This window comes from Anomaloglossus baeobatrachus, chromosome 2 (genome assembly GCF_048569485.1).
Source record: "Anomaloglossus baeobatrachus isolate aAnoBae1 chromosome 2, aAnoBae1.hap1, whole genome shotgun sequence".
NCBI classification, from domain to species: domain Eukaryota; kingdom Metazoa; phylum Chordata; class Amphibia; order Anura; family Aromobatidae; genus Anomaloglossus; species Anomaloglossus baeobatrachus.
In genome coordinates this window covers 760,649,568-760,793,746 of record NC_134354.1, presented here as the reverse complement: position 1 = coordinate 760,793,746, position 144,179 = coordinate 760,649,568, and the positions used below count along the sequence as shown (strand labels likewise).

At 44.5% G+C, this 144,179-nt stretch overlaps 1 protein-coding gene across 1 annotated transcript; it reads right to left on the bottom strand.

Moving 5' to 3' along the window:
• Positions 1-61,026: 61,026 nt before the first annotated feature.
• VSTM5 (V-set and transmembrane domain containing 5) lies at positions 61,027-128,921 on the bottom strand. The gene is made up of 4 exons (XM_075334686.1): positions 128,610-128,921; positions 70,979-71,305; positions 70,753-70,890; positions 61,027-61,590 (listed from the first exon to the last, which is right to left on the bottom strand). The coding sequence occupies exons 1-4, from the start codon at positions 128,689-128,691 to the stop codon at positions 61,556-61,558; spliced, it is 582 nt and encodes a 193-aa protein (XP_075190801.1). The 5' UTR covers positions 128,692-128,921; the 3' UTR covers positions 61,027-61,555.
• Positions 128,922-144,179: the final 15,258 nt, after the last annotated feature.

Here is a 144,179-nt window from a genome sequence, read left to right as displayed (position 1 = left end):
GCAGAAGAAATAGACAGGTGTGAACCAAGAACAAAGAGTTACAAGAATATGAAATTCAGATGGCAATGGCAGTGGTTGGAACAGTATCACATACCAATAGAAATAACATACAGGAAAGGATAGACTTCAATGGGAATGGCAGTGGTTGGAACAGTATCACATACCAATAGAAATAACATACAGGAAAGGATAGACTTCAATGGGAATGGCAGTGGTTGGAACAGTATCACATACCAATAGAAATAACATACAGGAAAGGATAGACTTCAATGGGAATGGCAGTGGTTGGAACAGTATCACATACCAATAGAAATAACATACAGGAAAGGATAGACTTCAATGGGAATGGCAGTGGTTGGAACAGTATCACATACCAATAGAAATAACATACAGGAAAGGATAGACTTCAATGGGAATGGCAGTGGTTGGAACAGTATCACATACCAATAGAAATAACATACAGGAAAGGATAGACTTCAATGGGAATGGCAGTGGTTGGAACAGTATCACATACCAATAGAAATAACATACAGGAAAGGATAGACTTCAATGGGAATGGCAGTGGTTGGAACAGTATCACATACCTGTGGATGAAACAGATGAATTGTCAGGTCAAAAGAGGTGGCAGCATTCAGGAGGATATATTATGAATTACATTTCTGGAATATTTCTGATTGCCCACTTAGAAAATCCCACTTATGAAATCACACAGACCATGGTCAGAACAGACCTGTGCCAACAAATTTATACAACTCTAGAGGCCTAGAAAATGACTCAGGTGTGAGCAGAAGGGAGGGGGATAGAGGAAGAGAGCTCTGAGAAACACACCAGGGGTGAATTAGTAAGTACAAACTAAGAGAAACATTTGGACTACTTCACAGCTAGAGAACGAACTACTTAAGATGCAGAAGAAATAGACAGGTGTGAACCAAGAACAAAGAGTTACAAGAATATGAAATTCAGATGGCAATGGCAGTGGTTGGAACAGTATCACATACCAATAGAAATAACATACAGGAAAGGATAGACTTCAATGGGAATGGCAGTGGTTGGAACAGTATCACATACCAATAGAAATAACATACAGGAAAGGATAGACTTCAATGGGAATGGCAGTGGTTGGAACAGTATCACATACCAATAGAAATAACATACAGGAAAGGATAGACTTCAATGGGAATGGCAGTGGTTGGAACAGTATCACATACCAATAGAAATAACATACAGGAAAGGATAGACTTCAATGGGAATGGCAGTGGTTGGAACAGTATCACATACCTGTGGATGAAACAGATGAATTGTCAGGTCAAAAGAGGTGGCAGCATTCAGGAGGATATATTATGAATTACATTTCTGGAATATTTCTGATTGCCCACTTAGAAAATCCCACTTATGAAATCACACAGACCATGGTCAGAACAGACCTGTGCCAACAAATTTATACAACTCTAGAGGCCTAGAAAATGACTCAGGTGTGAGCAGAAGGGAGGGGGATAGAGGAAGAGAGCTCTGAGAAACACACCAGGGGTGAATTAGTAAGTACAAACTAAGAGAAACATTTGGACTACTTCACAGCTAGAGAACGAACTACTTAAGATGCAGAAGAAATAGACAGGTGTGAACCAAGAACAAAGAGTTACAAGAATATGAAATTCAGATGGCAATGGCAGTGGTTGGAACAGTATCACATACCAATAGAAATAACATACAGGAAAGGATAGACTTCAATGGGAATGGCAGTGGTTGGAACAGTATCACATACCTGTGGATGAAACAGATGAATTGTCAGGTCAAAAGAGGTGGCAGCATTCAGGAGGATATATTATGAATTACATTTCTGGAATATTTCTGATTGCCCACTTAGAAAATCCCACTTATGAAATCACACAGACCATGGTCAGAACAGACCTGTGCCAACAAATTTATACAACTCTAGAGGCCTAGAAAATGACTCAGGTGTGAGCAGAAGGGAGGGGGATAGAGGAAGAGAGCTCTGAGAAACACACCAGGGGTGAATTAGTAAGTACAAACTAAGAGAAACATTTGGACTACTTCACAGCTAGAGAACGAACTACTTAAGATGCAGAAGAAATAGACAGGTGTGAACCAAGAACAAAGAGTTACAAGAATATGAAATTCAGATGGCAATGGCAGTGGTTGGAACAGTATCACATACCAATAGAAATAACATACAGGAAAGGATAGACTTCAATGGGAATGGCAGTGGTTGGAACAGTATCACATACCTGTGGATGAAACAGATGAATTGTCAGGTCAAAAGAGGTGGCAGCATTCAGGAGGATATATTATGAATTACATTTCTGGAATATTTCTGATTGCCCACTTAGAAAATCCCACTTATGAAATCACACAGACCATGGTCAGAACAGACCTGTGCCAACAAATTTATACAACTCTAGAGGCCTAGAAAATGACTCAGGTGTGAGCAGAAGGGAGGGGGATAGAGGAAGAGAGCTCTGAGAAACACACCAGGGGTGAATTAGTAAGTACAAACTAAGAGAAACATTTGGACTACTTCACAGCTAGAGAACGAACTACTTAAGATGCAGAAGAAATAGACAGGTGTGAACCAAGAACAAAGAGTTACAAGAATATGAAATTCAGATGGCAATGGCAGTGGTTGGAACAGTATCACATACCAATAGAAATAACATACAGGAAAGGATAGACTTCAATGGGAATGGCAGTGGTTGGAACAGTATCACATACCAATAGAAATAACATACAGGAAAGGATAGACTTCAATGGGAATGGCAGTGGTTGGAACAGTATCACATACCAATAGAAATAACATACAGGAAAGGATAGACTTCAATGGGAATGGCAGTGGTTGGAACAGTATCACATACCAATAGAAATAACATACAGGAAAGGATAGACTTCAATGGGAATGGCAGTGGTTGGAACAGTATCACATACCAATAGAAATAACATACAGGAAAGGATAGACTTCAATGGGAATGGCAGTGGTTGGAACAGTATCACATACCAATAGAAATAACATACAGGAAAGGATAGACTTCAATGGGAATGGCAGTGGTTGGAACAGTATCACATACCAATAGAAATAACATACAGGAAAGGATAGACTTCAATGGGAATGGCAGTGGTTGGAACAGTATCACATACCAATAGAAATAACATACAGGAAAGGATAGACTTCAATGGGAATGGCAGTGGTTGGAACAGTATCACATACCTGTGGATGAAACAGATGAATTGTCAGGTCAAAAGAGGTGGCAGCATTCAGGAGGATATATTATGAATTACATTTCTGGAATATTTCTGATTGCCCACTTAGAAAATCCCACTTATGAAATCACACAGACCATGGTCAGAACAGACCTGTGCCAACAAATTTATACAACTCTAGAGGCCTAGAAAATGACTCAGGTGTGAGCAGAAGGGAGGGGGATAGAGGAAGAGAGCTCTGAGAAACACACCAGGGGTGAATTAGTAAGTACAAACTAAGAGAAACATTTGGACTACTTCACAGCTAGAGAACGAACTACTTAAGATGCAGAAGAAATAGACAGGTGTGAACCAAGAACAAAGAGTTACAAGAATATGAAATTCAGATGGCAATGGCAGTGGTTGGAACAGTATCACATACCAATAGAAATAACATACAGGAAAGGATAGACTTCAATGGGAATGGCAGTGGTTGGAACAGTATCACATACCTGTGGATGAAACAGATGAATTGTCAGGTCAAAAGAGGTGGCAGCATTCAGGAGGATATATTATGAATTACATTTCTGGAATATTTCTGATTGCCCACTTAGAAAATCCCACTTATGAAATCACACAGACCATGGTCAGAACAGACCTGTGCCAACAAATTTATACAACTCTAGAGGCCTAGAAAATGACTCAGGTGTGAGCAGAAGGGAGGGGGATAGAGGAAGAGAGCTCTGAGAAACACACCAGGGGTGAATTAGTAAGTACAAACTAAGAGAAACATTTGGACTACTTCACAGCTAGAGAACGAACTACTTAAGATGCAGAAGAAATAGACAGGTGTGAACCAAGAACAAAGAGTTACAAGAATATGAAATTCAGATGGCAATGGCAGTGGTTGGAACAGTATCACATACCAATAGAAATAACATACAGGAAAGGATAGACTTCAATGGGAATGGCAGTGGTTGGAACAGTATCACATACCTGTGCATGAAACAGATGAATTGTCAGGTCAAAAGAGGTGGCAGCATTCAGGAGGATATATTATGAATTACATTTCTGGAATATTTCTGATTGCCCACTTAGAAAATCCCACTTATGAAATCACACAGACCATGGTCAGAACAGACCTGTGCCAACAAATTTATACAACTCTAGAGGCCTAGAAAATGACTCAGGTGTGAGCAGAAGGGAGGGGGATAGAGGAAGAGAGCTCTGAGAAACACACCAGGGGTGAATTAGTAAGTACAAACTAAGAGAAACATTTGGACTACTTCACAGCTAGAGAACGAACTACTTAAGATGCAGAAGAAATAGACAGGTGTGAACCAAGAACAAAGAGTTACAAGAATATGAAATTCAGATGGCAATGGCAGTGGTTGGAACAGTATCACATACCAATAGAAATAACATACAGGAAAGGATAGACTTCAATGGGAATGGCAGTGGTTGGAACAGTATCACATACCAATAGAAATAACATACAGGAAAGGATAGACTTCAATGGGAATGGCAGTGGTTGGAACAGTATCACATACCAATAGAAATAACATACAGGAAAGGATAGACTTCAATGGGAATGGCAGTGGTTGGAACAGTATCACATACCAATAGAAATAACATACAGGAAAGGATAGACTTCAATGGGAATGGCAGTGGTTGGAACAGTATCACATACCAATAGAAATAACATACAGGAAAGGATAGACTTCAATGGGAATGGCAGTGGTTGGAACAGTATCACATACCAATAGAAATAACATACAGGAAAGGATAGACTTCAATGGGAATGGCAGTGGTTGGAACAGTATCACATACCAATAGAAATAACATACAGGAAAGGATAGACTTCAATGGGAATGGCAGTGGTTGGAACAGTATCACATACCAATAGAAATAACATACAGGAAAGGATAGACTTCAATGGGAATGGCAGTGGTTGGAACAGTATCACATACCAATAGAAATAACATACAGGAAAGGATAGACTTCAATGGGAATGGCAGTGGTTGGAACAGTATCACATACCTGTGGATGAAACAGATGAATTGTCAGGTCAAAAGAGGTGGCAGCATTCAGGAGGATATATTATGAATTACATTTCTGGAATATTTCTGATTGCCCACTTAGAAAATCCCACTTATGAAATCACACAGACCATGGTCAGAACAGACCTGTGCCAACAAATTTATACAACTCTAGAGGCCTAGAAAATGACTCAGGTGTGAGCAGAAGGGAGGGGGATAGAGGAAGAGAGCTCTGAGAAACACACCAGGGGTGAATTAGTAAGTACAAACTAAGAGAAACATTTGGACTACTTCACAGCTAGAGAACGAACTACTTAAGATGCAGAAGAAATAGACAGGTGTGAACCAAGAACAAAGAGTTACAAGAATATGAAATTCAGATGGCAATGGCAGTGGTTGGAACAGTATCACATACCAATAGAAATAACATACAGGAAAGGATAGACTTCAATGGGAATGGCAGTGGTTGGAACAGTATCACATACCAATAGAAATAACATACAGGAAAGGATAGACTTCAATGGGAATGGCAGTGGTTGGAACAGTATCACATACCAATAGAAATAACATACAGGAAAGGATAGACTTCAATGGGAATGGCAGTGGTTGGAACAGTATCACATACCAATAGAAATAACATACAGGAAAGGATAGACTTCAATGGGAATGGCAGTGGTTGGAACAGTATCACATACCAATAGAAATAACATACAGGAAAGGATAGACTTCAATGGGAATGGCAGTGGTTGGAACAGTATCACATACCTGTGGATGAAACAGATGAATTGTCAGGTCAAAAGAGGTGGCAGCATTCAGGAGGATATATTATGAATTACATTTCTGGAATATTTCTGATTGCCCACTTAGAAAATCCCACTTATGAAATCACACAGACCATGGTCAGAACAGACCTGTGCCAACAAATTTATACAACTCTAGAGGCCTAGAAAATGACTCAGGTGTGAGCAGAAGGGAGGGGGATAGAGGAAGAGAGCTCTGAGAAACACACCAGGGGTGAATTAGTAAGTACAAACTAAGAGAAACATTTGGACTACTTCACAGCTAGAGAACGAACTACTTAAGATGCAGAAGAAATAGACAGGTGTGAACCAAGAACAAAGAGTTACAAGAATATGAAATTCAGATGGCAATGGCAGTGGTTGGAACAGTATCACATACCAATAGAAATAACATACAGGAAAGGATAGACTTCAATGGGAATGGCAGTGGTTGGAACAGTATCACATACCTGTGGATGAAACAGATGAATTGTCAGGTCAAAAGAGGTGGCAGCATTCAGGAGGATATATTATGAATTACATTTCTGGAATATTTCTGATTGCCCACTTAGAAAATCCCACTTATGAAATCACACAGACCATGGTCAGAACAGACCTGTGCCAACAAATTTATACAACTCTAGAGGCCTAGAAAATGACTCAGGTGTGAGCAGAAGGGAGGGGGATAGAGGAAGAGAGCTCTGAGAAACACACCAGGGGTGAATTAGTAAGTACAAACTAAGAGAAACATTTGGACTACTTCACAGCTAGAGAACGAACTACTTAAGATGCAGAAGAAATAGACAGGTGTGAACCAAGAACAAAGAGTTACAAGAATATGAAATTCAGATGGCAATGGCAGTGGTTGGAACAGTATCACATACCAATAGAAATAACATACAGGAAAGGATAGACTTCAATGGGAATGGCAGTGGTTGGAACAGTATCACATACCTGTGGATGAAACAGATGAATTGTCAGGTCAAAAGAGGTGGCAGCATTCAGGAGGATATATTATGAATTACATTTCTGGAATATTTCTGATTGCCCACTTAGAAAATCCCACTTATGAAATCACACAGACCATGGTCAGAACAGACCTGTGCCAACAAATTTATACAACTCTAGAGGCCTAGAAAATGACTCAGGTGTGAGCAGAAGGGAGGGGGATAGAGGAAGAGAGCTCTGAGAAACACACCAGGGGTGAATTAGTAAGTACAAACTAAGAGAAACATTTGGACTACTTCACAGCTAGAGAACGAACTACTTAAGATGCAGAAGAAATAGACAGGTGTGAACCAAGAACAAAGAGTTACAAGAATATGAAATTCAGATGGCAATGGCAGTGGTTGGAACAGTATCACATACCAATAGAAATAACATACAGGAAAGGATAGACTTCAATGGGAATGGCAGTGGTTGGAACAGTATCACATACCAATAGAAATAACATACAGGAAAGGATAGACTTCAATGGGAATGGCAGTGGTTGGAACAGTATCACATACCAATAGAAATAACATACAGGAAAGGATAGACTTCAATGGGAATGGCAGTGGTTGGAACAGTATCACATACCAATAGAAATAACATACAGGAAAGGATAGACTTCAATGGGAATGGCAGTGGTTGGAACAGTATCACATACCAATAGAAATAACATACAGGAAAGGATAGACTTCAATGGGAATGGCAGTGGTTGGAACAGTATCACATACCAATAGAAATAACATACAGGAAAGGATAGACTTCAATGGGAATGGCAGTGGTTGGAACAGTATCACATACCAATAGAAATAACATACAGGAAAGGATAGACTTCAATGGGAATGGCAGTGGTTGGAACAGTATCACATACCAATAGAAATAACATACAGGAAAGGATAGACTTCAATGGGAATGGCAGTGGTTGGAACAGTATCACATACCAATAGAAATAACATACAGGAAAGGATAGACTTCAATGGGAATGGCAGTGGTTGGAACAGTATCACATACCTGTGGATGAAACAGATGAATTGTCAGGTCAAAAGAGGTGGCAGCATTCAGGAGGATATATTATGAATTACATTTCTGGAATATTTCTGATTGCCCACTTAGAAAATCCCACTTATGAAATCACACAGACCATGGTCAGAACAGACCTGTGCCAACAAATTTATACAATTCTAGAGGCCTAGAAAATGACTCAGGTGTGAGCAGAAGGGAGGGGGATAGAGGAAGAGAGCTCTGAGAAACACACCAGGGGTGAATTAGTAAGTACAAACTAAGAGAAACATTTGGACTACTTCACAGCTAGAGAACGAACTACTTAAGATGCAGAAGAAATAGACAGGTGTGAACCAAGAACAAAGAGTTACAAGAATATGAAATTCAGATGGCAATGGCAGTGGTTGGAACAGTATCACATACCAATAGAAATAACATACAGGAAAGGATAGACTTCAATGGGAATGGCAGTGGTTGGAACAGTATCACATACCAATAGAAATAACATACAGGAAAGGATAGACTTCAATGGGAATGGCAGTGGTTGGAACAGTATCACATACCAATAGAAATAACATACAGGAAAGGATAGACTTCAATGGGAATGGCAGTGGTTGGAACAGTATCACATACCAATAGAAATAACATACAGGAAAGGATAGACTTCAATGGGAATGGCAGTGGTTGGAACAGTATCACATACCAATAGAAATAACATACAGGAAAGGATAGACTTCAATGGGAATGGCAGTGGTTGGAACAGTATCACATACCAATAGAAATAACATACAGGAAAGGATAGACTTCAATGGGAATGGCAGTGGTTGGAACAGTATCACATACCAATAGAAATAACATACAGGAAAGGATAGACTTCAATGGGAATGGCAGTGGTTGGAACAGTATCACATACCAATAGAAATAACATACAGGAAAGGATAGACTTCAATGGGAATGGCAGTGGTTGGAACAGTATCACATACCTGTGGATGAAACAGATGAATTGTCAGGTCAAAAGAGGTGGCAGCATTCAGGAGGATATATTATGAATTACATTTCTGGAATATTTCTGATTGCCCACTTAGAAAATCCCACTTATGAAATCACACAGACCATGGTCAGAACAGACCTGTGCCAACAAATTTATACAACTCTAGAGGCCTAGAAAATGACTCAGGTGTGAGCAGAAGGGAGGGGGATAGAGGAAGAGAGCTCTGAGAAACACACCAGGGGTGAATTAGTAAGTACAAACTAAGAGAAACATTTGGACTACTTCACAGCTAGAGAACGAACTACTTAAGATGCAGAAGAAATAGACAGGTGTGAACCAAGAACAAAGAGTTACAAGAATATGAAATTCAGATGGCAATGGCAGTGGTTGGAACAGTATCACATACCAATAGAAATAACATACAGGAAAGGATAGACTTCAATGGGAATGGCAGTGGTTGGAACAGTATCACATACCTGTGGATGAAACAGATGAATTGTCAGGTCAAAAGAGGTGGCAGCATTCAGGAGGATATATTATGAATTACATTTCTGGAATATTTCTGATTGCCCACTTAGAAAATCCCACTTATGAAATCACACAGACCATGGTCAGAACAGACCTGTGCCAACAAATTTATACAACTCTAGAGGCCTAGAAAATGACTCAGGTGTGAGCAGAAGGGAGGGGGATAGAGGAAGAGAGCTCTGAGAAACACACCAGGGGTGAATTAGTAAGTACAAACTAAGAGAAACATTTGGACTACTTCACAGCTAGAGAACGAACTACTTAAGATGCAGAAGAAATAGACAGGTGTGAACCAAGAACAAAGAGTTACAAGAATATGAAATTCAGATGGCAATGGCAGTGGTTGGAACAGTATCACATACCAATAGAAATAACATACAGGAAAGGATAGACTTCAATGGGAATGGCAGTGGTTGGAACAGTATCACATACCAATAGAAATAACATACAGGAAAGGATAGACTTCAATGGGAATGGCAGTGGTTGGAACAGTATCACATACCTGTGGATGAAACAGATGAATTGTCAGGTCAAAAGAGGTGGCAGCATTCAGGAGGATATATTATGAATTACATTTCTGGAATATTTCTGATTGCCCACTTAGAAAATCCCACTTATGAAATCACACAGACCATGGTCAGAACAGACCTGTGCCAACAAATTTATACAACTCTAGAGGCCTAGAAAATGACTCAGGTGTGAGCAGAAGGGAGGGGGATAGAGGAAGAGAGCTCTGAGAAACACACCAGGGGTGAATTAGTAAGTACAAACTAAGAGAAACATTTGGACTACTTCACAGCTAGAGAACGAACTACTTAAGATGCAGAAGAAATAGACAGGTGTGAACCAAGAACAAAGAGTTACAAGAATATGAAATTCAGATGGCAATGGCAGTGGTTGGAACAGTATCACATACCAATAGAAATAACATACAGGAAAGGATAGACTTCAATGGGAATGGCAGTGGTTGGAACAGTATCACATACCTGTGGATGAAACAGATGAATTGTCAGGTCAAAAGAGGTGGCAGCATTCAGGAGGATATATTATGAATTACATTTCTGGAATATTTCTGATTGCCCACTTAGAAAATCCCACTTATGAAATCACACAGACCATGGTCAGAACAGACCTGTGCCAACAAATTTATACAACTCTAGAGGCCTAGAAAATGACTCAGGTGTGAGCAGAAGGGAGGGGGATAGAGGAAGAGAGCTCTGAGAAACACACCAGGGGTGAATTAGTAAGTACAAACTAAGAGAAACATTTGGACTACTTCACAGCTAGAGAACGAACTACTTAAGATGCAGAAGAAATAGACAGGTGTGAACCAAGAACAAAGAGTTACAAGAATATGAAATTCAGATGGCAATGGCAGTGGTTGGAACAGTATCACATACCAATAGAAATAACATACAGGAAAGGATAGACTTCAATGGGAATGGCAGTGGTTGGAACAGTATCACATACCAATAGAAATAACATACAGGAAAGGATAGACTTCAATGGGAATGGCAGTGGTTGGAACAGTATCACATACCAATAGAAATAACATACAGGAAAGGATAGACTTCAATGGGAATGGCAGTGGTTGGAACAGTATCACATACCAATAGAAATAACATACAGGAAAGGATAGACTTCAATGGGAATGGCAGTGGTTGGAACAGTATCACATACCAATAGAAATAACATACAGGAAAGGATAGACTTCAATGGGAATGGCAGTGGTTGGAACAGTATCACATACCAATAGAAATAACATACAGGAAAGGATAGACTTCAATGGGAATGGCAGTGGTTGGAACAGTATCACATACCAATAGAAATAACATACAGGAAAGGATAGACTTCAATGGGAATGGCAGTGGTTGGAACAGTATCACATACCAATAGAAATAACATACAGGAAAGGATAGACTTCAATGGGAATGGCAGTGGTTGGAACAGTATCACATACCTGTGGATGAAACAGATGAATTGTCAGGTCAAAAGAGGTGGCAGCATTCAGGAGGATATATTATGAATTACATTTCTGGAATATTTCTGATTGCCCACTTAGAAAATCCCACTTATGAAATCACACAGACCATGGTCAGAACAGACCTGTGCCAACAAATTTATACAACTCTAGAGGCCTAGAAAATGACTCAGGTGTGAGCAGAAGGGAGGGGGATAGAGGAAGAGAGCTCTGAGAAACACACCAGGGGTGAATTAGTAAGTACAAACTAAGAGAAACATTTGGACTACTTCACAGCTAGAGAACGAACTACTTAAGATGCAGAAGAAATAGACAGGTGTGAACCAAGAACAAAGAGTTACAAGAATATGAAATTCAGATGGCAATGGCAGTGGTTGGAACAGTATCACATACCAATAGAAATAACATACAGGAAAGGATAGACTTCAATGGGAATGGCAGTGGTTGGAACAGTATCACATACCAATAGAAATAACATACAGGAAAGGATAGACTTCAATGGGAATGGCAGTGGTTGGAACAGTATCACATACCAATAGAAATAACATACAGGAAAGGATAGACTTCAATGGGAATGGCAGTGGTTGGAACAGTATCACATACCAATAGAAATAACATACAGGAAAGGATAGACTTCAATGGGAATGGCAGTGGTTGGAACAGTATCACATACCAATAGAAATAACATACAGGAAAGGATAGACTTCAATGGGAATGGCAGTGGTTGGAACAGTATCACATACCAATAGAAATAACATACAGGAAAGGATAGACTTCAATGGGAATGGCAGTGGTTGGAACAGTATCACATACCAATAGAAATAACATACAGGAAAGGATAGACTTCAATGGGAATGGCAGTGGTTGGAACAGTATCACATACCTGTGGATGAAACAGATGAATTGTCAGGTCAAAAGAGGTGGCAGCATTCAGGAGGATATATTATGAATTACATTTCTGGAATATTTCTGATTGCCCACTTAGAAAATCCCACTTATGAAATCACACAGACCATGGTCAGAACAGACCTGTGCCAACAAATTTATACAACTCTAGAGGCCTAGAAAATGACTCAGGTGTGAGCAGAAGGGAGGGGATAGAGGAAGAGAGCTCTGAGAAACACACCAGGGGTGAATTAGTAAGTACAAACTAAGAGAAACATTTGGACTACTTCACAGCTAGAGAACGAACTACTTAAGATGCAGAAGAAATAGACAGGTGTGAACCAAGAACAAAGAGTTACAAGAATATGAAATTCAGATGGCAATGGCAGTGGTTGGAACAGTATCACATACCAATAGAAATAACATACAGGAAAGGATAGACTTCAATGGGAATGGCAGTGGTTGGAACAGTATCACATACCAATAGAAATAACATACAGGAAAGGATAGACTTCAATGGGAATGGCAGTGGTTGGAACAGTATCACATACCAATAGAAATAACATACAGGAAAGGATAGACTTCAATGGGAATGGCAGTGGTTGGAACAGTATCACATACCAATAGAAATAACATACAGGAAAGGATAGACTTCAATGGGAATGGCAGTGGTTGGAACAGTATCACATACCTGTGGATGAAACAGATGAATTGTCAGGTCAAAAGAGGTGGCAGCATTCAGGAGGATATATTATGAATTACATTTCTGGAATATTTCTGATTGCCCACTTAGAAAATCCCACTTATGAAATCACACAGACCATGGTCAGAACAGACCTGTGCCAACAAATTTATACAACTCTAGAGGCCTAGAAAATGACTCAGGTGTGAGCAGAAGGGAGGGGGATAGAGGAAGAGAGCTCTGAGAAACACACCAGGGGTGAATTAGTAAGTACAAACTAAGAGAAACATTTGGACTACTTCACAGCTAGAGAACGAACTACTTAAGATGCAGAAGAAATAGACAGGTGTGAACCAAGAACAAAGAGTTACAAGAATATGAAATTCAGATGGCAATGGCAGTGGTTGGAACAGTATCACATACCAATAGAAATAACATACAGGAAAGGATAGACTTCAATGGGAATGGCAGTGGTTGGAACAGTATCACATACCAATAGAAATAACATACAGGAAAGGATAGACTTCAATGGGAATGGCAGTGGTTGGAACAGTATCACATACCAATAGAAATAACATACAGGAAAGGATAGACTTCAATGGGAATGGCAGTGGTTGGAACAGTATCACATACCAATAGAAATAACATACAGGAAAGGATAGACTTCAATGGGAATGGCAGTGGTTGGAACAGTATCACATACCAATAGAAATAACATACAGGAAAGGATAGACTTCAATGGGAATGGCAGTGGTTGGAACAGTATCACATACCAATAGAAATAACATACAGGAAAGGATAGACTTCAATGGGAATGGCAGTGGTTGGAACAGTATCACATACCAATAGAAATAACATACAGGAAAGGATAGACTTCAATGGGAATGGCAGTGGTTGGAACAGTATCACATACCTGTGGATGAAACAGATGAATTGTCAGGTCAAAAGAGGTGGCAGCATTCGGGAGGATATATTATGAATTACATTTCTGGAATATTTCTGATTGCCCACTTAGAAAATCCCACTTATGAAATCACACAGACCATGGTCAGAACAGACCTGTGCCAACAAATTTATACAACTCTAGAGGCCTAGAAAATGACTCAGGTGTGAGCAGAAGGGAGGGGGATAGAGGAAGAGAGCTCTGAGAAACACACCAGGGGTGAATTAGTAAGTACAAACTAAGAGAAACATTTGGACTACTTCACAGCTAGAGAACGAACTACTTAAGATGCAGAAGAAATAGACAGGTGTGAACCAAGAACAAAGAGTTACAAGAATATGAAATTCAGATGGCAATGGCAGTGGTTGGAACAGTATCACATACCAATAGAAATAACATACAGGAAAGGATAGACTTCAATGGGAATGGCAGTGGTTGGAACAGTATCACATACCAATAGAAATAACATACAGGAAAGGATAGACTTCAATGGGAATGGCAGTGGTTGGAACAGTATCACATACCAATAGAAATAACATACAGGAAAGGATAGACTTCAATGGGAATGGCAGTGGTTGGAACAGTATCACATACCAATAGAAATAACATACAGGAAAGGATAGACTTCAATGGGAATGGCAGTGGTTGGAACAGTATCACATACCTGTGGATGAAACAGATGAATTGTCAGGTCAAAAGAGGTGGCAGCATTCAGGAGGATATATTATGAATTACATTTCTGGAATATTTCTGATTGCCCACTTAGAAAATCCCACTTATGAAATCACACAGACCATGGTCAGAACAGACCTGTGCCAACAAATTTATACAACTCTAGAGGCCTAGAAAATGACTCAGGTGTGATCAGAAGGGAGGGGGATAGAGGAAGAGAGCTCTGAGAAACACACCAGGGGTGAATTAGTAAGTACAAACTAAGAGAAACATTTGGACTACTTCACAGCTAGAGAACGAACTACTTAAGATGCAGAAGAAATAGACAGGTGTGAACCAAGAACAAAGAGTTACAAGAATATGAAATTCAGATGGCAATGGCAGTGGTTGGAACAGTATCACATACCAATAGAAATAACATACAGGAAAGGATAGACTTCAATGGGAATGGCAGTGGTTGGAACAGTATCACATACCAATAGAAATAACATACAGGAAAGGATAGACTTCAATGGGAATGGCAGTGGTTGGAACAGTATCACATACCAATAGAAATAACATACAGGAAAGGATAGACTTCAATGGGAATGGCAGTGGTTGGAACAGTATCACATACCAATAGAAATAAAATACAGGAAAGGATAGACTTCAATGGGAATGGCAGTGGTTGGAACAGTATCACATACCAATAGAAATAACATACAGGAAAGGATAGACTTCAATGGGAATGGCAGTGGTTGGAACAGTATCACATACCAATAGAAATAACATACAGGAAAGGATAGACTTCAATGGGAATGGCAGTGGTTGGAACAGTATCACATACCAATAGAAATAACATACAGGAAAGGATAGACTTCAATGGGAATGGCAGTGGTTGGAACAGTATCACATACCTGTGGATGAAACAGATGAATTGTCAGGTCAAAAGAGGTGGCAGCATTCAGGAGGATATATTATGAATTACATTTCTGGAATATTTCTGATTGCCCACTTAGAAAATCCCACTTATGAAATCACACAGACCATGGTCAGAACAGACCTGTGCCAACAAATTTATACAACTCTAGAGGCCTAGAAAATGACTCAGGTGTGAGCAGAAGGGAGGGGGATAGAGGAAGAGAGCTCTGAGAAACACACCAGGGGTGAATTAGTAAGTACAAACTAAGAGAAACATTTGGACTACTTCACAGCTAGAGAACGAACTACTTAAGATGCAGAAGAAATAGACAGGTGTGAACCAAGAACAAAGAGTTACAAGAATATGAAATTCAGATGGCAATGGCAGTGGTTGGAACAGTATCACATACCAATAGAAATAACATACAGGAAAGGATAGACTTCAATGGGAATGGCAGTGGTTGGAACAGTATCACATACCAATAGAAATAACATACAGGAAAGGATAGACTTCAATGGGAATGGCAGTGGTTGGAACAGTATCACATACCAATAGAAATAACATACAGGAAAGGATAGACTTCAATGGGAATGGCAGTGGTTGGAACAGTATCACATACCTGTGGATGAAACAGATGAATTGTCAGGTCAAAAGAGGTGGCAGCATTCAGGAGGATATATTATGAATTACATTTCTGGAATATTTCTGATTGCCCACTTAGAAAATCCCACTTATGAAATCACACAGACCATGGTCAGAACAGACCTGTGCCAACAAATTTATACAACTCTAGAGGCCTAGAAAATGACTCAGGTGTGAGCAGAAGGGAGGGGGATAGAGGAAGAGAGCTCTGAGAAACACACCAGGGGTGAATTAGTAAGTACAAACTAAGAGAAACATTTGGACTACTTCACAGCTAGAGAACGAACTACTTAAGATGCAGAAGAAATAGACAGGTGTGAACCAAGAACAAAGAGTTACAAGAATATGAAATTCAGATGGCAATGGCAGTGGTTGGAACAGTATCACATACCAATAGAAATAACATACAGGAAAGGATAGACTTCAATGGGAATGGCAGTGGTTGGAACAGTATCACATACCAATAGAAATAACATACAGGAAAGGATAGACTTCAATGGGAATGGCAGTGGTTGGAACAGTATCACATACCAATAGAAATAACATACAGGAAAGGATAGACTTCAATGGGAATGGCAGTGGTTGGAACAGTATCACATACCAATAGAAATAACATACAGGAAAGGATAGACTTCAATGGGAATGGCAGTGGTTGGAACAGTATCACATACCAATAGAAATAACATACAGGAAAGGATAGACTTCAATGGGAATGGCAGTGGTTGGAACAGTATCACATACCAATAGAAATAACATACAGGAAAGGATAGACTTCAATGGGAATGGCAGTGGTTGGAACAGTATCACATACCAATAGAAATAACATACAGGAAAGGATAGACTTCAATGGGAATGGCAGTGGTTGGAACAGTATCACATACCTGTGGATGAAACAGATGAATTGTCAGGTCAAAAGAGGTGGCAGCATTCAGGAGGATATATTATGAATTACATTTCTGGAATATTTCTGATTGCCCACTTAGAAAATCCCACTTATGAAATCACACAGACCATGGTCAGAACAGACCTGTGCCAACAAATTTATACAACTCTAGAGGCCTAGAAAATGACTCAGGTGTGAGCAGAAGGGAGGGGGATAGAGGAAGAGAGCTCTGAGAAACACACCAGGGGTGAATTAGTAAGTACAAACTAAGAGAAACATTTGGACTACTTCACAGCTAGAGAACGAACTACTTAAGATGCAGAAGAAATAGACAGGTGTGAACCAAGAACAAAGAGTTACAAGAATATGAAATTCAGATGGCAATGGCAGTGGTTGGAACAGTATCACATACCAATAGAAATAACATACAGGAAAGGATAGACTTCAATGGGAATGGCAGTGGTTGGAACAGTATCACATACCAATAGAAATAACATACAGGAAAGGATAGACTTCAATGGGAATGGCAGTGGTTGGAACAGTATCACATACCAATAGAAATAACATACAGGAAAGGATAGACTTCAATGGGAATGGCAGTGGTTGGAACAGTATCACATACCAATAGAAATAACATACAGGAAAGGATAGACTTCAATGGGAATGGCAGTGGTTGGAACAGTATCACATACCTGTGGATGAAACAGATGAATTGTCAGGTCAAAAGAGGTGGCAGCATTCAGGAGGATATATTATGAATTACATTTCTGGAATATTTCTGATTGCCCACTTAGAAAATCCCACTTATGAAATCACACAGACCATGGTCAGAACAGACCTGTGCCAACAAATTTATACAACTCTAGAGGCCTAGAAAATGACTCAGGTGTGAGCAGAAGGGAGGGGGATAGAGGAAGAGAGCTCTGAGAAACACACCAGGGGTGAATTAGTAAGTACAAACTAAGAGAAACATTTGGACTACTTCACAGCTAGAGAACGAACTACTTAAGATGCAGAAGAAATAGACAGGTGTGAACCAAGAACAAAGAGTTACAAGAATATGAAATTCAGATGGCAATGGCAGTGGTTGGAACAGTATCACATACCAATAGAAATAACATACAGGAAAGGATAGACTTCAATGGGAATGGCAGTGGTTGGAACAGTATCACATACCAATAGAAATAACATACAGGAAAGGATAGACTTCAATGGGAATGGCAGTGGTTGGAACAGTATCACATACCAATAGAAATAACATACAGGAAAGGATAGACTTCAATGGGAATGGCAGTGGTTGGAACAGTATCACATACCAATAGAAATAAAATACAGGAAAGGATAGACTTCAATGGGAATGGCAGTGGTTGGAACAGTATCACATACCAATAGAAATAACATACAGGAAAGGATAGACTTCAATGGGAATGGCAGTGGTTGGAACAGTATCACATACCAATAGAAATAACATACAGGAAAGGATAGACTTCAATGGGAATGGCAGTGGTTGGAACAGTATCACATACCAATAGAAATAACATACAGGAAAGGATAGACTTCAATGGGAATGGCAGTGGTTGGAACAGTATCACATACCTGTGGATGAAACAGATGAATTGTCAGGTCAAAAGAGGTGGCAGCATTCAGGAGGATATATTATGAATTACATTTCTGGAATATTTCTGATTGCCCACTTAGAAAATCCCACTTATGAAATCACACAGACCATGGTCAGAACAGACCTGTGCCAACAAATTTATACAACTCTAGAGGCCTAGAAAATGACTCAGGTGTGAGCAGAAGGGAGGGGGATAGAGGAAGAGAGCTCTGAGAAACACACCAGGGGTGAATTAGTAAGTACAAACTAAGAGAAACATTTGGACTACTTCACAGCTAGAGAACGAACTACTTAAGATGCAGAAGAAATAGACAGGTGTGAACCAAGAACAAAGAGTTACAAGAATATGAAATTCAGATGGCAATGGCAGTGGTTGGAACAGTATCACATACCAATAGAAATAACATACAGGAAAGGATAGACTTCAATGGGAATGGCAGTGGTTGGAACAGTATCACATACCAATAGAAATAACATACAGGAAAGGATAGACTTCAATGGGAATGGCAGTGGTTGGAACAGTATCACATACCAATAGAAATAACATACAGGAAAGGATAGACTTCAATGGGAATGGCAGTGGTTGGAACAGTATCACATACCTGTGGATGAAACAGATGAATTGTCAGGTCAAAAGAGGTGGCAGCATTCAGGAGGATATATTATGAATTACATTTCTGGAATATTTCTGATTGCCCACTTAGAAAATCCCACTTATGAAATCACACAGACCATGGTCAGAACAGACCTGTGCCAACAAATTTATACAACTCTAGAGGCCTAGAAAATGACTCAGGTGTGAGCAGAAGGGAGGGGGATAGAGGAAGAGAGCTCTGAGAAACACACCAGGGGTGAATTAGTAAGTACAAACTAAGAGAAACATTTGGACTACTTCACAGCTAGAGAACGAACTACTTAAGATGCAGAAGAAATAGACAGGTGTGAACCAAGAACAAAGAGTTACAAGAATATGAAATTCAGATGGCAATGGCAGTGGTTGGAACAGTATCACATACCAATAGAAATAACATACAGGAAAGGATAGACTTCAATGGGAATGGCAGTGGTTGGAACAGTATCACATACCAATAGAAATAACATACAGGAAAGGATAGACTTCAATGGGAATGGCAGTGGTTGGAACAGTATCACATACCAATAGAAATAACATACAGGAAAGGATAGACTTCAATGGGAATGGCAGTGGTTGGAACAGTATCACATACCAATAGAAATAACATACAGGAAAGGATAGACTTCAATGGGAATGGCAGTGGTTGGAACAGTATCACATACCAATAGAAATAACATACAGGAAAGGATAGACTTCAATGGGAATGGCAGTGGTTGGAACAGTATCACATACCAATAGAAATAACATACAGGAAAGGATAGACTTCAATGGGAATGGCAGTGGTTGGAACAGTATCACATACCAATAGAAATAACATACAGGAAAGGATAGACTTCAATGGGAATGGCAGTGGTTGGAACAGTATCACATACCTGTGGATGAAACAGATGAATTGTCAGGTCAAAAGAGGTGGCAGCATTCAGGAGGATATATTATGAATTACATTTCTGGAATATTTCTGATTGCCCACTTAGAAAATCCCACTTATGAAATCACACAGACCATGGTCAGAACAGACCTGTGCCAACAAATTTATACAACTCTAGAGGCCTAGAAAATGACTCAGGTGTGAGCAGAAGGGAGGGGGATAGAGGAAGAGAGCTCTGAGAAACACACCAGGGGTGAATTAGTAAGTACAAACTAAGAGAAACATTTGGACTACTTCACAGCTAGAGAACGAACTACTTAAGATGCAGAAGAAATAGACAGGTGTGAACCAAGAACAAAGAGTTACAAGAATATGAAATTCAGATGGCAATGGCAGTGGTTGGAACAGTATCACATACCAATAGAAATAACATACAGGAAAGGATAGACTTCAATGGGAATGGCAGTGGTTGGAACAGTATCACATACCAATAGAAATAACATACAGGAAAGGATAGACTTCAATGGGAATGGCAGTGGTTGGAACAGTATCACATACCAATAGAAATAACATACAGGAAAGGATAGACTTCAATGGGAATGGCAGTGGTTGGAACAGTATCACATACCAATAGAAATAACATACAGGAAAGGATAGACTTCAATGGGAATGGCAGTGGTTGGAACAGTATCACATACCTGTGGATGAAACAGATGAATTGTCAGGTCAAAAGAGGTGGCAGCATTCAGGAGGATATATTATGAATTACATTTCTGGAATATTTCTGATTGCCCACTTAGAAAATCCCACTTATGAAATCACACAGACCATGGTCAGAACAGACCTGTGCCAACAAATTTATACAACTCTAGAGGCCTAGAAAATGACTCAGGTGTGAGCAGAAGGGAGGGGGATAGAGGAAGAGAGCTCTGAGAAACACACCAGGGGTGAATTAGTAAGTACAAACTAAGAGAAACATTTGGACTACTTCACAGCTAGAGAACGAACTACTTAAGATGCAGAAGAAATAGACAGGTGTGAACCAAGAACAAAGAGTTACAAGAATATGAAATTCAGATGGCAATGGCAGTGGTTGGAACAGTATCACATACCAATAGAAATAACATACAGGAAAGGATAGACTTCAATGGGAATGGCAGTGGTTGGAACAGTATCACATACCAATAGAAATAACATACAGGAAAGGATAGACTTCAATGGGAATGGCAGTGGTTGGAACAGTATCACATACCAATAGAAATAACATACAGGAAAGGATAGACTTCAATGGGAATGGCAGTGGTTGGAACAGTATCACATACCAATAGAAATAACATACAGGAAAGGATAGACTTCAATGGGAATGGCAGTGGTTGGAACAGTATCACATACCAATAGAAATAACATACAGGAAAGGATAGACTTCAATGGGAATGGCAGTGGTTGGAACAGTATCACATACCAATAGAAATAACATACAGGAAAGGATAGACTTCAATGGGAATGGCAGTGGTTGGAACAGTATCACATACCTGTGGATGAAACAGATGAATTGTCAGGTCAAAAGAGGTGGCAGCATTCAGGAGGATATATTATGAATTACATTTCTGGAATATTTCTGATTGCCCACTTAGAAAATCCGACTTATGAAATCAGACAGACCATGGTCAGAACAGACCTGTGCCAACAAATTTATACAACTCTAGAGGCCTAGAAAATGACTCAGGTGTGAGCAGAAGGGAGGGGGATAGAGGAAGAGAGCTCTGAGAAACACACCAGGGGTGAATTAGTAAGTACAAACTAAGAGAAACATTTGGACTACTTCACAGCTAGAGAACGAACTACTTAAGATGCAGAAGAAATAGACAGGTGTGAACCAAGAACAAAGAGTTACAAGAATATGAAATTCAGATGGCAATGGCAGTGGTTGGAACAGTATCACATACCAATAGAAATAACATACAGGAAAGGATAGACTTCAATGGGAATGGCAGTGGTTGGAACAGTATCACATACCAATAGAAATAACATACAGGAAAGGATAGACTTCAATGGGAATGGCAGTGGTTGGAACAGTATCACATACCAATAGAAATAACATACAGGAAAGGATAGACTTCAATGGGAATGGCAGTGGTTGGAACAGTATCACATACCAATAGAAATAACATACAGGAAAGGATAGACTTCAATGGGAATGGCAGTGGTTGGAACAGTATCACATACCAATAGAAATAACATACAGGAAAGGATAGACTTCAATGGGAATGGCAGTGGTTGGAACAGTATCACATACCTGTGGATGAAACAGATGAATTGTCAGGTCAAAAGAGGTGGCAGCATTCAGGAGTATATAATATGAATTACATTTCTGGAATATTTCTGATTGCCCACTTAGAAAATCCCACTTATGAAATCACACAGACCATGGTCAGAACAGACCTGTGCCAACAAATTTATACAACTCTAGAGGCCTAGAAAATGACTCAGGTGTGAGCAGAAGGGAGGGGGATAGAGGAAGAGAGCTCTGAGAAACACACCAGGGGTGAATTAGTAAGTACAAACTAAGAGAAACATTTGGACTACTTCACAGCTAGAGAACGAACTACTTAAGATGCAGAAGAAATAGACAGGTGTGAACCAAGAACAAAGAGTTACAAGAATATGAAATTCAGATGGCAATGGCAGTGGTTGGAACAGTATCACATACCAATAGAAATAACATACAGGAAAGGATAGACTTCAATGGGAATGGCAGTGGTTGGAACAGTATCACATACCAATAGAAATAACATACAGGAAAGGATAGACTTCAATGGGAATGGCAGTGGTTGGAACAGTATCACATACCAATAGAAATAACATACAGGAAAGGATAGACTTCAATGGGAATGGCAGTGGTTGGAACAGTATCACATACCAATAGAAATAACATACAGGAAAGGATAGACTTCAATGGGAATGGCAGTGGTTGGAACAGTATCACATACCTGTGGATGAAACAGATGAATTGTCAGGTCAAAAGAGGTGGCAGCATTCAGGAGGATATATTATGAATTACATTTCTGGAATATTTCTGATTGCCCACTTAGAAAATCCCACTTATGAAATCACACAGACCATGGTCAGAACAGACCTGTGCCAACAAATTTATACAACTCTAGAGGCCTAGAAAATGACTCAGGTGTGAGCAGAAGGGAGGGGGATAGAGGAAGAGAGCTCTGAGAAATACACCAGGGGTGAATTAGTAAGTACAAACTAAGAGAAACATTTGGACTACTTCACAGCTAGAGAACGAACTACTTAAGATGCAGAAGAAATAGACAGGTGTGAACCAAGAACAAAGAGTTACAAGAATATGAAATTCAGATGGCAATGGCAGTGGTTGGAACAGTATCACATACCAATAGAAATAACATACAGGAAAGGATAGACTTCAATGGGAATGGCAGTGGTTGGAACAGTATCACATACCAATAGAAATAACATACAGGAAAGGATAGACTTCAATGGGAATGGCAGTGGTTGGAACAGTATCACATACCAATAGAAATAACATACAGGAAAGGATAGACTTCAATGGGAATGGCAGTGGTTGGAACAGTATCACATACCAATAGAAATAACATACAGGAAAGGATAGACTTCAATGGGAATGGCAGTGGTTGGAACAGTATCACATACCAATAGAAATAACATACAGGAAAGGATAGACTTCAATGGGAATGGCAGTGGTTGGAACAGTATCACATACCAATAGAAATAACATACAGGAAAGGATAGACTTCAATGGGAATGGCAGTGGTTGGAACAGTATCACATACCTGTGGATGAAACAGATGAATTGTCAGGTCAAAAGAGGTGGCAGCATTCAGGAGGATATATTATGAATTACATTTCTGGAATATTTCTGATTGCCCACTTAGAAAATCCGACTTATGAAATCACACAGACCATGGTCAGAACAGACCTGTGCCAACAAATTTATACAACTCTAGAGGCCTAGAAAATGACTCAGGTGTGAGCAGAAGGGAGGGGGATAGAGGAAGAGAGCTCTGAGAAACACACCAGGGGTGAATTAGTAAGTACAAACTAAGAGAAACATTTGGACTACTTCACAGCTAGAGAACGAACTACTTAAGATGCAGAAGAAATAGACAGGTGTGAACCAAGAACAAAGAGTTACAAGAATATGAAATTCAGATGGCAATGGCAGTGGTTGGAACAGTATCACATACCAATAGAAATAACATACAGGAAAGGATAGACTTCAATGGGAATGGCAGTGGTTGGAACAGTATCACATACCAATAGAAATAACATACAGGAAAGGATAGACTTCAATGGGAATGGCAGTGGTTGGAACAGTATCACATACCAATAGAAATAACATACAGGAAAGGATAGACTTCAATGGGAATGGCAGTGGTTGGAACAGTATCACATACCAATAGAAATAACATACAGGAAAGGATAGACTTCAATGGGAATGGCAGTGGTTGGAACAGTATCACATACCAATAGAAATAACATACAGGAAAGGATAGACTTCAATGGGAATGGCAGTGGTTGGAACAGTATCACATACCTGTGGATGAAACAGATGAATTGTCAGGTCAAAAGAGGTGGCAGCATTCAGGAGGATATATTATGAATTACATTTCTGGAATATTTCTGATTGCCCACTTAGAAAATCCCACTTATGAAATCACACAGACCATGGTCAGAACAGACCTGTGCCAACAAATTTATACAACTCTAGAGGCCTAGAAAATGACTCAGGTGTGAGCAGAAGGGAGGGGGATAGAGGAAGAGAGCTCTGAGAAACACACCAGGGGTGAATTAGTAAGTACAAACTAAGAGAAACATTTGGACTACTTCACAGCTAGAGAACGAACTACTTAAGATGCAGAAGAAATAGACAGGTGTGAACCAAGAACAAAGAGTTACAAGAATATGAAATTCAGATGGCAATGGCAGTGGTTGGAACAGTATCACATACCAATAGAAATAACATACAGGAAAGGATAGACTTCAATGGGAATGGCAGTGGTTGGAACAGTATCACATACCAATAGAAATAACATACAGGAAAGGATAGACTTCAATGGGAATGGCAGTGGTTGGAACAGTATCACATACCAATAGAAATAACATACAGGAAAGGATAGACTTCAATGGGAATGGCAGTGGTTGGAACAGTATCACATACCTGTGGATGAAACAGATGAATTGTCAGGTCAAAAGAGGTGGCAGCATTCAGGAGGATATATTATGAATTACATTTCTGGAATATTTCTGATTGCCCACTTAGAAAATCCCACTTATGAAATCACACAGACCATGGTCAGAACAGACCTGTGCCAACAAATTTATACAACTCTAGAGGCCTAGAAAATGACTCAGGTGTGAGCAGAAGGGAGGGGGATAGAGGAAGAGAGCTCTGAGAAACACACCAGGGGTGAATTAGTAAGTACAAACTAAGAGAAACATTTGGACTACTTCACAGCTAGAGAACGAACTACTTAAGATGCAGAAGAAATAGACAGGTGTGAACCAAGAACAAAGAGTTACAAGAATATGAAATTCAGATGGCAATGGCAGTGGTTGGAACAGTATCACATACCAATAGAAATAACATACAGGAAAGGATAGACTTCAATGGGAATGGCAGTGGTTGGAACAGTATCACATACCAATAGAAATAACATACAGGAAAGGATAGACTTCAATGGGAATGGCAGTGGTTGGAACAGTATCACATACCAATAGAAATAACATACAGGAAAGGATAGACTTCAATGGGAATGGCAGTGGTTGGAACAGTATCACATACCTGTGGATGAAACAGATGAATTGTCAGGTCAAAAGAGGTGGCAGCATTCAGGAGGATATATTATGAATTACATTTCTGGAATATTTCTGATTGCCCACTTAGAAAATCCCACTTATGAAATCACACAGACCATGGTCAGAACAGACCTGTGCCAACAAATTTATACAACTCTAGAGGCCTAGAAAATGACTCAGGTGTGAGCAGAAGGGAGGGGGATAGAGGAAGAGAGCTCTGAGAAACACACCAGGGGTGAATTAGTAAGTACAAACTAAGAGAAACATTTGGACTACTTCACAGCTAGAGAACGAACTACTTAAGATGCAGAAGAAATAGACAGGTGTGAACCAAGAACAAAGAGTTACAAGAATATGAAATTCAGATGGCAATGGCAGTGGTTGGAACAGTATCACATACCAATAGAAATAACATACAGGAAAGGATAGACTTCAATGGGAATGGCAGTGGTTGGAACAGTATCACATACCAATAGAAATAACATACAGGAAAGGATAGACTTCAATGGGAATGGCAGTGGTTGGAACAGTATCACATACCAATAGAAATAACATACAGGAAAGGATAGACTTCAATGGGAATGGCAGTGGTTGGAACAGTATCACATACCAATAGAAATAACATACAGGAAAGGATAGACTTCAATGGGAATGGCAGTGGTTGGAACAGTATCACATACCAATAGAAATAACATACAGGAAAGGATAGACTTCAATGGGAATGGCAGTGGTTGGAACAGTATCACATACCAATAGAAATAACATACAGGAAAGGATAGACTTCAATGGGAATGGCAGTGGTTGGAACAGTATCACATACCTGTGGATGAAACAGATGAATTGTCAGGTCAAAAGAGGTGGCAGCATTCAGGAGGATATATTATGAATTACATTTCTGGAATATTTCTGATTGCCCACTTAGAAAATCCGACTTATGAAATCACACAGACCATGGTCAGAACAGACCTGTGCCAACAAATTTATACAACTCTAGAGGCCTAGAAAATGACTCAGGTGTGAGCAGAAGGGAGGGGGATAGAGGAAGAGAGCTCTGAGAAACACACCAGGGGTGAATTAGTAAGTACAAACTAAGAGAAACATTTGGACTACTTCACAGCTAGAGAACGAACTACTTAAGATGCAGAAGAAATAGACAGGTGTGAACCAAGAACAAAGAGTTACAAGAATATGAAATTCAGATGGCAATGGCAGTGGTTGGAACAGTATCACATACCAATAGAAATAACATACAGGAAAGGATAGACTTCAATGGGAATGGCAGTGGTTGGAACAGTATCACATACCAATAGAAATAACATACAGGAAAGGATAGACTTCAATGGGAATGGCAGTGGTTGGAACAGTATCACATACCAATAGAAATAACATACAGGAAAGGATAGACTTCAATGGGAATGGCAGTGGTTGGAACAGTATCACATACCAATAGAAATAACATACAGGAAAGGATAGACTTCAATGGGAATGGCAGTGGTTGGAACAGTATCACATACCAATAGAAATAACATACAGGAAAGGATAGACTTCAATGGGAATGGCAGTGGTTGGAACAGTATCACATACCTGTGGATGAAACAGATGAATTGTCAGGTCAAAAGAGGTGGCAGCATTCAGGAGGATATATTATGAATTACATTTCTGGAATATTTCTGATTGCCCACTTAGAAAATCCCACTTATGAAATCACACAGACCATGGTCAGAACAGACCTGTGCCAACAAATTTATACAACTCTAGAGGCCTAGAAAATGACTCAGGTGTGAGCAGAAGGGAGGGGGATAGAGGAAGAGAGCTCTGAGAAACACACCAGGGGTGAATTAGTAAGTACAAACTAAGAGAAACATTTGGACTACTTCACAGCTAGAGAACGAACTACTTAAGATGCAGAAGAAATAGACAGGTGTGAACCAAGAACAAAGAGTTACAAGAATATGAAATTCAGATGGCAATGGCAGTGGTTGGAACAGTATCACATACCAATAGAAATAACATACAGGAAAGGATAGACTTCAATGGGAATGGCAGTGGTTGGAACAGTATCACATACCAATAGAAATAACATACAGGAAAGGATAGACTTCAATGGGAATGGCAGTGGTTGGAACAGTATCACATACCAATAGAAATAACATACAGGAAAGGATAGACTTCAATGGGAATGGCAGTGGTTGGAACAGTATCACATACCAATAGAAATAACATACAGGAAAGGATAGACTTCAATGGGAATGGCAGTGGTTGGAACAGTATCACATACCAATAGAAATAACATACAGGAAAGGATAGACTTCAATGGGAATGGCAGTGGTTGGAACAGTATCACATACCAATAGAAATAACATACAGGAAAGGATAGACTTCAATGGGAATGGCAGTGGTTGGAACAGTATCACATACCTGTGGATGAAACAGATGAATTGTCAGGTCAAAAGAGGTGGCAGCATTCAGGAGGATATATTATGAATTACATTTCTGGAATATTTCTGATTGCCCACTTAGAAAATCCCACTTATGAAATCACACAGACCATGGTCAGAACAGACCTGTGCCAACAAATTTATACAACTCTAGAGGCCTAGAAAATGACTCAGGTGTGAGCAGAAGGGAGGGGGATAGAGGAAGAGAGCTCTGAGAAACACACCAGGGGTGAATTAGTAAGTACAAACTAAGAGAAACATTTGGACTACTTCACAGCTAGAGAACGAACTACTTAAGATGCAGAAGAAATAGACAGGTGTGAACCAAGAACAAAGAGTTACAAGAATATGAAATTCAGATGGCAATGGCAGTGGTTGGAACAGTATCACATACCAATAGAAATAACATACAGGAAAGGATAGACTTCAATGGGAATGGCAGTGGTTGGAACAGTATCACATACCAATAGAAATAACATACAGGAAAGGATAGACTTCAATGGGAATGGCAGTGGTTGGAACAGTATCACATACCAATAGAAATAACATACAGGAAAGGATAGACTTCAATGGGAATGGCAGTGGTTGGAACAGTATCACATACCAATAGAAATAACATACAGGAAAGGATAGACTTCAATGGGAATGGCAGTGGTTGGAACAGTATCACATACCAATAGAAATAACATACAGGAAAGGATAGACTTCAATGGGAATGGCAGTGGTTGGAACAGTATCACATACCTGTGGATGAAACAGATGAATTGTCAGGTCAAAAGAGGTGGCAGCATTCAGGAGGATATATTATGAATTACATTTCTGGAATATTTCTGATTGCCCACTTAGAAAATCCCACTTATGAAATCACACAGACCATGGTCAGAACAGACCTGTGCCAACAAATTTATACAACTCTAGAGGCCTAGAAAATGACTCAGGTGTGAGCAGAAGGGAGGGGGATAGAGGAAGAGAGCTCTGAGAAACACACCAGGGGTGAATTAGTAAGTACAAACTAAGAGAAACATTTGGACTACTTCACAGCTAGAGAACGAACTACTTAAGATGCAGAAGAAATAGACAGGTGTGAACCAAGAACAAAGAGTTACAAGAATATGAAATTCAGATGGCAATGGCAGTGGTTGGAACAGTATCACATACCAATAGAAATAACATACAGGAAAGGATAGACTTCAATGGGAATGGCAGTGGTTGGAACAGTATCACATACCAATAGAAATAACATACAGGAAAGGATAGACTTCAATGGGAATGGCAGTGGTTGGAACAGTATCACATACCAATAGAAATAACATACAGGAAAGGATAGACTTCAATGGGAATGGCAGTGGTTGGAACAGTATCACATACCTGTGGATGAAACAGATGAATTGTCAGGTCAAAAGAGGTGGCAGCATTCAGGAGGATATATTATGAATTACATTTCTGGAATATTTCTGATTGCCCACTTAGAAAATCCCACTTATGAAATCACACAGACCATGGTCAGAACAGACCTGTGCCAACAAATTTATACAACTCTAGAGGCCTAGAAAATGACTCAGGTGTGAGCAGAAGGGAGGGGGATAGAGGAAGAGAGCTCTGAGAAACACACCAGGGGTGAATTAGTAAGTACAAACTAAGAGAAACATTTGGACTACTTCACAGCTAGAGAACGAACTACTTAAGATGCAGAAGAAATAGACAGGTGTGAACCAAGAACAAAGAGTTACAAGAATATGAAATTCAGATGGCAATGGCAGTGGTTGGAACAGTATCACATACCAATAGAAATAACATACAGGAAAGGATAGACTTCAATGGGAATGGCAGTGGTTGGAACAGTATCACATACCAATAGAAATAACATACAGGAAAGGATAGACTTCAATGGGAATGGCAGTGGTTGGAACAGTATCACATACCAATAGAAATAACATACAGGAAAGGATAGACTTCAATGGGAATGGCAGTGGTTGGAACAGTATCACATACCTGTGGATGAAACAGATGAATTGTCAGGTCAAAAGAGGTGGCAGCATTCAGGAGGATATATTATGAATTACATTTCTGGAATATTTCTGATTGCCCACTTAGAAAATCCCACTTATGAAATCACACAGACCATGGTCAGAACAGACCTGTGCCAACAAATTTATACAACTCTAGAGGCCTAGAAAATGACTCAGGTGTGAGCAGAAGGGAGGGGGATAGAGGAAGAGAGCTCTGAGAAACACACCAGGGGTGAATTAGTAAGTACAAACTAAGAGAAACATTTGGACTACTTCACAGCTAGAGAACGAACTACTTAAGATGCAGAAGAAATAGACAGGTGTGAACCAAGAACAAAGAGTTACAAGAATATGAAATTCAGATGGCAATGGCAGTGGTTGGAACAGTATCACATACCAATAGAAATAACATACAGGAAAGGATAGACTTCAATGGGAATGGCAGTGGTTGGAACAGTATCACATACCAATAGAAATAACATACAGGAAAGGATAGACTTCAATGGGAATGGCAGTGGTTGGAACAGTATCACATACCAATAGAAATAACATACAGGAAAGGATAGACTTCAATGGGAATGGCAGTGGTTGGAACAGTATCACATACCAATAGAAATAACATACAGGAAAGGATAGACTTCAATGGGAATGGCAGTGGTTGGAACAGTATCACATACCAATAGAAATAACATACAGGAAAGGATAGACTTCAATGGGAATGGCAGTGGTTGGAACAGTATCACATACCAATAGAAATAACATACAGGAAAGGATAGACTTCAATGGGAATGGCAGTGGTTGGAACAGTATCACATACCTGTGGATGAAACAGATGAATTGTCAGGTCAAAAGAGGTGGCAGCATTCAGGAGGATATATTATGAATTACATTTCTGGAATATTTCTGATTGCCCACTTAGAAAATCCCACTTATGAAATCACACAGACCATGGTCAGAACAGACCTGTGCCAACAAATTTATACAACTCTAGAGGCCTAGAAAATGACTCAGGTGTGAGCAGAAGGGAGGGGGATAGAGGAAGAGAGCTCTGAGAAACACACCAGGGGTGAATTAGTAAGTACAAACTAAGAGAAACATTTGGACTACTTCACAGCTAGAGAACGAACTACTTAAGATGCAGAAGAAATAGACAGGTGTGAACCAAGAACAAAGAGTTACAAGAATATGAAATTCAGATGGCAATGGCAGTGGTTGGAACAGTATCACATACCAATAGAAATAACATACAGGAAAGGATAGACTTCAATGGGAATGGCAGTGGTTGGAACAGTATCACATACCAATAGAAATAACATACAGGAAAGGATAGACTTCAATGGGAATGGCAGTGGTTGGAACAGTATCACATACCAATAGAAATAACATACAGGAAAGGATAGACTTCAATGGGAATGGCAGTGGTTGGAACAGTATCACATACCAATAGAAATAACATACAGGAAAGGATAGACTTCAATGGGAATGGCAGTGGTTGGAACAGTATCACATACCAATAGAAATAACATACAGGAAAGGATAGACTTCAATGGGAATGGCAGTGGTTGGAACAGTATCACATACCAATAGAAATAACATACAGGAAAGGATAGACTTCAATGGGAATGGCAGTGGTTGGAACAGTATCACATACCTGTGGATGAAACAGATGAATTGTCAGGTCAAAAGAGGTGGCAGCATTCAGGAGGATATATTATGAATTACATTTCTGGAATATTTCTGATTGCCCACTTAGAAAATCCCACTTATGAAATCACACAGACCATGGTCAGAACAGACCTGTGCCAACAAATTTATACAACTCTAGAGGCCTAGAAAATGACTCAGGTGTGAGCAGAAGGGAGGGGGATAGAGGAAGAGAGCTCTGAGAAACACACCAGGGGTGAATTAGTAAGTACAAACTAAGAGAAACATTTGGACTACTTCACAGCTAGAGAACGAACTACTTAAGATGCAGAAGAAATAGACAGGTGTGAACCAAGAACAAAGAGTTACAAGAATATGAAATTCAGATGGCAATGGCAGTGGTTGGAACAGTATCACATACCAATAGAAATAACATACAGGAAAGGATAGACTTCAATGGGAATGGCAGTGGTTGGAACAGTATCACATACCAATAGAAATAACATACAGGAAAGGATAGACTTCAATGGGAATGGCAGTGGTTGGAACAGTATCACATACCAATAGAAATAACATACAGGAAAGGATAGACTTCAATGGGAATGGCAGTGGTTGGAACAGTATCACATACCTGTGGATGAAACAGATGAATTGTCAGGTCAAAAGAGGTGGCAGCATTCAGGAGGATATATTATGAATTACATTTCTGGAATATTTCTGATTGCCCACTTAGAAAATCCCACTTATGAAATCACACAGACCATGGTCAGAACAGACCTGTGCCAACAAATTTATACAACTCTAGAGGCCTAGAAAATGACTCAGGTGTGAGCAGAAGGGAGGGGGATAGAGGAAGAGAGCTCTGAGAAACACACCAGGGGTGAATTAGTAAGTACAAACTAAGAGAAACATTTGGACTACTTCACAGCTAGAGAACGAACTACTTAAGATGCAGAAGAAATAGACAGGTGTGAACCAAGAACAAAGAGTTACAAGAATATGAAATTCAGATGGCAATGGCAGTGGTTGGAACAGTATCACATACCAATAGAAATAACATACAGGAAAGGATAGACTTCAATGGGAATGGCAGTGGTTGGAACAGTATCACATACCAATAGAAATAACATACAGGAAAGGATAGACTTCAATGGGAATGGCAGTGGTTGGAACAGTATCACATACCTGTGGATGAAACAGATGAATTGTCAGGTCAAAAGAGGTGGCAGCATTCAGGAGGATATATTATGAATTACATTTCTGGAATATTTCTGATTGCCCACTTAGAAAATCCCACTTATGAAATCACACAGACCATGGTCAGAACAGACCTGTGCCAACAAATTTATACAACTCTAGAGGCCTAGAAAATGACTCAGGTGTGAGCAGAAGGGAGGGGGATAGAGGAAGAGAGCTCTGAGAAACACACCAGGGGTGAATTAGTAAGTACAAACTAAGAGAAACATTTGGACTACTTCACAGCTAGAGAACGAACTACTTAAGATGCAGAAGAAATAGACAGGTGTGAACCAAGAACAAAGAGTTACAAGAATATGAAATTCAGATGGCAATGGCAGTGGTTGGAACAGTATCACATACCAATAGAAATAACATACAGGAAAGGATAGACTTCAATGGGAATGGCAGTGGTTGGAACAGTATCACATACCAATAGAAATAACGTACAGGAAAGGATAGACTTCAATGGGAATGGCAGTGGTTGGAACAGTATCACATACCAATAGAAATAACATACAGGAAAGGATAGACTTCAATGGGAATGGCAGTGGTTGGAACAGTATCACATACCTGTGGATGAAACAGATGAATTGTCAGGTCAAAAGAGGTGGCAGCATTCAGGAGGATATATTATGAATTACATTTCTGGAATATTTCTGATTGCCCACTTAGAAAATCCCACTTATGAAATCACACAGACCATGGTCAGAACAGACCTGTGCCAACAAATTTATACAACTCTAGAGGCCTAGAAAATGACTCAGGTGTGAGCAGAAGGGAGGGGGATAGAGGAAGAGAGCTCTGAGAAACACACCAGGGGTGAATTAGTAAGTACAAACTAAGAGAAACATTTGGACTACTTCACAGCTAGAGAACGAACTACTTAAGATGCAGAAGAAATAGACAGGTGTGAACCAAGAACAAAGAGTTACAAGAATATGAAATTCAGATGGCAATGGCAGTGGTTGGAACAGTATCACATACCAATAGAAATAACATACAGGAAAGGATAGACTTCAATGGGAATGGCAGTGGTTGGAACAGTATCACATACCAATAGAAATAACATACAGGAAAGGATAGACTTCAATGGGAATGGCAGTGGTTGGAACAGTATCACATACCAATAGAAATAACATACAGGAAAGGATAGACTTCAATGGGAATGGCAGTGGTTGGAACAGTATCACATACCTGTGGATGAAACAGATGAATTGTCAGGTCAAAAGAGGTGGCAGCATTCAGGAGGATATATTATGAATTACATTTCTGGAATATTTCTGATTGCCCACTTAGAAAATCCCACTTATGAAATCACACAGACCATGGTCAGAACAGACCTGTGCCAACAAATTTATACAACTCTAGAGGCCTAGAAAATGACTCAGGTGTGAGCAGAAGGGAGGGGGATAGAGGAAGAGAGCTCTGAGAAACACACCAGGGGTGAATTAGTAAGTACAAACTAAGAGAAACATTTGGACTACTTCACAGCTAGAGAACGAACTACTTAAGATGCAGAAGAAATAGACAGGTGTGAACCAAGAACAAAGAGTTACAAGAATATGAAATTCAGATGGCAATGGCAGTGGTTGGAACAGTATCACATACCAATAGAAATAACATACAGGAAAGGATAGACTTCAATGGGAATGGCAGTGGTTGGAACAGTATCACATACCAATAGAAATAACATACAGGAAAGGATAGACTTCAATGGGAATGGCAGTGGTTGGAACAGTATCACATACCTGTGGATGAAACAGATGAATTGTCAGGTCAAAAGAGGTGGCAGCATTCAGGAGGATATATTATGAATTACATTTCTGGAATATTTCTGATTGCCCACTTAGAAAATCCCACTTATGAAATCACACAGACCATGGTCAGAACAGACCTGTGCCAACAAATTTATACAACTCTAGAGGCCTAGAAAATGACTCAGGTGTGAGCAGAAGGGAGGGGGATAGAGGAAGAGAGCTCTGAGAAACACACCAGGGGTGAATTAGTAAGTACAAACTAAGAGAAACATTTGGTCTACTTCACAGCTAGAGAACGAACTACTTAAGATGCAGAAGAAATAGACAGGTGTGAACCAAGAACAAAGAGTTACAAGAATATGAAATTCAGATGGCAATGGCAGTGGTTGGAACAGTATCACATACCAATAGAAATAACATACAGGAAAGGATAGACTTCAATGGGAATGGCAGTGGTTGGAACAGTATCACATACCAATAGAAATAACATACAGGAAAGGATAGACTTCAATGGGAATGGCAGTGGTTGGAACAGTATCACATACCAATAGAAATAACATACAGGAAAGGATAGACTTCAATGGGAATGGCAGTGGTTGGAACAGTATCACATACCTGTGGATGAAACAGATGAATTGTCAGGTCAAAAGAGGTGGCAGCATTCAGGAGGATATATTATGAATTACATTTCTGGAATATTTCTGATTGCCCACTTAGAAAATCCCACTTATGAAATCACACAGACCATGGTCAGAACAGACCTGTGCCAACAAATTTATACAACTCTAGAGGCCTAGAAAATGACTCAGGTGTGAGCAGAAGGGAGGGGGATAGAGGAAGAGAGCTCTGAGAAACACACCAGGGGTGAATTAGTAAGTACAAACTAAGAGAAACATTTGGACTACTTCACAGCTAGAGAACGAACTACTTAAGATGCAGAAGAAATAGACAGGTGTGAACCAAGAACAAAGAGTTACAAGAATATGAAATTCAGATGGCAATGGCAGTGGTTGGAACAGTATCACATACCAATAGAAATAACATACAGGAAAGGATAGACTTCAATGGGAATGGCAGTGGTTGGAACAGTATCACATACCAATAGAAATAACATACAGGAAAGGATAGACTTCAATGGGAATGGCAGTGGTTGGAACAGTATCACATACCAATAGAAATAACATACAGGAAAGGATAGACTTCAATGGGAATGGCAGTGGTTGGAACAGTATCACATACCTGTGGATGAAACAGATGAATTGTCAGGTCAAAAGAGGTGGCAGCATTCAGGAGGATATATTATGAATTACATTTCTGGAATATTTCTGATTGCCCACTTAGAAAATCCCACTTATGAAATCACACAGACCATGGTCAGAACAGACCTGTGCCAACAAATTTATACAACTCTAGAGGCCTAGAAAATGACTCAGGTGTGAGCAGAAGGGAGGGGGATAGAGGAAGAGAGCTCTGAGAAACACACCAGGGGTGAATTAGTAAGTACAAACTAAGAGAAACATTTGGACTACTTCACAGCTAGAGAACGAACTACTTAAGATGCAGAAGAAATAGACAGGTGTGAACCAAGAACAAAGAGTTACAAGAATATGAAATTCAGATGGCAATGGCAGTGGTTGGAACAGTATCACATACCAATAGAAATAACATACAGGAAAGGATAGACTTCAATGGGAATGGCAGTGGTTGGAACAGTATCACATACCAATAGAAATAACATACAGGAAAGGATAGACTTCAATGGGAATGGCAGTGGTTGGAACAGTATCACATACCAATAGAAATAACATACAGGAAAGGATAGACTTCAATGGGAATGGCAGTGGTTGGAACAGTATCACATACCTGTGGATGAAACAGATGAATTGTCAGGTCAAAAGAGGTGGCAGCATTCAGGAGGATATATTATGAATTACATTTCTGGAATATTTCTGATTGCCCACTTAGAAAATCCCACTTATGAAATCACACAGACCATGGTCAGAACAGACCTGTGCCAACAAATTTATACAACTCTAGAGGCCTAGAAAATGACTCAGGTGTGAGCAGAAGGGAGGGGGATAGAGGAAGAGAGCTCTGAGAAACACACCAGGGGTGAATTAGTAAGTACAAACTAAGAGAAACATTTGGACTACTTCACAGCTAGAGAACGAACTACTTAAGATGCAGAAGAAATAGACAGGTGTGAACCAAGAACAAAGAGTTACAAGAATATGAAATTCAGATGGCAATGGCAGTGGTTGGAACAGTATCACATACCAATAGAAATAACATACAGGAAAGGATAGACTTCAATGGGAATGGCAGTGGTTGGAACAGTATCACATACCAATAGAAATAACATACAGGAAAGGATAGACTTCAATGGGAATGGCAGTGGTTGGAACAGTATCACATACCAATAGAAATAACATACAGGAAAGGATAGACTTCAATGGGAATGGCAGTGGTTGGAACAGTATCACATACCTGTGGATGAAACAGATGAATTGTCAGGTCAAAAGAGGTGGCAGCATTCAGGAGGATATATTATGAATTACATTTCTGGAATATTTCTGATTGCCCACTTAGAAAATCCCACTTATGAAATCACACAGACCATGGTCAGAACAGACCTGTGCCAACAAATTTATACAACTCTAGAGGCCTAGAAAATGACTCAGGTGTGAGCAGAAGGGAGGGGGATAGAGGAAGAGAGCTCTGAGAAACACACCAGGGGTGAATTAGTAAGTACAAACTAAGAGAAACATTTGGACTACTTCACAGCTAGAGAACGAACTACTTAAGATGCAGAAGAAATAGACAGGTGTGAACCAAGAACAAAGAGTTACAAGAATATGAAATTCAGATGGCAATGGCAGTGGTTGGAACAGTATCACATACCAATAGAAATAACATACAGGAAAGGATAGACTTCAATGGGAATGGCAGTGGTTGGAACAGTATCACATACCAATAGAAATAACATACAGGAAAGGATAGACTTCAATGGGAATGGCAGTGGTTGGAACAGTATCACATACCAATAGAAATAACATACAGGAAAGGATAGACTTCAATGGGAATGGCAGTGGTTGGAACAGTATCACATACCAATAGAAATAACATACAGGAAAGGATAGACTTCAATGGGAATGGCAGTGGTTGGAACAGTATCACATACCAATAGAAATAACATACAGGAAAGGATAGACTTCAATGGGAATGGCAGTGGTTGGAACAGTATCACATACCAATAGAAATAACATACAGGAAAGGATAGACTTCAATGGGAATGGCAGTGGTTGGAACAGTATCACATACCAATAGAAATAACATACAGGAAAGGATAGACTTCAATGGGAATGGCAGTGGTTGGAACAGTATCACATACCAATAGAAATAACATACAGGAAAGGATAGACTTCAATGGGAATGGCAGTGGTTGGAACAGTATCACATACCAATAGAAATAACATACAGGAAAGGATAGACTTCAATGGGAATGGCAGTGGTTGGAACAGTATCACATACCAATAGAAATAACATACAGGAAAGGATAGACTTCAATGGGAATGGCAGTGGTTGGAACAGTATCACATACCAATAGAAATAACATACAGGAAAGGATAGACTTCGATGGGAATGGCAGTGGTTGGAACAGTATCACATACCAATAGAAATAACATACAGGAAAGGATAGACTTCAATGGGAATGGCAGTGGTTGGAACAGTATCACATACCAATAGAAATAACATACAGGAAAGGATAGACTTCAATGGGAATGGCAGTGGTTGGAACAGTATCACATACCAATAGAAATAACATACAGGAAAGGATAGACTTCAATGGGAATGGCAGTGGTTGGAACAGTATCACATACCAATAGAAATAACATACAGGAAAGGATAGACTTCAATGGGAATGGCAGTGGTTGGAACAGTATCACATACCAATAGAAATAACATACAGGAAAGGATAGACTTCAATGGGAATGGCAGTGGTTGGAACAGTATCACATACCTGTGGATGAAACAGATGAATTGTCAGGTCAAAAGAGGTGGCAGCATTCAGGAGGATATATTATGAATTACATTTCTGGAATATTTCTGATTGCCCACTTAGAAAATCCCACTTATGAAATCACACAGACCTGTTCCAACCACTGCCATTCCCATCGAAGTCTATCCTTTCCTGTATGTTATTTCTATTGGTATGTGATACTGTTCCAACCACTGCCATTCCCATTGAAGTCTATCCAAGGCATGCTTATGCTTTGGCAGACGCGGGCTTAGGCAGACGCATCTTTCAGGCGTCTGTCGCCCATTTGTGAAGTTAGGTTTTGCCTGCTTCTCAGTTGTCTGTTTATTCCCACCCATGGACTGCTTTGGAACGTCCCATGGTCTGGGTCTCCCATAGGAACGATAAAGAAAAAGAGAATTTTGTTTACTTACCGTAAATTCTTTTTCTTATAGTTCCGTCATGGGAGACCCAGCACCCTCCCTATTGCCTGTTGGCAGGTTTCTTGTTCCGGTGTCTTCACCGGCTGTTATTGTTGTAGACAGAGGTTCCGGTTCTTCCGGTTTTTACTCTGTCTCTTCTTGTGGGTGGACGTCCTCCTTCAGCTTTTGCACTAAACTGGCTAGGACTGGCTAGCAGGGGGTGTATATACTGGGAGGGAGGAGCTACACGTTTTGAGTGTAGTAACTTTGTGTGTCCTCCGGAGGCAGTAGCTATACACCCCATGGTCTGGGTCTCCCATGACGGAACTATAAGAAAAAGAATTTACGGTAAGTAAACAAAATTCTTTTTTTACATGTATTGTTTGATAATATTTTGTGATGCTTTTCATCATAATACTTAATCAGATATTATATACTACAGACTACTTTTTCAACAATTTCCATACATGCCAATAACTTTCTACAATCTTTTCATCATTGAAAGTCATTGTCGCACGTTATTTTTTTTTATATTATTTGGAGAGACAAAAAAAAAAACCCTTTTGCTCACTCATGGGGATGATGGGTGAACAACTGCCTTAGTATAAATACATTACATCCGTTTTTTTATTCATGCCGATTGGCCATCTAAATATAAGACCTAACGTGTGACAATGACTTTCAATGATGAAATGATTGTAGAAAGTTATTGGCATATATGGAAATTATTGAAAAAGTAGTCTAGTATACAGTGTGCCCACCCATATCCTGTCCACCGCCATTTACTTGAGAACGGCGGCAGCTATAGGCATAGAAGTGGTGTCTAGGTATAGTAAAGTAGCCATGCGCTACGCAATGAAACCACCTATAGCGCCACCTGGTGGAAAACAACGGAGTTAGCATTTTTATCTCAAACGGAACGAGATAGAGAAAAAAAGTGAATTACAAAATTGTAGGGCATCATAAATTCAATACGAATCGACACCTTGCATACAGAAATGCTATGATATGAAACCCATGACCCCCCCCCCCCCAAACATTGAATGCTGGTCTGGTCATGCATATGGCGCTCATTTAACTTTGATGCTCAAAGTGGCCCCCGTCAGCTGCAATGCACATCTGGCCTCTGCACAGCATACTGTATCTTGCTGCACATTGTGCAATATGGTAGGTGACACGTTTGCACAAGCATCTGTGATACGTCGTCGTAGGTCCTGCAATGTTGGTGGAGGGGTCGCATACACCTGCTGTTTGATGTGACCTCACAGAAAGAAGTCCAATGGGGTCAGGTCAGGTGAGCGTGGAGGCCACTCCACACAGCCTCCATACCCAATGACTTGTAGCAAGGTCTTCATGAGGTGTCGCTTCACGTCCGCAGGCTTGTGAGTTTTACATGTTCTAATCATAGCATTTCTGTATGCAAGGTGTCTATTCGTATTGAATTGATGATGCCCTACAACTTTGTAATTCACTTGTTTTCTCTATCTCGTTCCGTTTTCGAGATAAAAATGCTAACTCCGTTGTTTTCCACCAGGTGGCGCTATAGGTGGCTTCATTGCATCACGCATGGATACTTTATTATGCCTATAGCGGCCGCCGTTCAGTTAATGGCGGTGGACAGGATATAGGTGGACACATTTGTATACACACATCACAAAAGTGAGTACACCCCTCAAAGTTTTGTAAATATTTTTATTGTAATGTTTTCACGGCACAACACTGAAGATCTGACCCTGTGATAGAATGTACAAAGTCCGTGTCCAGCTTGTATAACAGTGTAAATGTGGTGCTCTCTAAATAACTCAACACACAGCCATTAATGTCTAAACCACTGGCAACAAAAGTGAGTACATCACTACTTGAAAATGGCCAACTTGTGCCCAAAGTGTCAATATTTTGTGTGGCCACCATAATTTTCCAGCACTGCCTTACCTCTCTTGGGTATGGAGGTCACTACCGCTTCACAGGAGCCGCTGGATCTTCTTCCATCCTCCATGACGACATCATGGAGCTGGTGAATGTTACAGACCTTGCACTCCTCTACCTTCTGTTTGAGGAGAACCCACAGATGCTCCATAGGGTTTAGGTCTGGAGATGCTTGGCCAGTCCAGCACTTTTACCCTCAGTTTTTTTAGCAAAGCAGTGGTCATCTTGGAGGTGTTTGTGGTTGTTATGTTGGAATATGAAGGGAGGGATCATGCTCTGCTTCAGTATGTCACAGTACATGTTGTCATTCATGGTTCCCTCAATGAACTATAGCTCCCCACAGCTTACAGGGCTCATGTAGCCCCAAACCATGACACTCCTACCACCATGCCTGACTGTAGGCAGGACACACTTGTCTTTGTGCTCCTGTGCTGGTTGCTGCTACACACGCATGACAACATCTGAACCAAATAAGTTTATCTTGGTCTCATCAGACCAAAGGACGGTTTCACTAATCCATGCCATTAGACTATTTGTCTTCAGCAAACTGTGGGCTTCCTTTTGCATCATCTTTCAAAGAGACTTCCTTCTGGGGCGACTGCCATGCAGACCAATGTGATGCATGTGTGGCGTATGGTCTGAGCACTGACAGGCGGACCCACCACCCCTGTAACCTCTGCAGCAATGCATCTATTCTGAAAAGACAACCTCGGGATATGACGCTGAGCATGTGCACTAAGCGTCTTTAATTGACCACGGCGAGGCCTCTTCTGAGTGGATCCTGTCTTGTTAAACCTCTGTATGGTCTTGGCCACCGTGCTGCAGCTCAGTGTCACGGTGGTGACAATCTTCTTATAGCCTCGGCCATCTTTATGTAGAGCAACAATTCCTTTTTTCAGATCAGATCCTCAGATAACTCTTTGCCATGAGGCGCCATGTTGATCTTCCAGTGACCTGTATGTGAGTGTGTAATGAAATATGTACAAAAATATGAGGGTGTACTCACTTTTGTTATATACTGTGTGTGTGTGTGTATATACTGTATGTATGTATACATATATACATTTATTGTTTACTGAAGTCTTCCACCTCATTGAATAGTGAAACCACTAGCGTTTGTTTTGGGGTATTTTTTTTAGGGGGGGTGGGGTGGTTTAAAGGGAAAACTATGGCTAAATGCAACAAACATCCCATCCGTTAGTCTTTTGAGCTTTCCCGTTGACTTGTATTGTAAAATACAGAGCATCCTCTGAGCTGAAAATGCCAGAAAAACTGACACTTTTTTTTTTATTATTTTTCAACTACTTTGGCATTTTTGGAAACCATGTCGTGGTTGAAAGGCATTCAAAAGTCTGAAAAAGGTGGTTCACCCCTTTTCATTATTGGCCACGCCTATATAATGTTGAGAAACAAGGTTTCTCTCAAATACCTGGTGCTGCCAATTCTGCCTGTGAGCGGCGCTATTGCGGACAGCTCACCCCCTTTGCGTGACCCGGGGGCTCCGTGACCTCTGATATCTGGTGATGTCACATCAGTTAAGGCCGGTCTCATTCTCCGAGTGGCCGGGCTGTGGGTGGCGTTCCACCACTCATCACAGCCCAGCGCCACTCCTGCTTGCGCTCTCTGCAGTGAAGGAGAGCATGCACAAGATGCTGCTGCGCTGTGACAGGAGGTGAAACGCCGCCCACAGCCCAGACACTCAGGAAGACAGCGGCTCCTCTCAGTTGACGTGGCATCACTGGACATCAGAGGTCACAGAGCCTGGGGGTCACAAGATGGGGGTGAGTGGACCGCAATAGCGCCACTCAGAGGCACTATTGACTACACAAGGTATTTGAGAGAAACATTGTTTTTCAACATATCAATGTGGCCAATAATGAAAAATGGCGCACCTCCTCCTGAATAGATTGTGACACGTACAGTGCAAACAATTCCCCACAGCAAGTCGTTTTTACATAGGAATGCTTATGTTTGTTCTTTTCAATGTGTTTTTTTTTCCCCAATAGTTTTTTTCGGGGGAATAATAATCTAATATATTAAGCTGAATGTGTGTCTGTGTATGTATGTCCGGGATCGACATCGGCACCGTCGCAGCTACAGCCACAACATTTTGCACACTCACACATCTGGACCCTGAGAGCGTCATAGGCTATGTTTTGAGGGGAAATTTTAACCCCGCGCTTTACAGTTATTCGCCAAAAAACCTTCCTCCATTAAAGCTGGGAGTCACAGTGCAGACAGAACTTCAGAAGAATGCGCAGCCACGCCCTGATATGGAATGTTGGTGTGTCACAATGCAGCCAGGGAAAGAGACAGACACAGACAGGGTAAGAGACAGTCACAGACAAACTGACAGGGAATGAGACAGACACAGGGAAAGAGACAGACACAGACAGACCGGGAAAGAGGGGGAGGGGGGAGACAGACAGAGAATGGGGGAGAAACAGTTCCTATCCCGGGCGTTAATACATTCTATTTATACATTCTATCCCGGGAATATTAATACATTCTATTTTGTTAACCGTTATTAACCCGGGCGAACCCGGGTAGTCCAGCTAGTCATTTATATAGCGCTGTTAATTCCACAGCGCTTTACATACAATGGCAACGTTATCCCCATTGGGGCTCACAATCTAGGTTGAGTATGTTTTTGGAGTGTGGGAATAAACCAGAAAATCCGAAGGAAACCCACACAAACACAGGGAGAACATACAAACTCTTTGCATATATTATCCTTGGTGGGATTTGAACCCAGGACCCCAGTGCTGCAAGACTGCAGTGCTAACCACTGAGCCAACGTGCCACACGTGACCGTTTCCTTACGCAATTTCTGCTAGAAAATACATAATTTTTAACGACTCACAAAAAAAAACATTGGTTTCAGTGAATGGTGTACAGTTTTTTGTTTTTGTTTTTTTGGGGAAGAGTTGTTGGGGGTTTTTTTGTTTTTAATTTTTTTTTTTTTTTTTTTTACATTTTTGGAGCAGGAACTCTCCAATAAAAATGAAATTTCAGCAAAAAGATGTCTTGTGCCCATAAGCGAAAGCCATTTGCAGCTAGTAAATGAGAGATGGTTGCCCTTTATAAAAATGTTCGTATACCTTTTCTACCTTTTTTAGTATGAAAAAAATGAAAATAATTTTGGAGAAACTTGAATTTCCAGTTTGTTCAGTTTGTATAAAAATAAACCTTCTGCTAAAATATATTGTGCAGTTCAGCGGCGCCCGTCCCCGGAGAAAGGCCTCCAAAATATCCAGAGAAAGGGGTCATGCATCGGTGACATGATGGCACTTGGTGTGTCCTCCCTGCGGCTCTGGATCTACACCCACTTTACAGGGAAGGCTTAAACGCTGCGATCACAACTTGTCCATACCTCTCAAGTTTTGAAGAACAGACAGAGGGATAAACTATGCGGCACACGCTGTGCTGCGGCCAATCTTGATCACGCCCCTAGTCGCACATCCCCAAGCCACACCCATTTGGTAAAGAGGGACATTCAGCAGATGCCCTGGATTGTTCATTCACTCATAGTTGTAGCAGCCAGAATAGTCCCTTTTATGCAGCGTCATTATATGACATGTTGCTTTTTGTGTCTATAAGGTCGTGTCCACACTTTGCATAAATCCTGTGGGTCGTTTTGTTGGGGTTTTTTTTGTTTTATGCAGGTCTTTGCCCAAAAATATTAATTTTCTGTGGCTATTGAATTTTTGCAGAATTCTTCTGCCTTTTTTGATGTGTTTTTGGTGCAGAAGTTTGTTTTTTTTATAGTACAAAAAAACTTTTAATTGCAATATCAAAGCAACAAGTTTTTTTTTTCCCTGAGTTTTTTAGGCTCCACATACGAGTCTCTAGAGAGAGAAAAAAAAAAAACACCAAAACCACACAGTTCATTGGCGTTTTGGTACATTTTTTTTTTCTTTTAAAAAACCCCGCCATAACATTTTTAAATAAAGAATCTAAGCATTTCTGTACTATTAAAAAAGCATTAAAAACTCATTCTCATCTGCACCAAAACACCGCAATTACGCAATAATCTGAGAAGATTGTTAGTGTCGTGTGGTGCGGATAACTGGAGAAAACGTGTAGAAAAAACATAGCATTTGCGCTGTGTGTGAACACTGCCTTAGTATAACATTTTTTATTGATTTTACATCTTTTTATGGATTTATTAGAGAAAAATAATCCTGTTTTATTTTTCCGCCATTTACTCATCACAATTAATAATCTGATCACCGTGTTTTGTGGGACGTTACGATTACCTAGTGATGAGCGAACACTACCATGCTCAGGTGCTTGGCATTGGAAACTAACAGGTCGGACGCACGGATGTGCTCGACTCAAGCACCCGAGTATATTGGAAGTCAATGGGAAACTCAAGCATTTTTCCAGAAGATTTTCCTGAAGAATTCTTGAGTTTCCCATTGACTTGCATTATGCTCGATACTCGAGTCGAGCCTGTCAGGCTTGCTCGTTTCCAATACCAAGCACCAGAGCATGGTAATGCTTGTGTATCACTAACCAGTGCCAATAATCTGCTTGTGGAGTCAGAGGCTGTAGTGCAGCTTCAACTTTACAAAAGTCTGCCACTGACAGCACCAGAGTCTGTGGCTCTCAGCTTTATCTCCTTTCTGCAATGTTGAAGATTGTTGGTTTGAGTCCTGAAAAGTGGGGGAGAATAAAAGAAACACATTTTTATAATTTTTTCTCGATATTTTATAGTAGTTTTTTTGGAATAAAAAAAATGACTTTTTTTCAGCTCTAGAATAGAGGGACCTAGAGATATATTATACATAGCAGTGTATTTCTATGTATCTGTATAATCTGCTTCTGGGTTCCCTGCCTCTGCAATTCAGCTCACAATTCCAAAATCCTCCAATCTGTGTGGAGCAGTGGCTCATTGGTAGAGCAGCTGCCTGCAATCAATGAGTCCACGAGTTTGAGTCCTGAGGAGGGGAGTCCTGCCGGCCCTGCCCTGAGAAGGAGGAGGAGACAAAGAGCTGGTGCGAAGAGATGAGACAAAAGCCCTGACTGCTGGGACAGCTGGACTGAGCCCTCAAATCGGGACAGTCTCAGTGAATCCGGGAATGTTGGAAGCCAAGTTTGGTTTCTTCTTGATTGATACATGTCTAAAGCATCCTCTCGGGGCAGTAGATTCCCATTGGTTGCAGTATACAATATCTTCTGTTTATTGTAATCTCATTTTAGGGTGGTCATGTTGGTAATTAAAAAAAAAAAAAAAATTGATTAACATTTCTAGACAGAAGGGAGTTAATATTTTTAGATCTTTAGATAAGGCAATTTTATCAGAGTGTGAGACATTTTGATATAAATAATAATAGTAACAGCCACAAGCAAAAGTGAATTTAAAAAGTCATCTTGTATCAACTTCACCCACAGTATGCTTTGACCCTTTATTCATAGATGCTATATGAGCACAAATGTAAATACAGCACCAGTTCAGCGCTGTCCATAGGTGTGTGCCTCTTGTACCTATTGGGAAATCTGTGTCTCATTGATGGACCTGTTCTATGGCAATACATACAGCTCTGGGGCAAAAATTAAGAGACCACTGCACAGTTGTCAGTTTTTCTGATTTTTCTCTTTATATTTTTGAGTAAAATGTAAATTGTTCTCTTATTCTATAAACTACTGACAACGTCTCCGAATTTCCAAGAAATACATTTTGTATTTTCTGAAAATGAGAAATGGTCAAAATAACAAAACAATGCATTGCTTTCACACCTCAAATAATGCAAAGAAAACAAGTTCAGAATCATTTAGGAACAACAATACTAATAATGTTTTACCTCAGGAGGAGTTCAGAAATCTATATTTTGTGAAATAACCATGATTTTTAATCCCAGCTTTCATGCGTCTTGGCTGCTTTCCACCAGTCTGTCACACTGCTTTTGGGTGACCTTATGCCACTCCTGGTGTAAAAATGTAAGCAGTTCTTTGTCTGATGGCTTGTGACTATCCATCTTCCTCTTGATTACATTCCAGGGGTTTACAATGGGGTTTAGGTCTGGAGATTGGGCTGGCCATGACAGGGTTTTGATGTGGTCCTTCATCCACATATTGATTGACCTAGTTGTGTGGCATGGCGCATTGTCCTGCTGGAAAAAAAACAGTCCTCTGAGTTGGGGAATATTGTCTGAGCAGTAGGAAGCAACTGTTTTTCCAGGATAACCTTGTATGTGGCTTGATTCATACGTCCTTCGCAAAGTGTAATCTGACCAATTTCTAGAGTAAGGTAATCTTCTCTGAGGAGTCTAATTTTCAGGTTTGCCCAACACCTGGTTGTCTAATGGTTAGACGGAGACCTTGAGAGGTGTACAAGCCACAGTGTTTTGCACCCACTGTGAAATTTGGTGAAGGATCGGTGATTATCTGGGGATGCTTCAGCAAGGCTGGAATTGGGCAGATTAAACTTTGTGAAGGATGTATGCATCAAGCTGCATACAAGGTTATCCTGGAAAAACAGTTGCTTCCTTCTGCTCAGGCAATGTTCCCCCAACTCTGAGGACTGGTTTTTCCAGCAGGACAATGCGCCATGCCACACAGCTAGGTCAATCAATGTGTGGATGAAGGACCACCACATCAAAACCCTGTCATGGCCAGCCCAATCTCCAGATCTGAACTCCATTGAAAACCTCTGGAATGTAATCAAGAGGACTATGGATAGTCACAAGCCATCAGACAAAGAAGAACTGCTTACATTTTTGCCAGAGCTGTATGTGTCCACCTTTACATTTTAATGAAGTACATTACCCATGCACACAGAGAGTAATCAATCATCAGAGTGTAACACATATAGCACAAACAATGCCTAACAGAATGTAACATGTATGGCATAAAACATGGCCTGACAGAGTGTGACACAAAGTGTAACAATGCCCGACAGAATGTAACTGATATAGTAAAATCTATGCCCGACAATGTAACACATCTAGCTAAAACAATGCCCAACAGAGTGTAACATATATAGCGTAAACAATCCTCTACAGTGTAACATATATAGCAGAAACCATCCCCGATATAAAGCCTAAACAATGCCCAAAAGAGTGTAACACATATAGCGTACACAATGCTTGATAGAGTAACATAAACAATGTCCAACAAACTGTTACATGTATACCACAAACCATGTTCAATAGAGTGTAACACGTATAGCACAAACATGCCTGATAAAGTGTATCAGGTACCATAAACAGCGTAAACCATTTCCAACAGATTGTAACATGTTTATCACAAACAATGCCCGACAGTGTAACACAAAGCATAAACAATGGCCAACAGAGTGTAGCACATATAGTGTAAACAATGCTTGATATTGTGTAACCTAAAGGCCCCTTTACACACTGAAACTTTCTAGCGATCCCACCAGCGATCCCAACCTGGCCGGGATCGCTACAAAGTCTCTGGTGAGCTGTCAAACAGGCAAACCTGGCCAACGACGCAACAGCGATCCGGACCTGCAGAACGACCTAGCTAGTTATTGGGGACGTTGTAAAGCAGCTTTTTGAAAGGGAAGTCGCTAACGTAGTCGCTGTAAAGTCCCCTTTACACACTAAAACTTTGCTGCACAGCGGGAAACAAAGGACCAAAGAATGGTGCTGAACGATTTGTAGCGATCACAACTTCACAGCAGGGGCCAGGTCGCTGATGAGTTTCACACACTGCAATGTCGCTGGGGAAGTCGCTATAACGTCACAAAACCGGTGACGTTACAGCGATGTCGTTTGCGATGTTGCAGTTTGTAAAGCCACCTTAATACATGAACAGTAAAAACAATGGCAAACAATTTGTATAGCACAAACAATGCCCGACAGATTGTACCATGTATAGCACAAACAATGCCCGACAATGTAACACACATAGCACAAACACAGTGCACTTTTTTATTATTTAAAATTGGATAATTTGGCTTAAAGTGCTGGTAAATATCTCTCATGAATGGCCACTTCGATGAAGGTAAAATAAGTATTTTCTACATCACATTGTAGCGATTCCATCTTGCTGGCAGGATGAAACAAGCTAAAGGTCAGCAGGTCTCATTAGGTCAGCTTCAATTTTCCATCTCCGCGTCACTGGAGGGAGCTGTGAGGGGAGACATTGTTTTCCATCTCAGCAGAGACCAGTTCTTTCTGTATATTCCTGATTGGGGAATGGTCCAGACATGATTTATTCAGGTAATGATAATATGCGCACAATGCAGGCTCTATAGCATGGCCTAGCGGACGGCCTCTTTTTGTTGGATTGTGCGTTCCGTTCTCTCATCCATTTTATGTATGTAAACACATCAAACGAAAATCCCACAATTCATAAGTAAAACATTCCCACATCTGTGTCAACATCTCTGCGGGAGGCGGCGCAGCAGCTCATTCCGCTGCACTGCTGTGCTTAAATAATAATACATAATGTGACATCGCTGCACAACAGAACGGGAAAAATCCAGCCACAAACACCTCTTCTTTTTTTTTTCTTTAAAGGGGTTCTCTAGTAAAATCAAGTTTTCAGCTGTCCAAGAGATAGGTGCTAACTTGTTATTAATGGGGAGAGGGGGGAAATCACTAGGATGGCACTAATCGGCACAAAGGAGCTATTACTAGGACCGGCACCAATTGCTACAAGGGGGCAATCACTAGGATGGCGCCAATTGGTACAAAAGTTCAATCACTAGGACCGGCACCAATTGGTACAAAAGAGCAATCGCTAGGACCGGCACCAATTGGCACAAAGGAAAAATCACTAGGACCGGCACCAATTCGTACAAAAGAGCAATCACTAGGACCGGCACCAATTGGCACATGGGAGCAATCACTAGGACCAGCGCCAATCGGCACAAAGGAGAAATCACTAGGACCGGCACCAAGGAGCAATTACTAGGATCGGCACCAATTGCTACAAAGGGGCAATCACTAGGATGGCACCAATTGGTACAAAAGAGCAATCACTAGGACCGGCACCAATTGGCACAAGGGAACAATCAATTGAGACCGGCACCAATCGGCACAAAGGGAAAATCACTAGGACCGGCACCAAGTGGTACAAAGGGGCAATCACTAGGACCGGCACCAAAGGAGAAATCACTAGGACCGGCACCAATCAGCACCAAGGAGCAATTACTAGAATCGGCACCAATCGGCACAAAGGGGAAACCACTAGGACCGGCACCGATCGGCATAAAGGAGCACTTTTATCAACCTTAGAACTTAGCGGGAGTGCACCTGTCCAGCTGCCATTCCACCCATTCCCTGTGGTCAGGCATGCGCCCTGCCATCCCACCTATTCCCTGTAGTCAGATATGTGCCCTGCCACTCCAACCATTTCCTGTGGTTAGGTATGAGTGTAGCACCCCTGAGGTTTCAGTCGCCACAGGGTACTGCATCTCCCTCAAGATGTAGTACTCATCCAGAGTAAGGAGAGGTTAATTGCTGGCGTTTCTCACATTCACAAACCACACAGTTAGGTGCTTTCCCACCGGGGGAATGGCCTGGGGTAGATAGGGGGGTGGCCATCACGAGACAATGGGACTTTCCCGGTCACTAGGACAACCACCTGGGTGGCGGGCACCACTTGGGGAAAAGGGAAGGAGCATCTTCATACTTAGGCAGTCAACCCCGGGCACAGCTTGGGTTGAGTGACACAGTTAGGACCTCGGTTCAATCTTCTTTTACCTCACACTTCTGGGAGTGCCATAGGACCCGCGGCTTGGAGCAGGTAGCTCAGCCTGGGTTCTCTACAGTTAAATGGGATTCCAGGGTCTGCGGAGAGTGCAGGAAACACCCGCAGCCCGTTCCACATTCCACATACACCGGGATAGGAGGGACCCCGACCAGAAAGGACTCAAAGCGGGAACACCGGCGGTGACCTCGAATTGCTCGGGATTTGCTGGGGCCCAGCACAGCGGAGACCGGTACTCCGGAAGTGGCAATTGGGACTGTGAGTAAAGACACCTTGAAACCGCAGATTGTGTCTGCCTGTCCTTGCCCATGCCCTGCACATCGGCGCCAACGGTTACTACTCCCCTCATAGTCTTCCCCTGGGCCCGCCCCACCTGTGCTATAACCATCTGCCTCGGAGGACAGCGACAGAAGCGGCGGCAAATCCCTGGCCGCGTACCGCAGGTGGCGTCGCGAGACAAACCATCCCTATCAAACCCCCCCCGCTTTTTATTGTACGTCTCGGGGCCACGAAGCCAGGAAGGCCACCCGTGACATCCCCAGACCCGACATCACCGGCCCGGCGATGAGTAAGGTTAACCTCTTGCCCCGTGGGTGCTACATGAGCCCTGCGGCTCACGCATTCACTGTGGTCAGGCATGAGCCCTGCCGTTCCATTCATTACCTGTTGTTAGGTATGCGCCCTGCCACTCCAGCCATTCACTGTTATCAGGCATGCGCCCTGCCCCTCTACTTACTCTCTGTGGTCAGGCAGGCGCCCTGCTACTCCACCTATTCCCTGTGGTCAGGCATGCGCCCTGCCGCTCAACCTATTCCCTGTGTTGTTATGTGCCCTGCTGCTCCACCTATTCCCTGTGGTCAGGCATGCGCCCTGCCGCTCCACATTCCCTGTGTTGTTATGTGCCCTGCTGCTCCACCTATTCCCTGTGGTCAGGCATGCGCCCTGCCGCTCCACCTATTCCCTGTGGTCAGGCATACGCCCTGCCGCTCCACCTATTCCCTGTGGTCAGGCATGCGCCCTGCCGCTCCACCTATTCCCTGTGGTCAGGCATACGCCCTGCCGCTCCACCTATTCCCTGTGGTTAGGCATGCATCCTGCCACTCCATTCAAAAATGCCCTGTTCTGCCAATCGGTGCGGGTTTCAGAGGTGGGACCACCATGACCTATACATTATGACCTATCTTGAGGATTGGTAGTAACTTAAAGAGTTTTTGATATTTAATCTGAGAGCGACACAAAATAGGGCCTGATTCCAGGGATGTGTCATTTCTTAAATTGCGTGCTGTAGTTTCAATGCAATCAATGTTTTATCAGTAGGAGATTAACACTGTAGGACTAGGGTTTACAAACATGGCAGTCAGGCTAATCTCTGTAACCCCGCTGACAATATACACAGGAAGATGTCAATCAGGAGTGAGGGCAGGGTTATACACAGCCTAGTAATATTAGCTCTGGTACATCTACAGCAGAGAAAACAGAGATTATAACAAAAGTGCACCAAGCAGCCAAGTAAGTGACACATCACTGGAACCAGGGTCTCAGCCCCTACATCATGCTGCTCTCAGATTATATAGCAAAAATCCGCTGACAGATTCCCTTTAAGAATTCTCTGCTCGGATGACTATCCTGGGATAGAGCTGTTGAGTTAAACACCGATGGGCGGTTCCTTCTCCCGAAATTGCAGTCAAGTCGCTTGTAAATTACATTGAAGTCTTTGACAGCTCAGTCATGTAACACATGCGATGAGTGATAGAAATCCCAATTTTCCTCATATATGAGGAGCTGCTGATAAGTCTTTGACTTTACCCAGAAAGAAACGAGATATGATGATGAAACTTTCCATTTCTTCCACATACTCTCCACTGATGACACCACACTTCTTACATTGGTATTCCAAGTTCTGTAAGCCTAACAAAAAGAAGGATTTTGGTTGTGCCTCAAACCAAGCACCCGTAGCAGCCATGGCATCAGAAATGGTGTGACATATGTCACCCTTGAAGTGTTTCTTCAGGTTTGGAAACAGATGATAGTCAGAGAGAGCTAGGTCTGGTGAATAAGTTCGGTGGTCAACCAGCTGGAAGCCCAGCTCTGCCAGTTTTGCCGTGGTCGCTTGTGCAGCGTGAGCGGAGGCGTTATCATGCAGGAACAAGATTCCTTTGGAAAGCTTGCCGCCTTTTGGCCTTCAGATCTGCCTTCAATTGGTCCAAAAGTTCAATGTAATACCTTGCATTGATGGTGGAACCCTTTTGAAGGTAGTCCACTAGCAGCATGCCCTGCTTATCCCAGAAAACAGACGCCATCATCTTAGTGGCTGATTTTTGCACCTGAACTTCTTTGGATGAGGAGAACCACTGTGCCTCCATTCTTTTGACTGCTCCTTGTTTTCAGGGTCATACAAATAAATCCAGGTCTCATCTATAGTGACAAGTCGATCCAGGAAGTTCTTATCAGACCGGAAACGCTGACAAATGGACCGGGAAGTTTTCACTCGCTGTTTCTCTGATCTGTTGTCAAACATTTGGGGATCCACTTTGCAGAAGCTTCCTCATGTCCAAATGTTCATGGATAATGACACAAACACGTTTACAGGAAATCCCCATGATGTCTGCTATTGCTTTAGCTGAAATTCGTGGATTCTCCAGTATGAGATTTTGCACAGCATCGACGATCTCCGGAACAACAAACGCTCTCAGTCGTCCAGGACATTCCTCATCATTGGTGCTGAAGTGGCCTGGCTTAAATTTTACAACCCAATTCTTAACTGTGGAATATGAAGTGCATTGATCCCCCAATGTCTGCGACATATCACCATGAATATCCCTCCCAGACTTTCCTTGCAGAAGCAAGAATTTTATCACTCCTTTGCTCTGTTTCTGTGAATATTGCATTAGACTCCGCCATTTTGTTTTACTGCGTGCATAGAACACTGTTGCCATAAGCAACAAACACAAAATTTTGAATACATAGTGTGTCCACCCATATCCTGTCTACCGCCATTAACTTGAGAACGGCGGCAGCTATAAGCATAGAAGTGGTGTCTAGGTATAGTAAAGTAGCCATGCGCTACGCAATGAAACCACCGATAGCACCACCTGGTGGAAAACAACGGAGTTAGCATTTTTATCTCGAAAACGGAAAGAGATAGAGAAAAAAGTGAATTATAAAGTTGCAGGGCATCATCAATTCAATATGAATTGCCATCTTGCATACAGAAATGCTATGATATGAAACCCATGACCCCCCAAAAACATTGAATGCTGGTCACGCATACGGCGCTCATTTAACTTTGATGCTCAAAGTGGCCCCCGTCAGCTGCAATGCACATCTGGACTCTGGACAGCATACTGCATCTTGCTGCACGTTGTGTAATATGGTAGGTGACACGTTTGCACAAGCATCTGTGATACGTCGTCTTAGGTCCTGCAATGTTGGTGGAGGGGTCGCATACATCTGCTGTTTGATGTGACCTCACAGAAAGAAGTCCAATGGGGCCAGGTCAGGTGAGCGTGGAGGCCACACAGCCACCATACCCAATGACTTGTAGGAAGGTCTCCATGAGGCATCGCTTCACGTCCGCAGCCTCGTGAGTTTTACACGTTCTAATCATAGCATTTCTGTATGCAAGGTGTCAATTCGTATTGAACTGATGATTCCCTACAACTTTGTGATTCACTTTTTTTTCTCTATCTCGTTCCGTTTTCGAGATAAAATGTTAACTCCGTTGTTTTCCACCAGGTGGCGCTATAGGCGGTTTCATTGCGTAGCGCATGGATACTTTACTATACCTAGACACCACTTCTATGCCTATAGCTGCCGCCGTTCTCAAATTAATGGCGGTGGAGAGGATATGGGTGGACAAATTGTATATTAGACACATAAGGCTTTCATGTGATGTTCCATTCGTTACCATAGAAATAAAGAAAGATCACAAAGCCAAAGACTTCTCAGCAACCCCTTCACGTACAATGTTGTACATATTATGTTACCGACAGGGGGCACATGTATGGACTGTGCCTGCTCCATACAGGGCACGTGCTAGCTGTAAAGCCACAGGTGGCATTTGCTTTTTAACTACTATTACTACTATTACTGATTGTGGCATTTAAACTGCAGAAGAATGCCGCTATTTCCGCCATCTTGTTTACCACAGACCAGTTCCAAATTGTATTATAAATTATAAGTAATGAAACAAAAAAAGTTTTATAAATTATATTTTTTAAAAAAAAGTTTAAAAAAGTAGAAAAAAAAAATCAAACCACCAGATTTGCAGTTTTTCACTGCTAAATTATAGATAAATACAATATCAAACCATGGCAGCATTGTATTTTTTTTGTTTTTAAGAATTTCACCGCAGTTAGACTTTTTTTTCTTCTCTCTTCCAGGATATTAAATGGTCACGGAAAATAAAAACTGTGGAGAGAGAGCGCAATAGGGTCTTACCCCAAAAACATATAGGGTGAAATGCACGTAGGTTACTCACCAAGTGGAGTTGTGAAAGTCACAACTACTGTAAAGGCATAGATAATCGGTCAGCGGCAGCAGTCACCCCTCAAAGGTAATAGAAATAGGTAGGAAAAGGGTAATTTCAATACTGCGCCAATGACCACTCATGAAGATGATGAAATTAATGTTGCTTTATTTCATGCTCAGGTCCGGTCTACGCGTTTCAGGAGGCTCTGCTCCCTTCCTCAGGACATTAAAGGCACAAGAAACATCAAAATCTACAGACAAAGAAACAGACTGGACACATATACCCTTGGGTGTGATGTCATCAGACCGCCCACTTTACAGAAAAAAATCGGCGGGAATCCTATACATTCAATGTATGACGTAGTAACATGATTTAGGTGCAAATCAGAACAACCTTCAATGAAGATATGCCCATAGAAACCAAGATCAAAAATCTAACCAAATAAAAAGAAAAAAAAGAAAAAATGAGTGCCGTGTATTTATTGCTGGTGATGAAATATATATAAAAAGAACACCCAAGTAGATCAGAATCAAGATGTGAAAAGTGAATTAAGTCAGAATCGAACCCACAAGGAACATAGAATTAGTATAGAAAGTATATCTTTTAAGGGTTACAACCCTTGAGCCATCAGTGCGGGCAGAAGTAAACACGGGAAAGAATATATTTTATTTAATCAGATGAACCCAATCATGTGAATAAAAAACAAACTGTGTGTAGAACAGAATAGTGAAATAAGACAGAAAAGGTAATGCATGTATTTAAGTAACAAAAGAGCGCTGGGGTCAAACAGTTCAAGACCGTGGGAAAAAAAACTATTGCGCATGCGGTAATGAAAAGACAAAAAGCTGAAGTACTGTGTGAGGTTAAACGGGTTCAGAAGCGTGGGAAAAACTATTACTGCGCATGCGGTGGGAAAAAAAGGTATTGAGCGTGAGCTCCATAGAGGATGCCATCATGTCTATAAACGGGAATCTAATTATATGCAAGGGGCTGTATATGTGAGGCAAAAAAACTATAAGGCTATGTTCGCACGTTGCGTTTTTTACCGCGTTTCTGCAGCGTTTTTGGCAGCAGCGTTTTTGTGCCAAAACGCATGTGTTTTTGATTTCCAGCAAAGTCTATGGGAAAAGCAGAAATCCTGTCTGCACTTTGCTTTTTGTTCAGCAGCGTTTAATTTGCATATTTGTGGTCAAAAACCATGCTGAAAAAGAAGCAGCATGTCAGTTGTTTTTGCCATTTCTGCAGCGTTTCCTTAACATTGGAGTCAATGAGAAATGGCAAAAAGCAACCAAAATCACAATTCCTGCGTTTTACATGCTTTTTACCTGCTTTTCAACTGCGTTTTTGGCTCCAAAAACGCATGCTTTTCTGGCCAAAAATTAATGGGTTCTAATGTTCCTTTACACACACACAATAACCGAAAATTTAAATGTAAAAAATTAATAAACTTTAGCTATTTTTCTGTTAAAATGTGCATAACCACTATTATTACATTAAAAATGATAATTTCCCATATAATTTTATTAAAAGTTAATTTTATACTTTTTTTCACTTTTTTCATTATTTTTGACTAATTCAACTTTATTTCTCAGTGTCTTGATCTCAAAAACGCATCTGCAGAAACGCAGGTGAAAACGCAGGTAAAAAGCGCTAAAAACGCACTAAAAACGCGGTAAAAACGCATGCGTTTTTAGCGCTAAAAAATTGTCAAAAGCCATTTGGTCAAAAACCAAGGGAAGGAAAACGTGCAGAATAAACTGCAGGTACTCCGACGCAACGTGCGCACATAGCCTAAGAGTATTTAAAAATGGGGTCTTTTTTCTTGCCTTTGTACTCACTTGACCCGTGGGAACACTGATTGTGATTCCACTATCACACTTTGCAATTAATGGTTTTTTAATCCCATCGGTGTTCACCTTTTCGGCTAATGTTTCTATGGAAGATTCAGTATTAATCCTTTTTCAATAGTATAGTGTTGTTAGTAAATACTTCCCCTATAAGTTCTAGAGACGGACACATGTAGTCTTCCTTCTGTATAAATATAATACTATTTTTTCCATCACATGGGTATCTAGGCGATTTTTTTACATGTGTGGGCTAGACCTACTGATAGCGTGAGGCGACAAGATACACGCTATATAGATACGTTTAGGACTATGCACATTTTTGTTCATTATATTTCCCTTGGTTTGATTCTCTTTGAACCCCGTTTTTAAATACTCATAGTTTTTTTGCCTCACATATACAGCCCCTTGCATATAATTAGATTCCCGTTTATAGACATGATGGCATCCTCTATGGAGCTCACGCTCAATACCTTTTTTTCCCACCGCATGCGCAGTAATAGTTTTTCCCACGCTTCTGAACCCGTTTAACCTCACACAGTACTTCAGCTTTTTGTCTTTTCATTACCGCATGCGCAATAGTTTTTTTTCCCACGGTCTTGAACTGTTTGACCCCAGCGCTCTTTTGCTACTTAAATACATGCATTACCTTTTCTGTCTTATTTCACTATTCTGTTCTACACACAGTTTGTTTTTTATTCACATGATTGGGTTCATCTGATTAAATAAAATATATTCTTTCCCGTGTTTACTTCTGCCCGCACTGAAGGCTCAAGGGTTGTAACCCTTAAAAGATATACTTTCTATACTAATTCTATGTTCCTTGTGGGTTCGATTCTGACTTAATTCACCTTTCACATCTTGATTCTGATCTACTTGGGTGTTCTTTTTATATATATTTCATCACCAGCAATAAATACACGGCACTCATTTTTTCTTTTTTTCTTTTTATTTGGTTAGATTTTTGATCTTGGTTTCTATGGGCATATCTTCATTGAAGGTTGTTCTGATTTGCACCTAAATCATGTTACTACGTCATACATTGAATGTATAGGATTCCCGCCGATTTTTTTTCTGTAAAGTGGGCGGTCTGATGACATCACACCCAAGGGTATATGTGTCCAGTCTGTTTCTTTGTCTGTAGATTTTGATGTTTCTTGTGCCTTTATTGTCCTGAGGAAGGGAGCAGAGCCTCCTGAAACGCGTAGACCGGACCTGAGCATGAAATAAAGCAACATTAATTTCATCATCTTCATGAGTGGTCGTTGGCGCGGTATTGAAATTACCCTTTTACTACCTATTTCTATTAGGATATTAAATGGTAAAATTATTGGTGTCATTCAAAACTACAACTCAGAAAAAACTAAAACTGTTATATGGCTGCATCGACAGAAAAAATATTTATGTCTCTTGGAAGAAAGGGAGGAAAAAAACAAAAGGGCAAAAACAAAAAAAAAATCGTCCGGTGCCTAAGGAGTTCATAGGTACAGCAAGCTTGGAAGTCTTTTTATTTTTTTTTGTATATGAGAAAAATGGATGGCGCACTGTTGGTAGAAATGGACTTGCAGGAGAAAAATAGTTGAAAATCGAATCCACTGATTAAAAAACAGTCCGGCTTTTCTCATTTCCTAAAAAAAAATGGAAGTGTGAATGAGGCCTTAGTAACAGACATCTGTAGGATGATGGCATCCATGCACAATCCGTTTTTTTCACAGCGCCATTGTTTTCAGTAGGTGACTCTGATTTGCAATTAGGATCAAAATTGGCCTTGAATTGTTTCTCTCTATGTCTACCTCTCTGTTTCCCTCTCTGTCTGTACCTATGTCAGTCTCTCTCTATCCGTATCTCTACCTCACACAGAAGCTTCTTATACCAAGAATGTCCTTCGTTGCCTATAGCAACCAATCATAGCTCCTATTAATGACCTGTTGTTCCCATCTCCATTGACTTTAATGTAAGCAGGTTTTTTGGCGAATAACTGTAAAGCGCGGGGTTAAATTTTCCTTTCAATACATCCTCTATGACGTTCCCTGAGTCACATGGGGCGTCTGTGCAAATTATCGTGATTGTAAATGCAACGGTGCCCATTCCTTTAGCGGACATACACACACACACACACACACATATACACACACATGCACACATACACATAAACACATGCACACATACATACACATACACACACATACATACACACACACACACACCACACACATACATACACACACACATGCATACACACATACATATACACATACATACACACATACATGCACACATACATATACACATACATACACACATACATGCACACATACATACATACACATACATATACATACACACATACATGCATATACACATACATACACACATACATATACACACACACATACATACATATACACATACATTCACACATACATGCACACATACATACATACACATACATATACATACACACATACATGCATATACACATACATACACACATACATATACACACACACATACATGCATATACACATACATTCACACATACATGCACACATACATATACACATACATACACACATACATGCACACATACATACATACATATACATACACACATACATGCATATACACATACATACACACATACATATACACACACACATACATACATATACACATACATTCACACATACATGCACACATACATACATACACATACATATACATACACACATACATGCATATACACATACATACACACATACATATACACACACACATACATGCATATACACATACATTCACACATACATGCACACATACATACATACACATACATATACATACACACACACTCACGTACTTACATTAGATAATTATGTTCTGTCTGATAAAAACACAAATAAAACACATATGAAAATATTGGATGTGTGTTAAAGGGGCCGTATAGAGGCACATGCCACATTGTGTTACATGTAGCATTGTCACTAATCAACCCTAGTTATTGATCTGGCACCCTTTAAGGTAGTTTTTCTTTTGTTCTTTTAATATTTGCCACCTCTGGGGCCAATATATATGTATTTTTTTACTTAAAGGCATGTATTTTGTGCTTAAAATCATTTTTGTAATTGGGTGTTATTACATTTTTGTATACAATTTTCCTTCTATAGCGTCTGTGTCTATTTGTGGCTGCAGAATGAGTTAACTGAGGATCTGTCAGTGAGCTTTGTAAATCTTAACTGTCTTTTTCTGAGCTCCTTTCATCTGATTTCTTACTGCGCAGGGAAGCAAAGAGGCTGTAAAAGCCATACGGTGGCAAATGTTTAATGAAACAGGATTGCAAAAATTGATTTTTAGCCACAAATATATGCCTTTAAGAAAATTAAAAAAAAAAATAAAAAAAATTATATATATATATATATATATATATATATATATATATATATATATTCCAAGAGCTGTACAGCCCCGTGTATTACACTGAATAGCAGCAAACGTTTTGTGTAATTCACATTTACTTTTATAAAACATATATTTCCACGCTGAGCGTTACAAGAGCTGACGACTCGATAGCATCGATTGCAGGTAGTCACAACTTACACGTAGACTGTAAACAATAGGCTCCATACAGTGCATGATAATACGGCATAAATGTACACGTAGACCCTGCCATCGCCATGGAGACTCAGCCTCCTCTGTGGAGGGAAGGAATCTCCACTGACTGGTTGTATCACTGATAAGGCTCTGGAGACAATGGTTTATGCCGGTCGCTCGAGTTCGCTCTGACCGTTCTTTCATTCGCTTTCAGACTCCAATCCATCAGATGGAAATGTTTTTCTCTGATTGCTAATGACAATACTGCAGACTCGGTTCAGCAGGGCGACATCCAGTGCGTACGAATCTGTTACCATAGCAACATATTGGACAATACTCAATGGCCCCCAACCCGCACCCCCGATCACTGGTAAACATGACATTTCACTGGACAATAGTCTCTGTAGCGGCTTGAGGTAGGTGATCCAGAGCTCAATCTGAAATTATACGTAGCTCGATCTGTTCTGCTGCAAGTGACAAGAGGAAAGACAGTTATTTTCACATATTTTACTGCCTGAATTTGTGAGGGTCCAAAAAGGTTAGTTCCCTACCAACCATAAAGTGGGGTATGCCATCCCACCATCCCTATACACGATATGATTACCCCTTTAAAAAGGACCTGTATTTACCTGGTGTAAAAGCCGCTGTTCTCCTGAATCCGGCGCTGTTTTTCTTTTCTTCCTACTCCCCTCCATTCCTGAGATAAGGCCCTTTGTTCCCTATAGGTAAATCTAGTCTTTTTATCCAATTGGGTGTGACGATGTGTGGGCGTGTCCTTGAGGGATACACCCTCTTGGCTAACAAGACTAAATTCATATATGGTGAAGAGGAGGCCATATCTCAGGAACAGAGAGGCACAGGAACAAAAGACAGCACCGGATTCAGGAGAACAGCGGCATTTACAGAAGGCAAAAATAAGTCACATATTTGTGGCAAGTAAATTCCATAAAACAGTTTATATATAACATATGTATACAAATATACAAATTTAAGCATAAAAATGGTCTTTGTTGCCCATAGCAGCCAATCACAAAACAGCTTTCATTTTTGAAGAGATAAATACAATATAAAAACTGCAATTTGACTCGTTGCTATGGACAACAAAGACAGGTATTGGTTTGTTTTTTAGAAAGGCTATGCTCAGGCGACGGTCTATACACAGACAGCACAATATTATCCTATGTGCTAGTGACAGACAGCACAATATTATCCTATGTGCTAGTGTGGTATCCCAGTGGTTCTGGGAGCCACAGTGGTGTTGTTCTTATCACTGGGAGCAATGCCATGCTGGGAAACAGTGGGGAAATCTCTGTCAGGTACACTAACATGCAACACCACTTCCTCCTCTGGGCCAGTAACCTGCATTGAAGAAAGCTAAACTTGGAGGAGGGATTAGGGAGCAACAAGAAGCCAGACCTCAGAACAGTAATACAAAGCAAAGAGAACGGCCGCTGTCTGAGAGCTGCTGCCCAGCTCTCCAGGACCGAGCGCATAGAACGGGACACCGGCGTCCTAGACTACTGGGAGCTAACGGCCCAGTAGTAACGCTGGAGGGCAGAAGAGTTCATCTCCACTGGCCCACCTAAAATCCGGAGGCGAAGTGGCAAGAAAGAGCCCGGGGGTCACTGCTACAGAGTGGGCCCCAGTACCAGCTCGCACTACCCATCTGACGAGAGACTTAACACACTTAGAAAGAGGGACGCTGTGCAGCTTCAGGCCACTGCAACCTACAACTGCGCATAGAAGGAGGCTTATACCCACCGGGCAGAGAGAAACTGCCCTGCTGCTTCCAGGCTGACCGGGCCACCAACTCCTGGACTTCACCGGATACCAGTAAAAGATAAAAATAAACTCCAACCTATGTCGTCCAGTTTTTTCCGTCGCCCTCAGCCCTGCACCCCCAACGTATTACTCCGTTCCACCGTCATGATATCCCTGGGGCCTACGGGAAGAAAATCTACCCTAGCTGCTGAGACATCCGCCCCAGAGGACAGCGACAGCAGCGGTGGCTGTTACCTGGCTGCAAACCGCAGGTGACGTCACGATCATCTAAAGACTTTCCTTCCTACAACCCTCCACCCTCCTTTCTGTATGCCTAGGGGGTCATGAAACTGGGTCAGGCCACCCCGTGACGACGCAGAGGAACTGCACTACCGGCCCAGCGATGGGACAGGTTAACCCCCTCGACCCCGGGGTGTTACACTGAGCAATTCTGCACACAGACGTCTTAGCGGCATCCATCCATCGGGTCCATTTTGTATGTGTGTCGCGGGCGGAGGAGGGGACGCTGCGCTCTCCCATTGCTCGGGTCCGGCCGCTGCTGCTGCGGCTGCTGCTCGGTGGTGGCTCGAGCAGTGGGCCGGATCCTGGGGACTCGAGCGGCGCTCCTTGCCCGTGAGTGAAAAGGGAGATTGATTGGATGGTGGGGGATTTGGTGATTGTCCGTGACGCCACCCACGGTTGTGGTGATATTGGTGACACCACCGCTGCTCTGGACGGTGATCCCGGGAGCGGTGACAGGGAGCAGCTTTGATGTTAGTTCTCCCCTCCGTGGGTAGGGGGTTGGTTGTCCCGGGGCCCAGTGATGGGGTAGGAATGGATGACAGGCGGGTTACAGGGCCTGGTGAGGTGCAGGGTCACGGGGGCAGCGCTGTGTCGCACGGCACGGTGGTACTCACTCAGCCAATGATGAGGACACAGTTCTCGGTAAAACACACGGCTGGATGGACGGGTCCCACAGACGGCTGCGGTGTTGTTTCTCTCGGCAGGTTGATGGTGACTGCCTTTCCCTGCACCTATGTACGGTAGATGGTTCCAATGGGTTCCCACCGGTAACCCGCTCCCCAGCTTGGATATGGGCTGGAGGAGCCCCTTTTGCCCGCAGGCTCTGGCCCTGGGAACGGTAGCCTTGGCGGTGGCTGTGTTTCCCTCTCACGGTTGGACTGTTGCCTTCTGTCGGGACTTGACTGCTGGGAAACCCAAGAGGTCCCCTTCGCTAACGAATTTGGCAAATTCACGGCGACTCCTAGCCTTGCCGGGGTCCGTAAGCCCCTGCCAGATGGTGCTGACTTCTCTTTGCGTACCGGTTCGGTACCGCCGGGCCACCGCCCGTCCACGGTCCTTACGGTAGACTCCGATAGGCCACTCCTGCAGACGGTCACCACCGTCTGCCAACCTTGCTGTACCGCCCGGGCCACACACCCGGACGCTGTCAGTTAGTTGCTCCACTACCACTTTCCTTCCTCTCACTTTCACCTCCAAAACTGATCTGTTTTACTTTTCCCGCCTCCAGGACTGTGAACTCCTCGGTGGGCGGGGCCAACCGCCTGGCCCACCCCCCTGGTGTGAACATCAGCCCCTGGAGGAAGGCAACAAGGGTTTTGTGTCTGACTTCGGTGTGCCTGACCGGGAGTGTGGGGTGTGTGGGTGTTGTTCTCTGTGGCCCCTGGCTTGTCCAGGGCGCCACATGTGCGGCTTATTTACATGCGCACAAACCCTGTCCCGTCACAATTGTGACTGAGAATGGCGACATTTGCCTGGATATAGCCAGAGATTCAGAAATATCCCCACGTGAGCTTCATGTATCAAACCTGCCTAAAAGAAAACCTCTCTTTGTTGCCCAGCGCAGCCAATCAGAGCTTCACGTTCAGTTTTTAAATAGCTCATATAAGATGAAAGCTGCTCTGTGATTGGTTGCTATGGGCAACAAAGAGAGTTTTGCTTTAGACAGTTTTTTGAAAAATCTATTTTGCTGTTCTATATTGTATAGTGTGGCGATATATATCAAATGAGAAGCTGAAGAGGGGATTGGATACCACATGTGACCCTATAAATTAGCATTTAAAGGGTTATTCCCATCTCCAAGTTCCTATCCCAATATGTAGTAGGTGTAATAATAATATTAGCAAATACCTCCAATTAGAAATGTAGTATACTTTCTATAGATATATTTATATACTTATATATATATATTATATTTATTATATATATTTATATACTTTTTATAGATTCACTATGTCTCTTACCTCATGTTCAGGGCATTGCTGGACCTTAGGTATCCATGGTTACGACCACGCATATAGTCAAAGTCAAATGCTAGTGGTCGTAACCATGAATACCTAAGGTCCTGCAATGCCCTGAACTTTAGGTAAGAGAAACAGTGAATCAGGAGAACTAAACTACATTCCTAATTGGAGGTATTTGCTAATATTATTATTATACCTACTACATTTTGGGATGGGATAGGAGATGGGAATAAGCCTTTAAATCAGTATTCATTGGTATAGGCAGCTTTCCTGCTGGATTTTCATCTCTTCCCCTTTAGGACCGTTTATACTCTTGGTGCTTAAATACTCCCTTGTTCCCTGAACTTGTGCTGGTGATATTATTCAGTTCATTCTAGCTCTGGTTGCAAGCAAGTGGCTTGCTCTCATCTGTATTATCGTTCCTGAAGCTTTGCTGAACTTCTACCTGAGTCATCTGCGCATAAGTCGGTCATACTTTTTCCCAGTGTATCCTCCTTGTGTCTACCTTTAGCATATAATGGGGTTGACAAAGAGCTTATCCCACTCGTTCCCTATTTAGGACCCAGCACTAGGGATACCTAGGGTCAGGTATCAGCCTCGGCGCATAGATGTGGAACCTATCTAGGGTGGTGAGGGACCCCAGGGACAAGCAGTAGATTTGGTCAGGGGTCACCATCTCGCCCTTCCCTAGACGCAGGGATCCCCTTCCCTTCCCTTTTGCCGATTGCTTGGTACTTCACTGTACCTAGTATGACATCCCCTTTGTAAAAAATAACCAACAAAAACCTAGATTCACCTTACGGTGATATTGGCGCCCGAGTTTATGTGGCATTTTTATGCCACATGAGGCCTGCACTGAGTCATCAGACAGTATTGGGCTGTAGCGCTATCACTTCCCTCGGACAAATGTCGGACAAGCAGAGATAAATCGCATGAGAAAGGATCACATATCGCACGCTCGAAGTAAGGAACAATCCAGAGGATTCTTTTCAGTGACTTTATTTTTACGTTTTTGGGAGAATCTTTGAACTTCTTCAGGAAAACATCACACACGGTACAATGCATTAGGAGAGTGATTTTTTTCCTGAAGAAGGAGAAAGATTCTCCAAAACACATAGGAGGATTCTTTTCAGTGACTTTATTACTATGTGTTTCGGAGAATCTTTCTCCTTCTTCAGGATGAAATCACTCTCCTAATGCATTGTACCGTGTGTGATGTTTTCCTGAAGAAGTTCAAAGATGCTCCCAAAAACGTAAAAATAAAGTCACTGAAAAGAATCCTCCTAATTGTTTCTTACTTCGGCAGTATGGCATTTGACCCTTTCCTATGCGATTTATCTGGTTCCACGTGGAGCTGCAGCAGCCGGATTAACATGTGCGGTTAGTGCTTGTGACTCTCACAAACCCTCAAGGTGAGTACCCCCAGTGCTGTTCTTCCATAACACCCCTCGGATGAGGCCCTATTTGCTCTTCTTTTGGCTTCCAGTTTGATTATAAGGACAAGCAGAGATCAAAGAACGTAGCAGCACAATAACGGCCACTGATTGTCTGGAGGGCTCACAGGATGACATCGTTGGAATGCCTGGAGGGGAATATGTTTTTTATATGTATTTTTATTTTACAAAGGGGACTACTTAACTTAAAAAATGGGGTAGTGGACAACCCCTTTCAAGGAGTCTGTCTTGCAAAAAGTCTGCCCTCCTCCACTGTATAACTGATTTGAATGGCTCTTGTTTAATTGGGACTGTACAACTACAGTGGTGGCTGTCCCTGGTACTGAAGCTGAGATCTAAAGGGTGCTTTATAGCTAGTGATGTCGTGCGCGATAGCACCCGCGCCCGTCGTTCGTGCGATATGTGGTGATCGCTGCCGTAGCGAACATTATCGCTACGGCATCGTCACACGCACATACCTTTTCAGTGACGTCGCTGTGACCGCCAAACAATCCCTCCTTCAAAGGGGAGGTGCATTCGGCGTCATAGCGACGTCACTGCGGCGTCACTAAGCGGCCACCCAATAGCAGAGGAGGGGAGGAGATGAGCGGCAGGAACAAGCCGCCCATCTCCTTCCTTCCTCATTGCCGGTGGACGGCAGGTAAGGAGATGTTTGTCGTTCCTGCGGTGTCACACATAGTGATGTGTGGTGCCGCAGGAACGATGAACAACCGCACTACTGACCAGACAACGATTATTGGTAAATGAACGACGTGTTACAGACCAACGATTTGTAACTCTTTTGCGATCGTTTAAGGTCACACTCTGCGATGTCGCTAACGACGCCGGATGTGCGTCACAAACACCGTGACCCCGACGATATATCGTTAGCGATGTCGCAGCGTGTAAATGGCCCTTAAGTGCCTGGAAAAAATCTGTAGTCACGTGCAGCACGGGGTACAGTCACAGACTTGTACAGCGATGCCACTAGGCACTTGGTGCTAACTAGATCACGGTGGATCCAGCTAGGTTCGGAAAGTTGTCTTCCTACCATTGATGCCTATCATAGAGTATCCTTGAATACCCCTCTATCTGTTAGGGCTTGTGTAGATGACCATATTTTTGGTCAGAGTGCTAACCATGACATACAAAGCCTTCCACAACCTGTCTCCTCCCTACATCTGTGACCTAGTCTCCCGGTACCTACTTGCACTCAACCTCCGTTCCTCGCGAGATCTCCTTCTCTATTCCCCTCTCATCTAACCTTCCCACCATTGCATCCAAGATATCTCGCGTGCCTCCCCCATACTCTGGAATGCCCTGCCACAACATATCAGACTCTCCTACTGTGAAAAGATTCAAGAGGAACCTGAAGACCCACCTCTTCCGACAAGCCAACAACCTGCCGTAACCCTCAGTCTGATACAGCACCGCACGACCATCTCTACCCTCTCCTACTGTATCCTTATCTATCCCTTGTAGACTGTGAGCTCTCGCGGGCAGGGACCTCTCTCCTCCTGTACCTGTCTGTGCCTTGTATTGTTTATGATTATTGTACTTGTCCCTATTTTGTATTCCCCTTCCACATGTAAAGCGCCATGGAATAAATGACGCTATAATAATAAATAATAATATCCTACAAAACATTAAATTGCACTCAGACCAATTTTATTCACTGAGGCAGTGCACATGTTCAATTTTTTCATCGAAATAAGTGGTCCGAGGAAAAGAATCACAGCATGCATGATTTGCCTCCAAGAATCAGCTGGCCATCGGCCATTCAAGTCTATGTGTTTGTTGAAACAAATCGTTCCGCACTCGGATAACATCTGAATTCGATCTGATTGTCACCGACTGACTAAAAGGAGAAGATGGAACTGTTTTTTTATTATTATTATTCTCCACATCGTATCATAGTCTGATTAGCATAATCTGACTAGTTTTATTAGATGGAGAAAATACGGTTGTGAGGAGCTGGCTGCCGACTGAAGACTATTGGACCAATAAACATAGAGGGCAGTATACGGCTCTAAGGGAGGTGGACTTTTTTCAGCATGGTGAACTGGTTATGTCGATCTCATTATTGTGTTTTATTATATATTTCCTTCCTTGTCAGTTTAAGGTACATAGAAGGCCAGGCATGAGATTGGTAATTAGAGTAAGGCTAGGTTCGCACACTGCGTCTTTTTGACGCTGCGTTTTTGTGCGTTTTTGGCCGCTAAAAACGCACAAAAACGCACAAAAACGCACCTGCGTCGAAAAAACGCATCAAAAAACGCATGCGTTTTTACCGCGATTTGGTGCGTTTTTGGCTGCGTTTTGCTGCGTTTTTGATCTCTGCGTTTTGCTGCGTTTTTCCAATGCATTGCATGGGGGGAAAACGCAGAAAATCGCAGGAAAGAATTGACATGTCCATTTTTTTTTTCAAGCTCAAAAACGCAGCTTAAAAAAACAGTTGTGTGCGGACAGCAAAATTGAAAACTCATAGACTTTGCTGGGGAAGCAAAGTCATGCAGTTTTGAGGCCAAAAACGCACCCGAAAAACGCGCAAAAACGCCGCGAAAAACGCACTGTGCGCACATAGCCTAAAGCAATCATTTCATTACTATCAGTAGTGTCTCAGGGGCCTCAATTAAGCCATTGCACAGTAAAGGTACCGTCACACTAAGCGACGCTCCAGCGATCCCACCAGCAACCTGACCTGGCAGGGATCGCTGGAGCGTCGCTACACGGGTTGCTGGTGAGCTGTCACACAGGCAGATCTTACCAGCAACCAGTGACCAGCCCCCAGCCAGCAGCGACGCATGGAAGCAATGCTGCGCTTGGTAACTAAGGTAAATATCGGGTAACCAACCTGATATTTACCTTGGTTACCAGCGCACACCGCTTAGCGCTGGCTCCCTGCACACCTAGCCACAGTACACATCGGGTTAATTACCCGATGTGTACTGTGCTACGTGTGCAGGCAGCAGGGAGCCGGCTTCTGCGGACGCTGGTAACCACGGTAAACATCGGGATAACCAAGAAGCCCTTACCTTGGTTACCTGATATTTACCTTCGTTACCAGCGTCCGACGCTCTCACGCTGTCAGTGCCGGCTCCCTGTTCCCTGCACCCCTAGCAGTACACATCGGGTTAATTACCCGATGTGTACTCCGGCTACGTGTGCAAAGAGCAGGGAGCCGGCACTGACAGCGTGAGAGCGGCGGATGCTGGTAACGAAAGTAAATATCGGGGAACCAAGGTAAGGGCTTCTTGGTTACCCGATGTTTACCGTGGTTACCAGCGTCCGCAGAAGCCGGCTCCTGCTGCCTGTACATTCAGTTGTTGCTCTGTCGCTGTCACACACAGCGATGTGCGCTTCACAGCGGGAGAGCAACAACTAAAAAATGGTCCAGGACATTCAGCAACAACCAACGACCTCACAGCAGGGGCCAGGTTGTTGCTGGATGTCACACACAGCAACATCTCTAGCAACATCGCTGCTACGTCACAAAAGTCGTGCCTCAGCAGCGATGTTGCTAGCCATGTTGCTTAGTGTGACGTGGCCTTTAGTAGTGGGGGAGTGTTTCCCGGGGGCCAGGCTCAGGGTATTTAGGACACTGACAAGAGGATGGGATTGTTGTTGATCGCTGGAGCTAGATACTTGTGCTACGGTCATGGTATCCATCGTCTGGATTTGAGGAACTATCCTTAAGGACTGATTTTGCCAGCTGGAGCTGGATACACACGCTACAGTTGCAGTATTCGTCGTCTGGAGGAGCATAGGCTGTGACTGCAGACCATACTGACGGGAGATACAAAAGCTGTGGGCCAACCAAAAGTTAGAAGACAGTGGGTATCTCCTGATACGGCGGCAGAGGAACTACCAATCCTGATTTGAGATCTCGTGGACTGGGGGCATCTCATTTTGGCCATCTACCAAACGTTGTTGTATAGAAGAAATTAAAATAATTGCATTGTTAACCTGCCGAGGTGATTAATACAAGCCACAACCTCAGATCTCCACAATGGTCGTGTGAACCCAGCACTAGTGTGAGATGCTACATTTCTACTATTTTGCTGGCGGCTCTTCCTCCAAGAGCAATTCCATCGCCTGCATCCACTATCGTGGGTGTTTTCTTGCCCATGCCAACGCAGCAAGTAATGTATGTATTTGGGAGCATAGTTACCTCTCCGATGCTGCTTTCTCCTCTGGGCGATGTTAATGCATTTGTTGCAGATCCACATGAGGCAGACTAACACGGCCGATCCGGCAGCCAGAAAGGCAATGAAGACAGCCACGAAGTAGAACTCTTCATAGCGGATTTCTGAAACGAGAAACGGTCATGAAGAAAACAGCGGCAGCTGAAAAGCCCGACATAAGAAAACGCCAAGAGAGGAGGAGAGAATTTCTACCATGAACATTGAGGATAATTGTGCTCTGCTTGGTACTTCCAAAGTCATCACTCACTGTGATCATATAGAAACCAGTGTCTCTCACTTCCACATTCTGAAGTTGTATGGAGCCGTTCTCAAACCTGTGAACCCGACCGGCATAACTGGCGGAAACATTAACGTAAGAGTTCACCTTCCACTCAATGATACACTGCGCCTTCCAGCTCGTCATGTATTGCCATTGTATCCATGGGGTCCCGTTAGCATTGTATTCAACGGAAAGGAGGACATTTTGGGTCACGGTTGCGTTTATGATGGGTTCTGGGATCAGCATGACGATTCCTTTACCTACAAAAGGAATAGGAAAGTTTCCGTGAAGTGACATTATATTGCGGTTCACATCTTCTCTACATGGACTGCATTATATAATTGTAGCACCCCTGAGCCACTCAGGGCACTACAGGGAACTGCATCCTCACGGGATGCAGGACCTACCCCCTGGGACCTGGAACACCAGTGTCAGTAACACCTGCAAACACCAAAATCCTAGTTCCCCACTCCACACCAGGGCTAATGGGTTAGTTAGATAAGGGGATGGTCACCTAGAGGGTGAAGCCAGTCCAGGAACTAGCCAACCTGGTGTGAGGGGACTGCAGACAGTCTGTAGAATGTAGTGAAGAGAGCAGACGTGCCTCAAGCTGGGTTTGTGTAACGGTGACCCAGGAGTAGGTTGCCAGAATAGGAGCAAACGAGTACCTCTGGAGTGAAATTACCAGGGACGGTACGAGGGAGCACCACTGGAACCAAGCATGCACGGGGCACAGGACCCTAGGTCAGGTGACAGCTTCACACGGCCTGGCAAATTCCTGCACAGTGGAGGGACCAGCATTGGACTTCACTGACCTACAGAGTCGGGGGCATCAGCAGTAAAGCAAGGATCGGGGTTTGGACACATACCTCCCCACAGGGTCCACACTGCCAGCCATGTGGACAAGGAGACTGCTGCCTAAAAGGGACGGTCGGGGCCCCCAAACCGCTTCAAGCTACAGGGGCCGAAACTACACTGAGATTGCTGGGGACAGAGAAACAGAGTCATTAAACTGGCACTGGAATACAGGGACCTGAACCAGCCGTCCACAGGTTAAAGTGAGTAGAGACTGTTCATTACAACCCTGGTGTGGTCTGCCTCATTACAAAGTGCAAAAGTTCTCATCTCACAACTCCCCTGGCTCAGCCCTGCCTGCGGAGGGCCTACAACCATAGCTACCATCCCCATCAGCCCAGGGGTAATTCCACTAAGCAGCGGCGGCTTCATCCTATTAACCGCAATCTGCAGGTGGCGTCACATAAATGACTTTTATCTCCTATGTAAATAACCCCTTTTCAAAAAGGCCCCAGGGCACACGACCGGGCAATGGCCACCAAAGTGACATTCCTAAATAGTGAACTGCCCGGGACTGAGTACCCCATTCCCTGGGTGACACATAATTAGCATAAAGAATCCTACCCCTGCTCTCCATTCTGCTAATGATCTAAAGCGGGTTTTACATGCTACGATATTGCTAGCAATTGCCCGTCGTGCATGCAATTTTGTGTGATCACTGCCGCAGCGAACATTATCGCTACGGCAGCATTTCACGCACTTACCTGGTCGGCGGCATCACTGTGACTGCCGAACAATCCCTCCCTCAAGGGGGAGGGACGTTCGGCATCACAGCGACGTCACCGCGTCGTCACTAAGCGACCGGCCAATCAAAGCGGAGGGGCGGAGATAAGCGGGACGTAACATCCCGCCCACCTCCTTTCTTCCGCATTGGGGCCGGCGGCAGGTAAGGAGACGTTCCTCACTCCTGCGATGTCACACACAGCGATGTGTGTTGCCGCAGGAGCGACGAACAACATCGATAAACAACCATTACCGATTTTTGGTTTTGGGACGACCTCTCCATGGTGAACGATTTTCACGATTTTTGAGGTCGCTTAAGGTTGCTGGTAAGTGTCACACGCTGCGATATCGTTAATGACGCCGGATGTGTGTCACTAACAACGTGACCCCGACGATAAAACATTAACGATATCGTGTAAAGCCCCCTTAAGACTGAATCTCCCACTCCCACTCCATCTAGATGCAGCCAGTAAGTATTATTGTAAGATTTTCTGCAGCGCCAACATTGTGAGTCAGTGCCGACGCAATGTCTATAGGAGCAGCACCAGTCCAGGAGGTAAATATCGATTTTTCTTTTTTTTACATCCTTGCACTCATTAATAATTAATATTCATTTGTCTGGTAGTGGACAATCTTGTTAAAGTGGATCTGTCACCAGATTTCATAATGCAGTCTGCATGCAGATCTCTTACACCTGATGAGAACTGATGGTGCAATTTATAAACCTGAGTAAGGCTATGTGCGCACATTGCGTCGGAGTACCTGCAGTTTATTCTGCACGTTTTCCTTCCCTTGGTTTTTGACCAAATGGCTTTTGACCATTTTTTAGCGCTAAAAACGCATGCGTATTTTCCGCGTTTTTAGTGCGTTTTCAGCGCTTTTTACCTGCGTTTTCACCTGCGTTTCTGCAGATGCGTTTTGTAGATCAAGACACTGAGAAATAAAGTTGAAATAGTCAAAAAGAATGAAAAAAGAGAAAAAAAGTATAAAATTAACCTTTAATAAAACTATATGGAAAATTATCAATTTTAATGAAAAAATAGTGGTTATGCACATTTTAACAGAAAAATAGGTAAAGTTTATTGTTTTTTAACATTTAAATTTTCGGTTATTGTGTGTGTGTAAAGGAACATTAGAACCCATTAATTTTTGGCCAGAAAAGCATGCGTTTTTGGAGCCAAAAACGCAGTGGAAAAGCAGGTAAAAAAGCATGAAAAACGCAGGAATTGTGCTTTTGGTTGCATTTTGCCATTTCTCATTGACTCCAATGTTAAGGAAACACTGCTTCTTTTTCAGCATGGTTTTTGACCCAAAATATGCAAATTAAACGCTGCAGAAAAAAAAGCAAAGTGCAGACAGGATTTCTGCTTTTCCCATAGACTTTGCTGGAAAACAAAAACGCATGCGTTTTAGCGCAAAAACGCTGCTGATAAAAACGCTGCAGAAACGCGGGGAAAAACGCAACGTGCGAACATAGCCTTAGAATGTAATTTTTTTTTAAAAATCCTGACATGAAGATGAGAATTGTATGAATCCTGTCATGAGGGTCTACTGTCCTTGGGAGACGTGTGACAGGTTTGGGCTCTACAGTCCCTGACAGAAGTTCTGTCGCTTATCCATGTTATGTAAATAAAAGTTTATAACCTAAGTTTAAATTCATCCATTGGTTTTATAAATTACTCTTTTGAAAGCTAAAACCCTCCCAAATTTGCTTTAGGTTATGAAAATAAAGTTGCTGCATAGATGAAATATTGATCACTTAATGAACACAGAAAGGTCAGATTTTGGCAAGACAAAAGTTTTGTCGCCTTGTCATATAATGCACCCAATCCTAGTTTACATCCTCACCTGTGCTCACTAAATGACCGGTTAATTAGTGGGTGTGTATAAAAAGAAACCCAGCACCCCAGACCTTCAGTTGAACTGCAACTTGACTTCTGACAACATGCCAAAAATCCACCCTGCGACCAAAGCCTTGATTATCAAGAGGCTGAATACCAGATCCACTGCAGAGGTGGCTTGCACCTTTAATGTGTCTCAGCGTCAAGTACAAAGAATTAAAAAATGATTTGAAGAGAATGGAGATGTTTTTGACAAGCCCAGGTCCGGCAGACGCCGGAAGACAACTGCTCAGGAGGAACGGTTTGTTGGTTAGAAAATCCAAAGCCAGCCTCTCTTCCACTGCAGCAGAGCTCCAACAGGACTGGTCACCTCAAGTCCCTGTGTCAACTAGAACAGTTTGTAGGATTCTGTCTCGAAATAGCCTCCATGGTCGAATCAGTGCCCAGTCCATGGTCGAATCAGTGCCCAGAAGCCAGCACTAAACAAAAGGCAATTAAAAAAAGTGTGGCATTTGCCAAGTCCCACAGCCTGCTAAACAGATGGACACTGGAAAAGTGGCAGAAGGTGGATTTCTTTGATGAATTTTCAGTTGAATTACACCACAGCCGCCGCAAATACTGCAGGAGACCTACTGGAGCCCGTATGGATCCAGAAAACAGTTAAGTTTGGTGGTGAAAAGATCATGGTCTGGGGTTACATTCAGTATGGGGGTGTTCGAAACATTTGCAAGGTGGAAGGCAATATCAATAGCCTAACATATCAAGACGTATTAGCTACCTCTTACATTCCCAATTATAAAAGGGGCCAAATTCTGCAGCAGGATGGTGCTCCATCTCATACACCCATCTCTACAACAAAGTTCCTCCTGGCAAAGAAGATGAAGGTGCTCAAGGACTGGCCAGCCCAGTCACCAGACATGGACATCATTGAGCATGTTTGGGGTAGGATGAAAGAGGAAGCTTGGAAGACAAAACCAAAGAATCTAGATGAACTCTGGGAGGCATGTAAGACTGCATTCTTTGCTATTCCTGATGACTTCATCCATAAAGTGTATGAATCATTGTTGAACCGCATGGATGCAGTCCTTCAAGCTCATGGAAGTCACACAAAATATTAAATATGGCTCTAATAGCACCACAACTTCATTCAACAATGTTATGCAACATATCTTTGTATTAGAAGTTAATTATTTGTTTGAATTTCACATTACTTTCTGTGGGCAGCAAAACTTTTGTCTTGCCAAAATCTGACCTTTCTGTGTTGCTTAAATGATCAATATTTCAACTTTGCAGCAACTTTATTACCATAACCTAAACCAAATTTGGGAGGGTTTCAGCTTTCAAAAGAGTAATTTATAAAACCAATGGATGAATTTAAAGTCAGGTTATAAGCTTTTATTTACATAACATGGATAAGTGACAGAACTTCTGTCAGGGAGTGTAAGTCTCACATTGCCTTGTGAGTCTTTGGGTTTTAAGCATATTTGTTTTCTTTTGTAGCAGCAAGAGTTAAGGACTCTTTACTTGCTGGTAGCTCCTGGTTAGTTCAATCTCAGGTGCAGACTGATTGTGATTACTCCCCTTCCCTTTAAATAGTCACATGTTCCATCACCTGATGCTGGTTATAGAACTACATTCATTCTGAACTGGTCACTGTGGAGAGAGGAAGCTTGGAAGCTGTGGGAGCCGTGTCACCTACAGCCTTGGTGTTTGGCTGCAGCAGTGACATTTGTTATATATCCTTTTCGTCTATGTTCCCCTGTCTATCTTCCTTCCGCTATGTCTTATTACAATAATGGTGAAGTCTAGTGCACTCACCAGTCTTTGCACTAGCCAGGGTGAGTCGATGGACAGCAAGGGGTTAGGCACATGACAGCAACAAGGGGAGTGACTCGCAAAGGGAAGATAGGGGAGCTCAGGAATCAAACACAGGTTAGTGTTAGGAGTGACCTGTCCCCTGCTCCCTATCATCAGGGTCCTCCGCTCCCTTTCCATCCCCGTTTTAACCTCTATGTTTGGGTTATCCCTTGCCCAAGAGTGACAAATCCAATCAGAGCTCTTTAAAATTAGAGATGAGCGAACCAGTGGAAGATCGGTTCGGAACCTGCAGCCGAACCGTACCTCCACTGATTCTTGGCCTGAACCACAATAGAAGTCACTGATTGGCAGTTTGAGTCTCCACCCACATATAGCCAGCCATAAGCAGAATACTTCAGGGGGAGGGTGGGCAGGGTTTTTCCATTTTTTTTGGGGGGGGGGAATGCACACTATATCTGATCACGCTATTGTTACCCCCAGTGCAAGCCGTTCAGACACTGCAAGCGGCTCGCGCCAATGGTCAGCATACATAAAGTTTCTTAACTCCAACTCCGAACTCTCGTTTTCTTTGTAAAAGTTGGTGTTCGCCTCGAAAGCCGAACATCGGGTTCACTCATCTCTAATTATAATATCAAACAAAATGACTTATACAGCTGGTCTGATATGGATTTTCAAAGTAAGTACACCGGCCTCCTCAGGTCTAAAAGATCTTCTTACTAATATATGTAGTTTCTATTGTGAAATCTGGTGTTTTTTCTCATAAAAACATGACCACAGAATGGAATTTAATTGATCAGCCGGTATATAATCATGATAGTTAAATGTTAATGGCTGATCTTCAGATAGTGGGGTTATTGGCCACATGGTAGTTTGGCACAGGCTGTCACTGTACTATCCTGTGTGATGTGTTTCTATGTATAATCTGCACTTTGATCACGAGGCCATAAACTTAGCTCACTTATAATGTTCTATAGATTTTATGCAATATCTATACTATGGATAACAAGCCTATCAGCGCTGCGGTAGTTATGACCCTTGTAAAGCGCGGCTATAGCTTGTCACATATATGTTGTACTAAAAACGGTTTTACCATAAAACAGAAATACAGGAGCATCTTGTGTTTGAACTCTGTACTGAGAAGTCCCTCTATTACTCCTCCTGGAAATGCATAACTGTATTGACCTCTGCATGTTGCCATTCTCCTAGGCAATCGGTAGTGTCCCTATACACTATTCTCCATATCCACGTTGTTGGGCTGAATTGTTTATAGTCTTATGGTGTCATTAAGAGGAATAATAACACCTAGTAGCACATTTTCAGGAGGAATAACAGAGAAGCGATACCCAATTCTAAGAAAAAATGGTATTTTCTGCCAAATTAAAGCTTTTATGAAAACAGGCACCTTGAGAAAGTTGCTAGGACCTATGTATTGTTATATTAGATGAGAAATTCCCTGATTTTACGCTATTATCGGAAATAGAGATGTGCAAATCTCCCGAAATTCAGGCAGACTTGATTCAATATTAATAACATTTTATCTGAATTGATCTGCCCTGAAACAGTGTTTATTATGCTCTGAGACCCCAAAGGATAACAATCAGGTGTGGGAAGGGGTTAAAAAATAATAAAATAATATATTCCCCTATCCTAGGTGTGGCCCTCACTTCTCGTACCACTTTCCGCCCAGTCCACCGCTCGCTTCAGATCGGTCTTCTCTTTGGTCATCCAAAATGAACCAGACCGGTAGGGTGAGTGGCATGTCGTGATGGGCATTGCGATCCACAGGACTGCATGGTGGACCAGGAACATCACTGAGGGGCATTGTGTCCTGCTCTCACGCCTCTATGTAGCAGGAGCAGCATGGAGGAGCAGTACTGAGCAGTGTAGTGAGATGATATAAATGTGTCGCCCAGGGAAGGGGGTACTCGGTTCCGAGCGGTAACAAATGGGAATGTCACTCTGGTGGCCGTTGCCCGGTCCCGTGCTCTGGGCCCCTTTTGTTAATGGGAGTATTTACAGGGGAGTAAAGAGTTTTTGTCATGTGACGCCACCTGTGGGTTGCGGTTAAGGATGGAGAACCGCCGCTGCTCAATGTGGGTACTCCCAGGGCTTATGGTAGTGGCAGCTGTGATGGTAGGCCCTCCACAGGTAGGGCTGTGCCTGGGAGATGTAACGGGGGCAATAACGGAGAGCACACCAGGTTGTCTTTAACAGTCTCTACTCACTGTGGACTCAGGGGTTGCTGGTTGAGGTTCCTTGGAGGGCCAGTGCCAATGTAGTGACCCAGGTTGCTCTGTCCCCGCCACTCTTTGTTGATTGGGTCCCCGTAGCGTGGAACGTTTGGAGGTCCCGACTGTCCCTTTTGGGGTACAGTCTCCTTCTCCATACGGCGGGCAGTGCGGACCCTGCGGGGAGGTAAGTGTCCGAACCCCGATCCTAGTTTACTGCTGATGCCCTCAGATTATTTGGTTCGGTGAAGTCCGTGAATGTGTCCTCACCGGGCAGGTATTTGCCATACATTCTAAAACTTGCGCTTGACCTAGGCCCCTGTGTATGCTGCGGTCCCAGTGGTATCTCCGTTACCCGTCCTGGTGACCTCTCTCCTGTGCCCCCGGGGTCACAGTTACACGGACCCAGCTCAGGCACGTCCGTACACCTCTCCTGTGTTGTGCTCGACTCTCTCCTATACCCAGGGACTTGTTCCCATGGCGACTATCCCCTATACTATACATAGAGGGTTAACCATGTACAGTAACTATACATGGTTAATCCTCTATGCCCAGTGTGGAGTGGTGAACTAGGATTTTGGTCATGTTTTGATGGAATCGGCACTGGTACTCCAGGTCCCAGGGGGTAGGTCCTGCATCCCCAAGAGGATGCAGTTTCCCGTAGTGCCCTGAGGGTCTCAGGGGCGCTACATAAACACTTACTAGAAAGCAGCAGCACTATCTTTGTGTTTGCGAGTGATGAACTCAGGAGACAAGGGAGGAAAGGAAGTGGCTCATAGGTGGAAAGAAGCTTGCTCTGTCTTTCCTCAATGATAGGTGACGGACTTGTCAGAACCAGGACGTCTCCTATCACAGTGTGATATATTCTGTTTATTCTGTAGTATAACGGAGATGAACGAAGTGGAGAAATCTATTATTTTGGACATTGTTTTATTCATGAATCTCCAGCCAGTAATTGACGTAGTAAAACACAGACTCTTCCTGTCAGGAAGTAATAGGAATGCATTATCGAGTGGAGAGAGGACAATACCGCCAAGAGCAAGGCCGAGAGCTCAGAAGAAGCGAATCTGGACAAGAAATTGCCAAGAAAATACATGTTCTTGACCTTGTTTTCGGCCAGGATGTTAAAAGTTAGATATCTTTATTTTTTTAAGGGGGTGGTCTGCTATGGACATTATGTATTAGAGGGGATACTTGACAATAAGTAGATTACAAGGCAGTCATCTGTGAGAAAACCTGGCAGTAAGTGTTCATTCCCTACAGCGCCACCACAGGAGAAACTGATTATTACACAGTAAGACCCATTCAGATCAACGGGATGTCTGGGTAATACTGTATATCCATCGCTTTATACTTATATAATGATTAACGGTTTTATGTGGATGGATTTTAGCTTATGTATTATGTCTCCACCATCCACTGAATTGTGAGATATGCACTATATGGCCAAAAGTATGCGCCCCCTCCATATTACACCTAAAGGAGCGTTCCTCACCTTCCATTCTACATCCATAGACATTTACATGGAGTCGGCTCCTCTGCAGACATAACAGCTCCTGCTCCTCTGGGGAGGAGTTTTCCAGACTTTGGAGGCATCTGTGGGAACTTTTGCCCCTTCATCAAGGAGAACATTTGTGAGGTGACACTGATGTTTGGGAGAGGCCGGGCTCACAATCTCTGTTCTCGTTCATCCCAAAGTGTTGGATGGGGTTGAGGTTGGAGCCCTATGCGGATGGTCATCAAACCCCCCCAATCATGTCTTTTTAGACCTTGAGCACTGGGCAAAGTCATAGGGAACATAAAAGGGCCTTCCTAAATGTCCACAATGTCTTGAGCTGAGGCATTAAGAATTCTCTTTACTAGAGATACGGTAAATTGCTGAGGCCATTCCCTGATAACAGCTCAGAGCATTATCCTCCTACACCAAACTTTACAGCGGGCACAATGCAGTCAGGGGGTAACATACTCCTGTCGTTCACCAAACCAAGATTCATCCATCAGACACAGACAGAGCAGTGTGATCCGTCACTGCACAGAACACGTCTCCTCCAGAGTCCAGTGGTGGCAGCTTTACACCACTCCATCCAATGCTCAGCATTGTGCTTGGTAATGTACAGCTGCATACCCACGCACATTACACCACAATACTAAGGCCTGATAGACCAAAACATTTACGTTGGCCCCTTTCTTGATCTATGGAATAACTTGAATGTCATATGCTGACCTAGCTGTGAGCTCAATAAAGGTGGGAGGTATGAGAATGTGTAGCACCCACGGGGCAGGGGTTAGAGGTACTTGTCGCCGGACTGGTGATGTTGGGTCTGGAATGTCACGGGTGGCCCTGCCCGGCTTCGTGGCCTCGAGGTGTACAATAAAAGGGGAAAGATGTGGGATGATTGTCTCGTGACGCCACCTGTGGTATGTGGCCAGGGATTAGCCGCCGCTGTGGGTGCTGTCCTCTGGGGCTGATGGTATCGCAGCTGGAATGGTTCTGCTCACCACAGGTAGAGCGGGCCCCAGGGAGGATGATGGGGGTGGCAGTCTATGGTGGTGCACGCTAGGGTGCAGGGCTGAGTACATCGACAGTAACTGGACAACACAGACTGGTAGTTTCTTTTACCTTTTACTGGTCAGTTTTTATGGTCCCGATTTACAGTGGTCCGGTCAGCCCGGTAGCAGTGGGGATCTCTCCTTCCCAGGTGGGTTGGAGGCCTTCCTTAGAGCGCTCTCAGAATGGGTCGCTGTGGCCTGAAGCAGCACAGCGTCCCTCTCCTTAGATGCTTTATCCTTGCTCCTTTGTGCCGGGCAGTGCGATCCAGATGCAGGGCCCGCTTGTATTTTTGCGGCCCTGGGCTCTATGGTGCTACTTTGCCTTGGGAGTCTCTGGTGCGCCAGGAGATGTGGAATCTCCTGCTGTCTGGGTTTTACTGCTGGGCCTTTAGCACCCGACAGTCGAGGACCCCGGTGTCCTGGTTCTTGCGCTCGGTTCTGGAAAGCTTCGACAACAGCTCTCTAACAGCGACAGTTCTCCTTCCTCGCCTCTCGTGTTCTGAGGTTTCACTTTCTATTTTACTGTCTAACCCCTCACCAGCCCAGAATGCACAGGGAAGTTCGTCCCAACCAGTACTTGAGCTCCCCCTTCTGGCTTGAGTTAGGAAGTGTTGTGTATGTGATTGCACCTGACAAGGAGGTTTCCCCGCTGCTTCCAGGCTGTAGCATTTACCCCTGGAGGAGAACAACGCCACTGTGGCTCCCATGATCACTGGGGTGCCACAAATGCACCTTAACATAGACAATAATAGTAATTTATTGACCCTCCAGTTTGGGGGTTGTGAGGTAAATCCGGAGATATGACGATAAATCATGATATTCAAGTTATGTCAGGAAGCCCTCTCCTGGTGTCACCCCCCCTTTCCTTCACACAACTCCTTCAATCAGAAAATTTACCACAGGGATAAACGGTTTGTTTAGCAGATAGGTGTCAAAGGAACTGGTCTGTGTTCCACTTACACCTCCATGGCCATCTCCTGTGATATGGAGATTAGATGATGTGGGAACAATGGACACAGGATGACTCCCTGCCGTGACCCTGTGGTAGGGGCTGCTATCTAATTAGCAAGCTTGGAAGTATCCAGACAGAACGACTCCAGGAAAATATGGTTCATATCTCGCAAGCCATATTTCCGATAAATGTGGCAACCATAAAAATGGTGACTCTGCATGCGGATGATGCTGGCACACCTTTTTTATGGGAGTAGGACATTGGGAAGTACCCCAGGCGTGATATCAGCCAATGGGGAACTAGTAGACAAGTCATGAGTCCTCTCGTTCTGTAGCTAAATTCATAACTGTCACAATGAGAGCGTTGGCGTCCGCCTACGACGCTCCCAGGCAAAGTTATGGCCCATATTCCATGTTGTGGATATTGTCCATAACTCCAGCCAGGGGTGGAGCAGTGCTCCCTCTGAGGTCACTAAGGTAGGAGGGGACCTGGATTTGCCCAGGTTGATAACCCTACTTCGGCCATTTTCCAGTGTTCTTTCGCTGGGGGTCACGTGTAGGAAACATCTGTGGGAAGGATCCTAGAAACCTGGTCTACAGCGCCCCCCTGTGGCCAGACGCACAAGGTAACTGCTGGAACTGTATATGCCTGTTTGTAAACCATGCTTTATCTGTAACTGTACTCTGACATATGTATATTCTGTAGATTCCCTATTGTATATATTGTAGTTTCTAGTGTGCTTTAGGCTGATTAAATTATATAATTAATCTTGGGCTGTTCTGTTATCTCGATCTTGAATCCCACGTCTGTGTGTTCGGCTAATAGTTACCGTGAAGCGGTTGGTGGCAGCGAGTTTGTGCCAAGGATTATTGTGGGGAGGCCAGTGAGATTCGGGGAGATTTTATATATTCCGCCCGCGGAGGTCGGGGGAATATATACCCTACTCTCACCGGGGACCCTTCAATAATCGGCATAAGTAGTATAGCGGCCTCCTTGCTTATTGTCGGGCAATTCCATAATTGGCCTGACTATAAGAGGGGCGCTAGAGAGCGCATCACGTGCTCTGTCTGTCGGTCGGGAGGTATAAAGGAGGGGTGACCCCCACTTGTTACCCCCCGATTGTGACGTACTGGTAGCCAGCGCGGGGGATTTCTGAGTGACCCCCCCGGTGGTTCGTGACATATTGGTGGCATAGCGGTGGGATCGAGATAATAGTGTGTGTGAGTGTGAGACCCATACTCCCAGACACTAAAGACTGCCTGCAGCAGCTGTGGCTGCTGGGGTCTTCAGACCAGACCAACACTAGAGTGTCAGAGTGCAGATACTGTAAGGTGTGTGGGTGCATCAGGTGTCAGTTCTGTGTCAGTGACCAAAAGTCTGCAACAATGGCTGAGAGCACCAGGAGCAAAGCCAAAGGAATGGCCGATGCTCAGGCCAGAGACGATGAGGAGGTTGTCCACGAGCCCTCCAAGAGCCCAACACCAGAGAACAGCTCTGCAGAGGACACCGCACAACCTGGCACTGCTGGACAAGATGAGGAGGAGCTCGCCCAAGGGTCCTCAACGAGCCAGATGCCAGTCCTCCGCTCTGAAATGGACAATGAATCACCTGGCTCTGCAGCGTGCCGCAGATCACCACTTGCAAATCCCTCCGGCCTGAGAGGTTCGGAGGCCCTCCTTCAAGCTGCTATGGCCAGTCTTATAGCTGGAAACCGGGGTACCTACGAGATACTCATGGCAGAGCATGGGCGTCTGGCAGCGCAGGAGGCAGCGGAGCGAGAGCGACAAGCAGAGCGTGAAGCTGCAGAGCGACAGCAAAGGGCAGAGCGTGAGGCTGCGGAGCGCCAGGCAGAGCGTGAAGCTGCGGAGCGACAGCAAAGGGCAGAGCGTGAGGCTGCGGAGCGACAGCAACAGGCAGACCGTGACCACCAGCTGCAGCTAGCTCAGCTCCGGCCCTCATCAGCCACACGTGACCTTCAAGACACCAAACTTCCAAAGGTCCGTGTTGAGGACTTCCCAGTGCTGGAGAAGGATGGAGACTTGGACTCTTTCCTGACTGCTTTTGAACGGACTTGCTTGCAGCACCATCTGGACAAGGACCAGTGGGCCAAATACCTGACCCCCCGTTTAAGGGGTAAGGCCCTGGATATCCTTGGGGACTTGCCTACTGAGGCAGATCAGGGCTACGACACAATCAAGCGGGCCCTGATCCAACAGTACAACCTCACTCCGGAGTCCTACCGCAAGAAGTTCCGGACCCTGCAAAAGGGACCAAAGGACTCCTGGGCTGACCACCGGCGGGCACTTGCCCGAGCTGCCGACCACTGGACCCAAGGCCTGCAGCTTTCCACCGGACCGGAGATCCTGGACTTGTTCATCACGGAGCAACTCTTGTGGAACTGCCCTGAGGATCTCCGCCAGTTCATCCGAGACCAGAAGCCAAAGGGGTCCACGGCTACAGCTGCCCTGGCCGATGACTACACCAACAATCGGGCTCCTGAGGCCAGGAGAGCAGCCACCAGCAGCACCTGGAGAGGGGGTAAGATGAATTCTGCGACTGCCCCACCTGCCCCTAGACTGCAGGGGGTGTCCCCCTCAACTCCCCTCTCCAGGCCCGTGGCAGAGCCAAGACGGTGCCACCAGTGCAACCTACCTGGACACTTCAAGGCCATGTGCCCTCAGCGTCCCAAGGCCCCGGCTCCGTCCCCGTCCCAAGGGCCGCCCAAGGTGTATTGTGTGGGTGGGGGTGGTGGTAGGTCCCTGGACAGCTTCCAACCTGTCACCGTCGGCCGGTCTGTGACCATAGGACTGCGAGACAGCGCCTCGGAGGTGACTCTGGTGCGGCCTGAGATGGTGTCCCCCCAAGACTTGATACCTGGAAAAACCCTCGCTGTCTCCGGGATTGGAGGCATTGACCCGGCGCTGCCTGTTGCTGGCATTTATGTGGACTGGGGCGCAGGGCGAGGGGTGAGGGAGGTGGGGGTAACTGATCGGATCCCCGCAAACGTGCTACTTGGGACAGATTTGGGGCAGATAACCTCCCAGTTTGGGCCCCCCCCAAGGGCTGAACCTTCAGCCAGTACTGACGTGCCTCCGGACAATGTTAATGTGTTATCTATGAATGATGTAAGCGAGGAGGGAGTGAACTCTGATTTTTCTGCTTGCATAGACACCATAGACACACACTCAGCTGCAGCTGTGACAGGGGAGGGGGTCAGAGAAAGGTGTGACAATGCCTCTACAAGTGATCAGCCAGTGAGCTGGGATCTGTTGCCCTCTGCAGGGATAAGCAGAGAGCAGGGTGCTGCAGGGGGAGGACCAGTGTGTGGGGTGGGGGCTACCACAGCAAATGTGGGGTCCCCAGAGATTTCACAGCGGGGTTCTGTTGCTGCAGGAGGGGAACAGGCAGGTGAGATTGGGGCCGGTCCCGGAGCGGAAGTGCTCCCAGGTAAGATCTCGGTGCAGGGTTCCCCCACAACCGGGGTGTCAGGAAGCCAGGTAGGTCTGCCTGAACCGGCGACTTGGTCAGGAACGGAGGAGGAGCAGGCACGACCCACGGTCGCAGCGGCTGTGGCCGCTGTCACCCGCAGTGGGAGTGCTGGAAGCCAAGGGGCCTCCCGGAGGTCCGATAGCTCTTCCCCTTCTGACCAAGTGGCAGCCGAGTCAGGTGGAGGCCAGGACACAGGTCCCGGGGTACTGACCGAAGATGTGACAGTCTCGTCGATTCTGGCCACATCTAGTCAGGGGTTTCAGGCAGCGTTAGAAGCTGACGACAGCCTGAAAGCTCTAAAGGAGCAGGCGGCACAGCCTCCCTCGGACTCGGAGCGAGTGGTCTGGGACCAAGGACGGCTGTACCGGGTCACGGTCCAGCAGGGTTCACCGGAGGCGTGGCCCAGGGACCGACAGTTAGTGGTACCCTATCCGTTCCGGACGGAGTTGTTGCGGATCGCACATGAGATTCCGATGGCCGGACACCTAGGGATCGCTAAGACCAAGGCCAGGTTAAACCAGCATTTCTACTGGCCAAAAATGGGGGCCGATGTGGCTGCCTACTGCCGTTCGTGTGAAACCTGTCAGAGAGTGGGGAAGGCGGGGCCACACCCCAAAGCCCCACTGGTATCTCTGCCCATCATCGATGAGCCTTTCAGGAGGGTGGCTGTGGATCTGGTCGGCCCGCTGGCCCTCCCCAGCAGCTCCGGGAAACGCTTCATACTGACGGTAGTGGACTATGCCACCCGGTACCCAGAAGCAGTGGCCTTGTCGTCCATTCGGGCTGACAAGGTGGCCACCGCATTGCTGGAGATTTTCTCCCGAGTGGGTTTTCCCCAGGAAATGCTCACTGACCGGGGGACCCAATTCATGTCCCAGCTGATGGAGGCCCTCTGTAAGCAAGTCCAGGTGCGACATCTGGTGGCCAGCCCGTACCATCCACAGACTAATGGCCTGTGCGAGCGGTTTAATGGCACCTTAAAGCAGATGCTTAAGATGTTGGTCGACTCCTATGGGCGTGACTGGGAGCGGTATCTCCCACACCTGTTATTTGCTTACCGGGAGGTTCCACAGGCCTCAACAGGATTCTCACCGTTTGAGCTCCTGTACGGGCGACGTGTGCGGGGCCCCCTGGCTCTGGTGAAAGAGGCTTGGGAAGGGGATTTGGCCACCCCTGGAGTGTCGGTTATCGAGTATGTCATGCGCTTCCGGGACAAAATGCAGGCCGTGACGCAACTGGTACACGACAATATGGCTCAAGCCCAGGCCGATCAGAAGCGTTGGTACGACCAGAACGCTTGTGAGAGGACCTACCAAGTGGGTCAAAAGGTGTGGGTACTGGTCCCCGTACCACAGGACAAGCTTCAGGCAGCCTGGGAAGGCCCATACCTCGTGTACCAGCAGCTCAACCCTGTAACGTACCTGGTCACCCTGGACCCTGCCCGTGGAAGGCGGAAGCCCTTCCATGTGAACATGATGAAGGCACATCATGAGCGGGAGGCATGTGCGCTCCCCGTGTGCAACCTGCCCGAGGAGGGAGAAGCGGAAACCCTCTTGGATATGCTAGCCCAGGTTAGGGCAGGCGGATCCATTGAGGATGTGGAGGTTGGCCACCAGCTCTTGGAGGACCAGCGGTCCCAGCTGTGGGCCACCCTACACCCCTTCCGGGGGTTGTTTACCAACCAGCCCGGAAGGACTGACTTGGCTGTCCATCACGTGGACACTGGGGATCATCCCCCGATCCGGCGTTCAGCATATCGGGTCTCCCTGGAGGTGCAGCAACACATGCGCCAGGAGATTGACGAGATGCTGAAGCTGGGGGTGATCCAGGCATCCAACAGCGCTTGGGCCTCGCCTGTAGTCCTCGTCCCTAAGAAGGACCGAACCACTCGGTTCTGCGTGGACTACAGGGGGCTCAATGCTGTCACGGTCGCCGATGCGTACCCAATGCCACGCATCGATGACCTGCTCGATCAGTTGGCCGGGGCTCAGTACCTGACCATCATGGATCTGAGCCGGGGATATTGGCAGATCCCCCTGACTCGCAAGGCCAGGGAACGCTCTGCCTTTATTACCCCATTTGGACTGTACGAGTCCACGGTGATGCCATTCGGGATGAGGAATGCCCCTGCCACCTTCCAGCGGATGGTCAACACCCTGCTCAAGGGACTTGAAGGGTACGCGGCCGCGTACCTGGATGACATTGCCGTCTTCCCGCCCACCTGGGAAGATCACCTAGAGCATCTAGCACAGGTGCTCAGGCGGATCCACCAGGCAGGTTTGACCATCAAGCCGGGAAAGTGTCAGCTGGCCATGAGCGAGGTCCAGTACCTCGGTCACCGGGTAGGCGGGAGAACACTGAAGCCCGAGCCTGAGAAAGTGGAAGCCATCGCATCCTGGCCCACCCCCAGGACCAAGAAGCAGGTGATGTCCTTCTTGGGGACCGCTGGGTACTATAGGAGGTTTGTTCCATGCTATAGTAGCCTGGCAAAGCCCTTGACGGACCTCACCAAGAAGAAGCTGCCCTCTGCAGTCGATTGGACAATGGACTGCGAGACAGCCTTCCGGGCCCTAAAGGACGCCCTGTCCAGCCCGCCCGTGCTACAGGCAGCCGACTTCACGCGGCCGTTTGTAGTACAGACCGACGCCAGTGACTTTGGCCTCGGTGCGGTGCTCAGCCAGGTGGACTCTGCGAGCCAAGAGCACCCAGTCTTGTACCTGAGCAGGAAGCTGTTACCAAGGGAAGTGGCCTATTCCACGATGGAAAAGGAGTGCCTGGCCATAGTGTGGGCCCTGCAGCGTCTGCAACCCTATCTATACGGGCGCCACTTCATCGTGGAGACGGACCACAATCCCCTCAGCTGGTTACACACTGTCTCCGGGACGAATGGCAGGTTGTTGCGATGGAGCCTGGCGCTCCAGCAATACAACTTCACCATTCGACACAAAAGGGGCCGTGACCACGGTAACGCAGACGGGCTGTCCCGACAAGGAGAGGTCGCGGACGGGCGCACGGGGGAACACCGGAGTGTGCTGCCCCCTAGCGCCCTCAAAAGGGGGGAGGTGTGAGGTAAATCCGGAGATATGACGATAAATCATGATATTCAAGTTATGTCAGGAAGCCCTCTCCTGGTGTCACCCCCCCTTTCCTTCACACAACTCCTTCAATCAGAAAATTTACCACAGGGATAAACGGTTTGTTTAGCAGATAGGTGTCAAAGGAACTGGTCTGTGTTCCACTTACACCTCCATGGCCATCTCCTGTGATATGGAGATTAGATGATGTGGGAACAATGGACACAGGATGACTCCCTGCCGTGACCCTGTGGTAGGGGCTGCTATCTAATTAGCAAGCTTGGAAGTATCCAGACAGAACGACTCCAGGAAAATATGGTTCATATCTCGCAAGCCATATTTCCGATAAATGTGGCAACCATAAAAATGGTGTCTCTGCATGCGGACGATGCTGGCACACCTTTTTTATGGGAGTAGGACATTGGGAAGTACCCCAGGCGTGATATCAGCCAATGGGGAACTAGTAGACAAGTCATGAGTCCTCTCGTTCTGTAGCTAAATTCATAACTGTCACAATGAGAGCGTTGGCGTCCGCCTACGACGCTCCCAGGCAAAGTTATGGCCCATATTCCATGTTGTGGATATTGTCCATAACTCCAGCCAGGGGTGGAGCAGTGCTCCCTCTGAGGTCACTAAGGTAGGAGGGGACCTGGATTTGCCCAGGTTGATAACCCTACTTCGGCCATTTTCCAGTGTTCTTTCGCTGGGGGTCACGTGTAGGAAACATCTGTGGGAAGGATCCTAGAAACCTGGTCTACAGCGCCCCCCTGTGGCCAGACGCACAAGGTAACTGCTGGAACTGTGTATGCCTGTTTGTAAACCATGCTTTATCTGTAACTGTACTCTGACATATGTATATTCTGTAGATTCCCTATTGTATATATTGTAGTTTCTAGTGTGCTTTAGGCTGATTAAATTATATAATTAATCTTGGGCTGTTCTGTTATCTCGATCTTGAATCCCACGTCTGTGTGTTCGGCTAATAGTTACCGTGAAGCGGTTGGTGGCAGCGAGTTTGTGCCAAGGATTATTGTGGGGAGGCCAGTGAGATTCGGGGAGATTTTATATATTCCGCCCGCGGAGGTCGGGGGAATATATACCCTACTCTCACCGGGGACCCTTCAATAATCGGCATAAGTAGTATAGCGGCCTCCTTGCTTATTGTCGGGCAATTCCATAATTGGCCTGACTATAAGAGGGGCGCTAGAGAGCGCATCACGTGCTCTGTCTGTCGGTCGGGAGGTATAAAGGAGGGGTGACCCCCACTTGTTACCCCCCGATTGTGACGTACTGGTAGCCAGCGCGGGGGATTTCCGAGTGACCCCCCCGGTGGTTCGTGACAGGGGTCAATTAGGAAGCCTCATTTTTTTTGTCCATAGACTTCAATAGAATAATCCACAGCATATAAAACCATAATACTGTGAATCTATGATCATTTTCAACACTTGGATATACTATACTATACCTAGGTCAGGAGCAAAAAGGAAAAGACTCAGTCAAACAGTCTATAGAATCACGCAATAATAGCATAAATGCAAATTGTTGAAAAAATACAAAGTATTTATTATTTTGAGCGTGATACATGCAAGACAGCACAGAAAGAAGTGAATTAAAATCAACACAACAACAGAGGGCGGTGTAACACTGAAGGGGGCCTTTTTTAATTATAAATGCCCAAGGTAATGGGTTTTATTCAAGGAAGAGCCAAATTTAATAAAATGATGGCAGAGATATAAATTACATACAACAGGGATCACAAATACATGTAGCATGGATAATAATCTTAGTAAGATAAAAAATCTGATAATGGTGTTGTCACAAAATACTATAGACAGAGTTTTTACTCTTGAACATAGAGTGGATAGCTGGTATATATAGCATCCACTCAAAGAGATACATAAACCCAATGTTGGTTTATACCAAAAAATGTATGTGATCAGATATACATAGGCACAAATAATCAATGTCTAAGAGCAAAACAATACAAATAGCTATCACAGCTTATTATATAACAGTAAGTATTAGGGTTTAGTAACCCAGCCAGCCACAGAAACATTGTTGCACACCTGAATAATGCAATCACAGATTGAGGCTAAGTGGCGTTAGAAGTAAAGAAGCCCTAATCTCTGATCCCTGCAGGGATAATACCCACCAAATTGGAGACCCCCCCCCACAGAGTGCACCGCCCACACCTGACGCGCGTTTCGCAACGGCTTCGTCGGAGGTGTGAGAGGTTGTGGATCCAGTGCCCTTAAATTCCCCCCAATGCCGCCTGTTACCCTATAGCGGCGCACGTCGGCTCAGCGACGCCCATCCACCTCTGCATCATGGCGTCTAGGCATCCGCGATACGCAGCCGCGAATCACGGGCACCAATTGGACGCCGGGTGCAGGAAGGAGGGGAGTCACGGGGCCGGCGCGCGCACAGGTAAGGGGCTATCACTTGCCATACAATAGCGGCGCGCGACAGTCCGGCGACGCCCATCTCCATCTGTACACCGGCATCAAGGAACCCATAGTGCGCATGCGCAACATACGGGTGCTTGTAGGACATCAGGTACAGAGAAGAGGGGAGTCACGGGACCAGCGCACGCACAGGCATGAAGCTCCGGGCACCATTATAGTAAAGGGCAGAGGAACGGAAGCTGATGGTAACTCAATGTTATAAGAGACTGGCTAACCAAGATCTATATCCAAGCAGCCCATATATACAGCAAACAACATATATATTAAGTACAGTATATCAATAACAAATATGTTTGCAATATAGAAGGTCCAACTCTGAAAATTCTTTACAGGCATCACCACCTCAGTACTAAATGCCAAATCATAAAGATGTCATCAATAAAACGCAGCCACATATGGACTGCGCCAAACTGAGAATCCGGAAAAATAATAGACCGTTCCCAATGTCCAAGAAAGAGGTTCGCAAATGAGGGCGCACAAGACGCCCCCATCGCAACTCCTCTCTCTTGGAGATAGAAACGGTCCTTAAATAAGAAAAAATTATGAGTAAGAATAAACTTAAGTAATATTACTAATATTAACGGTTGCAATTGGAGATGTCTCAAATTCCGTGGTATCGATAGGGTGAGTTTAGGGATAAGAGGTGGTGATACCAAAAACCATCTGCATAAAAAGGAGGCTAGATGGATTACCATATTGGATACCATAAAGCCGCAAGGCCTAAATGATGTTGTGAGTTTTAAGCCATTTCTTCTATGATTGCAACCCTCTTGCCTCCTTTTTAATTGCCCTTGTTGTCCTGCGATCCACTTCACTGGTCTTTTATTATCATTCTTGTTCATAGATGTGCCGATGCATTTGTGCCGTTGTTTGTGTCCAAAAAACCTTAATTTCTTTTTTTAAATTTTTGTTTTTCTTATAGATCTGGTGCTCCTTTCTTTTCCCCCTGTTTGGCGCAATTAGTACTGAGGTGGTGATGCCTGTAAAGAATTTTCAGAGTTGGACCTTCTATATTGCAAACATATTTGTTATTGATATACTGTACTTAATATATATGTTGTTTGCTGTATATATGGGCTGCTTGGATATAGATCTTGGTTAGCCAGTCTCTTATAACATTGAGTTACCATCAGCTTCCGTTCCTCTGCCCTTTACTATAATGGTGCCCGGAGCTTCATGCCTGTGCGCGCGCTGGTCCCGTGACTCCCCTCTTCTCTGTACCTGACGTCTTACAAGCACCCGTATGTTGCGCATGCGCAGTATGGGTTCCTTGATGCCGGTGTACAGATGGAGATGGGCGTCGCCGGACTGTCGCGCGCCGCTATTGTATGGCAAGTGATAGCCCCTTACCTGTGCGCGTGCCGGCCCCGTGACTCCCCTCCTTCCTGCGCCCGGCGTCCAATTGGTGCCCGTGATTCGCGGCTGCGTATCGCGGATGCCTGGACGCCGTGATGCAGAGGTGGATGGGCGTCGCTGAGCCGACGTGCGCCGCTATAGGGTAACAGGTGGCATTGGGGGGAATTTAAGGGCACTGGATCCACAACCTCTCACACCTCCGACGAAGCCGTTGCGAAACGCGCGTCAGGTGTGGGCGGTGCACTCTGTGGGGGGGGGGGTCTCCAATTTGGTGGGTATTATCCCTGCAGGGATCAGAGATTAGGGCTTCTTTACTTCTAACGCCACTTAGCCTCAATCTGTGATTGCATTATTCAGGTGTGCAACAATGTTTCTGTGGCTGGCTGGGTTACTAAACCCTAATACTTACTGTTATATAGTAAGCTGTGATAGCTATTTGTATTGTTTTGCTCTTAGACATTGATTATTTGTGCCTATGTATATCTGATCACATACATTTTTTGGTATAAACCAACATTGGGTTTATGTATCTCTTTGAGTGGATGCTATATATACCAGCTATCCACTCTATGTTCAAGAGTAAAAACTCTGTCTATAGTATTTTGTGACAACACCATTATCAGATTTTTTATCTTACTAAGATTATTATCCATGCTACATGTATTTGTGATCCCTGTTGTATGTAATTTATATCTCTGCCATCATTTTATCAAATTTGGCTCTTCCTTGAATAAAACCCATTACCTTGGGCATTTATAATTAAAAAAGGCCCCCTTCAGTGTTACACCGCCCTCTGTTGTTGTGTTGATTTTAATTCACTTCTTTCTGTGCTGTCTTGCATGTATCACGCTCAAAATAATAAATACTTTGTATTTTTTCAACAATTATTTGCATTTATGCTATTATTGCGTGATTCTATAGACTGTTTGACTGAGTCTTTTCCTTTTTGCTCATTCATATTATGGTGATTTCGGTCAGCTGATGATTTATATATGATGAATTCCTGTATTTCATATTTTCTAATATACCTAGGTCAGGGCCTGTGGGGTACAGCATGACAAGCAAATTCAAAAATATAAAATTGAGGATCCTTGTGTCACACCCCACCCCTCGCCCCTCTTCCGTCATGCCCGGCCCCTCTGCTTCTGCGCTATGCCATCCTACAGTGCAAAATTCAAAATTTCAATCCATATTATTACAATTTATGTTATGAATTTTCACTGTGGATTTCCTCTACAGCAAATCTGTAAAAAAAAAGTCACAATTTTGTGTTGTTTTTGTCGCTATGGAAAATCAGCAGCATATCAGTGTCGCACATACTGTAAAATGCCCAACTTCACAATCCTCTGCTTACCTCATCTAATACTAATTTTTATTTATTTTTTATATTTTGTAATAAACACCTTGTTTCTGATTTCCTGCTATCAGGTGGTAGTAGTGATAGGAGACCTGGAGCTTCTATGACAATTAACCCCTTACTTAAATAGGACGTACCGATATGTCCTATGTTGGCTCCCTGACTTTGATGCAGGCTCACATGCAGCTTTTTTATTTGAATTTATTTGCATAAAACTAATGAAAAAAAAAATAATTAAAAAATGCAGCAAAAACACAATGTGTGAACACAACCTAATGCATTGTTTGTTTTTATTTCACCCCACTTGTATTTTTTTTTTTCAGTGCATTATATGGTAAAATGGTGTCATTCAAAATCTGCAGATATGGGGTTAATCTGCAGGTTACTAGCATTCTGAATCTGCAGATAAGGGGTTAATCTAAAGGTTAATAACATTCTGAATCTGCAGATAAGGGGTTAATCTAAGGGGTGCTTCACACACAGCGAGCTCGCTGCCGAGATCGCTGCTGAGTCACGCTTTTTGTGACGCAGCAGTGACCTCATTAGCGATCTCGCTGTGTGTGACACTGAGCAGCGATCTGGCCCCTGCTGCGAGATCGCTGCTCGTTACACACAGCCCTGGTTCGTTTTCTTCAAAGCCGCTCTCCTGCTGTGACACACAGATCGCTGTGTGTGACAGCGAGAGAGCGACAAATGAAGCGAGCAGAGAGCAGGAGCCGGCGTCTGACAGCTGAGGTAAGCTTGTAACCAAGATAAACATCGGGTAACCAAGGTGGTTACCCGATATTTACCTTAGTTACCAGCCTCCGCAGCTCTCACGCTGCCTGTGCTGCCGGCTCCGGCTCTCTGCACATGTAGCTGCTGTACACATCGGGTTAATTAACCCGATGTGTATAGCAGCTAGGAGAGCAAGGAGTCAGCGCTAAGCAGTGTGCGCGGCTCCCTGCTCTCTGCACATGTAGCTGCATTACACATCGGGTTAATTAACCCGATGTGTACAGCAGCTAGGAGAGCAAGGAGCCAGCGCTCAGTGTGCGCGGCTCCCTGCTCCCTGCACACAGCGCTGGTAACTAATGTAAACATCGGGTAACCATACCCGATGTTTACCTTAGTTACCAGTCTCCGCAGCTTCCAGTCGGCGGCTCCGTACAAGCGCAGCGTCGCTTGCACGTCGCTGCTGGCTGGGGGCTGTTCAGTGGTCGCTGGTGAGATCTGCCTGTTTGACAGCTCACCAGCGACCATGTAGCCATGCAGCAGCGATCCTGACCAGGTCAGATCGCTGGTCGGATCGCTGCTGCATCGCTAAGTGTGAAGGTACCCTAAGGCTATGTGCCCATGTGAGATTAAACCTGCGGCTTTATCTGCGGAAAATCCACTGATTTTCTGTATTTTCCAGATAAATCCGCAGGTTTCAGCATGTACAGACACTCCCCATGTTATCCTATGGGACATGGGGTGTGCTGTGTCCATGCTGCGGATATGTACGGCTGCAGAATATGCTGCGGATGTCCCGGAGCTGCACGTAATTGCATGTCAATTCTTTCTGCGGAATTACCTGCAGAAATCCCGTCTCTCCACTATGGAGATAGAGGCCGGGACCTCCGCAGGTAATCTGCAGGAATGTCCATAGGTTTTTCCGCAGCTATTTTGCTGTAATACCGCAGCTAAAAATAGCTGCGGATTCTGGCGAGCAGCTGCGGGAAACCTGTGTCCGTACCTGTGGATATATCCCCAGGTGCGAGCTCCCGTGGGCACATAGCCAAAAGGTTAGTAGCATTCTGAATCTGCAGATATAGGCTATGTGCGCACGTTGCGTTTTTACCTGCATTTCCGCAGCTTTTTGAGCTGCAGCGTTTTAATGCCAAAATGCTTGCGTTTTGATTTTCAAGCAAAGTCTATGGGATATCGGGCTTTCTTTTGCATATAATGTTGTTAAAAACACTGCATTTCAGTTGCAGAAAATTTGGCAAAAACTCAGCATTTAAAGAAGCAGCATGTCAATTGTTTTTGTCATTTTGGCTGCGTTTTGCTAACATTAGAGTCAATGAGAACTTTCAAAACGCATCCTAAATCAAAATCCCAGCGTTTGACATGCTTTTTTGACAAAATAAATGCATGAGTTTTTGACTTTATAGTAAGGGCATGATGTGTCCCTTTTCACACACACACACGCAGTCCGACAATTAAATTAATGGAAATTCATAATTTTACATTATTTTATGCATAAATATTAAAATATAGTTATAATTGTAATAAAATTATTTATTTTGTGTATGATTTTAATCTTGATATTTGTTATCATTTTTTTCCGTTTTTTTTTCAAAGTGTTTGAATGTTTAAACTTTATTTAGAAGTGTATTTGTATTCAAAACGCATCTGACTTTAAACAATGAAAAAGCATGTAAAACGTGGCTAAAACACGGTAAAAACACATGCGTATTTATAGCGTTTTTGTGGTCAAAACCAAATTTGACAAAGACAATTTCTGCCAGAGGATGCGCTTTGAACTGCAACTACCTTGACGCTAAGTGCGCACATAGCCATAGGGTTAATCTGCAGGTTGCTAGCATTCTGAATCTGCAGATATGAGGTTAATCTGCAGGATACTAGCATTTTGAATCTGCAGATATAGGGTTAATCTGCAGGTTAATAGCATTTTTCCACTTTACCTTTAAAGCAACCAATTAGCAAGTTGACTGAACTTTTTCGATGAATTCCTACTGTAAAATAGTGTCAGCCGTAGAGGCGAGCCTGTATTAATCGATTGTAACTTCCTCCTGTACATTGTACTTCTACCTTTCCTGTAAAACAAACACTTTGCCCATCCCGGCCTTATCTGGGTGTGTAGCCGCAGCGGAGAATGAGGAGGATGTGCGGGGTGTGGTGAAAAGTCCCGCTATCTCCACCCTGGTAGATACACACCAGGTGCGAGGATGTGCTGCCGGAATTACCATGAATTTATCAAGCTCACTATTCCGCTCTATGGACCCTACAACACTTTCTAATGTTTTGGGTTTTTTTTGGGGGGGGGGGGGGAGTACCCTAAATCTGCTCTAAAATTCATCCAGAAATTAAGTCCACGTCCGTCATTGCTGCTGAAAAGTAAATTCCATATGATTTAATTCAGATTTAAATATTAATCATGCCGTTATTGCTTTGTTGTTGTTTTTCTGTTTGTGTCTTTGTTGGTTTTTTCCCCTTAGGATTTTGAAGTCTCACCTATAATTGCAGATTAATAGGGAAATGATAGAATGTGAATAAAATCTAAATTTTGCTATTTCATTAAAATATCAATGTGATTGCACTGCAACAGTATTTTTTCCACTAGCAATTGTGCACAGGCGGCTGCAAATTGAGAAACTTTTATCAATGGCTTTCAAAGAAGCATTTCCATCAATATATATTATTATTTTTTTTTCATGAAATGTGTGTATATGTGCATGTAGAGAATGCATTAATATACTAACCTATTGCTGCTTTCTCTGCTCCTCTTCTCAGTGATGTCACCGCATCCAACTATCTGACTCGCTCCATGCTCTAAGCATGAGCCAGAAGCTACTTTTAGAATTTAAGCCTGTGGAGCCTCCATAAACTTATATTATAAATGTCACTTCTGGGTTACGCGGAACACAATGTGACCTGGAGAGTCAGCAGAGTGGTGACATCACTGAGAAGAGGAACAGAGCACAGTGTGACCTGAATAGTCTGAAAAGCAGTGACATCACTGAGAAGAGGAGCAGAGCGCAGTGTGACCCAGAGAGTCAGCAGAGTGGTGACATCACTGAGAAGAGAAGCAGAGCGCAGTGTGACCTGAATAGTCTGAAAAGTAGTGACATCACTGAGAAGAGGAGCAGAGCGCAGTGAGGCCCAGAGAGTCAGCAGAGCGGTGGCATCAATGAGAAGAGGAGCAGAGAGCAGTGTGATCCAGAGAGTCAACAGAGCGGTGACATCACTGAGAAAAGAAGCAGAGCGCAGTGTGATCCAGAGAGTAAGCAGAGTGGGGACATCGCTAAAAAGAGGAACAGATCACAGTTTGACCTGAATAGTCTGAAAAGCAGTGACATCACTAAGAAGAGGAGCAGAGCGCAGTGTGGCCCAGAGAATCAGCAGAGCGGCGACATCACTTAGAAGAGGAGCAAAGCACATTGTTACTTGGACAGTCTGCAGAGTGGGGATATCACTAAGAAGAGGAGCAGATCACAGTGTGACCCGAATAGTCTGAAAAGCAGTGACATCACTGAGAAGAGGAGCAGAACACAGTGTGACCCAGAGAGTCAGCAGAGCGGTGACATCACTCAGAAAAGGAGCAAAACACATTGTAACTCGGAGAGTCTACAGAGCGGGGACATCACTGAGAAGAGGAGCAGATCGCAGTGCAACCCAGAGAGTCTGCAGAGCGGTGACATTACTGAGAAGAAGAGCAGATCACAGTGTGATGTGATTTGTGATGGCAAAAAGCAGCGGGGGCATGGTCTAGACCAGATGTTTCAAACACGCAGCACCCGGGCTGCATGCGGCCCTGAGGATGCTTGTTGTGGCCCGCAGACAAGCAGGTACGTGCCCACGATCAGTACCGACTGCATCCTGGACACAGCGGGTCCTGACTGCAGGGCCGCGAGTCTCCTCCGCAGGAGACCGTAGCTGCTCGTACCCACGATCAGGGTTCGGGCCGCTGCAGTCTCCTCGCTGTATTCTCCCTATGGAAGATACATGCAACTCTGAAGCAAACAATCGATTTTCTGCAGCCTCTGAACGCCACACCACAGGTCAGTGTCTGGTTGTACTCTACAACGCAGCGCTCTGGATGCAGCGAGAATACGCTACATCCAAAACGCTGCAAACTCTGATCAGCACGCAGCCTTGTGGGAACGGAGGAAAGGTGAGAAGATTTTTTTTTCTTTGCGTTTGCGAAGAGCGGCATAATAGGGGACAAGGATGGGCACAATACTACAAGGATGGGCATGAGGATGGGCACAATACTTCAAGGATGGGCAGAATGCTACAAGGATGAGCATGAGGATGGGCACAATACTACAAGGATGGGCACAATACTACAAGGATGGGCATGAGGATGGGCACAATACTGCAAAGATGGGCATGAGAATTGGCACAATACCACAAGGATAGGCATGAGGATGGGCACAATACTACAAGGATAGGCATGAGGATGGGCACAATACTTCAAGGATGGGCAGAATGATACAAGGATGAGCATGAGGATGGGCACAATACTACAAGGATGGGCACAAACTACAAGGATGGGCATGAGGATGGGCACAATACTACAAGGATGGGCATGAGGATGGGCACAATACTACAAGGATGGGCATGAGGATGGGCACAATACTGCAAAGATGGGCATGAGAATTGGCACAATACCACAAGGATAGGCATGAGGATGGGCACAATACTACAAGGATAGGCATGAGGATGGGCACAATACTACAAGGATGGGCATGAGGATGAGCACAATACTACAAGGCACAAGGATGGGCACAATACTACAAGGATGAGCACAATACTACAGGGCACAAGGATGGACATGTCGCGGGCGGAGGAGGGGACACCGCGCTCTCCCCACTGCTCGGGTGCGGCTGCCGCGGCTACCGCGGCCCGCTGCTGCTCGGTGGCTCGAGCGATGGGCCGGAACCCGGGGACTCAAGCGGCGCTCCTCGCCCGTGAGTGAAAGGGGGTTTGGGTGTGGGGATGGTTGATTGTCCGTGACGCCACCCACGGTTGTGGTGATTGAGTGTACACCACCGCTGCTCTGGCTGGGGATCCCGGGAGTGATGGTATGGAGCAGCCAGTTGTTGTGTTGCCCCTCCGTGGGTAGGGGTTGGTGATCCCGGGGCCCAGTAATGGAGTTGGGGATGGTGGACAGGCGGGCTATGGGGCCTGTGGAGGTGCAGGGGCGCAGGGTCTGCGCTGTGCCGCACGGCACGAAGGTACTCACTCAGCCAGTAAACACGACACAGTTCTCGGTAAACAAACGGCTGTTTGGACGGGTCCCTCAGACGGTTACGTTGCTGATGTCCCCTGCAGTTGACGGTGACGGTCTCTTCCCTGCACCTATGTGTTGTTGTTTGGTAGCGATGGGTTCCCACTGGTAACCCGCTCCCCAGCTTGGATATGAACCGGAGGAGCTCCACTCTTGCCCGCAGGCGCTGGCCCTGGGAAACTGGTGCCTTGGCGATGGCGGTGTCTCCCCTCTACGGCTGGACTGTTGCCTTCAAACGGGACTTGGTTGTTAGGAGACAGTCGTCCCCTTCACTGACGGATTTGGCAAATTATGGCGACTCCTAGCCTTGCCGGGATCCGAAAGGCCCCTGCCCTGGTGCTGACTAATCTTCGTATACCGCTCCGGTACCGCCGGGTCACCACCCGTCCACGGTCCTTTCGGCAACCTCCAATCAGCCTCGCCTGCAGACGGTCACCGCCGTCTGCCAACCTTGCTGTCTCAGTCCAGGGCACACACCCGGACCAACTTCAGGCTTCTTGCTGTCACTTTCTCTGTTGCTCTTACTTTGGCTCCTCTACCACTTCACTTCACTTCCTTTCACTTTCAACTCTCAAACTAATCTCTACTCCTCACTCAAGCTCTTCCCTGAGCTAACTGTTTACTCCTTCACTTCCCTAGCTTATCTGCCTGGTTTTCCCGCCTCCAGAGCTGTGAACTCCTCGGTGGGTGGAGCCAACCGCCTGGCCCACCCCCTGGTGTGGACACCAGCTCCTGGAGGAAGGCAACAAGGATTTTAGTTTTGACCTAGTGTGTACCTGCAGGGAATGTGGGGTGCGTGTGGTGTTGTGACCTGTGACCCCTGGCTTGCCCAGGGCATCACAGACACAATACTACAGGAAATAAGGATGGGAGACATTACTACAGGGCACAAGGATGGGGCATGTTACTACAGGGCACAAGGATGGGGCACATTACTATAGGGCACTAGGATTTGGCACGTTACTACTGGGCACATTATTACAGGGCACAAGAATGGAGCACATTACTACAGGGCACAAGGATGGGGCACATTACTACAGGGCACAAGGATGGGGCACATTACTATGGGGGACAAAGATGGGGCATGTTACTACAGGGCACAAGGATGGGGCACATTACTATAGGGCACTAAGATGGGGCACGTTACTACTGGGCACATTATTACAGGGCACAAGAATGGAGCACATTACTACAGGGCACAAGGATGGGGCACATTACTACATGGCACAAGGATGGGGCAAGTTACTACATGGCACAAGGATGGGGCACATTACTACAGGGGAGAAATGGGGACATTACTATAGGGAACAAGGATAAGGGAAAATTACTACAGGGGACAAGGATGGGGCACATTACTACAGGGCACAGGGATGGGGCACATTACTACAGGGCACAAGGATGTGCACATTACTACAGGGGACAAGTATGGGGGACATTACTACAGGGGACAAGTATGGGGACATTACTACAGGGGACAAGTATGGGGGACATTAGTACAGGGGACAAGTATGGGGGACATTACTACAGAATGGAGGGACATTACTATAGGCAACAAGGATGGGGCACATTACTACAGGGCACAGGGATGGGGCACATTACTACAGGGCACAAGGATGTGCACATTATACAGGGGACAAGTATGGGGGACATTACTACAGGGGACAAGTATGGGGGACATTACTACAGGGGACAAGTATGGGGGACATTACTACAGGGGACAAGTATGGGGGACATTACTACAGAATGGAGGGACATTACTATAGGCAACAAGGATGGGGGACATTACTACAAGATGTTGGCTAAGATGACTGTATGATGCTGCTAATTGTAAAACAATATTACAAGGTGATAAAATGTAAAAAAAATATTCAAAATAAAGCAAGACTTTTTTTGCCATTAAAATGTTTTATATATAATCGTAACTAAATAAAAAAGTGCAGGTTTGTTACAATCAAGCAAAAAATGTTCAAAATAATGATCCAAAGCTGTATAGAAAAAACCATGGAAACATTAAAAATGTCCTTCAAAGAATGCGGCCCCTCTCAATTTATTTTTCCCCCAGCTGAGTTATAGACCTCTGGTCTAGACCTATCACTATGAAGCCCTTGCCAATGCGGACAGCCAATCTGAGCAGAGGCGGCAGCAAGAGAAAACAATGGCGCCAGGTATGGAATATATACTGAACAAAAATATAAAAGCAAAACTTGTTTTTTCTCCCATTTTTCAAGAGCTGAACTCTAAGATCTAAGACTTTTTCTGTGGACAAAAGACCTTTTTCTCTCAAATATTGTTTACAAATTTGTCTAAATCTGTGTTAGGCTACTTTCACACTTGCGTTGGACGGCTTCCGTTGCTATCCGCCGCCTTGAAGAATTACGGTAACCGTTACAGGAAACCGTTTTATTCCTCATAGACCTATTAGCTACGGATAGCAACGGATGGTCTTGCGTTGCATCCGCCCCGAGGCGCATCAGTTGTTTTCTCGCTGACCGTCAGTGACCGCCGGGCGGATGGAACGCTGCATGTAGTATTTTTCTGCGCTTTGGGGAGTGTCAAAAAAACGCAACCTGCAGGATTCCGTCGGCGCCCGTTGTTTTTATAATGGACGCCAATGGTGGCGGATTCCGTTAGAATCCGTCATTTGATGGATTCCGTCAACGCAGCTGTCTTTACACAACTGCGCATGCCCAGATGTGTAAAGTCAAGGAAAAAAACCTATAACGGATTGCGTCATTTTGTACGATCCGTAGCATCCGTTGTGCCACTATATGCAACGCATCCGTTACATCCGTCACACAACGCAATGCAACGGATGCCGTTCAACGCAAGTGTGAAACTAGCCTTAGTGAGCACTTCTCTGTTGCTGAGATAAGCCATCCACCTCACAGGTGCGGCACATCAAGATGCTGATTAGACAGTATGATTATTGCACAGGTGTGCCTTAGGCTGACCACAATAAAAGGCCACTCCAAAATGTGCAGTTTTATGATATTGAGAAGGTCCATGGGGGGGGGGTCAGAAAATGAGTCAGTATCTTGTGTAACCACCATTTGCCAGTTGCCATCTGTCCTGTACAGTGAAAACCGGGATTCATCCGTGAAGAGAACATCTCTGCAAAGTGCCGGACGCCATCGAATGTATTTGTATTTGTCCACTAAAATCGGCTATGACGATGATCTGCGGTCAGGTGGAGACCCCTGATGAGGACGACGAGCAGCAGAGGACCTTCCCTGAGACGGTTTCTGACTGTGCAGAAATTCTTTGGTCCGGGTGGCCGGTCGCAGACGATCTTGGAGGTGATGATGCTGGCGTGGTTACACGTGGTCTGCGGTTGTGAGGCCAGGTCGATGTGCTGCCAAATTCTCTGAAACGCCTTTGGAGTCATCTTATGGTAGAGAAATGAACCTTCAATTCACGGGGAACAGCTCTGGTGGCCATTCCTGAGGTCAGCAGCCAACTGCGCACTCCATCAAAACGTGCGACATCTGTGCCATTGTGCTATGTGATAAAACTGCTACATGTTAGAGTGGCCTTTTATTGTGGCCAGCCTAAGGCACACCTGTGCAATAACCATGATGTCTAATCACTATCTTGATATGCCACACCTGTGAGGTAGATGGATTATCTCGGCAAAGGAGAAGTTCTCACTAACACAGATTTGCACATACTTGTGAATAATATTTGAGAGAAAAAGTCCTTTTGTGTATAAAAAAAGGCTTAGATTTTGAGTTCAGCTCATGAAAAATGGAAGAAATAAGAAAAACGTTGCATTTATATTTTTGTTCAGTGTATATTCACCTTTCAGTCCCGGCTGGATGGTCACCTTGAAGGGGTTGTCCAGGAATCCTATATTGATAGATCATCAATATACATGTAAACGCTCAGTTCAGTAAGTGCATGTAAACGCTCAGTTCAGTCAGTGCATGTAAACGCTCAGTTCAGTGAATGCCTGTAAATGCTCAGTTCAGTCAGTGCATGTAAATGCTCAGTTCAGTCAGTGCATGTAAATGCTCAGTTCAGTCAGTGCATGTAAACGCTCAGTTCAGTGAATGCATGTAAACGCTCAGTTCAGTCAGTGCATGTAAACGCTCAGTTCAGTGAATGCATGTAAACGCTCAGTTCAGTCAGTGCATGTAAACGCTCAGTTCAGTGAATGCCTGTAAATGCTCAGTTCAGTCAGTGAAGAAAAAACAAAAAGCCAGCACCAAATGTGCACTACAGCACTAAACATTCCAAACTGTACTTATTATAAAAAATTTTTTTTTTTTTGTGATTTTTGGCAAAAAATTGCAATTTCTTGAGCTGCTTCGCCACGTCACGGCAAATCTCATTTGAAGCAGTCCTACACTAAAATATTTTTATAAAATGTGCCATACGGCCTCACATATGAATAGTAGAACTGCTCTTAGCAGCACTCACCTGGTCTATTTCAATCCCGTACCCATGACTGAGTCATGGCTGTGGGCGGGACAGGTCCAAGCAAATGCTGCATGAAGTAAATAGCCTGTGGACAAAGCCTGATGACTTAATGTGAACAGTCACCAACCGCCAAAATCCAGACAGATGGAATACATCCCAAATTGGGGTGCATAGCAAGGTGGAGGTCAACCACCGACCAATTCAATGAAGAAAAAACAAAAAGCCAGCACCAAATGTGCACTACAGCACTAAACATTCCAAACTGTACTTATTATAAAAAATTTTGTGATTTTTGGCAAAAAATTGCAATTTCTTGAGCTGCTTCGCCACGTCACGGCAAATCTCATTTGAAGCAGTCCTACACTAAAATATTTTTATAAAATGTGCCATACGGCCTCACATATGAATAGTAGAACTGCTCTTAGCAGCACTCACCTGGTCTATTTCAATCCCGTACCCATGACTGAGTCATGGCTGTGGGCGGGACAGGTCCAAGCAAATGCTGCATGAAGTAAATAGCCTGTGGACAAAGCCTGATGACTTAATGTGAACAGTCACCAACCGCCAAAATCCAGACAGATGGAATACATCCCAAATTGGGGTGCATAGCAAGGTGGAGGTCAACCACCGACCAATTCAATGAAGAAAAAACAAAAAGCCAGCACCAAATGTGCACTACAGCACTAAACATTCCAAACTGTACTTATTATAAAAAATTTTGTGATTTTTGGCAAAAAATTGCAATTTCTTGAGCTGCTTCGCCACGTCACGGCAAATCTCATTTGAAGCAGTCCTACACTAAAATATTTTTATAAAATGTGCCATACGGCCTCACATATGAATAGTAGAACTGCTCTTAGCAGCACTCACCTGGTCTATTTCAATCCCGTACCCATGACTGAGTCATGGCTGTGGGCGGGACAGGTCCAAGCAAATGCTGCATGAAGTAAATAGCCTGTGGACAAAGCCTGATGACTTAATGTGAACAGTCACCAACCGCCAAAATCCAGACAGATGGAATACATCCCAAATTGGGGTGCATAGCAAGGTGGAGGTCAACCACCGACCAATTCAATGAAGAAAAAACAAAAAGCCAGCACCAAATGTGCACTACAGCACTAAACATTCCAAACTGTACTTATTATAAAAAATTTTGTGATTTTTGGCAAAAAATTGCAATTTCTTGAGCTGCTTCGCCACGTCACGGCAAATCTCATTTGAAGCAGTCCTACACTAAAATATTTTTATAAAATGTGCCATACGGCCTCACATATGAATAGTAGAACTGCTCTTAGCAGCACTCACCTGGTCTATTTCAATCCCGTACCCATGACTGAGTCATGGCTGTGGGCGGGACAGGTCCAAGCAAATGCTGCATGAAGTAAATAGCCTGTGGACAAAGCCTGATGACTTAATGTGAACAGTCACCAACCGCCAAAATCCAGACAGATGGAATACATCCCAAATTGGGGTGCATAGCAAGGTGGAGGTCAACCACCGACCAATTCAATGAAGAAAAAACAAAAAGCCAGCACCAAATGTGCACTACAGCACTAAACATTCCAAACTGTACTTATTATAAAAAATTTTGTGATTTTTGGCAAAAAATTGCAATTTCTTGAGCTGCTTCGCCACGTCACGGCAAATCTCATTTGAAGCAGTCCTACACTAAAATATTTTTATAAAATGTGCCATACGGCCTCACATATGAATAGTAGAACTGCTCTTAGCAGCACTCACCTGGTCTATTTCAATCCCGTACCCATGACTGAGTCATGGCTGTGGGCGGGACAGGTCCAAGCAAATGCTGCATGAAGTAAATAGCCTGTGGACAAAGCCTGATGACTTAATGTGAACAGTCACCAACCGCCAAAATCCAGACAGATGGAATACATCCCAAATTGGGGTGCATAGCAAGGTGGAGGTCAACCACCGACCAATTCAATGAAGAAAAAACAAAAAGCCAGCACCAAATGTGCACTACAGCACTAAACATTCCAAACTGTACTTATTATAAAAAATTTTGTGATTTTTGGCAAAAAATTGCAATTTCTTGAGCTGCTTCGCCACGTCACGGCAAATCTCATTTGAAGCAGTCCTACACTAAAATATTTTTATAAAATGTGCCATACGGCCTCACATATGAATAGTAGAACTGCTCTTAGCAGCACTCACCTGGTCTATTTCAATCCCGTACCCATGACTGAGTCATGGCTGTGGGCGGGACAGGTCCAAGCAAATGCTGCATGAAGTAAATAGCCTGTGGACAAAGCCTGATGACTTAATGTGAACAGTCACCAACCGCCAAAATCCAGACAGATGGAATACATCCCAAATTGGGGTGCATAGCAAGGTGGAGGTCAACCACCGACCAATTCAATGAAGAAAAAACAAAAAGCCAGCACCAAATGTGCACTACAGCACTAAACATTCCAAACTGTACTTATTATAAAAAATTTTGTGATTTTTGGCAAAAAATTGCAATTTCTTGAGCTGCTTCGCCACGTCACGGCAAATCTCATTTGAAGCAGTCCTACACTAAAATATTTTTATAAAATGTGCCATACGGCCTCACATATGAATAGTAGAACTGCTCTTAGCAGCACTCACCTGGTCTATTTCAATCCCGTACCCATGACTGAGTCATGGCTGTGGGCGGGACAGGTCCAAGCAAATGCTGCATGAAGTAAATAGCCTGTGGACAAAGCCTGATGACTTAATGTGAACAGTCACCAACCGCCAAAATCCAGACAGATGGAATACATCCCAAATTGGGGTGCATAGCAAGGTGGAGGTCAACCACCGACCAATTCAATGAAGAAAAAACAAAAAGCCAGCACCAAATGTGCACTACAGCACTAAACATTCCAAACTGTACTTATTATAAAAAATTTTGTGATTTTTGGCAAAAAATTGCAATTTCTTGAGCTGCTTCGCCACGTCACGGCAAATCTCATTTGAAGCAGTCCTACACTAAAATATTTTTATAAAATGTGCCATACGGCCTCACATATGAATAGTAGAACTGCTCTTAGCAGCACTCACCTGGTCTATTTCAATCCCGTACCCATGACTGAGTCATGGCTGTGGGCGGGACAGGTCCAAGCAAATGCTGCATGAAGTAAATAGCCTGTGGACAAAGCCTGATGACTTAATGTGAACAGTCACCAACCGCCAAAATCCAGACAGATGGAATACATCCCAAATTGGGGTGCATAGCAAGGTGGAGGTCAACCACCGACCAATTCAATGAAGAAAAAACAAAAAGCCAGCACCAAATGTGCACTACAGCACTAAACATTCCAAACTGTACTTATTATAAAAAATTTTGTGATTTTTGGCAAAAAATTGCAATTTCTTGAGCTGCTTCGCCACGTCACGGCAAATCTCATTTGAAGCAGTCCTACACTAAAATATTTTTATAAAATGTGCCATACGGCCTCACATATGAATAGTAGAACTGCTCTTAGCAGCACTCACCTGGTCTATTTCAATCCCGTACCCATGACTGAGTCATGGCTGTGGGCGGGACAGGTCCAAGCAAATGCTGCATGAAGTAAATAGCCTGTGGACAAAGCCTGATGACTTAATGTGAACAGTCACCAACCGCCAAAATCCAGACAGATGGAATACATCCCAAATTGGGGTGCATAGCAAGGTGGAGGTCAACCACCGACCAATTCAATGAAGAAAAAACAAAAAGCCAGCACCAAATGTGCACTACAGCACTAAACATTCCAAACTGTACTTATTATAAAAAATTTTGTGATTTTTGGCAAAAAATTGCAATTTCTTGAGCTGCTTCGCCACGTCACGGCAAATCTCATTTGAAGCAGTCCTACACTAAAATATTTTTATAAAATGTGCCATACGGCCTCACATATGAATAGTAGAACTGCTCTTAGCAGCACTCACCTGGTCTATTTCAATCCCGTACCCATGACTGAGTCATGGCTGTGGGCGGGACAGGTCCAAGCAAATGCTGCATGAAGTAAATAGCCTGTGGACAAAGCCTGATGACTTAATGTGAACAGTCACCAACCGCCAAAATCCAGACAGATGGAATACATCCCAAATTGGGGTGCATAGCAAGGTGGAGGTCAACCACCGACCAATTCAATGAAGAAAAAACAAAAAGCCAGCACCAAATGTGCACTACAGCACTAAACATTCCAAACTGTACTTATTATAAAAAATTTTGTGATTTTTGGCAAAAAATTGCAATTTCTTGAGCTGCTTCGCCACGTCACGGCAAATCTCATTTGAAGCAGTCCTACACTAAAATATTTTTATAAAATGTGCCATACGGCCTCACATATGAATAGTAGAACTGCTCTTAGCAGCACTCACCTGGTCTATTTCAATCCCGTACCCATGACTGAGTCATGGCTGTGGGCGGGACAGGTCCAAGCAAATGCTGCATGAAGTAAATAGCCTGTGGACAAAGCCTGATGACTTAATGTGAACAGTCACCAACCGCCAAAATCCAGACAGATGGAATACATCCCAAATTGGGGTGCATAGCAAGGTGGAGGTCAACCACCGACCAATTCAATGAAGAAAAAACAAAAAGCCAGCACCAAATGTGCACTACAGCACTAAACATTCCAAACTGTACTTATTATAAAAAATTTTGTGATTTTTGGCAAAAAATTGCAATTTCTTGAGCTGCTTCGCCACGTCACGGCAAATCTCATTTGAAGCAGTCCTACACTAAAATATTTTTATAAAATGTGCCATACGGCCTCACATATGAATAGTAGAACTGCTCTTAGCAGCACTCACCTGGTCTATTTCAATCCCGTAGCCATGACTGAGTCATGGCTGTGGGCGGGACAGGTCCAAGCAAATGCTGCATGAAGTAAATAGCCTGTGGACAAAGCCTGATGACTTAATGTGAACAGTCACCAACCGCCAAAATCTAGACAGATGGAATACATCCCAAATTGGGGTGCATAGCAAGGTGGAGGTCAACCACCGACCAATTCAATGAAGAAAAAACAAAAAGCCAGCACCAAATGTGCACTACAGCACTAAACATTCCAAACTGTACTTATTATAAAAAATTTTGTGATTTTTGGCAAAAAATTGCAATTTCTTGAGCTGCTTCGCCACGTCACGGCAAATCTCATTTGAAGCAGTCCTACACTAAAATATTTTTATAAAATGTGCCATACGGCCTCACATATGAATAGTAGAACTGCTCTTAGCAGCACTCACCTGGTCTATTTCAATCCCGTACCCATGACTGAGTCATGGCTGTGGGCGGGACAGGTCCAAGCAAATGCTGCATGAAGTAAATAGCCTGTGGACAAAGCCTGATGACTTAATGTGAACAGTCACCAACCGCCAAAATCCAGACAGATGGAATACATCCCAAATTGTAAACGCTCAGTTCAGTGAATGCATGTAAACACTCAGTTCAGTCAGTGCATGTAAACGCTCAGTTCAGTCAGTGCATGTAAATGCTCAGTTCAGTCAGTGCATGTAAACGCTCAGTTTAGTGAATGCATGTAAACGCTCAGTTCAGTCAGTGCATGTAAACGCTCAGTTCAGTCAGTGCATGTAAATGCTCAGTTCAGTCAGTGCATGTAAACGCTCAGTTCAGTGAATGCATGTAAACGCTCAGTTCAGTCAGTGCATGTAAATGCTCAGTTCAGTGAATGCATGTAAACGCTCAGTTCAGTCAGTGCATGTAAACGCTCAGTTCAGTCAGTGCATGTAAATGCTCAGTTCAGTCAGTGCATGTAAACGCTTAGTTTAGTGAATGCATGTAAATGCTCAGTTCAGTCAGTGCATGTAAACGCTCAGTTCAGTCAGTGCATGTAAACGCTCAGTTCAGTCAGTGCATGTAAACGCTCAGTTCAGTCAGTGCATGTAAACGCTCAGTTCAGTCAGTGCATATAAACGCTCAGTTCAGTCAGTGCATGTAAACGCTCAGTTCAGTCAGTGCATGTAAACGCTCAGTTAAGTCAATGCATGTAAACGCTCAGTTCAGTCAGTGCATGTAAACGCTCAGTTCAGTCAGTGCATGTAAACGCTCAGTTCAGTCAGTGCATGTAAACGCTCAGTTCAGTCAGTGCACGTAAACGCTCAGTTCAGTCAGTGCACGTAAACGCTCAGTTCAGTCAGTGCATGTAAACGCTCAGTTCAGTCAGTGCATGTAAACGCTCAGTTCAGTCAGTGCATGTAAACGCTCAGTTCAGTCAGTGCATGTAAACGCTCAGTTCAGTCAGTGCATATAAACGCTCAGTTCAGTCAGTGCATGTAAACGCTCAGTTCAGTCAGTGCATGTAAACGCTCAGTTCAGTCAATGCATGTAAACGCTCAGTTCAGTCAGTGCATGTATACGCTCAGTTCAGTCAGTGCATGTAAACGCTCAGTTCAGTCAGTGCATGTAAACGCTCAGTTCAGTCAGTGCATGTATACGCTCAGTTCAGTCAGTGCATGTAAACGCTCAGTTCAGTCAGTGCATATAAACGCTCAGTTCAGTCAGTGCATGTAAACGCTCAGTTCAGTCAGTGCATGTAAACGCTCAGTTCAGTCAATGCATGTAAACGCTCAGTTCAGTCAGTGCATGTATACGCTCAGTTCAGTCAGTGCATGTAAACGCTCAGTTCAGTCAGTGCATGTAAACGCTCAGTTCAGTCAGTGCATGTATACGCTCAGTTCAGTCAGTGCATGTAAACGCTCAGTTCAGTCAGTGCATGTAAACGCTCAGTTCAGTCAGTGCATGTAAATGCTCAGTTCAGTCAGTGCATGTAAATGCTCAGTTCAGTCAGTGCATGTAAACGCTCAGTTTAGTGAATGCATGTAAACGCTCAGTTCAGTCAGTGCATGTAAACGCTCAGTTCAGTCAGTGCATATAAACGCTCAGTTCAGTCAGTGCATGTAAACGCTCAGTTCAGTCAGTGTATGTAAACGCTCAGTTCAGTGAATGCCTGTAAATGGTCAGTTCAGTCAGTGCATGTAAACGCTCAGTTCAGTGAATGCATGTAAATGCTCAGTTCAGTCAGTGCATGTAAATGCTCAGTTCAGTCAGTGCATGTAAATGCTCAGTTCAGTCAGTGCATGTAAACGCTCAGTTCAGTCAGTGCATGTAAACGCTCAGTTCAGTCAGTGCATGTAAATGCTCAGTTCAGTCAGTGCATGTAAACGCTTAGTTTAGTGAATGCATGTAAATGCTCAGTTCAGTCAGTGCATGTAAACGCTCAGTTCAGTCAGTGTATGTAAACCCTCAGTTCAGTGAATACATTGAAACGCTCAGTTCAGTCAGTGCATATAAACGCTCAGTTCAGTCAGTGCATGTAAACGCTCAGTTCAGTCAGTGCATGTAAACGCTCAGTTCAGTCAATGCATGTAAACGCTCAGTTCAGTCAGTGCATGTAAACGCTCAGTTCAGTCAGTGCATGTAAACGCTCAGTTCAGTCAGTGCATGTAAACGCTCAGTTCAGTCAGTGCATGTAAACGCTCAGTTCAGTCAGTGCATGTAAACGCTCAGTTCAGTCAGTGCATGTAAACGCTCAGTTCAGTCAGTGCACGTAAACGCTCAGTTCAGTCAGTGCATATAAACGCTCAGTTCAGTCAGTGCATGTAAACGCTCAGTTCAGTCAGTGCATGTAAACGCTCAGTTCAGTCAATGCATGTAAACGCTCAGTTCAGTCAGTGCATGTATACGCTCAGTTCAGTCAGTGCATGTAAACGCTCAGTTCAGTCAGTGCATGTAAACGCTCAGTTCAGTCAGTGCATGTATACGCTCAGTTCAGTCAGTGCATGTAAACGCTCAGTTCAGTCAGTGCGTGTAAACGCTAAGTTCAGTCAGTGCATTTAAACGCTCAGTTCAGTCAGTGCATGTAAACGCTCAGTTCAGTCAGTGCATGTAAACACTCAGTTCAGTCAGTGCATTTAAACGCTCAGTTCAGTCAGTGCATGTAAACGCTCAGTTCAGTCAGTGCACGTAAACGCTCAGTTCAGTCAATGCATATAAACGCTCAGTTCAGTCAATGCATGTATATGCTCAGTTCAGTCAGTGCATTTAAACGCTCAGTTCAGTCACTGCATGTAAACGCTCAGTTCAGTCAGTGCACGTAAACGCTCAGTTCAGTCAGTGCATGTATACGCTCAGTTCAGTCAATGCATGTAAACGCTCAGTTCAGTCAGTGCATGTAAACGCTCAGTTCAGTCAATGCATGTAAACGCTCAGTTCAGTCAGTGCATGTAAACCCTCAGTTCAGTCAGTGCATGTAAACCCTCAGTTCAGTCAGTGCATGTAAACGCTCAATTCAGTCAGTGCATGTATACGCTCAGTTCAGTCAGTGCATGTATACGCTCAGTTCAGTCAATGCATGTAAACGCTCAGTTCAGTCAGTGCATGTATACGCTCAGTTCAGTCAGTGCATGTATACGCTCAGTTCAGTCAGTGCATGTAAACGCTCAGTTCAGTCAGTGCATGAAAACGCTCAGTTCAGTCAGTGCATGTAAACGCTCAGTTCAGTCAGTGCATGTATACGCTCAGTTCAGTCAGTGCATGTATACGCTCAGTTCAGTCAGTGCATGTAAACGCTCAGTTCAGTCAGTGCATTTAAACGCTCAGTTCAGTCAGTGCATGTAAACGCTCAGTTCAGTCAGTGCATGTAAACGCTCAGTTCAGTCAGTGCATGTAAACGCTCAGTTCAGTCAATGCATGTATATGCTCAGTTCAGTCAGTGCATTGAAACGCTCAGTTCAGTCACTGCATGTAAACGCTCAGTTCAGTCAGTGCACGTAAACGCTCAGTTCAGTCAGTGCATGTAAACGCTCAGTTCAGTCAGTGCATGTAAACGCTCAGTTCAGTCAATGCATGTATATGCTCAGTTCAGTCAGTGCATGTAAACGCTCAGTTCAGTCAGTGTATGTAAACGCTCAGTTCAGTCAGTGCATATAAACGCTCAGTTCAGTCAGTGCATGTAAACGCTCAGTTCAGTCAGTGCATGTAAACGCTAAGTTCAGTCAGTGCATGTAAACGCTCAGTTCAGTGAATGCATGTAAACGCTCAGTTCAGTCAGTGTATGTAAACGCTCAGTTCAGTCAGTGCATATAAACGCTCAGTTCAGTCAGTGCATATAAACGCTCAGTTCAGTCAGTGCATGTAAACGCTCAGTTCAGTCAGTGCATGTAAACGCTCAGTTCAGTCAGTGCATGTAAACGCTCAGTTCAGTGAATGCATGTAAACGCTCAGTTCAGTGAATGCATGTAAACGCTAAGTTCAGTAAGTGCATGTAAACGCTCAGTTCAGTCAGTGCATGTAAACGCTCAGTTCAGTCAGTGCATGTAAACGCTCAGTTCAGTCAGTGCATGTAAACGCTCAGTTCAGTCAGTGCATGTAAACGCTCAGTTCAGTCAGTGCATGTAAACGCTCAGTTCAGTCAGTGCATGTAAACGCTCAGTTCAGTCAGTGCATGTAAACGCTCAGTTCAGTGAATGCATGTAAACACTCAGTTCAGTCAGTGCATGTATACGCTCAGTTCATTCAGTGCATGTATACGCTCAGTTCAGTCAGTGCATGTAAACGCTCAGTTCAGTCAGTGTATGTAAACGCTCAGTTCAGTCAGTGCATATAAACGCTCAGTTCAGTCAGTGCATGTAAACGCTCAGTTCAGTCAGTGCATGTAAACGCTCAGTTCAGTCAGTGTATGTAAACGCTCAGTTCAGTCAGTGCATATAAATGCTCAGTTCAGTCAGTGCATGTAAACGCTCAGTTCAGTCAGTGCATGTAAACGCTCAGTTCAGTCAGTGTATGTAAACGCTCAGTTCAGTCAGTGCATATAAACGCTCAGTTCAGTCAGTGCATATAAACGCTCAGTTCAGTCAGTGCATGTAAACGCTAAGTTCAGTCAGTGCATGTAAACGCTCAGTTCAGTGAATGCATGTAAACGCTCAGTTCAGTCAGTGCATGTAAACGCTAAGTTCAGTCAGTGTATGTAAACGCTCAGTTCAGTCAGTGCATATAAACGCTCAGTTCAGTCAGTGCATGTAAACGCTCAGTTCAGTCAGTGCATGTAAACGCTCAGTTCAGTCAGTGCATGTAAACGCTCAGTTCAGTCAGTGCATGTAAACGCTCAGTTCAGTGAATGCATGTAAACGCTCAGTTCAGTGAATGCATGTAAACGCTAAGTTCAGTAAGTGCATGTAAACGCTCAGTTCAGTCAGTGCATGTAAACGCTCAGTTCAGTCAGTGCATGTAAACGCTCAGTTCAGTCAGTGCATGTAAACGCTCAGTTCAGTCAGTGCATGTAAACGCTCAGTTCAGTCAGTGCATGTAAACGCTCAGTTCAGTCAGTGCATGTAAACGCTCAGTTCAGTAAGTGCATGTAAACGCTCAGTTCAGTGAATGCATGTAAACACTCAGTTCAGTCAGTGCATGTAAACGCTCAGTTCAGTCAGTGCATGTAAACGCTCAGTTCAGTCAGTGCATGTAAACGCTCAGTTCAGTCAGTGCATGTAAACGCTCAGTTCAGTCAGTGCATGTAAACGCTCAGTTCAGTCAGTGCATGTAAACGCTCAGTTCAGTCAGTGCATGTAAACGCTCAGTTCAGTCAGTGTATGTAAACGCTCAGTTCAGTCAATGCATGTAAACGCTCAGTTCAGTCAGTGCATGTAAACGCTCAGTTCAGTCAATGCATTTAAACGCTCAGTTCAGTCAGTGCATGTAAACGCTCAGTTCAGTCAGTGCATGTAAACGCTCAGTTCAGTCAGTGCATGTAAACGCTCAGTTCAGTCAATGCATGTATATGCTCAGTTCAGTCAGTGCATTGAAACGCTCAGTTCAGTCACTGCATGTAAACGCTCAGTTCAGTCAGTGCACGTAAACGCTCAGTTCAGTCAGTGCATGTAAACGCTCAGTTCAGTCAGTGCATGTAAACGCTCAGTTCAGTCAATGCATGTATATGCTCAGTTCAGTCAGTGCATGTAAACGCTCAGTTCAGTCAGTGTATGTAAACGCTCAGTTCAGTCAGTGCATATAAACGCTCAGTTCAGTCAGTGCATGTAAACGCTCAGTTCAGTCAGTGCATGTAAACGCTAAGTTCAGTCAGTGCATGTAAACGCTCAGTTCAGTGAATGCATGTAAACGCTCAGTTCAGTCAGTGTATGTAAACGCTCAGTTCAGTCAGTGCATATAAACGCTCAGTTCAGTCAGTGCATATAAACGCTCAGTTCAGTCAGTGCATGTAAACGCTCAGTTCAGTCAGTGCATGTAAACGCTCAGTTCAGTCAGTGCATGTAAACGCTCAGTTCAGTGAATGCATGTAAACGCTCAGTTCAGTGAATGCATGTAAACGCTAAGTTCAGTAAGTGCATGTAAACGCTCAGTTCAGTCAGTGCATGTAAACGCTCAGTTCAGTCAGTGCATGTAAACGCTCAGTTCAGTCAGTGCATGTAAACGCTCAGTTCAGTCAGTGCATGTAAACGCTCAGTTCAGTCAGTGCATGTAAACGCTCAGTTCAGTCAGTGCATGTAAACGCTCAGTTCAGTCAGTGCATGTAAACGCTCAGTTCAGTGAATGCATGTAAACACTCAGTTCAGTCAGTGCATGTATACGCTCAGTTCATTCAGTGCATGTATACGCTCAGTTCAGTCAGTGCATGTAAACGCTCAGTTCAGTCAGTGTATGTAAACGCTCAGTTCAGTCAGTGCATATAAACGCTCAGTTCAGTCAGTGCATGTAAACGCTCAGTTCAGTCAGTGCATGTAAACGCTCAGTTCAGTCAGTGTATGTAAACGCTCAGTTCAGTCAGTGCATATAAATGCTCAGTTCAGTCAGTGCATGTAAACGCTCAGTTCAGTCAGTGCATGTAAACGCTCAGTTCAGTCAGTGTATGTAAACGCTCAGTTCAGTCAGTGCATATAAACGCTCAGTTCAGTCAGTGCATATAAACGCTCAGTTCAGTCAGTGCATGTAAACGCTAAGTTCAGTCAGTGCATGTAAACGCTCAGTTCAGTGAATGCATGTAAACGCTCAGTTCAGTCAGTGCATGTAAATGCTCAGTTCAGTCAGTGTATGTAAACGCTCAGTTCAGTCAGTGCATATAAACGCTCAGTTCAGTCAGTGCATGTAAACGCTCAGTTCAGTCAGTGCATGTAAACGCTCAGTTCAGTCAGTGCATGTAAACGCTCAGTTCAGTCAGTGCATGTAAACGCTCAGTTCAGTGAATGCATGTAAACGCTCAGTTCAGTGAATGCATGTAAACGCTAAGTTCAGTAAGTGCATGTAAACGCTCAGTTCAGTCAGTGCATGTAAACGCTCAGTTCAGTCAGTGCATGTAAACGCTCAGTTCAGTCAGTGCATGTAAACGCTCAGTTCAGTCAGTGCATGTAAACGCTCAGTTCAGTCAGTGCATGTAAACGCTCAGTTCAGTCAGTGCATGTAAACGCTCAGTTCAGTAAGTGCATGTAAACGCTCAGTTCAGTGAATGCATGTAAACACTCAGTTCAGTCAGTGCATGTAAACGCTCAGTTCAGTCAGTGCATGTAAACGCTCAGTTCAGTCAGTGCATGTAAACGCTCAGTTCAGTCAGTGCATGTAAACGCTCAGTTCAGTCAGTGCATGTAAACGCTCAGTTCAGTCAGTGCATGTAAACGCTCAGTTCAGTCAGTGCATGTAAACGCTCAGTTCAGTCAGTGTATGTAAACGCTCAGTTCAGTCAATGCATGTAAACGCTCAGTTCAGTCAGTGCATGTAAACGCTCAGTTCAGTCAATGCATGTAAACGCTCAGTTCAGTCAGTGCATGTAAACCCTCAGTTCAGTCAGTGCATGTAAACGCTCAATTCAGTCAGTGCATGTATACGCTCAGTTCAGTCAGTGCATGTATACGCTCAGTTCAGTCAATGCATGTAAACGCTCAGTTCAGTCAGTGCATGTATACGCTCAGTTCAGTCAGTGCATGTATACGCTCAGTTCAGTCAGTGCATGTAAACGCTCAGTTCAGTCAGTGCATGAAAACGCTCAGTTCAGTCAGTGCATGTAAACGCTCAGTTCAGTCAGTGCATGTATACGCTCAGTTCAGTCAGTGCATGTATACGCTCAGTTCAGTCAGTGCATGTAAACGCTCAGTTCAGTCAGTGCATTTAAACGCTCAGTTCAGTCAGTGCATGTAAACGCTCAGTTCAGTCAGTGCATGTAAACGCTCAGTTCAGTCAGTGCATGTAAACGCTCAGTTCAGTCAGTGCATGTAAACGCTCAGTTCAGTCAATGCATGTATATGCTCAGTTCAGTCAGTGCATTGAAACGCTCAGTTCAGTCACTGCATGTAAACGCTCAGTTCAGTCAGTGCACGTAAACGCTCAGTTCAGTCAGTGCATGTAAACGCTCAGTTCAGTCAGTGCATGTAAACGCTCAGTTCAGTCAATGCATGTATATGCTCAGTTCAGTCAGTGCATGTAAACGCTCAGTTCAGTCAGTGTATGTAAACGCTCAGTTCAGTCAGTGCATATAAACGCTCAGTTCAGTCAGTGCATGTAAACGCTCAGTTCAGTCAGTGCATGTAAACGCTAAGTTCAGTCAGTGCATGTAAACGCTCAGTTCAGTGAATGCATGTAAACGCTCAGTTCAGTCAGTGTATGTAAACGCTCAGTTCAGTCAGTGCATGTAAACGCTCAGTTCAGTCAGTGCATATAAACGCTCAGTTCAGTCAGTGCATGTAAACGCTCAGTTCAGTCAGTGCATATAAACGCTCAGTTCAGTCAGTGCATATAAACGCTCAGTTCAGTCAGTGCATGTAAACGCTCAGTTCAGTCAGTGCATGTAAACGCTCAGTTCAGTCAGTGCATGTAAACGCTCAGTTCAGTCAGTGCATGTAAACGCTCAGTTCAGTGAATGCATGTAAACGCTCAGTTCAGTGAATGCATGTAAACGCTAAGTTCAGTAAGTGCATGTAAACGCTCAGTTCAGTCAGTGCATGTAAACGCTCAGTTCAGTCAGTGCATGTAAACGCTCAGTTCAGTCAGTGCATGTAAACGCTCAGTTCAGTCAGTGCATGTAAACGCTCAGTTCAGTCAGTGCATGTAAACGCTCAGTTCAGTCAGTGCATGTAAACGCTCAGTTCAGTCAGTGCATGTAAACGCTCAGTTCAGTGAATGCATGTAAACACTCAGTCCAGTCAGTGCATGTATACGCTCAGTTCAGTCAGTGCATGTATACGCTCAGTTCAGTCAGTGCATGTAAACGCTCAGTTCAGTCAGTGTATGTAAACGCTCAGTTCAGTCAGTGCATGTAAACGCTCAGTTCAGTCAGTGCATGTAAACGCTCAGTTCAGTCAGTGCATGTAAACGCTCAGTTCAGTCAGTGCATATAAACACTCAGTTCAGTCAGTGCATATAAACGCTCAGTTCAGTCAGTGCATGTAAACGCTAAGTTCAGTCAGTGCATGTAAACGCTCAGTTCAGTGAATGCATGTAAACGCTCAGTTCAGTCAGTGCATGTAAACGCTCAGTTCAGTCAGTGTATGTAAACGCTCAGTTCAGTCAGTGCATATAAACGCTCAGTTCAGTCAGTGCATGTAAACGCTCAGTTCAGTCAGTGCATGTAAACGCTCAGTTCAGTCAGTGCATATAAACGCTCAGTTCAGTCAGTGCATGTAAACGCTCAGTTCAGTCAGTGCATGTAAACGCTCAGTTCAGTCAGTGTATGTAAACGCTCAGTTCAGTCAGTGCATATAAACGCTCAGTTCAGTCAGTGCATGTAAACGCTCAGTTCAGTCAGTGCATGTAAACGCTCAGTTCAGTCAGTGCATATAAACGCTCAGTTCAGTCAGTGCATGTAAACGCTCAGTTCAGTCAGTGCATGTAAACGCTCAGTTCAGTCAGTGTATGTAAACGCTCAGTTCAGTCAGTGCATATAAACGCTCAGTTCAGTCAGTGCATGTAAACGCTCAGTTCAGTCAGTGCATGTAAACGCTCAGTTCAGTGAATGCATGTAAACGCTCAGTTCAGTCAGTGTATGTAAACGCTCAGTTCAGTCAGTGCATATAAACGCTCAGTTCAGTCAGTGCATATAAACGCTCAGTTCAGTCAGTGCATGTAAACGCTCAGTTCAGTCAGTGCATGTAAACGCTCAGTTCAGTCAGTGCATGTAAACGCTCAGTTCAGTCAGTGCATGTAAACGCTCAGTTCAGTGAATGCATGTAAACGCTCAGTTCAGTGAATGCATGTAAACGCTAAGTTCTGTAAGTGCATGTAAACGCTCAGTTCAGTCAGTGCATGTAAACGCTCAGTTCAGTCAGTGCATGTAAACGCTCAGTTCAGTCAGTGCATGTAAACGCTCAGTTCAGTCAGTGCATGTAAACGCTCAGTTCAGTCAGTGCATGTAAACGCTCAGTTCAGTCAGTGCATGTAAACGCTCAGTTCAGTCAGTGCATGTAAACGCTCAGTTCAGTGAATGCATGTAAACACTCAGTCCAGTCAGTGCATGTATACGCTCAGTTCAGTCAGTGCATGTATACGCTCAGTTCAGTCAGTGCATGTAAACGCTCAGTTCAGTCAGTGTATGTAAACGCTCAGTTCAGTCAGTGCATGTAAACGCTCAGTTCAGTCAGTGCATGTAAACGCTCAGTTCAGTCAGTGCATGTAAACGCTCAGTTCAGTCAGTGCATATAAACACTCAGTTCAGTCAGTGCATATAAACGCTCAGTTCAGTCAGTGCATGTAAACGCTAAGTTCAGTCAGTGCATGTAAACGCTCAGTTCAGTGAATGCATGTAAACGCTCAGTTCAGTCAGTGCATGTAAACGCTCAGTTCAGTCAGTGTATGTAAACGCTCAGTTCAGTCAGTGCATATAAACGCTCAGTTCAGTCAGTGCATATAAACGCTCAGTTCAGTCAGTGCATGTAAACGCTCAGTTCAGTCAGTGCATGTAAACGCTCAGTTCAGTCAGTGCATATAAACGCTCAGTTCAGTCAGTGCATGTAAACGCTCAGTTCAGTCAGTGCATGTAAACGCTCAGTTCAGTCAGTGCATGTAAACGCTCAGTTCAGTCAGTGCATATAAACGCTCAGTTCAGTCAGTGCATGTAAACGCTCAGTTCAGTCAGTGCATGTAAACGCTCAGTTCAGTCAGTGTATGTAAACGCTCAGTTCAGTCAGTGCATATAAACGCTCAGTTCAGTCAGTGCATGTAAACGCTCAGTTCAGTCAGTGCATGTAAACGCTCAGTTCAGTGAATGCATGTAAACGCTCAGTTCAGTCAGTGTATGTAAACGCTCAGTTCAGTCAGTGCATATAAACGCTCAGTTCAGTCAGTGCATATAAACGCTCAGTTCAGTCAGTGCATGTAAACGCTCAGTTCAGTCAGTGCATGTAAACGCTCAGTTCAGTCAGTGCATGTAAACGCTCAGTTCAGTCAGTGCATGTAAACGCTCAGTTCAGTGAATGCATGTAAACGCTCAGTTCAGTGAATGCATGTAAACGCTAAGTTCTGTAAGTGCATGTAAACGCTCAGTTCAGTCAGTGCATGTAAACGCTCAGTTCAGTCAGTGCATGTAAACGCTCAGTTCAGTCAGTGCATGTAAACGCTCAGTTCAGTCAGTGCATGTAAACGCTCAGTTCAGTCAGTGCATGTAAACGCTCAGTTCAGTCAGTGCATGTAAACGCTCAGTTCAGTCAGTGCATATAAACACTCAGTTCAGTCAGTGCATATAAACGCTCAGTTCAGTCAGTGCATGTAAACGCTAAGTTCAGTCAGTGCATGTAAACGCTCAGTTCAGTGAATGCATGTAAACGCTCAGTTCAGTCAGTGCATGTAAACGCTCAGTTCAGTCAGTGTATGTAAACGCTCAGTTCAGTCAGTGCATATAAACGCTCAGTTCAGTCAGTGCATATAAACGCTCAGTTCAGTCAGTGCATGTAAACGCTCAGTTCAGTCAGTGCATGTAAACGCTCAGTTCAGTCAGTGCATATAAACGCTCAGTTCAGTCAGTGCATGTAAACGCTCAGTTCAGTCAGTGCATGTAAACGCTCAGTTCAGTCAGTGTATGTAAACGCTCAGTTCAGTCAGTGCATATAAACGCTCAGTTCAGTCAGTGCATGTAAACGCTCAGTTCAGTCAGTGCATGTAAACGCTCAGTTCAGTCAGTGCATATAAACGCTCAGTTCAGTCAGTGCATGTAAACGCTCAGTTCAGTCAGTGCATGTAAACGCTCAGTTCAGTCAGTGCATATAAACGCTCAGTTCAGTCAGTGCATGTAAACGCTCAGTTCAGTCAGTGCATGTAAACGCTCAGTTCAGTGAATGCATGTAAACGCTCAGTTCAGTCAGTGTATGTAAACGCTCAGTTCAGTCAGTGCATATAAACGCTCAGTTCAGTCAGTGCATATAAACGCTCAGTTCAGTCAGTGCATGTAAACGCTCAGTTCAGTCAGTGCATGTAAACGCTCAGTTCAGTCAGTGCATGTAAACGCTCAGTTCAGTCAGTGTATGTAAACGCTCAGTTCAGTCAGTGCATATAAACGCTCAGTTCAGTCAGTGCATATAAACGCTCAGTTCAGTGAATGCATGTAAACGCTCAGTTCAGTGAATGCATGTAAACGCTAAGTTCTGTAAGTGCATGTAAACGCTCAGTTCAGTCAGTGCATGTAAACGCTCAGTTCAGTCAGTGCATGTAAACGCTCAGTTCAGTCAGTGCATGTAAACGCTCAGTTCAGTCAGTGCATGTAAACGCTCAGTTCAGTCAGTGCATGTAAACGCTCAGTTCAGTCAGTGCATGTAAACGCTCAGTTCAGTGAATGCATGTAAACACTCAGTCCAGTCAGTGCATGTATACGCTCAGTTCAGTCAGTGCATGTATACGCTCAGTTCAGTCAGTGCATGTAAACGCTCAGTTCAGTCAGTGTATGTAAACGCTCAGTTCAGTCAGTGCATGTAAACGCTCAGTTCAGTCAGTGCATGTAAACGCTCAGTTCAGTCAGTGCATGTAAACGCTCAGTTCAGTCAGTGCATATAAACACTCAGTTCAGTCAGTGCATATAAACGCTCAGTTCAGTCAGTGCATGTAAACGCTAAGTTCAGTCAGTGCATGTAAACGCTCAGTTCAGTGAATGCATGTAAACGCTCAGTTCAGTCAGTGCATGTAAACGCTCAGTTCAGTCAGTGTATGTAAACGCTCAGTTCAGTCAGTGCATATAAACGCTCAGTTCAGTCAGTGCATATAAACGCTCAGTTCAGTCAGTGCATGTAAACGCTCAGTTCAGTCAGTGCATGTAAACGCTCAGTTCAGTCAGTGCATATAAACGCTCAGTTCAGTCAGTGCATGTAAACGCTCAGTTCAGTCAGTGCATGTAAACGCTCAGTTCAGTCAGTGTATGTAAACGCTCAGTTCAGTCAGTGCATATAAACGCTCAGTTCAGTCAGTGCATGTAAACGCTCAGTTCAGTCAGTGCATGTAAACGCTCAGTTCAGTCAGTGCATATAAACGCTCAGTTCAGTCAGTGCATGTAAACGCTCAGTTCAGTCAGTGCATGTAAACGCTCAGTTCAGTCAGTGTATGTAAACGCTCAGTTCAGTCAGTGCATATAAACGCTCAGTTCAGTCAGTGCATGTAAACGCTCAGTTCAGTCAGTGCATGTAAACGCTCAGTTCAGTGAATGCATGTAAACGCTCAGTTCAGTGAATGCATGTAAACGCTAAGTTCAGTAAGTGCATGTAAACACTCAGTTCAGTCAGTGCATGTAAACGCTCAGTTCAGTCAGTGCATGTAAACGCTCAGTTCAGTCAGTGCATGTAAACGCTCAGTTCAGTCAGTGCATGTAAACGCTCAGTTCAGTCAGTGCATGTAAACGCTCAGTTCAGTCAGTGCATGTAAACGCTCAGTTCAGTAAGTGCATGTAAACGCTCAGTTCAGTGAATGCATGTAAACACTCAGTTCAGTCAGTGCATGTAAACGCTCAGTTCAGTCAGTGCATGTAAACGTTCAGTTCAGTCAGTGCATGTAAACGCTCAGTTCAGTCAGTGCATGTAAACGCTCAGTTCAGTCAGTGCATGTAAACGCTCAGTTCAGTCAGTGCATGTAAACGCTCAGTTCAGTCAGTGCATGTAAACGCTCAGTTCAGTCAGTGTATGTAAACGCTCAGTTCAGTCAGTGCATATAAACGCTCAGTTCAGTCAGTGCATGTAAACGCTCAGTTCAGTCAGTGCATGTAAACGCTCAGTTCAGTCAGTGCATGTAAACGCTCAGTTCAGTCAGTGCATGTAAATGCTCAGTTCAGTGAATGCATGTAAACGCTCAGTTCAGTGAATGCATGTAAACGCTAAGTTCAGTCAGTGCATGTAAACGCTCAGTTCAGTCAGTGCATGTAAACGCTCAGTTCAGTCAGTGCATGTAAACGCTCAGTTCAGTGAATGCATGTAAACGCTCAGTTCAGTGAATGCATGTAAACGCTAAGTTCAGTCAGTGCATGTAAACGCTCAGTTCAGTAAATGCATGTAAACGCTCAGTTCAGTCAGTGCATGTAAACGCTCAGTTCAGTCAGTGCATGTAAACGCTCAGTTCAGTGAATGCATGTAAACGCTCAGTTCAGTCAGTGCATGTAAATGCTCAGTTCAGTCAGTGCATGTAAACGCTCAGTTCAGTCAGTGCATGTAAACGCTCAGTTCAGTCAGTGCATGTAAACGCTCAGTTCAGTGAATGCATGTAAACGCTCAGTTCAGTCAGTGCATGTAAACGCTCAGTTCAGTCCCATGTCACTATGATGCCTCACCTGGACATCCATCTGATCGATTTAGATTTTGTCTGACTTTGACCCCTAATTTTAATTCCTTCATTATGATCAGGTGACCAGTAATTAAAAGAGCATCAATCTATCAGTAATATTGTTGTCAATTGTAAAATTGTCAAAACAAGTGGTTTTGATAATTTGGAAAACCCCTGTCCCTCCACTGCAGTTTGTTTAAAAAAAATAAAAATAAATAAATAATCAAACTGGGATTTACTCATCCTCCCCAGGTCCAGCACTGGTCTCCATTAGTGCTCCCAGTCTCTGTTATAGTCTATGTGCTGACATGAAGTCAAAAGCGCTGCAGCCAATCAGTGAGCTCAGCTGTTACATGAGCTGCTCATAGTTACTGACATCGGCACTGCAAACAATGACAGATAGCAGCAGCGGCGACTCAGCGCTGGCCCCGGGGAGGGTGAGTAAAGCACAACTTGTTGTTTTAATCCTTGTCTGGTATCATGGGGTGAATGTGACCCCATGCAAATTGGTAGCACTTGTGATTTTTTTTATGGTACCAGACAAGGGTTAAAAGAATATAGAAAACCCCTTTAATCCAGTGGTGATCAGTAGTTATCAACAAGAGACCCTCTTTGTGATGGCTCAGAACTCCTGTAGCACCCACTGTAGGTGAAATAAGGCATTACATGCTGCTCAATCACGTGAATGGACCAGGTGATACCATTTTTATTCTGTTTCAAATTCCTCTTTTACGGCTATTCTCATGGACAAGCCCTCTAAATGAGCGCACTCATATATGTATGCATTCCTGCACTATCTGTCAGTATTTTATGGGGTCATATTCTTAAAGGAGTTGTCCGACATAAACTCAAAAAATTTTGGTAAACTAATCTGTGCAGTATTGTCATATAAATCACACCTACATTGTTATTTTTTGTTTTCTGACTTTTGTTCCTCTTGAATTATCCCTTTATTCTCTGCAGCTCTTTGTTTACATCAGCATTGGAAATAACAGCCCCACATCGGGCTATGCACCCCACACACACAGGGCTCTGCACCACACACACACACACATCAGGCTCTGCAACACACACACACACGGCGCTCTGTACCGACCCCCCCACCCCACTATCGTTCTGTACCGATCCCTGCCTCCATAGGGAACACATGTAGGCTACATTCACAAAACCATTCCGTTTTTGTGGTCCGCAAAAAACGGTCCGTTTTTTTCACGGATGCATCTGTGTGGCATCAGTTTGATATCCGTTCCGTATGCGGTCCGTGTGTCATCCGTGTGCCTTCCGTTTTTTTTGCGGACCGCAAAAAACAGAAGCAGCAAGAAAGATAAATAGATGAGTAGATATAGAGATGGATAGATAGATATAGACAGAGAGATAGAGGGATGAATGAATGAATGAACAGAGGGATAGATACATAGATAGATAGATAGATAGATGAGAAAGACATATATAATGTCCCCCCTCCCTGCATATTCTAAGCTGGCACCCTTTAGCTGGCACCCCACACTGTTATTTTAAATTAAATAATTTAAAACAAAAAATGTGGGGTCCCCCCAAATAGGATCACCAGCCAAGGTAAAGCGGACAGCTGTGATCTGGTATTCTCAGACTAGGGAGGTCCACTGTTATTGGGCACTCCCCAGCCTAAAAATAGCAGGCTACAACCGCCCCAGAAGTCGGGCATTCATTAGATGTGCCAATCCTGGCACTTTGCCCCAACTCATCCCGTGCCCTTGTGCGGTGGCAAACGGGGTAATATATGGGGTTGATGCCAGATGTATAATGTCACCTGGCATCAAGCCCTGGGGTTCGTGATGTCAAGCGTCTATCAGATACCCGGGCCGCCCGCGAGACTTGATGTGAGAATGCGGCGGGCATAGAAGGCAGTGACAGCGCTGACGTCAGGAGAGCAGGAGATCGTCACAGCAGGTAATGATCTCATCAAACCTCCTGTTGGCAGCGCTCGTCATCCCCGCGGCTGCTCGCACTGCAGAGTGAGAAGCTGCGGATACAGCAGTGCGAGCAGCCGCAGGGTCCAGACTGCACGGGCAGTGATGAGAAACAGCGCTGCGTTCCCTCTCATCAGTGCTTTCAAATGTATCGACATCTGTGTTGCCGATACATTTGAATGTGCGATCCCGAGCAGGGGGCCTGGTGCTGGCGGTGATACCGCGGCAGCCGCCTCCAGGCCCCTCCCATCAGCTCACGAACATCACAGCAGTGCCGGGGGAGGTTGCGGGGAGAGTACGGGGTGCGGGGGAATGTGTTTTAGGATGCAGGGAAGGGGGGCAGGGACTCCACGCACTGTACCCGCCCAGCAGGGCGGCAACATGCTGTTCCCAGATTTGCATGTCAACATGGTCCTGCCCATGTTGACATGAGATGACCGGAAGCAGCAAAATCGCGGCAGGAGCCGTCACATGACCACTCTGAGCCGGAGGGAGAGGGGCTGACAGCAGAGCAGGTAAGTGGTCTCTATCTACTTACCTGCCCCAATGTAGCCTAATAGGGTAATAATAAAAAAAGTCAAAATAAGCCGGATAACCCCTTTAATAGACAGGCAGGGCTGCATATCCTCCATAAGAATACATGTGAATATGACTCCATAATGGACCAGGGTACTCTGTGCATACAACCCGCATCAGGCTCCCTTAGGAAGCTTTCAATGGATTTCCCTGACATGATGGACTGAGATGTACACAGCACTGAGATTTCTGGTTTTACACAGCAGCAAATGCCGCTATCAGCCGGATATCCAGATAATGTATCATAGACGCATGGGACTGAGCTCAGCACTCACAGGCACTGATGGATTGCCGGAATTAAAGGGGTTTTCCAGTTTTGGTAAACCTTTGTTGCCCGGCTGCAGTTTGTTTTAAAAGAAAAAAAAAGTGCCTTATTCACCCTCCCTGGGTCCAGAGCCTAAGTTAAGCTCACTGATATCAAGAGTAGTGATGGAGGCTCCATGCCAGACCTGGGGAGGGTGATTACAGCACAGTTTGTTTGTTTTTTAAAACAAACTGCAGTAAAGGGAAAGGCATTTTCCAAAAACGAAAAAACACTCTTTTAATAGCAAAGGTAAAAAAAAATATAAAATATATAATAAAATAAATGTGAACATTTTTAGTGATTATTGTGACTTGATCGTCGCTGCGGACGCACTTTATATTATTCTATCAGATGAGACTGACACTCGGCATGTCTGCGTTCACACGGGAGAATACGCTGTAACCATGGAATTAACTGAAAATTCAAATTTACAATGTGAACATTCCATGGATCTGATTCCTACAATGATTGCCCGATCACCGATCTCTTGATCGTCGCTACTCTCGGATTGTAACAATCAATTCTAACAATCAATATTGTGCCTAAAATAGTAAAAAAATAAAAAATCAGTCAGAGGACGGGGCTCAGCATTCAGAGGCTGTCATTCATTTTACATTTTATTTTCAAATCCACTTTTACAATTTCCATCACAATTTCGGTAATTATAATGATCGGGGGTGATATAATGATCACTGATCCTTTGATTGTCGCTACGGCGGAATTGCAGAAATGAATATTGTATAATATACGTTATTAATATCCTCATATAATAAATAGTGATATTATGAAATGTGACCAAAATGTAATACAAACAATGGGTTAATAAGAAAAAAGAAACGCCGGATTTTGGCAGTCGCTGGTGGCCAAATGTCTATATCGCAGAGCTGAATTTGTCATTGCGTCTCGTGGGAAGATAACACACAATGACAAATTGGGCTCTGCTACCCGTGACCAACTGGGTTCTGCTACACCTGATAAACTCGGTTCTGCTACACCCAACCAACTTGGCTCCGCCACACCTGACCAACCCTGCTCTGTAAACCCGACCAATTCAGCTCTGCTACACCTCACCAACTCTGCTCCGCTACACCCGACTAACTCGGCTCCGCTACACCCGACCAAATCTGCTCTGCTACACCCGACCAATTTAGCTCTGCTACACCCGACCAACTTGGCTCTGCTACACCCAACCAACTCGGCACCGCTACACCCGACCAACTCTGCTCTGCTACACCGGACCATTTTGGCTCCGCTACACCTGACCAACTCGACTCCGCTACACCTGACCAACTCTGCTCTGTACACCCGACCAATTCAGCTATGCTACACCTGACCAATTCAGCTATGCTACACCTGACCAATTCAGCTATGCTACACCTGACCAATTCAGCTATGCTACACCTGACCAATTCAGCTATGCTACACCTGACCAATTCAGCTATGCTACACCTGACCAATTTGGCTCTGCTACACCAGCCAACTCTGTTCTGCTACACCCGACCAATTTGGCTCTGCTACACCTGACCAATTTGGCTCTGATACACCCGACCAACTCTGTTCTGCTACACCCGACCAATTTGTCTCTGCTACACCTGACCAATTTGGCTCTGCTACACCTGACCAACTCGGCTCCGCTATACCAGACCAACTTGGTTCCGCTACACCCGACCAATTCAGCTCTGCTACACCTGACCAACTCGGCTCTGCTAGACCTGACTAACTCGGCTCCCTACATTTTAATAGGAGAGTAGATTTACACCGAAAGGATGCGGAGATGCAACATGTGGCCTCTCTGTTGTAAGTCTACAAGTGTCGGTGTGAGGGAAAAAAATTGCTGGCACTTGTGGTTCCACAAAGGGTGGCGGCGTCCCTTGGCAAAGAATTGTCACTTACTTTGAGGGATCTGATGAGTGAGACATAATGTGAGGAACACTACAGATGCGCTGACTGGGCTCCAGCCTGCCTGAGTCTTCATGGGAGAGTCGTTGAGGGCTCATGTCAGGCTCCTTTGTATCTGGCGTGGCAGTATAGCATGATGAGGATGAGGATGGTCTATTCCTTCTTCATAGATGGAGGCGAGGTGAAGGCTCAGCGCTCACACCTGCCCTATGCACATCACCGCTCCTTATATCTGTTGCTGAGGCGCAGCAGTCACTGACACCCTGGTTAGACCAGTTTCCATAGGCACGTCCTCTAAAAGAAACACACACAGTAAATGCAGCCAGCCTGTTTACTGCACATGCCCAGTTATTGATTTATGGCTTTTGCTGGCTACACTACAAAGACATCTGTAGAGAGCGGAGAGAAAGCCGCTGCTACAGAAAATGAATACCCTGAGATTCACAGGACACCGATGTCACAATAAAGGAAATCTGTCAGCTATGAAATCTGAGAGCAGCATGATGTAGGGGCAGAGAGCCTGATTCCAGCGATGTGTCACTTACAGGGCTGTGTGCTACTGTTCCAATAAAATCAGTGTTTTATCAGCAGGAGATCACTACAAGAATTGTTGTCTCATGCCTCCTCCTCTTCCAGCTCTGTATCACCCCCCACCACCAGCACTGACTAGCAGCTTTCTTTCAATGTACAGTGTACAAAGATAGCTGGCAATCAGTGGTGTAGGTGGGGACAAACACAGAAAGCTGCCAATCAATGGTATGGGCGGGGTTAAATACAGAAAGCTGCCAATCAGTGGTGTAGGTGGGGTTATGCACAGAAAGCTGCCAATCAGTGATGTGGGCAGGGTTATACACAGCTGCCAATCAGAAGTGTGGGCAGGGTTATACACAGAAAGCTGCCAATCAATGGTGTGGGCAGGGTTAAACACAGAAAACTGCCAGTCAGTGGTGTGGGTGGGGTTATGCACAGAAAGCTGCCAATCACTGGTGTGAGCTGGGTTATACATAGCTGCCAATTAGTTATGTGGGCGGGTCTATACACAGAAATCTGCCAATCAATGGTGTGGGCGGGGTTAAACACAGAAAGCTGCCAATCAGTGGTGTAGGCGGGGTTATGCACAGAAATCTGCCAATCAGTGATGTGGGCAGGATTATACACAGCTGCCAATCAGAAGTGTGGGCAGGGTTATACACAGAAAGCTGCCAATTAGTGGTGTGGGCAGGGTTAAACACAGAAAGCTGCCAGTCAGTGGTGTGGGTGAGGTTATGCACAGAAAACTTCCAATCACTGGTGTGAGCTGGGTTATACACAGCTGCCAATCAGTGGTGTGGGCGGGGTTAAACACAGAAATCTGCCAATCAATGGTGTGGGCGGGGTCAAACACAGAAAGCTGCCAATCAGTGGTGTAGGCGGGGTTATGCACAGAAATCTGCCAATCAGTGATGTGGGCAGGGTTATACACAGCTGCCAATCAGAAGTGTGGGCAGGGTTATACACAGAAAGCTGCCAATCAGTGGTATGGGTGGGCCTATACACAGAAAGCTTCCAAACAGTGGTGTGGGTGGAGACAAACACAAAGCTGCTACTCATTGGTATGGGTAGGGTTAAACACAGAAAGCTGCCAGTGGTCTGGGCGGAGCTATACACAAAACGCTGCCAATTAGTGTTATGAGCTGGGCTGTAGATAAAAAAACTGCCAATCAGTGGTGTGGGCGGGGCTATAGGGGGCTTAGCAGTCTGAGCACAGCTAGACCTGCAGCAGAGAAAACAGGAATTGTATCAAAAAGACAGCAAGCAGACAAGCATGTGGCACATCGCTGGAGTCAGCGTGTCAACCCTTACATCATGCTGCTCTCAGATTACATAGTAAGTACCTGCTGACAGATTTCCTTCAATATACACAGCATGATGTTATACCATACCTACTAATCAAAAGAAACACCAGAGATGCCGGCAGGTAATAGGAGGTTTGCAGGACATCGGACCAATGATGTGGCCGCTGGACCAGTGTCCTGCAAATCTTTTAACTTAACTCTACTAATGACGGAACGGCATTTACACATGGGCGCTCTGCATTATTACCTTTTAAGCCATACTATCTTGGTAAAAAATATTAAAATTAACACTAAATAAAAAGGCCCATATATCGGGAACCGATGGGCAGATTTAGAAAAGAACCGGAATACTCAGGGGTTTAACCCCTTCAGCCCCCGGGCACTTTCCGTTTTTGCGTTTTTGTTTTTTGCTCCCCTTCTTCCGAGAGGCGTAACTTTTTTATTTTTCCATCAATCTTGCCATATGAGGGCTTGTTTTTTGCGGGACGAGTTGTACTTTTAAATGAAACCATAAGTTTTACCATATAGTGTACTGGAAAACGGCAAAAAAATTCCAAGTGCGGAAAAATTGCAAAAAAAGTGGGATTGTACAATAGTTTTTGGGATATTTTATTCACCGTCTTCACTATATGGTAAAACTGATTTGTGGGTATGATGCCTCAGGTCGGTGCGAGTTTGTAGACACCAAACATGTATAGGTTTACTTGTATCTAAGGGGTTAAAAAAAATTCACAAGCTTGTCCAAAAAACGTGGCGCACGTTTTGCGCCATTTTCCAAAACCCGTAGCGTTCTCATTTTTCAGGATCTGAGGCTCAGTGATGGCTTATTTTTTGCGTCTCGACCTGACGTTCTTAACGGTACCATTTTTGCGCAGATGCTACGTTTTGATCGCCTGTTATTGCATTTTGCGCAAAATTTGCGGCGACCAAAAAACGTAATTTTGGCGTTTGGAATTTTTTTGCCGCTACGCTGTTTACTGATCAGATTCATTGATTTTATATTTTGATAGATCGGGCATTTCTGAACGTGGCGATACCAAATATGTGTGTATTTTTTATTTTTTTAACCCTTTAATTTTCAATGGGGTGAAAGGGGGGTGATTTGAACTTTTAGGTTTTTTTATTTTTTTTTTAATTTTTTAAAACTTTTTTTTTTACTTTTTTTTTTTATTTTACTAGTCCCCCTAGGGGGCTATTGCGATCAGCAATCCGATCGCTCTGCACTATCTGCAGATCTCAGCTACAGAGCTGAGAACTGCAGATTTGCTGCTTCACTTTCAATGCCGGCTGTATTCCGGCATTGAGAGGAAGTGACTCATGTTAGCTACAGGCGTCATCACATGACCCTGTGCTACCATGGCAACCGCCGAAAGTCACGTGATCATGTCACGTGACTTCCGGTGGGGGCGGGATAAGTCACTGTCATGGCGGCGCCCATATACATATCGCTGCCAAGACTTTGGCAGCGAAATGTAAGGGGTTAATGGCCGCGGGTGGAAGCGATTCCACCCGCGGCTAGCAGGCACACATATCAGCTGTTGATAACAGCTGATATGTGCGCGTCTCGCCGCCGCCTGCCGGCGGCAGGGGGCGGGGCTTACCGGCACACGATCCATGACGTATCTAGTACGTCATGGGTCGTTAAGGGGTTAAAATAAGAGTTAAAAGTTGCATGCTTTTGACCTGGTGAAAAATCCTCCTTAAAGGGGTTTCCCACAAAGTTCTTTTTAAAATTCATTTTAATCAATAGATCTTGGAATAATAATAATTTTCACAATTGGATGTGATTAACAAAAATGTTCCTGTGCTGAGATAATCTTATATATGTGTCCCTGCTGTGTACTGTGTAATGGCCGTGTCTGACTGTACAGGGACATTATCTGATCATACCACACCTCCTGGGCAGGGGAGGATGCAAAAGGGTATACAGATAGCAAAGCATGGATCACAGCTGATTCTTTTTGTGAGGTAAAACATTTTCCTGCCTGTTTTTAAAAAATGTTTTACCTCAAAGAAAGAATAATTTGCAATCCTGTACTGTGTTATCTGTATACTCTCTTTTGTGTCCTCCCCAGCCCAAGAGCTGTGGTAAGGAATACACTGTATTTGTCATATTTAATATAGATGACGCGCCCATGGCGTCTTGGGTTACTAGTTACTGGGTCGCGGTTCTTCCCCTGGGTCGACGCGGTGGCCTTGCCCAGTTCCGTAAAGGTGGGGATAAGGATGATGGGGAGTTGTAGTTCGTGACACCACCTGTAGTATGCAGCCAGTTATTAGCTGCCGCTGCGGGGAGGCTCTCTTCTGGGGCAGATGTTGACGCAGCTTAGTGTTGCAGCTCTCCACAGGTAGAGCTAGGCCCCAGGGAGGATGGGAGTGATAGTAGTTGCCTATGGCAAAGGGGCGTGAGGTTGCGAGTACTGGCAGTTATGGGACGACACAGAGGGAGTGTGACGCCCTGGACTAGCCAGGTAGTCACACGTAGACCCCCGTACAACACCAGTCCCACATAAGGTAACATCAGCCAAACCATAAAACCCTAGTCACTTCCCTCAGAGCTTGATGGACACACCAGGGGGTGGAGCCAGACAGTTTGCCACGCCCACCGAGGAGTTCAGAGGGCCTGAGGCAGGAAGTGCAAGTCAGTCAAGTTCAGTAGTCAAGACAGATTAGTGAGGAGTGGAGGAGACTGACAGGTGTGAGGGTCATAGCCCGCACACCTTGGCTAGGAGGCAGACGGTGGCCTAGCCTGCAGGAGCTGGGAAGACGGCTCGGTGGAACCGTGGTGGACCGGGACAGGGTAGTGGCCCGCCGGTACCGACCCGGGAAACCGACTGGAAACTGGAGCACACAGGGGGGTACTCAGACCCTGAAACGAGGTCCAGAATCCACTGGACTGAGTTAATTTACGGATTGCGGTCTGAACTATAGGTCCTTTCCCACCCAAGTCCCAGTTGAAGACAACAACCCACCGAGGGGGATAGAAAGCCACTGCACAGGCAGAGAGATCCCAGGGGCCAGCGTCTGCAGGCAAACGGGCTTTCCCGACATACATACAGCCGGGGAGCGGACTCCCGTCGCTGAAGCGCAGGCAGTCTACACATACACTACACGGTGCAGGAGAAAGGCAAAGACCACCGAACCGGGTGGGGTACCAGACGCAGCCGGCTGCGGGCACCGACCACCATCACCTTTGTTTACCAGAGACTTGTGTGTGTCAATAACAGTGAATACAATAGTGCCATCCGGCTGCGCACCGCCCTGCACCGCCCAGCTCTCCCCAACAGGTCCCGGGGCCATCATCCCTGCCCACGGAGGGGTTAACATCTTGCTGCATAACCATCTCTCCCGGGTGCCCCGTAACCGCAGCGGTGGTGTCTACACCTTCACCACATCCCGTGGGTGGCGTCACAAACTCAAACACGGCTCCGGCCGTACACCTACCTACCACCCCCTACGTAGCGGCAGCACCCTTTCTGAGCGAAGTGACCCCGGGTCCGGAGGCGCTCGAACCAACCACCAACGAGCCCGGATCCGAGCGCCTCGCCTGCAGCCGAGCGCGGGGCGGTACACGTCCTCACTCGGACACTGCCTGGTGCTAACTTCTGACTCCTGGTCGTGGGACAAATTCCTCCAGTCACCCGTCCCCAGGACCTCTGGAGCTCTGCTTCTCCCTTCTCTCTCCTCAGACTGTCACTTCCTATCTGTCTGAAACTGAAACTCTGTGTGAACTGGCTCCTAACTTCCCCTGTGGATGCCCCACCTCCCGGGTTCCTGAAATAGTGGGCAAGAGGTCCCATAGCTCATGATGGCCACCCCAGAACCTACCCCAGCTCAGTCCCAGCGGAAGAGCTTCCCGTGTATATGTGTTGGATGAGTGTATTGATGGTAGTTATCGGTGACGACCTCCTCCATATCTAAGATAAATACTGCACTTCAGGTGAGGTGCAGTACCATGTGGCTCCTGAAGCCGAAGGGGCGCCACATAGACATTGGATCATAACCATTTTATGATGGTGGCTCTGGTACCTGTAGTACTATGAGAGTTATTAGGGTGGGTCTAGCTATCCACACACCTCCACCCATGGTTGTGTCTCATAAGTTATAATGGTGTCTGTTTGTTTGACGCATGGTCAGTGTGTGGAGGTTGTTATGCATCTGAAAGGAACCTCTGAGAGAGGATTCACTTGTTCTCAATGGGGAAGGTAATCTGGGAAGGCTGCTACTGGGATGTTTCTGGGGAGAAGTTGTATCCAAATCTGTGCGAATGTACCGCAAGTGAAATAGACTGTGATACCATGTTTGTGTTCCTTTGAAGAGGGTTTATGTTATGTTCTTGCAGAGTGGTTTATGTGTTGCTGAATAAACCTGCTGGACTTTTTAAATAAAAGTGTTCCTGTTGTTACCTCAAGGAGCATACTGAGGGAGTAACCCCATCCCACCATGTTGTATAACTAAATTAATTTAGATTTAGGCCTACATGGTGGTAGAACTACAAAAAGAAAACAAAACCTTACATGTTTAGCCATTATGGGGGTCATTTTCTCCACCACACTGCGGATTTTTTAGAAATCTGTGTGTGGTGTACAATTTAATTTTCTCACTTTAGGCGCAGAAGGTAATACAAAAAACTAAATGTCAAGATTATAAAACGGCACTGCTACTCAAAATGGAAAAATTAAAGGCGTATTCCCATCTCCAAGATCCTATCCCAATATGTAGTAGGTATAATAATAAGAATATTAGCAAATATCTTCAATTAGAAATGTAGTATAGATCTCCTGATATAGTCATGTCTCTTACCTCATGTGCAGGGCATTGCAGCTTAGGTTACGTTCACTTATATACTGACAATTAGTTGAAGCTGCAACGCCCATTGTTCATTTATCTTTTAAAAAAGGTAAAGACTGTGGTTTTTCCAAAACTGAAAAACCCCTTTAAGTTCTCTTTTTTTGGCTAATCCCTTTTACTTAGCCATGTCCCTCAACCATAAGGTGATTATAGCGAGCGATCAGATGTAGTTTGTGATGAAACCTGACAGTAAGTGTTTCCTCTCCCTGCAGTGCCTCCAGAGGAGAAATAAGGTATGACATGCTTCCCATTAGAAGGAACCTGTGAGCAAAAATGAACGGTATTTACCTGCAGGGCTAGTTGTAATCTACAGGTATAGTGCCTTGAAAAAGTATTCATACCTGTGAACTTTTCCACATTCTTTTACATTACACCTACACACTTAAATACATTTTTATTGAGATTTTATGTGATCAAGCAACACAAAGTAGCAAGTATTTGTGAAAGGTAAAGGGAAATAATATATAGTTTTCTAAATATTTTACAAATTTAAACCTGAAATTTGTGACATATATTTGTATTCAGCCCCCTTTAGTCTGATACCCCAAAATAAAATCGTGAGTGAACAATCGCCTCCAGAAGTCACCTAATTAGTAACTAGAGTCCATCTATGTGTAAGTTCTTCTCAGTATAACCAGATCTGTTCTGTGAAGGCCTCAGGTTTTTTTGAGAATATTAGGACTCAAACAGCATCATGAAAACCAAGGAACTCACCAGACAGGTCAGGGTTAAAGTTGTGGAGAAGAGTAAAGTAGGGTTAGGTTATAAAAAATAGCCCAAACTCTGATTATTTCACGTAACATTGTTCAACCCGCCATCCAAAAATGGCACAACTGAAAACCTACGAAGACATGGCCATACACCTACACTGACATCCCAGAGAAGGAACGCACTAATTAGAGAAGCAGCCAAGAGGTCCATGGTTACTCTGTAGTAACTGCAGCGATCCACAGCTCAGGTGGAAGAATCTGTCCACAGGACAACTATTAGTCGTATGTGCAACAAATCATTTCCTTTATGGAAGAGAGGCAAAAAGAGAGACATTTTTTAAATTAAACCATAAGACGTCCTATTTGCAGTTTGCTAAAAGCCATGGAGGGGCACAACAAGCAGTAGAAGAAGGTACTCTGGTCAGATGAGACAAAAGTAGAACTTTTTGGACTAAATGCAAAACACTATGTGTGGTGGAAAACAAACACCATCCCCACTGTCACACATGGTGGAGGCAGCATCCTGCTGTGAGGAGACTTTTCTTCAGCAGGGGCAGGGAAACTGGTCAGAGTTGATGGTAAGATGGATGGAGCTAAATACAGAGCAATCCTGGAGGAAAACTTGGTAGAGGCTACAAAAGACTTGAGACTGGGACATAGGTTCACCTTCTAGAAGACAATGATCCTAAACATTCTAAAGTCCTATTCCATGACTGCTCACATACACTACTTCCTGACGCGTTTTGTCATAGCCTCATCAGGGGATAGGGTAGCATGTCGAGATGTGTGAGATAGAAACGCCAAGAAGGCATGACGTGGCATGACGAGACCCCATATAAGTTTATGGATGTAGCGTGAAACAATGTGGAAACGTTCACAGGGTATGAATCCTTTTTTAAGGCACTGTAAATACCATTTGAAATAGTCTAATAAGAAGTGACTCTGGAGAAAATTAAGGTACATGTTAACTGAAGATGCACGTGTGCCGCCCCAGCGTCAGCAGCCAGAAGTGCTCGGATCCGGATCTGTGGTGGCTCAAAGGGTCAGCCGACCCGGGAGGGGTCGTGCGGCCACTTGAAATTAAAAAGGGGGTATTTACAGGGGGTTGTGTGTTCAACATTCGTGACGCCACCCATGGTGTGTGGTAAGGTGGAATACCACCGCTGCTGTTGGGAGCACCCGGTGGCACCTGAACTCCGAACCCAAACTCTGTTTTTTTGTTTTTTGTTTTTTTTTAAAAAAATGTGCGTTTGATACGAACACCGAACCTCAGGTTCGCTCATAATAGCTGAAATCACTAGGAAGGATAAATGGTTCCAGCTCACCTTCCAATTAGGACAATTCAGTGTTAAAACCACTAGGATTTACCTAGGAACCCAGAATTTCCAGATGGAGTCACATATATTTTATTGGTGTCCGCGACAGTTCCAGATTTCGGTATGTTAAATGCAATTATTTCCATGTGCTTCCTAAACCCAGAGCTTCATAATTTAATAAGTATTGAGTAGATCTCATTTAAAATTATATAAAGTATCATAAAATGCAGTAAATGTAGCACAGAGAAGTAGTCGTCCTCCGTAGTCCTCCAGGAAGGGATCAGTTTACTGGCCTCCATGAGCGTATGTCATTGTGCATGCCTCTAACTGTATGAACCCCAACCTGGAAAGAAAAATATTTTTACATCCACATGCCCCAAAGTACTTGGCCACTTACTGTAGAGTAAAACTGTGTGTAGAGTGTACCCCAACCCCTTGATATGGACTCCTCACCATCTATCATACACATAGCATTGTCATTATCATTATCAGATTCATAGTGTACGGCATTCAGCTGGTAATTACATGGAGGACACAAGTTTTACTTTTCCTCACTCTGCCCAGGATTTAGGACCACCAGGGTCAGCCTCCAGGACCAACTTGTAAAAACTCCATCCCTTTTGGGCCGCCGGATTGTTGCAACTTTCAACAAGCATGTAGTGTCAATGATTCCTCAACTCTGTGACTGTTTTGCTGCACAATGGAATCAGGGCTGTGTTGAGCTATCAGTTTGGTTAGTGACAACTCAGTCGTCCAGTCTAGTGCTGGGGTGTGCTGATCTGTCGTTATGTGATTGACAGCGCAGCCATCCAATTGAAATGATGACCGATTAACCACCGCGGTGCAGAGCCAGGAATCATACAAGTTGACGGATAAAACCAAGGTAGATGTTTATTTAAAGGTGGTTACAAGATCAAGCTGCTGAGCAGCTGGGAAGGAAGGGTAAAGGTGGGAAGCAAACCACAATGTGCAATTGAGCTTTTTAGCTGAAGTGATTGCCCAGATCGTCACAACTATAACAATGTTCAACAACATATAAAATAGCAATTTGACAATATGTGACAGCGAACAGTCCTGCTCTAACTTCTAGCTTAACTGGTCTCCCGTAAAGGGACCGTGTGGACACTGCACTCTGACTAGGAAGGCCTATTGTGGCGCCCCTGAGGCTTCCGTCGCCACAGGTCATTGCACCCCACCAGCGGTGTGATGCCCCATTCTGGGAGAGGAAGAGAGTGAACTCCGGTCCCCTGGTAAATCCACACTACACCCATTGTTGGGTACATACTGGGACCAGGGAAAGTGGCAGGCAACCCTCCCATGCTGCATGCTGAGAGGGGCTGTAAGACCCATCCCTGCTCCCATAGGGTGGTAGCTTAGCAACTGGGGAGGTGGGAGGAGCCATCTGAGAGCAGACACAGAGAGGAAGGTCTAGTGAAGTCAGTTTACCTCAGAGAGTGAGAGGGTGAAGAGCCAGCATGTAGTTGGGGAAGAAGAACGAGAGAAAGGAGGGAGGAGGAGGCCTGCTGGAGGCAGGCAAGGAGGAGGAAAGAAAGAAAGAAAGAAAGAAGGAAAGAAAGCTCCAAGTCAGACAGGAACAGAGAAACAGAAGGAGACGCTTCCTGGTGAAGATCCTGGGACCCAGAGGTCCAGGTGACACCACGTAGGAGACAGAAGGAGTCGAAGGGCCACGGGTAGTCTGTATAGCTGTCGGGGCAGTTTAGAGCTACGGTGGCCTGTTCCACAGTAACATCGGTGGAGAGACCAAGCTGCAACAGGGGACAGTCCCTAGCAGGGCCGGCGTCAGCACCCGGCAAACCCGGGCAAATGCCGGGGCCCTGGAGAGCCGGGGGGGCCCACTCGGCCTCGTCAGTTCTCCTGTCCCTTGGCCGGGGCCCACTCGCCTTTACAGTTCTGCGGTCCCCGGCCGAGTTCCGGGGACCGCAGTCCTCGGCAGCAATCTGCGGCGCCGTCACTTTAAGGCGCGCAGACATCCTCGTTTGAATTTCATCTGTGGGCGGAGCTACCGCCTTCTCAGTCCCACAGATGAAGGAGGCGAGCTTCTGTCCGGCGCTGTGTGGGCCCCCTCTCCACCGTGACCTAATCGGGTAAGTGCCCTCCCCGCCTCCCCATTATAGGCCCCGGTGAGCTGCTTCTACCCCCTGGATGTATGCCCTGGCCCCTGCCAATGCCCCCACCCGCCGATTCCGCGGGTGCTGGCCCCGCCGAGCCGCGGGTGCTGGCCCCGCCGAGCCGCGGGTGTGGGCCCTGCCGAGCCGCGGGTGCTGCCAGTGCCGCGGGTGCTGCCAGTGCCGCGGGTGCTGGCCCCGCCGAGCCGCGGGTGTGGGCCCTGCCGAGCCGCGGGTGCTGCCAGTGCCGCGGGTGCTGGCCCCGCCGAGCCGCGGGTGCTGCCAGTGCCGCGGGTGCTGGCCCCGCCGAGCCGCGGGTGTGGGCCCCGCCGAGCCGCGGGTGCTGCCGCTGGTGCTGTCCCCGCCAAGCCGCGGGTGTGGGCCCCACAGAGCAGCAGAGTTGTGTGCATTTGTCTAAATGTAGCAGAGTTGTATGTGTTTGTCTGTATGTAGCAGAGTTGTATGTGTTTGTATGTAGCAGAGTTGTATGTGTTTGTTTGTATGTAGCAGAGTTGTATGTGTTTGTCTGTATGTAGCAGAGTTGTATGTGTTTGTCTGTATGTAGCAGAGTTGTATGTGTTTGTCTGTATGTAGCAGAGTTGTATGTGTTTGTCTGTAGCAGAGTTGTATGTGTTTGTATGTAGCAGAGTTGTATGTGTTTGTATGTAGCAGAGTTGTATGTGTTTGTATGTAGCAGAGTTGTATGTGTTTGTCTGTATGTAGCAGAGTTGTATGTGTTTGTCTGTATGTAGCAGAGTTGTGTTTGTCTGAATGTAGCAGAGTTGTGTGCATTTGTCTGAATGTAGCAGAGTTGTATGTGTTTGTATGTAGCAGAGTTGTATGTGTTTGTCTGTATGTAGCAGAGTTGTATGTGTTTGTCTGTATGTAGCAGAGTTGTATGTGTTTGTCTGTGTGTAGCAGAGTTGTATGTGTTTGTCTGTATGTAGCAGAGTTGTATGTGCTTGTCTGTATGTAGCAGAGTTGTGTGTGTTTGTCTGTATGTAGCAGAGTTGTATGTGTTTGTATGTAGCAGAGTTGTATGTGTTTGTATGTAGCAGAGTTGTATGTGTTTGTCTGTATGTAGCAGAGTTGTATGTGTTTGTATGTAGCAGAGTTGTATGTGTTTGTCTGTATGTAGCAGAGTTGTATGTGTTTGTCTGTATGTAGCAGAGTTGTATGTGTTTGTCTGTATGTAGCAGAGTTGTATGTGTTTGTATGTAGCAGAGTTGTATGTGTTTGTCTGTATGTAGCAGAGTTGTATGTGTTTGTCTGTATGTAGCAGAGTTGTATGTGTTTGTCTGTATGTAGCAGAGTTGTATGTGTTTGTCTGTATGTAGCAGAGTTGTATGTGTTTGTCTGTATGTAGCAGAGTTGTATGTGTTTGTATGTAGCAGAGTTGTATGTGTTTGTATGTAGCAGAGTTGTATGTGTTTGTATGTAGCAGAGTTGTATGTGTTTGTATGTAGCAGAGTTGTATGTGTTTGTCTGTATGTAGCAGAGTTGTATGTGTTTGTCTGTATGTAGCAGAGTTGTATGTGTTTGTCTGTATGTAGCAGAGTTGTATGTGTTTGTCTGTATGTAGCAGAGTTGTATGTGTTTGTCTGTATGTAGCAGAGTTGTATGTGTTTGTCTGTATGTAGCAGAGTTGTATGTGTTTGTCTGTATGTAGCAGAGTTGTATGTGTTTGTCTGTATGTAGCAGAGTTTGTGTGTGTTTGTCTGTATGTAGCAGAGCTGTATGTGTTTGTATGTAGCAGAGTTGTATGTGTTTGTCTGTATGTAGCAGAGTTGTGTGTGTGTGTGTCTGTCTGTATGCAGCAGACTTGTGTGTGTGTGTGTGTGTGTGTGTGTCTGTAAGTGTATATGACTGTATATATTTGTCTGTTTATATGTATTTTTGTGAGTTTGTCTTTAAATATGTATATGTTCGTATCGGTGTCTGTGTGTGGATGGGGCCCACTGGGACTCTTCCGCCCGGGGCCCACAAAAACCTGGAGCCGGCCCTGGTCCCTAGAGACTGGAGGAGTGCAAAATCATCTCCAAACAGTAAAAACCGAGGCCCAGGGAAGGTTGTAGACTCCCCGGGCCAGAACCCATAGCAGACTTCCAGAAAAGGGGCAATCAGCCGACAGGTGACCCCCCAGCCTGGAGGCTGTAGTGGAGGCCAAGCCAGGTCCATCCTAACAAAGGCAAGGCTAAGGAAGACAGCAGAAGAAAGAGACACTAAGAGAAGGGTACCGGCTTTCACTCTCAGAATCACCCAGAAACGGCGGAGGTCCCTGACAGTGGTCCCAGCAGTCCAAGGGTCCTACAGAGCTCTGACAAGAATTGTGAGTAAAAGAACTTGAACTGCACCCTTGGAGTGGTCTCTGTTATTCCAGCTGCATAGACATTCACAAGCACCAACTGTGCCCCGGGCATTGCTCCACCTGTGGGGAGCAGTACTACCATTGCTGCCATAACATCATCCCGGTGGCCTCACACAGCAGCGGCGGCTTAATAGCCGCATACCACAGGTGGAGTCACGAACACAAACTTTATTCACTAAGCCACATATTCAACTGACACCCACTAGGGCCACGGAGTCGGGCCCAGCCACCACTGACTACCACCGGACTAGTCCGGCCCAGCGCCGGGTGTCCCACAGCCCTGGGGTGGGCGAGTCAACTTTTGGCGTCACGAACAGGATTTCGTGCCCGGTCACACCGGGTACTGTGCGCCTGAAGAATCGTGAAATAGCCTGTGTTTACTGTGAGAAACTGCCGCCATTGAAGACACTGAGCGCGGGAAGAAGGGGGGCGTGAAAGAAGAAAGGGCGCGAAGAGAAGCCCCGCCCCCTTGTCCAAGAAAAGAGCGCGAAGCGGTGCCCGCCATGGAAGGCGGAGGAAGAAGCAATGGCGACTAGACAAGCTGGCCGGCTGGCAGAGAGAGTCTAAATGCCAGACCAGCAGATAAAGAAAATGTACCTTATCGCAAGCGGAGTGATGCCGGCCGTGATGGGCTGGGCGCCAGTCTGGCGCCAGATACTAGTGCAGCCTCCGGCCCAGCCTCCGAGAAGGGAAAGGGAGCAGCCGAGTGGCGTGGTCGAGCACCCGAGCAGTGATCCAGCAAGCGTTCCCCAGGTCGACAGCATGGCAGAGAGGCTGCAGGAGTGTACCCCAGGGACCGGGAAGATGGATCCCGAGCTGGACCTGCTCCGGGAGGAAATGCGAATCCTGGCTCGGAGACTGCGTAACCTGCAAGCAGAGGTGGACCGGCGGAGTGAAACACCGATGGTGCCGGAGAGTGTGGGCCACAGGATGGAGGCCGCGGAGCAGCGACCGGGTGAGCAATGTGAAGCCCCGACCCGTCCGGACCCACTGACCCACCAAGCGCCACCGCCCTGTCCCTCTACTGTCCCGCAGGCCTTCCCCGCCAGCCCCGCTGATGCCCGGTGGGGCACCGGAGGCCTGCCCGAAACCCCCGCAGACGGAGCCTGGGGAGGGGTGGACCCCGACCAGCTAGTGGGCCCCCTACCGAGTCCCCCTGTGAGTCTCCTGGGAACGACATCTCCGGGAGTGCACTGGGACGCAGCGCCCATAGAGAGTGGGGAACTGCAAAAGCCCCTGCGCCCCAAGGAAACCGCATTGGCAAACGAACTGACCTGCCGGAGATTGGTGCAGGAGTACCAGCAGGAGGAGGAGACGGCCTCAGAAGAACCGGAGTGGCGCCGCACTATGCCACCGTGTAGCGTCTCCCCTGTCAGCAGCAGCCGCAGCACTACCTCAATGCAGGCCCAAGTGAGCAGCGGGCCTGCAACAACCACGCAGGAGACACAGACCCGGATCTCCATGGCTTGTGTGATGCAAGGTGCGCGGCCAAAGCAGGACACCAAAGATCACAGTAACAGCCCCCTGCAGACGAGCAGCCCTCTGCAGCAACGCCGTATAGCACCTGCAAGCAGTCCCACTCCAATCCAGGCTGCAGAGCAGCGCCGAAGGTCAGGGACCAGCGCCCAGGGAACCCAGACGATGATCTCGTCGGCATACCTGCTGCCAGGAGCAATGCCGGAGTGGGACCCCAGCATCTACCCTCGTGAGTAAAGATGAAGAGATGCTGAACTGTATATAGCCCCTGTCTGCCCCTCATTCTTTTTGAAGATGACACCCTATCCTGCTGTACTGCCCCTAATGCTTTTTGAAGACGTCACCCCCCATGTTTATGTGTTACCGGGCCACTGAACTGGAATGTGGGCCCCGGTGGATGTGTATGTGTCTTATGTAACCAGGCCATTGGACTTAATGGCTGGTTGATTTTGTCCCATTGTTGATTGAAAGAAACGAACTGCCGGGCTACTGGACTTGTAGCCAAAAATGTAATTAGTTGCACCCGTTGTGCCCCCTACCAGAATTATGGGGGATGTGCCCAAACTGTGCAATGAACTGAAAGTGCACACATAGTTTCTTTATAAGAAGTTGCAACGTTAAAGTATTTGTGCCTCCCATAAAGGGAAGAAATGTTTTATGTTTTGCATACCAAAAATGTTTTGCAGTTCTTCCACATGTTTTTGTTGTTTTTCAGCCCGAGGACGTGCTGGGATTTGCTGTGGGGGAGTGTGGCGCCCCTGAGGCTTCCGTCGCCACAGGTCATTGCACCCCACCAGTGGTGTGATGCCCCATTCTGGGAGAGGAAGAGAGTGAACTCCGGTCCCCTGGTAAATCCACACTACACCCATTGTTGGGTACATA

Coding starts and splice junctions, on each gene's coding strand:
- VSTM5 (XM_075334686.1), bottom strand. CDS start 128,691: ATGAAGACTCAGGCAGGCTGGAGCCCAGTCAGCGCATCTGTAGTGTTC. Junction 70,891..70,978: donor AATTATCCTCAATGTTCATG/GTAGAAATTCTC, acceptor TTCTCGTTTCAG/AAATCCGCTATGAAGAGTTC. Junction 61,591..70,752: donor GAGAAAGCAGCATCGGAGAG/GTAACTATGCTC, acceptor TGTCACTTGCAG/CAGAACAGATCGAGCTACGT.